Source organism: Aedes albopictus, chromosome 3 (genome assembly GCF_035046485.1).
Source record: "Aedes albopictus strain Foshan chromosome 3, AalbF5, whole genome shotgun sequence".
Taxonomy (NCBI): Eukaryota; Metazoa; Arthropoda; class Insecta; order Diptera; family Culicidae; genus Aedes; species Aedes albopictus.
Genome location: NC_085138.1, coordinates 358,482,728 through 358,626,906, shown reverse-complemented (window position 1 = coordinate 358,626,906; position 144,179 = coordinate 358,482,728). Strand labels below are relative to the sequence as shown.

At 40.9% G+C, this 144,179-nt stretch overlaps 4 protein-coding genes across 4 annotated transcripts; 2 read left to right on the top strand and 2 right to left on the bottom strand.

The window, feature by feature from the left end:
• Nucleotides 1-54,169: 54,169 nt before the first annotated feature.
• On the top strand, nucleotides 54,170-55,208 carry LOC134291731 (DNA-directed RNA polymerase II subunit RPB3-like). The gene is made up of 2 exons (XM_062859853.1): nucleotides 54,170-54,348; nucleotides 54,410-55,208. The coding sequence occupies exons 1-2, from the start codon at nucleotides 54,263-54,265 to the stop codon at nucleotides 55,149-55,151; spliced, it is 828 nt and encodes a 275-aa protein (XP_062715837.1). The 5' UTR covers nucleotides 54,170-54,262; the 3' UTR covers nucleotides 55,152-55,208.
• Nucleotides 55,209-55,708: 500 nt separating this feature from the next.
• LOC109428999 (protein Dr1) lies at nucleotides 55,709-56,509 on the bottom strand. Its single transcript, XM_019704840.3, has 2 exons — nucleotides 56,293-56,509; nucleotides 55,709-56,218 (listed from the first exon to the last, which is right to left on the bottom strand). Exons 1-2 carry the CDS (start codon nucleotides 56,389-56,391, stop codon nucleotides 55,796-55,798), a joined length of 522 nt encoding a protein of 173 aa, XP_019560385.1. The 5' UTR covers nucleotides 56,392-56,509; the 3' UTR covers nucleotides 55,709-55,795.
• Nucleotides 56,510-69,480: 12,971 nt separating this feature from the next.
• LOC109428912 (uncharacterized) lies at nucleotides 69,481-123,988 on the top strand. Its single transcript, XM_019704753.3, has 5 exons — nucleotides 69,481-69,734; nucleotides 69,791-70,281; nucleotides 106,185-106,557; nucleotides 106,735-106,783; nucleotides 123,619-123,988. The coding sequence occupies exons 1-4, from the start codon at nucleotides 69,601-69,603 to the stop codon at nucleotides 106,766-106,768; spliced, it is 1,032 nt and encodes a 343-aa protein (XP_019560298.2). The 5' UTR covers nucleotides 69,481-69,600; the 3' UTR covers nucleotides 106,769-106,783; nucleotides 123,619-123,988.
• LOC109414915 (juvenile hormone esterase-like) lies at nucleotides 77,898-79,880 on the bottom strand. Its single transcript, XM_019688766.3, has 3 exons — nucleotides 78,593-79,880; nucleotides 78,261-78,535; nucleotides 77,898-78,200 (listed from the first exon to the last, which is right to left on the bottom strand). The coding sequence occupies exons 1-3, from the start codon at nucleotides 79,817-79,819 to the stop codon at nucleotides 78,035-78,037; spliced, it is 1,668 nt and encodes a 555-aa protein (XP_019544311.3). The 5' UTR covers nucleotides 79,820-79,880; the 3' UTR covers nucleotides 77,898-78,034.
• Nucleotides 123,989-144,179: the final 20,191 nt, after the last annotated feature.

Sequence of the window (144,179 nt, the reverse complement as noted above, 5' to 3'; positions counted from 1 at the left end):
AATATCAACCGAAATCGCTAAATTTTGCACATCTCACTTATTACGACCAGTAGATCACTTTTCACTTGGGAAATCATTTTCCGGAGAGATTTTTTAAAAGTAGCCCCTCCTAGTGTGTAGGGCGCCAGCCAGCGGAGGTGATAAAATCGAGGTAATCAGGATTGATGTAGGCGGTACTTCGGATGTCTTTCGTTGGCTATCGTTGGTTGTGTCGGCAGTCACAGGAGGTTGCTTTCACGTGGGTTTGCGTACATTTGTCCTTGGGATGAACACTTCACTTGGGTAACGATCGACTCATTATTTACACTGAATGCTTGCTCCTAGCTATTTCGAGGCAAACAGTATGGTTCGAAAGTAAGAACCAGGTCCTACCCGAAGCTCCACGGGTCCTAGAGGAATTCGGGGAGGTCTTAGGATGCATGAATGCAACACAGGTTTTCTGTAGGTTAGGTTTGAATTCCAACTCAAAGTAGGGGTTTTCCACTAAGTGGTTAATAACTATGGCTACTCCTCACTATTGTTCACTTTACTGAACTTCAAACTAACTATGGGCATCTAAGGCAGCTCTAGTTATCCGGGTAATAATCTCCTGACGGTTTTCGAATGAGTGTAATCAGTTTCGTACCTTTTAATTCCGCCCTATGTTACTTATCCTTTGGCAGATACGTGTATTTCGACTACTACTTGTAATATTCCTCAGTGTCAGTTATCCACTGGATAACTGACACTGAGGAAGATAACAAGTGGTAGTGGTAGTGGTAGGAAGATTGCAAGTGGTAGTGGTAGTGGATAAGTGGATAACTGACACTGAGGAAGATTACAAGTGGTAGTCGAAATACGCGTATCTGTCAAAGGATAAGCAACATAGGGCGGAATTAAAAGGTACAAAACTGATTACACTCATTCGAAGAGGGTATTCTACTTAGATGGTTCGAAAAGTCGGTACAAGATCACTCCTGATGGTGTTGACCACTTGAGATCGCGAGTGAAAAAGAATCCTGCAATTCGATTTATTCTTGGCAGACCTTAATCCATACATCTCCTCCCTTTCACCAACCACCATTCATTCCTCGTTCGCCCCTTCCTTCGGATGCTGTCAATCGTCACTCATTCATTCCTCCCAGCTCATTATGTGTATGTTCACAAACGAATACTAATGTTACTTGTGTTACAATTTTCATTCCTGTTTAAATTTACAGCTGCAATTTTAGTGGGTATCGTAATCGTAGATTAATCTAATTGGGTATGCCTGATACAATGGCTTTCATACAATATTGTTTACAACTAATGAGTGACTACAGGCTAAATGAGCAGTAAGTAAATAAACGAACCCTGAGAAACGAACCCATACAACTCTCTTCCTGTATAGCATTGGCTCGGATTTGGAACATAGGGTAAAGTACCCGCAACGGTAACACCTCTGTGGGAAAAGAGACCAAGTTGGTGCGTTAGCTGGTGGAAGAAGAACTACAGGGGATGGCCAAAATGTTTGGGATAGGCAACTTTTTTTCATTCAATTCGGTTCACTGGTTACCGAAATATGACAGCTCAAAAATGAGTTGTCTAAATAATAGTGTTTTACCCGAACGGTTCTAACTCTGCGAAAAAATATTCAATCGAGCCCAAATTTGTACCAATGATGCACAAATAACAGGTTGATAAACCGTGAAAATTTGAGATTTATTGATGCAATCTATGAAAAGTTACAGCATGTTGAATTTTTTTGTGAGAGAAAAAAAGCTGCCTATCCCAAACATTTTGGCCATCCCCTGTATAGTAGAGTGCTCGCACACAGTTACCTTTACTGAGAACTCTTTGGCGTATATTTATTATTTGTGCAAAATTTCATAAAAATCTGTGCTTTTAACTGTAGCTGAAAACAGAAAGACATACTATCAAACATTTTGTACAATCATGATCAATTTTTATTCGCATGATAGATGGTTCTTTTCCGCTACAGTTCAAAGTACTGTATGGATAATTATCAAATTTCGTAAACAGTTACTATACAGTTTATACCTAAGACACTTTCTTGCAAAATTTTATCAACTTTCATCAACTCCTTTGAAAGCTACCAGTGTTGATGGGGGTGAGTATTAGTGAAAGTGTTTCGTGTTTTTCATATGCGATCTTTGCCTATTCACAGTTTTTGAAGGTCTCTGTCAATTTCTATGAAATTTTCACAGAAGGTAGCTGGTTATGTGTATATTATGCCTATAAAATTTCATGATTATTGGAAGAATACTTTCAACAGTAAAATCGGAACAATAAGAGATGCTCACTAATTGCTGTCTAAAGGGCTGAAATCACGGTATGTCCCACTACATGTTTTGACATTGTTGATAATGCATCGATTTTTTTTTGAAGTTTTGCCCATGCAAAGAATATATATTGAGAGGTTTGTGTCCAGAATTTCATTCATTTACTTCACCAATTTCAAAAGTTACAGCGCTGACAAAATAAACTACACAGAAAAAAATATGTAATAAAAATTCAGCGAGAAATCATGCACATAAAGGGAATGCTAGAGTTGGTGCACTTTTACATGAAATATAATGTAAAATTACATTACCATCGTGTAAATTTCCGCCAACCATCTCGTAAATCATCATGGACTCCAACCGGTTACGCGACTATTGGCAGAAATTTACACGAACGTAACGTAATTTTACATGATATCTCATGTAAATATGCACTAACTCTAGCATTCCCTTTATGTGCATGATTTTTCGCTGAATTTTACATGAATATTTTTTTCTGTGTAGGTGATGTACAAATTTCATTTGCACACGTTCTACTCTCTCATTGCTACAACAAAAAGTACTGCACCGATTTATATGAAATTTTACAGGTCAAACGAACACATCTGAAGAGTGAAGATGTTCCCAAACAAAATTTGATCAATTTTAATGTATCCATTGCAGAGTTACAGCTGTATTTCTGTGTCCCGATTATTGTATATACAGGCTTTATATTATGGGGGCACAACTTGCAGGCCCATCATTTGCTCATTGATTTCAATAAAAGTAGAACGTGGTTCTCCGACGACTGTGAAAGTCAGCAACAGAATAATAAATAGGAATCGAGAACAACGGTACCGACCCCAACGATTGGAAATTTGGTAGCTGGAACTGACAATCTCTCAACTTCATCAGGAGCACTCGCATGCTCGCCGATCTCCTGAAGGATTCAACATCGTAGCACTGTAGGAGGCGTAGTGAACAAAATCCATGGTGCGAACGGTTAGAGATAATCATACCATCTATCAGAGTTGCAGTAACACACGCGAGCTCGGAACAGGTTCCACCGCAATGGTTGGCTGGTGGTCAATCAATGAAATAATGTAATGGTTAAAGATCACGTGCACAGTACACACTCCGGGAGTACTAATGATGTCAAGGACTCATTCTAGGAGCAGCTCAAACGCAGGTACGACCGCTACCCAAGCCGTGACTTCAAGACTTTTAGGAGACCTATAAGCTTAGATAGGCCAGGAGGAGGAAAACAGCCCGGAGATTCGAAAGCTCAGCGCCCACCAGCTGGCGTACAAAATCGGCCTACGACTCTGCGATTTCGCCTCCTCCAAGAAGCTGAGCAAACGTAGCACGCAGTGGTGGCCAACCGCGCGAGTTACGGAAGGTTAAACGTAGCGAACTAGAATAAGGTATCAAATTCTAGATTATTTGAATAAGTATTATTCGCTGGCGAGTCCTTTCATAACCTAGATAGAAGTGGAGAGAATTAGTATAGCAATGAAATGTCAACTCGATAGCTCATATAGCTCATTAGTGAACCCAACATTCAGAAGGTGGTCAAGGCCGAAAGGATGCAGAATGCCGGACGATATCCCTGCTAAATTGGTGCTCGCCGCAGATTCGGTTGCTTCAAGAAGATGAGGAGTGCAGCGTGCAAGATGGATGGTCAAGGTAGAACGTGATCTGGAGAGCAGCGGACCTGATCGAGGATGGAGAGTGGCAGTCGCAAACCGAATATTGTGGCGTACTCTTAGTAATTATATGTTATCCTAATGTGATGTTGAGCAAATAAATGTATGTATGGTTCTCCGACGAATCTGATAAGGCTGATTCGTGCAAAGGTGGATTGAGTTGGTGAAGTCACACGGTTACCGAAAGAAATTAAAAAGCAAAACTCAATCCTTATATTAATTAGTTGTATTTTGCTCCAATCTCCACTAGAAATGTTTAGCACTCAGTTCTTTTCCTGCCTGCAGTTCTGGTGTCCCCAAAAATGACCGTTTTACTGCCAGGTGGATGTGGATATGTTCTCACTTTGAAGACTATTCCCGCCGCGTTTGACCTCCTAATGTCGATGGAATTTAACGCTGAGTCCAGCATGATCTAGCATTGTATTAAACTGGATGCATTCGTTTCTGGGGTGGCACATCGTCCAGATTCTTTTTTTTTTTTTGTTCCGAATATATTTTATGAAAAAGGTTCTTCTTCTATGCAACATTGTGACTAGATACAGACAATTTGACAATTGCACAAACAAAAACTAACTAGTTAACACAAACAAATAAAACTAATTAAATATTAATTATAACTATTTGGTATTACAGTAGTGAAAAAGGGTAGAATAAGTTCATTGACGAAAATTAAGAAGAAAATATCAATATTATCGAGCACAGCATCACACGTATTAATATGTAGCGTGAATGCTCAATGCAAAAAGGCGAAATTTTCCTAATTTAAAAGTTGTGTCGAATTTTGGCTCATCACGATAGAAAACCTCCGTTGGCAACCGCAACACATGACCCCCTCAAAAGTCTGGCGACGGCAAATAAATATTATTTTCCAAAATCTGACCAGAGAACAATGGTTTTCTTTAATTTTCTGATCTCCCCGTCGTCCCGGTGCCGAAAAGGAAGTTCCGGGAAGGGTTATCAGCCATACTTTATCGTGTGTGCCGTGCCATGTGTGCTCCATACGGGTTGTCGTCGACATTGTCGAACGGACGTCCAATGGACCTGCTGCTGTTCTCCAGCCAGCACCAGAACCAGTGCCAGCCAGTGGTAGCCACAGTCATTCGTCGTACGTAATATAAAACCAGTAGTGGCAAAAAAGGAACACCGACCGGCACTCAAGACCAGAACCGGACAGGACATGAACACCATTCCCCACCAAAAGCCGCTCGTGAATGTAGTAGGAACGTGTGGCAAAAAGACAGAAAAATGCATGTTGAAAAACGACCGGGAATTTTTGCCTCACGCTTCTTTTTTGCATGGGTCATACGGCGGCCGCCGCCACCACCAACCGCCGTTGCCGATGCGAGTTGATTTTTTGTCATCTTTTATTGTTTTGGGTCTGAGGGATGTCATACGCGAAAAAATTAAGTTTTTGTTTGATTATTTCCTTACAGTCAACTTGAAATACTCTAAAACTTCAGTAGTAACCAGATCGCTATGGGCACGATTTTTTTACCTACGTGCTATGCTCCACGCAGTAGGCGACGACAGAAATTATTTCTCTTCCGGCCAGCGATTAAGCAATGGAAGAATGCACATGAGTTGGTGAGGTCGTTTCATGCTACTTCATTGTTTTTAAAATTAAATATTACAAAGTTTTAAATTCAATGTTTGCAGATATGTGATTTTTATGCAAATTCATTACAAACATTGTTCGACCCGTCACTTAAAGTATCGGTTGACGTATAATTTTGAATACTTCAATTGCGCTTGATACGATAGATTTGTTGGGCTGGTTAACATTAATTGATTCTTTGAAACGACTCTTCCTGGCAATCATCAAGTAGCAACTATTACCTAAATAAAAAGAAAATCGCGTTAAGTACTGTTCCTTTGAATTCCACTAAGAATTTGCATCCTTTGACAGATACGTATTTCGACCTCAACTGTAAGGTCATCTTCAGTGTCTTGTACTTGACTTGACTTGAGTCGAGTCAAGTACAAGACACTGAAGACGACCTTACAGTTGAGGTCGAAATACGTATCTGTCAAAGGATGCAAATTCTTAGTGGAATTCAAAGGAACAGTACTTAACGCGATTTTCTTTTTATTTACAGATATTCCCCTAACAAGCCCAGGTTAATCATCAACTATTACTTATTCAAACAGTTACACTGATTTGCAAGTCTTTATCACAAGCTCCACTCAAATGAAAATATTGACATCCCAATTTTTCGGAGCAAACTCCCAAAGGGTGCTCCACCATCACCCACCGAACTGAAGACGGAGAAAGGGGGTAGCGACAGAGAGAAAAAAAAAAGTATTTTATATGCAGATAGCATTTTATATTCTCCTGCCACAGTCAGTGCCAGCAAGAGCAACAGCAACGGCAGGCAGGCAGGCAGACTTTTACCAATTCCCATTTTTCCCATCAGCAAACCCGGCGAGTCGACCCAACTCGACTCGACTCGACTCAACTCGACCGACCAAGCGAATCAAAACGTACACCAAACGACCCAACTTTAATGCCTCCGGTCTTTCGCGATTCCGATACCACGATGGATGAACGGAGCCGGAGCGGTGGGCAGGCGGACGAGGATAAAAAAAAGTCAGCGAAAAAATACTCACGGGCCACGGCAGTTCTGATGTTAGTCCTGCTGGCATGCCACCCTGCGCTGACTACCGTTGTTTGCTGATTTCGCCCCCTAATGGGGAATTGAATGGTTGGAGGTGGGTAAGGTGCATTGGATACCGAGCGAGGGTGGTTGCACGGAGGGAATAAGGAGCGATTCCAAAATATTCAATATTTAAGGATTTGAGACAGTAAGAGATTCAATTTGGAAAATTCAGTTTCAACTGCTAGAGCTGGAACAAAATTTTCTATCATAAACTTAAATAAGTTCAATGTATTAAGTAAAAAAAGAAAATCAGTGAAAAAAGAAAATCGTGTTAAGTACTGTTCCTTTGAATTCCACTAAGAATTTGCATCCTTTGATAGATACGTATTTCGACCTCAACTGTAAGGTCATCTTCAGTGTCTTGTACTTGACTCGACTATATATTACTAAAATGATAATAGATTGTAAAACATTATTTCGAAAGATGTCTTGCTTGTCTTTTTTATATTTTTCTATTTTTTAAGAATACTTTTACACCTTAAGTGAATTATTGTCATAGATTTACTGTACACGCAAAAGGAAGAACTGGCGGTAAGCCGTAAAAAGTTGTTGATAGAATTGTTGAGGTTGAATAACGTTCATGACAAGGAGAATGGGAAAAGGTAGGTAAGCACCTTAAGTGCATGCACCTACCGCCCTCTCATGGTTTCCAATTTTCCGTTGGTTCGATCCTGCTTGTGGTGCGGTTTGCGCCTCTTTTCAGCTTCATTTGGCATGGTTGGATTGGATAGCAGAAGCGTTAGGTTTTCTCTCTTCCGTCCGGCGATGGCAGTCGCAGACTGTGTCGCTGTGAGTAGCTGCTACTAGCGAATGCCATGCTGCTATTCGATACTTGCTCTGCTCTGTCTCTGCTGCAGAACGTGGAAATGTACAAAAGGTAGGAGTGTAGTGGTGAAATCGAGATTCGTGTACGTACACGATGATTGTTTTTGTTTGGTTCTAAATTAGTGGGAAGTATCGTGAGCTGCCGGAAAACCGATGGGCTGAATTACTCACGATAAATCAGACCACCTCCAAGAAATTCGGACCACAGTGAAAAGGCATCAAATTTAAAAACTTTTTCCGTAACATTTATAGAGTTACTGAGCCCAAGAACATTGTTTGTGTTCTTGTCAGTAGTTTTGGGTTTTTTTTTTAGATTTCTTAATAATTTATTCGAGGTTTTTTTTTATGTGTGACTGTATGCTGGGCTATTAGACAGAATGGACATTATACCGAATGGTCATCAGCCCGAAGATTATTGGGCCGCATGGTCATCAGAATAATTTGCAATTCAGTAGTTAAGAAACCGGAAACGGAGCGGTTTTTTATGATTGTTTTCATTGTTTTCAGCCGTATCCGCCAAAAAACTATTTAACATTGGAACTAGAATGAATAGCTGATATTAAAAAGATGAAAAATATACCAATTCAATAATAGCAGTTTCAGCGTCACAAACTATTTTTGCAATGATATCAGAAAGAACAGTCTATGTTTAAAAAAAGGAAAAAAAAAACATGGATAGAATATCAGTAAATTAAACATTGACAATTATTATACAGCCATTCCATAGAAAAACGATATAGTGCATCTCCGATTGTCGTGAAACTTGGTGGGCTTGTAGTTCTTCGGAAATAATTAGACCCGTATTTTTTTTAATTTCGTCATTAGGGTGATCAATTTTCATATAAGGTGGTCCAAAAATTAAGGTTTTTCATAACTAAAAATTTTCAAAAAATCGTAACTTTTGAACCAGTTGACCGATTTGATACTTTTTTTTTGTTTGAAAGCTATTGAATTGTAGTTTTCAGGAAAAATACGTGAAAGGAACTAAAATGTAGAGAGTACTATAAAATATGCAAATATATTAGCTTTTTCATGTTTTTATGGTCTCGGGACCAAAGAGGTACCCTGGTTTTATATTTTTATCAGAAAATTCAGGAAATTTGGAGTTACATATCAAAAAATCAGAGATGTATGTTTTTTAGTTTTTGAGATATGATTTTTTAAAAATAAAAGGTCAAATTTTCCCATACAATACACTTTTTTAAATTTGATTATATTTTGATTCCTTATAATATTATGGATACCAAACCACCAGGAATCACTTTGAAAAGCAATACTATGAATAGTTTAATGAGAATTTGCAATTTGAAGCAATTTTAGAATAGCTAGTACTAAAATATATGACTCTCTATATTCAAAAAATCATATCTCAGAAACAAAACAACGTATTTTTCCTGAAAACTACAATTCAATAGCTTTCAAACAAAAAAAAAGAAGTTTAAAATCGGTCAAATGGATCAAAAGTTACGATTTTTTGAAAATTTTTAGTTTTGAAAAACCTTGATTTTTTGGACCACCCTATATGAAAATTGGTCACCCTAATGACGAAATAAAAAAAATATGGGTCTAATTATTTCCGAAGAACTACATGCCCACCAAGTTTCACGACAATCGGAGATGCACTATATCGTTTTTCTATGGAATGGCGGTGTATGTAGTATACATACATGAAGAGAAGGAAAAATAGGCTGAATTACCTGTAGATACTATACATTACAGCAGCAATTCGAATATGAAGAAAAGTTCATGCTAAAAAAATGGGAAACCGAACACTTGCCCAAATTGTAGGTGTTGTTACGAACAAATTAGGTACTTACACAACACATTTTTTTTCACTGAAAATCAGCAAACTTTTGCTGAATCTTGCCGAGCTAAAATTCTAGAAATCCGTTCAGCAAAAAAATATGTAGGGTAGCTGACCACTTGGGCAGCGGCCGGTGTTTTGGGCACTCTTCGCTATAACTCAGTCAATTCCAAACCAATTGACTTGAAATTTTGTACACGGCTAGATACTATACGTATTTCATCGTGTTCCAAAAATTGTGTCAATTGGTTTAGAATTGGCTGAATTATAGCAGAAAAGTGCCCAAAATAGGACCCCTGCCGAGATGGTTCCACTTACCTATCATCAATCAGTCCAAGGATACTTTGGATACGATGCCGATGATCATTATTTTTTGTAGCTTTTCAGGGGAATCAATGACAAAAGGTCAAACGACATAAGGTCGAAGGGACAAAAGGTCGAATGGGACAAAAGGTCGTTGGCACAAATGGTCGAATGGACAAAAGGTCGAAAAGAGCACAAAGATTAAATAGCCTAAAGACAAATTGGAAGACATGAAGAAGTGATCAGAATTCGACAGGAAAACGACGATTAAAAAATAGGACCAGTGGTACCAAAATTATTCAAGAACTTCAAAACAATCATTATTGGAAGATAGGAAAGTGTCTACTATAACTTACAATAGCTCATATGCAGCAATTTATTACCGCATTGCAATTCGAAATAGGGTCATGTACCATTTGGACAGGTGTACCTATTTTGGGCGCTATAATTTCAAACCGATTGATTTGAGTTTTCGTATAGAGTAAGATACTGTACGTGCCTAACTCTATACAAAAGTTCAAATCAATCCGTTTGAAATTGACTTAGTTATAGCGGTAAGTGCCCCAAATAGGTACACCTGCCCAAATAATCCAAGACCCTGGATGCCCATAAATGATGAAAAGTAATGTCATTCATTGAGGTTAAATATGGAAAACATTATTCCTTGAAAGAACACCCTTTGAGTTGAAGAAGGATGAATCATAGAACGGAATATTGTCATTTGAAACTCCAATCATTACAGCGATTTAATAAAGCCACACAGTCTACAGATTAGAAAAGGACAAATCTCTGGGTATTATAGGGGTGGTCCATGAAGTACGTCACGCTTATAGGGAGAGGGGGGTTTGCAAAAGTGTAACAAGCAATATATTTTGTATAGGACAGGGGTAGAGGGATCGAAAATTCTCAATTTTTGGCATAACGCCTGTATGAGCAAACAAAATGAAAGTGTTTACTTATACAGTATAATTATTAGGATCTACCTATCAATCCAAGAGGGGATGATCACTAAGCACCCCGAGCAAAAAGGCATTCCTTACAAATACCATGCGATGAACAACATGTGCTCTAATACCTAAAATTTTTATTGGTGCGCTATTCTTCGAAATGTTATGAGAACATCACAATATCAGTTGGATGTAATTTAGGAGAGTTTGGTATTGATGTAGTATTTGTTAGTTCAGCAGTGAAAATAACCGATGAACAAGACTTGCTATTACATTATGAAATCATCGAAAAAATGGAGCATTTAATAACAAGAAATGTTATTAGTTTGTTATTCAATAACTTTGGGATAACAAATACAGCACTTGAAATTTTATGTCTGCATTCATTATTCAAATAACAAGACTTTTAAGTTTTGTAGGTGTTATTTATACAAAATTATGGTATTCTTTTTTTGTTATTTTGCCTCTTATTACCAGCTTGTGCAGCGCATATCAAGGTATGGTAGTATTTAAGATAAATACCATGATATGTTATTCTCTTGTTATTTTCTTCTGTTCGGAAAAAGTAGCCAATGAATATTTCTGCAGTACAGCTAGGAAAAAAGCTATTGAAAAGAAGAAGGCAAAATTTCTGAATCAAAAATAAGTCCCTAAGGAGTCAATAATTATTTGAGTAACAAAAGTTGAAAGTTAAAAGAAAATTTAAGAAGGAAAAATATCTGAACTAAATTCAAACTAAATTGCCATTAAATAAATACAACGCAACTTGAAAGAACAGCCAATAAACAAAACAAGGAAACAATTTCTATAGTGGTTGAAATGCATATGATTTCTATAACAACATTACAATGTTTCTCTCAATGAGCAACAAAAAAGTTTTGTCTTATAAGCGAGACATACCAGCTGGTAAATTATAAAAAAAGACACGGACAACGTCTTCAGCTTTCGGCTGTACAGACTGTTTTAAATTTAACATTAGACAACGGACAACGGAGCGTGCACCAGTGGAAACGGGGAAGAAACTATTCTCACGAAAAGTTTCAACGCCCGAAGCGGGAATCGAAACCTCACCCCATAGCATGGTGCGATTATAAGCTTGGTGACCCTAACCGCACGGCTGCGAGGCTCCACACAAATTAGCCTACTAAAATTTTTGTTCATTCAACCTTTTGTCCAATTCGACCTTTTGTCCCATTCGACCTTTTGTCCCATTCGACCTTTTGTCCCATTCGACCTTTTGTCCCATTCGACCTTTTGTCCCATAGACCTTTCGTCCACTCGACCTTTTGTCCTTCGACCTTTTGTCCTTCGACCATTTGTCCTTCGACCTTCTGTACCAAAGAATTTCAGGGCAATTGACTTGGCCAGCATACTTTGATTTGGCCACCTATTTCAATGATACGATGATTATCATGGCTGCGGTACGACTTTGACAGCTGCAGTAGCACTCGGCGGCTATCGCAGAGTAGGAAATTTACTAAAAATCCGCAATAAACTAAGATTATTTGAAAATCGATTTTTCATACACTTTGAATGGGCACTCGACGAAAATCTGAACTTGAAACGTCAAAAAACGCAGTAGGCAAGACAAAGTTTGCCGGGAATAGCGAGTTTTGTATAATTGTGTATATTTCTAAGATGTTCCGATCAAGCATTTTTTTAATCCTTATGGCTAGTTTCCACTTCGTACGTACTGTGCAAAAAGATAGGACAAGTAATGGTCAAGTAATGATTCCGCTTCAAAATTACTTGAGCAGTTCGCAGATGGCAAGTAAGGATAAAAGTGTAACACTCGTAACGCCTCCAGTGCGAATCAAATGGAGCTGTCACTTTTCCGTGCGGAAAAATAGTACGTGCTATTATTCCGTAAGGAAAAGTGACGTTTCACCCCATACTGGATCAATTGTCAAAATAACTTGCGGAAAAAGGAGGAATTTTACTTGAGCGCTCTGCTTGGCAACACGAAACTTAGCTTTAAGAAAAAAAATATAAGGGAATCTAATCTTCATTAATTATTAAACATCTGGGCATGTTTCTTGAAACAACTGAAAAAAACGTCACTTTTGCATTATTCTCGCCCCCTTGGACTTGATTTCCGCCCACTCTGGGAATCAGCGTAGGTTTGTACCCATCTCTCATTTTCACGTGTCGTGTTACTGATTACCGAAATAGAAAATAAAATGCAAAACAAAGTTCCAAAATTATAATTCAGTGCACAGAATAAAAATTTAACTTGTACTGGCTTCAGGGGCCCCAGGGGGCCGTGAACCACCAGTCACGTGGATGGCCATAACTCCGGAACCTCTTAGACCAATCCGGACCAATTTCCATAGCAAACAATTTGATAATTTTTTGTGTCAATTCGTGTTAAAATTTGAAAAATGAGAAGTGCCCCCAAAGGGAATGTATTTTGTATTTACACGAATAAATGTGTATCACACATACACATACGCGCACATACAGACATCACCTCAATTCGAGGAACTGTATTGTTCGTTTTTTGAGTGAACATATAATCTTTTGACACACTTTTGTATACGAGAAAGTTGTTGAAAAATATATTGCCTAAAACCTGATTTTTAGCGAAATTCTTGAAGCAACTTATGGCTGCTTTTAACCTTGCGTTTGGAACAGCTCGATGACGGCTTTTGTTTGAAAATGACTCAATTTAGATTTATAAACGATTATCGGAATGTGGTCTACGTGGGTGGTTTATGAACCTTGGCCCCTTGCTGAAATTGTTACAGGAATTTAAGCTGAAGCGTATGTGGAGGATTTCCTGCTACGATTGCTTTTGAATTTTCGGCCGGGATTAATCCAGGGATATCTCTAAAATTTCCTCTCAACATTTGTCACGTTTTTTTTTCTTCAGAAATGTTATCATAAATTTATCTTGGAGATTCTTTCAAAATTACTATTAACCCTCTAATACCCAATCCCGCCTTTAGACGGGGTACAGTTTGAGCATTTTTGTAATTTTTATTTCGTGGAAAATCAAAATTTTTATGTTTTTGGCTGATATTAAGGACTGTTCTGTATATCTCAAAATAGTTTTTGGTGTATTTTAAAGCGTATGTATTAACATTTTTTTAAAATCATTGAAAAAATTATGTTTAAGTCACCTTTTAGAAGTCATTGTTTATTTTGTATTGAATCGCAACAATTAACATATTTTAATTTTTTCCCAAATCATTCTATCTTAGTTTAATAGTTTAAGGGAGTCGAATACACTCTAAAATTATCTTCCTTAAATAATCATAAAATCTCAAAATGTTTTCATCTCAAAAAATCCGTACCCCAAATAGGCTTCCAGGAAAAATATAAAAGTGTGTGGATGTTCAAAAATAAAAATTAGAAAAATCAAAAACCGAAATTCACGAAATCGAGAATTGAAAAGAATCATCTTCCAAAACATGTTTAAATCGATTTTAGAGGACGAAAAATGATATTTAGATCAAAATAAAAAATGTGGGTATTAGAGGGTTAAAAACCTTCAGGAATTCATCGTGTGCTGGAGTTCTGCTGGTGGTGGTCTCTTGCATAAATTCCTCCGAAATGAATTCATAAGAATTCCTTCAAATATGTCCCTAAGGTTCAAACAGTCCACCTAAGTGGTACCTCCAGAAGTTTTACTTGGAATTCCTTCAGAAACTCGTAGGAGTTTTCCCAGGAATTTCTAGGTATGTATTCAGAAATGTCCTTTGGGATTACTCCAATAATTCCTTTTAGAATTACTCCGTGGATTCATCTGGAATTTGATCTAGGTATTTTCCTAGGGATTCTTTTGAAATTTCCTTTCAGGAATTCATGCTCTACCGAAGATTCATCCAGGTATTTCTCTGGGGATCCCTTAAGGGATTTCTTTTTAAAAAATCTATTGATATTTCTCCTTAAATTCCCCCAAAAATTTATCCAGGAATTCTTCAGGAGATTGCTCGCGATTGCTCCATAAGTTTTTCTATAGGGTTTCTTCAATGGATTTTCAGAGAGTTTCTCTTGAGATTCCTCCAGGACTTCGTGGTATTCCTACAGGAATGTCTCATGGTGCTGATTAATGATTTCATTTGTCCGAATTTGCAATCTCAGAAGAAATTTCTAGAGGCATCCCTGGAGTAATTTTTCTAATAATTATTGAAAGAATTACTATTGAAATCTTTGACAAATCCCTGTCAGGATTCCTGATAAAATTTCTGGAGAAATCGACGGAGAAATTCCTGAAAAAAGCTCTGGGGGAATATATGAAGCTATTCCTCGAAGAATCCCAAAAATGGCTTGAGGAAATCTAGCATTAATTCCAGGAGAATTTTTAGCAACAATTTGTAGAGGAATCTTCACAAGAATTCCTGAAGAAATCACAAGAGAAATTCATGAAGTAATAACAAAATATACAGGGTGCGACAGGAAAAAAATGCGAAAACTTCAACGAGCTGTCACAGGCTAAATTCGGGGTAGGGGGATTAGGGGCATAATGGACACCCGAGGCGAAATGGACACCCCTGTTTTTGCCGAAACCGTTGACTTTTATGTAAAACTTTTAATGTATAAGTGTAAAGGAACATGCCATGGTTCTATTTTTAAAAGTACCATTTATTTTGCTCCAAAATAATCAAAATATCATTGAAATTTAAATATGTTTTTCATATGGTGAAATTCTTATAATTTCGAAGCAGCAGCAAATAAGGTATTACGAGTGTCGAAGTGTGCCCACCATAAACACAAGTGAATTGTTTCCTTATCTACATGTATACGCAGATTTAGCAATGGATGAAGTATTTTATTTTTGATCAAAATTTACTTAAAATAAAAATTTTAATGTTGTACTTGTTTCGGGGCGAAATAAACACTGGCAATTATGAATGGATGTATGCGCATTGCATATTGTTAGGCGTTTTAGAAAGTTTGGAAAAAATCAATCCAAATATTTTAGCCTAAAGTTTATTTAATTAACTTTGATGTTATGTAAACTCGTCTAAGATGAGGTATTATATCTTTGGTATTGATCTCCGTGGGCAAATTACTTCACTGGTCGATGTAACCAAAGAATTAGCATAACATATGCAGGGGTGTCCATTATGCCCCGATGGGTGTCCATTTCGCCCCGTACCTTTCCTGCCAGCCCTAAAAAACACACGGTTTACAATTCGTTATTTCTTCACGATAAAGACATTCTACCTCCTGTAAATGATTGGAAGACGTAGGAAACAAGTTAAAGTTGTTAGTCAACTGATAATATGTTAAGTTTTACTCTGTTATACAGGCCTAACGTACTAATTTGCTTAGGGTGTCCATTATGCCCCTAATCCTTCTATATATGACTTTTTTTATGATAGTAGGGGGATTAGGGGCATAATGGACACCCGGGGCGAAATGGACACCCCTGTTTTTTGCCGAAACCGTTGGCTTTTATGTAAAACTTTCAATGCATAAGTGTAAAGGAACAAGTCATTGTTCTATTTTTCAAAAGTACCATTTATATTCCTTCAAAATAACCAAAATATCATTGAAATTGAAATATGTTTTTCATATGGTGAAATTCTTATAATTTCGAATTAGCAGCAAATAAGGTATTACGAGTGATCGAGTGTGTCTACCATACAAACAAGTGAATTGTTTGCTTATCTACATGTATACGTAGATTTAACAATGGATGAAGTATTATATTTTTGATCAGAACATACTGAAAATAGCAATTTCAATGTTGAAGTCTATTCGGGGCGAAATGAACACTGGCAATTATGAATGGATGTACGCGCGTTGCATACTGTTAGGCGTTTTAGAGAATTTGGAAAAACTCAATCCGATTATTTTAGCCTAAAATTTATTTAATTAACTTTGAAGTTATGTAAACTCGTCTAAGATGGAGTATTATATCTGTGGTATTGATCTCCGTTGGCAAATTACTTAACTGGTCGATATTCTCAAAGATACAGCATAAAATATGCAGGGGTGTCCATTATGCCCCGATGGGTGTCCATTTCGCCCCGTACCTTTCCTGTCAGCCCCAAAAAACACACGATTTACAATTCATTATTTCTTCACAATAATGACATTCTACCAGCTGTAAATGATTGAAATACATAGGAAACAAGTTAAAGTTGTAAGCCAACTGATAATATGTTAAGTTTTTGTCTGTTATACAGGCCTAACATACTCATTTGCTTAGGGTGTCCATTATGCCCCTAATCCCCCTATATCAATCAATATCTATTTGCTTGAAATAAAAAATGAAAAGAAATATATTCTTGTGATAATGTAAGCCGGAAAAGTGAGTATCAAAAAACTGTGCGCCCAATGGTCATAACACAAAATGACTAATATACTAGAAAATGGTACTATAATTTTATGAAAATTCAAGGCATACTATCCAGAGCAATGTAGTTTCATATACTAGTAGAAATCAACACATAAATTTGATGATATTCAAGAGAAAATTATGTTACTTATTTTATCAGATGTGAAATTTAGCGGCCCGTTTACTTTTTAGTGGTTTGATAATATCGTTTGGTAAATGTTGTTGACCAAAATGAAAAAAACTTTAAATAAGTCTCCAGAAAATTAACCTGTTAGAGATCATGGAATGTTAAAACATGGATTGGTTAACGTCCAATAGACGAAAATGAGGTTTCGCATTTTTTTTTCGCATACTGTTTTGTAGAAATACCAAGAACAAATCCTGGTGGAATACCAAGAGGAACCCCTGGGAAATCCATCATAGAGTTAGCCGTACAGGAAAATCTTTTGAGAAAACCTGAAGAAATCCCCAGAGGAATTCCTGGATAAATTGTTTGAGTAGTTTCTGGAGAACTAACTGAAGGCATCCATAGATAATGCTTAAAGAAATACGTCGAGGGATCCTCGAAAAAATCCCTGGATGAATCTTCGGTAGAGGTGGATCTCTTCAGCAGGAATTCCTGAAGAAATCCGGAGAATAATTCGTGAAAGTATCCCAAGGGAAACCACTAGATAAATTCCTGGATAATTCAACAGAGTAATTTTAGGAGGAATTATTTTTTTAGAAATAGAATTTTCTGGATACATACCTAGACGAAATCCTGTAGAAACTCCTGAAAAAGTGCTGCCTTAATCTAGCTGGTATTCTTAGAGAAATTGCAGCAGAAGTTCCTGGAAGAATCCCAAGAAATACTTCTGGGGGTATCTCATGAAGAACGCCTGTGAAAATTCTTAGGGAAATATCTCAAGGATTTTTTTATAGAATTCATAGAATTCGTTGAGAAATTCCCGGCGCAACTACCAAAATAACACCACCAGAAATTTCTAAAAGAATGCCAACATAAATTCCTGGAATTGCAGCAAGAATTTACGGAAGAATCCCACCAAGAATACACGAAGGTTTTTCAATAAGAATTCCAAGAGGAATTAATGGTGAAATTATCTTTAGAAAAAAAACCTGGAGGAAATTTTAGAGAAATCTCTGGAAGAGTCTCGACAGTAATTCAAGAAATTTGTAGCGTTAAACTCAATTTAAATTCTTGAAGAAATCCCTGTAGGCATATCTGGAACAACGAAAAAAAAATTGCATTGTATTGTCATTATGCATTTTATATTGCATTATCGTATTGGGACGAGATGCAAGTAGCATAATAAGGTAAAATTTCTAATGGTCATTATAGAACCTATCAGCAGGCCTCATTCTAATTCATATTAATAAAAATCTTCGCCAGTACCCTATGTAGCAAAACCATGTTTGTCATATTTGATGTAAAGTGTATGGAAGCTGTAAACATGTTCAAAATACTAAATCCACGAAGAGATAACAACTTCCCCTTCAAACTTGTTTGTATATCATTCCAGTAAACATATCTAAAGCATGATACAGACCAAATAGAGAACAGAATATCTACAACACAACAAACATCCAACCTTACATCATGATGACCGACCACAGTTGAGCCCGAACAGACGGAGGAAAGTTACCGGAGGATCGGCGCGGCGGCAGTGTGTAATCTCCAATTTCAGAACCCGACAAGAAGCCACAACTTCACACAACTACCGACCGACGACCACTTCCCAGAGCATATATCGGGCGAGAAGAGGCCGAGAGGTGATGGAATTCCTGCCAGCCCAGGCCAAGAGTGATGATGGAAGCTGTGAGCTGGCGACTCCAGGATCCAGGCGAGAGGAGAAATAGAAAACAAACTAAAAGAAGAGATCGAGAGGCACTGATGAATTTATAATGAGCTTTTGATCAACGAATTGAGATATCGGAGCACGTTTCGAAGCGGCTGATGTCTCCTCGCCGTCGGTTCTTGGTTGGATAGGTAGAACGCCGGTGGTTGTTTTGGTCTGCCTTGCTACATATGGATGAGAGACTTCTATTCCTACAATTGAGAGCGATGGCTTCGATGTAGCTCGGTGCAGACAGCGCTAGCCACCGAGCCAACCGACGAGCTTCGAGTTCCATCTTCCCTAATGAATGATGAGAATCGATTAGAAATGCTGATGGATTTAATGCCTATGAATAATTTTACCGGTTCGGATTGTGATCCACGATTATCGTTGCCCAACGCCCAGTCAACCGACGCGCTTCGGGTGGTTGGAAGCATGGTAGTACCTTTGTGCTGTCACACTAGAAGATGCCCGTGAAATCTGTCGTGTCTTCGCTTTGCCAAGACAGAAGGGTATTATTTGTGACCAGGCTAATGGAATTAATTTGATCTTGGGATTTTGAGCTTTGTTCTTGTTGTTTACAAGTTGGTTTGATGTTATCTGTTGAAAATTGCTTGGAAAGGACACCGCATAAATAAAGGAATATCTTTAATCATATTGAATTTTACATTTTTGATATTTAGAGTAACATAGCAGGCATTCTTTCACAGAAGAAGAGATTGCCAGCCATCGCCTTGACCTGTTTTCACGTCAAAATTCTGTCGATCGTCTTTATTTCCTTGTTGAGGCAGCGCCGCCATGATCCTCTGGGTTTGCCTGCTGGGATCTAATCTAACGCTTGCTGGCAGAGTTCATTTCCGCCCCTGCGTAGAATGTGGCCACCTCCACTTTTGCTTCCGAATTTATGCCGCTACCGGCTTTTGATGACATCAACGATGGAGCTCCACGTTGGAGATCCGATTGTGAGGCCATCATGCACGAATTATACCACCGCAGGCATCAATTGATGAAGACCTGCAACCGTTGAGTATTCTCCACTGATACACACCAAGTTTCACTGGCGTACAGCAACACAGTTTTTACGTTGAATTTGAAAATACGGATTTTGGTACGTCGACTAATCTGATTGTTTTTTTTTTTAACATTTCTTAAACGCGCAAAAGCAGCCCTCGCCTTTTTGATCCGAGTACCTATCAGAGTTGCGCAATATCAGGCTTGTCAGGTGACGACTGATATTGCACCATCGTCACTATCACTCAATATCAACACGACAATGACAGGCAACAACTTGATATTGACCAGCACTCTATCTAGATCACTGCTAGACTAGATCCCAATCATTGCAACTGATGTGATATTTTAGTGGTTTTTGCCAAAACTCAAACCAGAGTGCAACTCTGGTACCTATGTCGATCTCGGTGCCCGCATCGGCCGCCATTTGGCAACCAAGATATTAGAAGCTTTCCACTGCTTGCCTAGCTATCGCAAAGCTGGAAGAGTTGACCAACCGTATTTATATCTAACGATTTGGTCTTGTTGACATTGATGCTAAGACATGCCGCCGAGGAGCGATTGACAAGATCATGGAGCATGCTCTGCATATCAGAGTGCCATTGAGCTAGGAGAGCAACGTCATCAGCCAATTAGAAGTCATGTAGGTGCTCCATGGTAATGGGTTGCCACAGCAACCCACGAATTGATTCACGATTGATCGCACCTACCAGGATCTCGTCGATTGAGATACGGAAATACCAAGGGGCTAGACACGTATGTATTAGCATAATGAGTGTATTAGAAGTATATAAGTATTAGACTGGGTCAACTAAGTCGATTTTTTAGAACAAAGCTTTTTCGATTTCTTCTAGCGACCTAAACAACTGTGCAAAATTTGGGAGCGATTGCTTGCTTCCCCGCATTCCGCATTGCGATTGAAATTTGTATGGAACTTTATATGGGAAAACGTGCTTTTTTGCATTTTTGCCATAAAAAGAAATTATTCATCTAAAACGATCCAACTAATGACGTTGAAGTATAGCCTAGGATATGCTGAAAAACTTTGCCGAAAACCGCAAAGTGATCCGACACTTGTGAAAAAAGTTATAACGTGCAGATTGCCCGGTGGTACTTAACATTTAACATGTAAAGGAATAACATCAATAATAAAATCTCAATTTTTGGCCTAAGTTACGAAGCAAATAACTTTTTTCACAAGCGTCGGATCACTTTGCGGTCTTCGGCAAAGTTTTTCGACATATCCTAGGCTATACTTTAACGTTATTAGTTACATGGTGTTAGACAAAAGAATTCAACTTATGAGTAAAATGCAAAAAAGTACGTTTTCCCATACTAACTTCCATACAAATTTCAATCGCAAAGCGCAATACGGGGACGCAACCAATCGCTTCCAAACTTTGCACAGTTGTTTTGGACGCTAATATAGATTGAAAAACCTTTGTTCGTTCCGGGTTGATACGATCAAATTTAAAGTTTCTCCGTATAACGTTGACCCGCTCTAATAAGTATATTTGTGGTATATTAATAAATTAATGTATATTATTGTATATTAATGTATTACCATCAAAGTAATCGTACTGGCTGGAATCAAGGCTGTGACAGATGAATCAAAAAACGAACATTGTTTATCGAAAAAATCGGCTGCAGAGTTTGCTACGATGCATTAATCTATTTCAGTATACTATAATATACTAAGCCAAGAATTGTACGTGTCTGGCCCCTTGGGAAATACCGTAGTAGCGGTAATAGTATACATTCTTGCCTCACTCCAGCAACGACCCGGATGAGATCGGACACACGGAGACAAATTTCGTTCATTTGAAACAAAAATATTCATGTTTATAAGGCAATCCATGAGACAGATGCGATCAGCTGATTTTCTTTGTTTACCATATCTTTTTGACAATCGTCGATCGGGGTGACAGTTGAACACAAAGGAATTTGTTAAGCACCGAGAACACTCGGCGAAAATTTGGTAAGCTGCACGTTCACTGTTTTTACAATTTCAGCTGTCACCCTTATAGCGAAATGTCGTCATGGATTGCCTTATTCGGTAAACCGATAAAATGTTTAAAACTAAAATTTGAATTTTTAAAACTAACTGAATTACACATTTATTTCGACAGTACCCATTGAGAAGCCCCCCGTTCCGCCGTCGAGAATATAAACAAAACTCCAGCTACAACATCAAACAGGATTTCCTCCTGCAAAAAAGGCTAGGCTCACCGAAAGTTTCCACGAAATCCCGTTGTTTTCGGGAGTGTATGTTATCTAATAGATGTATACATGATGTTGGCATTGAAAGTACAACACTGGAGGCGGGTTTTTCCAACGAAGGAAAAAAAGTTTAATGGGAAAACAAATATTTCCGTAGGATCGACCTGCCACAAAAAAAAAAAACAAAAATATTAACATTTATTTCTAACATAATCTTTCAGAAGATGCATTTTTGTTTCTGCATTTGCTTGAAAAGTGACGTTCGATTTACTCCAAACAGTTTTATTTTTGTGGCCTGAACAAATAGACAATCTATTTGAATTTACCTCAAATATTTTTGATTTCAACATAGTTTTTTCTGCGTGCATGACACCGTTGTGCAGTACTCTGCACGAATGCCCTGTACTGTGTTTCAATGAGGCCGATGATTTTCTCAGGGAAATCTTTGCATTTGAGGGCTCCCCACTTGTTTTCGTGATTGAGGTGGTCGAAAGCTGTTTCGTAATTAATGAACACCAGGTAGACCCGAGTAGAAGTGAAAATCAAAACAATATCATCATTTGATATTCCTCGGTGAAGTACTCAAGATCATTGGCCGGAACAAATCTCATTTTCTTCTTTTGTCACAATACTCGTTTGCTCGCTAAGGGGGAGGACAAAAAATAATAAATGTATTTGACGAAGAAATACCCAAACAATTCGGCAAAATCTATAAACTTATCGGATTTGGTTAGAAATTTTCTGTGCAACTCTAATTTCACCTTAAAATTTTAAAATTTCTTGAATATTTTATTGGTGTCCCCCTTCAAAATGTTGAATTTCGACCAAAGTTTTCCGAGGGGGCGGTGACATAAGGGAAAATCGAAATTCGTGTCAGCCTTATTAGCTATTGGTTAATTTGACATAAGAGTTAAAAGATCAAAAATAAGATCGAAAACTAGTATGGGTAAGAACATAATAATATCTCATTTTGATATTATAAGATCAGACTGATATCTGGAGAGATGTAGGCTGTAGCACATCAAAGCAATATCATAAATTGATCTGACAGGGTAAAACAAAATATGGCCGCGACCAGAATCGAACTCATGACCTTGTGATTTATGAGCAGTGACATTATCATTGCACTACGACTCATATCTGAAAATAGGAAGTAACAAGAGCATCAAGTTCTACGTTTTCCAAGGTCTTTTCGACTCATGGTAGTTGTGTTGGTTTGGTCCCGCTATGTTGTAGATGAGTGTGTGAAAGAACTAATTTTGATCTTGAATAGTAGTTTTCAGATCTTACAATTTTCGGATGTTGTGGATGAATATGTGAAAGAACTGATTTTGATCTTGAGCAGTGATTTTCAGATCTTTCGATTTGTGGATGTTGCAGATGGGAATGTGTAGAGCTAATTTTGATCTTAAGCTGTATTTTTCAGATTTCCCAATGATAAATGTTCCATTGCAGAATATTAATACAGTTTCCACCCAAAATTTGTAAACTGAAGCGATAGTATGGAAAATAAAAATGAATAAAGGCTCAATCAGGAATTGCATATTTTACGCCAACTAAAATTTGTGCAGACTGATTTTCGGTTCATTTCAATAGATTAATGTTTTCAATTTTACCATGGATCCGCTTTACAATTAAAAATAGTTTCTGCTGACAACCAGATTCGAACCAAGAACCTTGAGATCACTAGGATCGCACGCTACCACTCGGCTATCGATTTGGTTGATATGGGAGAAAAGGGAGAAAACGAAATGCATACTAGAAGCGTTTATTGGACGATGATCACGTTTTGCCATGGTAAGTTTGAAAACATTTTTATGCTTGCCATTACCGCAAGCCGTCTTTCAGAGTAGTCTTCTAAGCAGCTTCATTTTTAAGTAATTTCGGAACTTGAAAGTTCACATAAGGAAGTCGGATAGCCTTCTTAGCAGTTTCTGACGGAACTTCTTCAAAATGAATGTGAAAACAAAAATGTACTTTTTAAATTCATCACAACTTGTTGCTTGAATTATTTAGAAACATGTTCCAACTTAATTTTTATATTGATTTACACATGCATATGACATTCCTATGTAGATTTGAACCGCGACCTCCTGCGTGATAAGCTGCCGTCATACCGCTGCGCTGCTACAGATATATGATGTGGAAATGATAACTTCGCTGCTGTACAAGTGTGCAAACCAAGATGTCGGCAGAGGATTGATTCAAGTCAGATTTCATCCGCTTTGGACTTCATCACAATTGTACTGTTGGGGTAGAGTGTGTGTAGGGCTCTAACGCAGCGACTACCGGTTCAAATCTGGTGGGTGTCTTATTTTTTTTTTTTCATTTGCACTTCATATTCATTGATTTGGTGAATTTAATTTAGTAATTAAGTTGTCTATGAAAATTTGCCTATAATTATGTTTTTGTTAAAATGGCAAAAATAAATCCTTCAAGGAACTAGAAAGTTGCAACAAAGTTTCGAGTAGCATCTTAAGCAGCTTTCAAGTTCCACGAAGTTCAGATAATGTTCCGAATGCTTGTCCGAATGGAACTTTCAGGCTGCTTAAGAGGCTAAGGCCAGTAGTACACAGGGTCAAATATTTGACAAGGAAAGAACTCAAGAAACAACATCAGTTTGACACTAATGAAAATTCGATCGAGTCAAACAAGATGTTTGAGCATTGGTTTCTTTTTGGACAAATATTTGACCCTGTGTACTAGCAGCTTAACAATGAGCCTTGCTTGAACTTCTGTGCGATGTTCCAGCAAGTCTCACTGTTAGCCTCTTAAGCAGCTAGAAAGTTCCGTTCGGAACTTTATCTGACCTTTGTGGAACTTGAAAGTGCATTTTGTCATGAGAAACGGAACTTTTGGTTACTTGGGTAGGGATTCGTCAAGTAGTTTCTACCAGGGAGTGATACTAGTTTTGTCAAGCCGAAATAACCCCAAAAAAGCCAAAAAAAGACGAAAAAAGCCACTAAAACCCGCAAAAGTTATGCGCGTTTGTTCGTCTTTTTTCAGCATTTTTGTTTGGGTATTTCGGCTTGGGAAAACTAGCGTCGTCCCCTCAGAGTTTTTAAGAGATTTTCTCCAGGAGTTCTACCGTTAATTTATCAAAGTCCATTGGGAAATCTGGCAGAAGTTTCGCCACTGGGAATTCTTCTCGAAATTCGATCCTCTAAGAGAATCAAAGAGAATTCCTCCAAAAATCCCCGAATGTGCTGCAGAGGAAAATTCTTCAGGAGACTTAAAACCTTAACAAAATGTAAAGTAGGGAGGGTGGAATTTCTCTATAAACTTCACCAAATACTTCTCTAAAATTTCGACAGAAAATTCAGCAGAAAATCTTCTTCATTCCCCCTTCCTTAATGCTTTTTTGTATGGAAATCCTGAAGTTTTTGTGTGGGCCATAACGCTTGCCTGTACTCTCCGCCTTCCTTAGAGTGTTAGTAAGTCCTGGACGCCGCAGGACCACCATGTAGAAGTTTCAATAGAAACTCCTCTAAGAGTTGCATCGGACAATCCGTTTTCAGTTCATCCGAAAACTCCTCTAGAGTAGCAACGACATTTTTTGTAGGAGTGGAATTCGTTTAGAAGTTTCCCCGCAAATTCCCAGGCTTACACGAGAAAGTCTGTAGGAAGTTCTACCTAGGAGTTTCCCAAGGAAATCCTTATAGAATTCCACTAGAAAGTCTACCAGAAGCTCTACTGCGAGTAGCATTGGATGCTTCACAGGACATTCTTCTAGGACTTTCTCCGATCATTTCTCTTCTGGATTTTCGTCCTTATTTTTTTTCTTATAAATAAATAGTTAAAGGGATATGATACTGGATAAAAAAGCAGTTGGAAAAAATGCCAGTTTCATGATCAATTGTAATAGTGACACAGGTTGTTGTTGGGGTTGAATTAATGATTGAATGCTTTTAAATTTGTTTCTAAGAAGTATCTGTTTTCATATAGTTGTAGTTGTAGTTGAGTTGTACCCACCTACCATACTTGCTACCATACTTACCACCCTTTGCAGGATTTGTAAGCCCACCCCTTCATACGACGTAAAACGTAAGAGACGGAGCAAACTTCTTGGCAAAAGTTGTCCCTGGACGAGGCGCACTCTCTGTACCGATGGTGTTGCTTAATTAAATTTCATGTTTTACATTTTGATGATGTTAATTTGGCGCACAAAACATCGTCCGTCCCCACCCGAGTAGATGCCAACGACGGACAAACCGAAGACGCTGAGACGGGGGAGAATCCTTGAAAGTTTGAAAACTTCCAGTACCAGTAGGGCATGGTGTTGGTAACGGTGATGGCGAGGCCGGACTACATGAAGTGGATTAGCTTCAACCGGAAGGCGCAGATTAGAGCTGAATTAAAATTTTGATAAGCATCAGTTTATGCACTGAGAAAAATGATGACAAATATAAAGAAAGACGAAAATATGAAAAAAAAAAAACAGGGCAGAGAATATAGAATATAGGAGAAGAAGAAAAAGAAGAAGAAGGAGAAGAAGATAGAAAGTGAAATGTAGGAGAAGTAACAAAGATTATAGAAGAATTAAAGGCAAAAGACAGAAAAATATATATAAGAAGGAATTTTGAAAGGGCCCCGTTAAACCTCTGCGTAATTGAAACTCCTCAAAATCTCCGCTTCTGACGAAACATTTTCCAAATTGATTCTAATCACGTCAGCGTGAAACCATTAATTCAAACTTGATCCTTTATCTCAATCGAAATCTAAATTAGGCACAAAGGAAACGGGGCTCTGGTGAATCCATGACGGCGCTTGCCGAGGAGCTTCGTGGAAGGTTGATTCATCGTTTATGCAGCAGCAGCAGCAATAGGGTAGTGGAGGTATTTTGGACCGGGCAGGTATTTTGGCCCACCTAGGGAGTTTAATGATATTTATCACATAATCTCTACTAAATCTTGGTATTTTCTTATTGGAACACGAAAAGTATTCAACTATGTGATGACCTTTATTTTGGATGTCAGTTGAATATGCTGTTCAGTATCAAAAATAGAGAAAATATTTTCACTTCCAATGAAAAGCACGGAAAAGCACCAAAAACAAAGAAGGTGACAAATTTGTAGTCGGCTTCGAAGTGGTATTAAATTTTACAAATAAATATTTATTTCATGTGAATGTAGTTAGGGCCTTGTAATAACTCAAAATAAACTGTTCTTAACCTCGGTGGAGCGATAATATTTACTAAAATGGTGGTTTGAGGTATGGCCAAAATATGTTCATCATAATCAGATGTGGACATATTTTGGACCACCTGTCAGATCCATATCTCCAGTTCCTTCTAAAGGGAGAAAATATTCATGCCAATGTAATGTACTCTAAAAACAGATAAATAGAATAAGTTGGGACCTCCCGTGATCTGGGTTGTTATACGTTAATTTTACAATGAGATTGTTGTGGGTTCGATTTGTGTCCTAACAACTTTTCGACAAGTTGAAATTTTCAGGTGTTCAGTCATCCAGTTTAGAAAAGTTGTCCTTCTCGGCAATCAGTTGATGACTGAGACAATGTGTTATCTAATTTATGTTCGATAATTTACGTACCATTCAAATTACTTTATTTTTGATGGCATTTCCACTCATTGCAATATGTGTGGAACGGCTTTATATTTAGCAAAATCACCAGACTTTCACACTTCTATGAAGCGTTACGTAATTTATGCATGATGACTGACGTCATGCAATAGTTAATAAATACACGTTTTGCGTAACATTTTTTTATGAAACATCATACTACAATGCGTAAAAACTGGCAATTGCAACAAAACTTCATCTTTTTTTACCATTACGTAATTTTTAAACGTTCCCTGCCTCAAAAAATGAATAGAAAATATGTAAACTTCACGTAGTTTTAACTATGTTTAAATTTTTGCTGAGGTAGCATTTATTTCATCAATCATTTGAAGTTTAATTTGGTGGGCCAAAATATGTGCACTTGGTGGTCCAAAATAAAATCAGGTGGTCCAAAATAGAAGCCCGAGATCCTTCAGGAATTTTGATATTTCTTGTATTTACTACAACAATTTTAAGTTCTTGTTGGCCTTTTTCGATAAAAAACATGTTGCTCTACGTAATGCCTACTGAAATTATCCATATTTTTAAGCTAAAACCTTTTTTTTTCGCTGAATTGTTCATCCACTTCCTAAAGGGGTCCAAAATACCTCCCTTACCCTAGCATAGATGGACGGACATGCTTGCTTATGCTAGTATCCCCACCAGCAAGCTTCGTGATCATCGTCGTGGACCGTGTTGGATTTGGTGGCTTCCCTTTTTTTTCGGGCACAAACCTAACCCAAGAGAAGCATTCGTCTTTTTCGTCTTCTCGGGCGGCGGAACGGTTCCAGGAAGATAATTCGTTAGGATAGATTTTATCGCTCACCTTTCGTGCGCTCGCTCTGTCTGTGTTGTCTGAATCTCGCTCGAAATTATTCCGGTGGGAAAAAGGTCCGAAGAAGGTGGCTAGTCAGCCCGCTTACACTTGGAGATAAATTTTCATAAGGAATTCAAGGGGGTCCGCCGGGAGGTCAAATGATAGGGAAGACTCGACGAGCGCAGCATTCGTAATGAGCTTCCGAAGATGAAGATGAAACGAAGAGATGATTTCTTAGACACAAATTGGAGCAGAGACTAACAGTCTTTTGGGACCAAGTAAACACGATTTTTGTCCCTTCTTATTTATTGAAAGGATCTTGGACATTGCAATCCCACTCACCCATTCATCTTTTGCTGAAGATGCAATGCATTTTCTTACTTACTTAACGATATAAAATCTAACTTAGCTAGTCGTCAATCCATGCTCATCACAAACAAACTCTATAGAGGTGTCGCTAATGGCACTCTAAACGGACATATCCGCCACTTTGTCGTCGAGAGCTGTTAGCTGACTGGCGTCAGAGTCCAACGACTGACCAACAACACTCCTCTAAAATTCATCGGGGTTAATAGCCATCATCAAACCTGTTCACATTCTGGCCAAACCAACCGCATGCCGGCGGCTCAAGTGTCTCTGTTGAGCTTTATTTGGTGATTAAAATTCCGGGCTCGGTTCACTCAATAAAATTAATGCCTTCCAGCAGAGCCCCGAACCCAATTCAGTTGCCGAAAATACCCTTCACCTCACTCCTGGCCCAAAAAACCTACGACCATCATCATCTATCCGATCCAAATCTCGTTCCTCCCTCTTACTGCTTATCTCGCCTCGTATATCATTCAACCGCAAAACCCGCCTCCCTCCTTCGGATGGGCAGAGACGGCAGAAGAGACCCACTCCATTTGATCCGAAGCGACGTGACCCTCCTGTCCTGCCTGCTGCCTGATCCTTGGAGGATGCCAAATCTCTTCTTTCTGATCTACACTTTCGGGGTCGGTTGGTCGGTGGTAGAAAAAAAAATCAATTCCCACAAATTAGCATAATTATTATCATATTCCCTCGTCGCGCCCCAAAAGAGCTGCGCGCACGTTCGTTCGGCTCGTCATCATCATCATCAACATAGAAGTAGAAGTGACTTACAACAACATCTCTAACCTGTTTTCGCATGTAGAAGGCTCGAAGATGAAACTAATGAAGTGTTTGAACTTTTTCTGAATGCTATGACTGTTTTAACCTACTTTAAGTTACTTGATGCTTCACTGCACTTTCATAGAACTGGTCTAGTTTACTGCTCATAACACATTATATGCTCTTTCGAGAAATTACTCAACCAATAAAGAAAATACAGGACACTTATAAAAAGAATATCTGGAGAAAATGCTGAAGAAATTTTTGGCAAAATAACTAGAGAAGTTTGTGAAAACTCTTACAGACTTAATAGATACATTTGTTGAATAATCTCTGAAGAAATTCCTGGACAAAAGCTAAGAAGAAGTACTGGAAATGGCTTTCATCATCATCATCATCATCACAGTGAAAATTTGAGAATATTTGATGCACTTTTCGAAAAGTTACAGCTAGTTGAACATTATTTGAAAAGTGAAAATTTTGCCTGTCCCGATCATTTTGTCTATCCCCTGTACACTGAAAGACGGCTTGCGGTTGAAATCACTATTCTGAGGGTCAATTTAAATAAACAACGGCACTAAATTTGTGCAGACTGATTTTCGTTTCATATCAACAGATTAAGAGTTCGTTCAAATATTACGTAACGCAAAGGGGGGAGAGAGGGGGTCTAGCGCTGTGTTACGCTTCATACAAAATTCCATAGTTCCCCATACAAAAGTTGTTACGTGGGGAAGAAAGGGGGACTATATTTGTCAAACATTGCATTACGTTATATTTGAATGAATCCTAAGGACAATGTATTTGGAGTTCATTGCTCAAAATTTCTAGAGCACCGTGTTTTAGAACCGTTGAACGGATTTTGATGAAAATGCATCACGCTGTTGACAGCCGCTGAACAATTAGCGTGATGCATTTTCATCCAAATCCGTTCAACGGTTCTAAAAATCAGTGCTCTAGAAATTTTGAGCAATGTACTCCAAATACCTTGTCCTTAATGTTTTCAAATTTACCATGGTTCCGATTTACAATTAAAAAATGTTTTTGTTGACAACCAGATCCGAAACAAGAACCCTGAGATCCACTAGGCTATCGAACCGGTTGATATGGGAGCAAACAATATACACACAAGAAGCATTTGTTGGTCGATGATCACGTTTTGCCGTGGTAAATTTGAAAACATTTTTATGGTGGTCATTACCGCAAGCCGTCTTTCAGTATGAACTTTAAATTCGCGACGTCATCTTGCAAAATTTGAATAGTAAACTGAAAAATCGGTTGATTTGAACTAGTACATATTCGATTGCTGGATTCGATTGGGTGCTATCCACTCATCCGCGAGTGGTAATGGCGGCGGCGGGCACAACTAACCGATTCGAATTTTGACGTTTCTTGGGGATCGCAATCGGTTGGCGCCACCGATCGGTGGGTGAAGGGGTGTAGAGGAGAATGAAACTGTTTTGACTTTCTCCCAAGAAACGTCAAAATCCAAACCGGTTGGTTAAGCCCGCCGCCCCCATTACCGCTCGCGGATAAGTCGACACTGATTTTTCATTTGGGCCTAACTGACATTTTCGAGTTCTCTTCATCGATCCTCTCTTTGTGTTATCACAGAAAGTGTATTGAGTTTTCCAAAGATTTTTTGGTCGAAATGCGAAGAAGACGACTACATGTTGCTATAGAAACAAGAGGAATAATGATTTTGTTTGTTTTGATCAAGTTATTAGCGAAAGAGATAGTCGACGAAGAGAAATCGATCAAGTCAGTTAGGCCCTTATGAAAAATCATTGTCGAAGTGGATTCTTCATTAGGGGCGGATATATGCGGATTTTTCGGTTAGAAAAGGAAGTGCCATTCCCCCTGGATCATATATTCTACTTTATCGATCTTGTTGCCGTCCTTTTCATGTTACATCTGTCAAAATGACCTGTCATTTTGAGGTTAGGTTCGTTGGTGTAATAAAGAATTTGAAGTAAAGTAGGACCTGTCACAAACTGTCACCGCGAACCGAGGTGAAAATCGCACATTGATGGTGAGGAGTGGCCTAATAGCTAAAAGATCTTATTAAAATTTAACTCTGTTTGTTGTAATTAAAAAAGATAAAATATTAATGGTCAGTTTTCCTCGACCAGCACAACGAATCCATTTATTTTCCATGCTCTGTCGCAGCGAACGCAATATGTAAATCATTTTTGACCAATAATATATTTTTATACCATTGTGCGGCACACACAGTTGTAAAAATAGTAAGAAGAAGACATGTAAACATCGTGGCTATCAGTGAGTTGTCTTCCCTCTCTCAGCTTTGCATCAAGCCGTAGTGGGGACGCTTCGTTGACGTTTACAGTCACAATAAATGTTAGTTGAGTTATTGCTGACTGCACCCCAAATTAGACTGACACAATAGTGTGCACACACCTTCAAAGTGTGATTGCAGCGCAGGGATACGTCGGATCGAATTGAGGTCTTCGGTGCACTTATTCCTTGTAAATGGAGGAATAAGTGCCCCGAAGACGTCGAGACGATCCGAGGCAAATGTGCACTTTTATCACACTTTTTAGGCGTACCATAAAAAGTGTGATAGTCCAATTTGGGATGTAGTCTGCAATACACCTTACGGAAAAAAAACAGATTGCTCAAAAAGTACGTGAAAAGAACGCAAAAACAAGTAAACCGCTTGAACTTTTCACCCAGCAGTGGCCACACAGACAAACAGACGTAACTCTTAGAGGAAATTCATCAAAAACTTTTGACCGGTGTCTTTTTCATGAGCACACTGCCACCTGTTGGTAGAACCGCGCGAGACACTGTCGGCCATGATGGAATTCGATTTGACGTTTGTCCATTACGCACACAACTACACAAGTTACCTGTAATTTTCGTTCGCATCATTCAGCCACGTGTACACTTGCAAACGTCAAAGCGATCGAACGATCGTGGAAATCAAATGAAATTTGAATAAGGCAATCCATGAGGACATATCGCGATGGGGGTGACAGCTGAAATTATAAACACAGTGTACGTGCAGCTTACCAAATTTTCGTCGAGTGTTCTCGGTGCTTAACAAATTCCTTTGTGTTCAACTGTCACCCCGATCGACGAATGTCAAAAATACATGGTAAACAAGGAAAATCAGCTGATCGCATCTGTCTCATGGATTGCCTTATTGTATCGTTAAATGCATTACACAGTGGTCCACGAACCAGATTTACGAGGATAAAGATAAGGATAAAGCAATAAAACGATTTGTTCTAGCGTCACCTTATGAAAACTGTAGTGTCCGGAATCAAATTCCTGTTCCACCGGATCCGCCATCACGAGTTTTTTTTTTCCCAAAATCCGAGCAAAACTTTTCGCCTCCAAAATGACGCACGAACCGATCGCCTCAAAAATCGTCACAAGAATGACTCTTCTACCAGATTCCCGAAACGCTCAACTCGTCCAGTTTCAACCGTCTCTTTTCCTCCTTATTCTGTCTACACTCTGCCTGTCTTTTTTTCTTCCATATCCATTCACAAGTCACCGGAAACCTTTTTTTTCTGTCTGCCGATTTCAGTTCAGCTTCCATGTTTTGGCCCTTTTTATATTTGCCGTATAACAATAGCCAAGACCCGACCCAGCAACAAGTCTAAACTACCTGGATCTAGATTAACCCTGATCCTCAAGATAATTATTATTTTCAGTGGGGTGAGAAACGTCAAATTCGTTTCTCTTATTTCCATTCATGTTGTCATTTCTATTCCAATTGGATTATAATGCATAGCAACCAGTAGTTTATCAGTACGTTTGTTTTGATTCCACTTTTCCCTGTTTTCTTTGGCAAGTCGGCAGTAAAGTCAGAAGTAAAGCGGTAGTGATCTTATCACTTTCTTTCAGGTGGATTAGAGAGAAAGTTTTCAAAAGGTGTAAACTAGTAAGTATTCATTTAATTGCTTTTATTTATTTTATTTGCATTACCGTACTCATCTCATATTCTACAAAAACTATGGGAAAATGCTCCAAATTTGGTCAAACCAGTTTAAACGCTTTATCTTTTTTGTTTCAAATTTCTCATTGTCGTAATTTCGGAGTGGTAAGAAGGCAGCGTGTTTACTCTTTGACCGACAGTAACAGAATGACGTTTTATTATTTTATTCAAAGTACATGTATGTTCATATAGGTATGTATTATAAATATCCAGAACATAGACCGGCGGCAACTACAACTGAATCACAACATTTCTTCCCCCCTAACAACAGTTCTTGTCTATCTTGAACACATACAAATTGTTAGTATGTTAGTAACTGTAGGGATTGAGAGGGGTACCGAGCAAAGGATAAACAGGGCATATAGCATTAGCAGCAAAGATGCGCTACCAGGTAAGGGGTGATACTCACCTCGTAAGTACTGTGTAAAAAGATAGGCCAAGAAACGGTCAAGAAACGATTTTCTGTCGAAATTTCTTGAGCGGTACTCAGCTGAAACGGAAAAATCGACGAACTTGATGATCAATGATGATGGTGACAAGGGTGGTGATGATTGTGTCGATCAAGCCAGCTGTCAATTTTTCTTTTGGGAAAAATACCCTGACCAATTATTCCGCAAGGAAAAGTGACGTTTCTCGCGCTGTTCGGATTTTGTGCGAGGTGCGAGATGTAAACAACATAGAGCGTCTGCTGCTGGTGTGAATTTAGATGATGTTTCTGCCGGATTCTAACGCCTACATTTCTATGGAACCATCACCGGAACACTGCGGTTAGCTGTTGCTAGAATGGACCACTGGATGAGACGCCGGAACTTGTTACAAATCATACAAATTGAGTGTGAGGAGCAACTATTTTCAAAATGAAGTGGTGTTGATTAGTGATTAGTACGGGAATTCCTCCGGGAGCTCTTTCTGGCAAACCTCCAAGAGTTCCTCCGGAGTTTCTTTCTGGGACTCTTCCTGATTTTTTTCCGGAAGCTGTTGTGAATTCTTAGCAATTCCTTCAAATATTTCCAGCAGTTTTGGAATTCGCCTAAAAGTTCTTTCTGAGATTTCGTCCTAATTTTTCTTCTAGGATTTCAAAACCAGTATTTGAGTTTGTGATTTTTCCAAGATTTCTATCTGTGATTCCCGAAAAAAAAACCTCAGGGAATTCCTCCTGAAATTCGATTTCACCACGAATTCTTGAGAGGATTCCACCAGGGATTCCTCCAGAGATTCTTCCAGGAATTCATCCGAGGATTGCTCCAGCAATTCCTCCAAAAATTCATCCTGGAATTCCTCCGGGCATTCTTTCAGGAATGCCTCCGGAGATTCTTTCTGGAATTCCTCCACGAACTCCTCCAGAGATTGCTTCAGGAATTCCTCCAGGGATTCTTCCAAGAATTTCTCCAGGGATTCCTCCAGGGGTTCCTCCGAGAATTCCTCCAGGAATTCATCCATAGATTCCTCCAGGAATTCATCCATAGATTCCTCCAGGAATTCCTCTGAAAATTCTTCCACGAATTCCTCTGGGTATTCTTCCAATAATTTCTCCTGAGATTCCTCCGGGCATTCTTCCAAGAATTCCTCCGGGGAATTCCTCGGGGATTCCTACTGAAATTCCTTCAGGGATATCTCCAGGAATTCCTTTCGGGGATTCCTGTAGAAGTTCCCATGTGGGTTTCTCCAGGAATTCCTTCGGAGATTCCTCCAGGAATTCCTTCGGAGATTCCTCCAGGAATTCCTTCGGGGATTCCTCCAGGAATTCCTTCGTGACTCCTCCAGGAATTCCTTCGGAGATTCCTCCATGAATTCCTTCGGGGATTCCTCCAGGAATTTCTTCGGGGGTTCCTTCAGGAATTCCTTCGGGGATTCCTCCGGGAAATCGTTCAGGAATTCTTCCAGCAATTCCTCCAGGAATTCATCCAGCAATTCATCCAGGAATTTCTCAAGGAATTCTTGCAGGAGTTCCTCCAGGAATTCTTAAAGGAGTTCCTCCAGGAATTCTTCCAGGAGTTTCTCCAGGAATTCCTCCAGGAATTCTTCCCGGAGTTCCCCTAGGAATTCTTGAAGAAATTCTTCCAAGAATTCCTCCAGGAGTTCTTCCAGGAATTCATCAAGGAATTCTTCCAGGAATTCTTCCAGGAATTTCTCCAGAAATTCTTCCAGGAATTCCTCCAGAAATTCCTCCAGGAATTCCTCCAGAAATTCCTCCAGGAATTGCTCCAGGAATTCCACCAGGAATTCCTCCAGGAATTCCTACAGGAATTCCTCCGTGAATTCCTCCAGAAATTCCTCCAGGAATTCCTTCGGGGATTCCTCCAGGAATTCCTTCGGGGATTCCTGCAGGAATTCCTTCGGGGATTCCTCCAGGAATTCCTTCGGAGATTCCTCCAGGAATTCCTTCGGGGGTTCCTTCAGGAATTCCTTCGGGGATTCCTCCAGGAATTCCTCCAGGAATTCTTCCAGGAATTCTTCCAGGAAATCCTCCAGGAATTCTTCCAGGAAATCCTCCAGGAATTCTTCCAGGAATTCCTTCGGGGATTCCTCCAGGAATTCCTTCGGGGATTCCTCCAGGAATTCTTTCGGGGATTCCTCCAGGAATTCCTTCAGGAATTCCTCCAGGAATTCTTTCGGAGATTCCTCCAGGAATTCCTTCGGGGGTTCCTTCAGGAGTTCCTTCGGGGATTCCTCCAGGTAATTCTTCCAGCAATTCCTCCGGCAATTCCTCTAGGAATTCATCCAGGAATTCCTCTAGGAATTCTTCCAGGAATTCTTCCAGGAGTTCCTCCAGGAATTCTTGCAGGAGTTCCTCTAGGAATTCTTTCAGGAGTTCCTCCAGGAATTCTTCCAGGAGTTCCTCTAGGAATTCTTCCAGGAGTTCCTCCAGGAATTCTTCCAGGAGTTCCTCCAGGAATTCTTCCAGGAGTTCCTTCAGGAATTCTTCCAAGAATTTCTCCAGAAATTCCTCCAGGAATTCTTCCAGGAATTCCTCCAGGAATTCTTCCAGGTATTCCTCCAGGAATTCTTCCAGGTATTCCTCCAGGAATTCTTCCAGGAATTCCTCCAGGAATTCCTTCGGGGATTCCTCCAGGAATTCCTTCGGGGATTCCTCCAGGAATTCCTTCGGGGATTCCTCCAGGAATTCCTTCGGGGATTCTTCCAGGAATTCCTTCGGGGATTCCTCCAGGAATTCTTTCGGAGATTCCTCCAGGAATTCCTTCGGGGGTTCCTTTAGGAGTTCCTTCGGGGATTCTTCCAGGCATTCCTCCGGGAATTCGTTCAGGAATTCATCCAGGAATTCTTCCAGGAATTCCTCCATGAATTCTTCCAGGAATTCCTCCATAAATTCTTCCAGGAATTCCTCCATGAATTCTTCCAGGAATTCCTCCAGGAATTCTTCCAGGAATTCCTCCAGGAATTCTACCAGGAATTCCTCCAGGAATTCTTCCAGGAATTCCTCCAGGAATTCTTCCAGGAGCTCCTTCAGGAATTCTTCCAAGAATTCCTCCAGAAATTCTTCCAGGAATTCCTCCAGGAATTCCTCCAGGAATTCTTCCAGGAATTCCTCCAGGAATTCTTCCAGGTATTCCTCCAGGAATTCTTCTAGGAATTCCTCAAGGAATTCTTCTAGGAATTCCTCCAGGAATTCTTCCAGGAATTCCTCCAGGAATTCTTCCAGGAGCTCCTTCAGGAATTCTTCCAGGAATTCTTCCAAAAATTCCTCCAGAAATTCTTCCAGGAATTCCTCCAGGAATTCCTCCACGAATTCTTCCAGGAATTCCTCCAGGAATTCTTCCAGGAATTCTTCCAGGAATTCTTCCAAGAATTCCTCCAGGAATTCTTCGAGGAATTCCTCCAGGAATTCTTCCAGGAATTCCTCCAGGAATTCTTCCAGGAATTCTTCCAGGGATTCCTCCAGGAATTCTTCCAGGGATTCCTCCAGGAATTCTTCCAGGAATTCCTCCAGGAATTCTTCCAGGAATTCCTCCAGGAATTCTTCCAGGAATTCCTCCAGGAATTCTTCCAGGAATTCCTCCAGGAATTCTTCCAGGAATTCCTCCATGAATTCTTCCAGGAATTCCTCCATGAATTCTTCCAGGAATTCCTCCAGGAATTCTTCCAGGAATTCCTCCAGGAGTTCTTCCCGGAGCTCCTTCAGGAATTCTTCTAAGAATTCCTCCAGAAATTCTTCCAGGAATTCCTCCAGGAATTCTTCCAGGAATTCCTCAAGGAATTCTTCCAGGTATTCCTCCAGGAATTCTTCTAGTAATTCCTCCAAGAATTCTTCTAGGAATTAATCCAGGAATTCTTCCAGGAATTCCTCCAGGAATTCTTCCAGGAGCTCCTTCAGGAATCCTTCCAGGAATTCTTCCATAAATTCCTCCAGAAATTCTTCCAGGAATTCCTCCAGGAATTCTTCCAGGAATTCCTCCAGGAATTCCTCCACGAATTCTTCCAGGAATTCCTCCAGGAATTCTTCCAGGAATTCTTCCAGGAATTCTTCCAAGAATTCCTCCAGGAATTCTTCGAGGAATTCCTCCTGGAATTCTTCCAGGAATTCTTCCAGGGATTCTTCCAGGAATTCTTCCAGGGATTCCTCCAGGAATTCTTCCAGGGATTCCTCCAGGAATTCTTCCAGGGATTCCTCCAGGAATTCTTCCAGGGATTCCTCCAGGAATTCTTCCAGGGATTCCTCCTGGAATTCTTCCAGGAATTCCTCCTGGAATTCTTCCAGGAGTTCCTCCAGGAATTCTTCCAGGAGTTCCTCCAGGAATTCTTCCAAGAATTCCTCCAGGAATTCTTCGAGGAATTCCTCCTGGAATTTTTCCAGGAATTCCTCCAGGAATTCTTCCAGGAATTCCTCCAGGAATTCTTCCAGGAATTCCTCCAGGAATTCTTCCAGGAATTCCTCCAGGAATTCTTCCAGGAATTCCTCAAGGAATTCTTCCAGAAATTCCTCCAGGAATTCTTCCAGAAATTCCTCCAGGAATTCTTCCAGAAATTCCTCCAGGAATTCTTCCAGAAATTCCTCCAGGAATTCTTCCAGAAATTCCTCCAGGAATTCTTCCAGAAATTCCTCCAGGAATTCTTCCAGAAATTCCTCCAGGAATTCTTCCAGAAATTCCTCCAGGAATTCTTCCAGAAATTCCTCCAGGAATTCTTCCAGGAATTCCTCCAGGAATTCTTCCAGAAATTCCTCCAGGAATTCTTCCAGAAATACCTCCAGGAATTTTTCCAGAAATTCCTCCAGGAATTCTTCCAGAAATTCTTCCAGGAATTTCCTCCTTCAGAAATTCTTCCAGGAATTCTTCCAGGAATTCTTCCAAGAATTCTTCCAGGAATTCTTCCAAGAATTCCTCCAGAAATTCTTCCAGGAATTCCTAGAAGAATTCCTCCAGGAATTCTTCCAGGTATTCCTCCAGGAATTCCTCCGGGGACTCCTCCAGGAATTCCTTCGAGTATTCCCCTAGGAATTCCTTTAGGGATTTCTCAACAAATTTCTCAAAATCCAATTTCTTCGGAGATTCGTCCATAAATTCCTTCGAGTATTTCTCCAGGAATTCCTTTCGGGATTTCACAACGAATTTCTTTGGAGACGCCTCAAATAATTCTTCCGTTGTTCAGGGATTTCCATCGGAAGTATCTCATGTTATTTCATCTGGGAATCCTCCAGAAATTCCTTCTGCGAATCCTCCAGGAATTCCTGCGGGGATTGTTCCAGAAATTCCTTCGGGGATTCTTCCAGAAATCTCTTCCAGGATGTTTTCAGGAATTCCTTTTGGGATTTCTCCAGAAATCGCTTCTGGGATTTCTCCAGAAATTGCTTCTGGCGTTTTTAAAGAAATTTCTTTCTGCATTTCTTTAGGTACTCCTTTCGGGTTTTCTTCAGAAATTTCTTCAAGGATTTTCATCGGTGAATTTTACAAATACTTTGGAATGCCAGGATGACATACTGGAAAAATACCACGCAGAAATCATGGAGGAATATCAGGCAGAAGTCTTGGTAGAATTCAGGCCCGGATTAAGAATTGTGGGGGTCCGGGGCCAGAGCGGATGTGGAGGCCCGGATGTGGGGCCCGGCCCCCCTTAGATCCAGCCCTGAGGAATGCCAAGAGAAATACCAGGATAAATTCCCGAAGGAATTGATAGATGATTCCTAGGATGATTCCCTTGAGAAATTTCTGGAGAATTCCCTGGAGAACTTCCCGAGAAAATCCCATTAAGGATTCTTCAAGGAATCTCTGGAGGAAAATGCTGGAAAAATCCTTGGAGGTATTCCCTTAAGAATCCCCGGAGAAATTCCTAAGGAATCCCTGGAGGAATTGAGGGAGGAATCCCTGGAGGAATTCCGGGAGGAATCCCTTGAGGACTTCCTGAAAGAATCCCTTGAGGTTTTTCTTATGGAATACCTGGAGGAATTTCTTGAAGAATCCCTAGAGGAATTCCTTGACAAATCCCTGGAAGAATTAAGGGAGGATTCCCTGGAGGAATTCCGGAAGGAATTTCTGGAAGACTTCCTCGAGGAATTCCATGAGGGATTTCTTCAGGAATTCCTGGAGAAATCTCTAGAGGAATTCCTGAAGAAATCCCTAGAGGAATTCCTGGAGAAATCCCAAAAGAAATTCCTGGAGAAATCTCTAAAGAATTTCCTGGAGAAATCTCTAGAAGAATTCCTGGAGAAATCCCTAGAGAAATTCCTGGAGAAATCCCTAGAAGAATTCCAAGAGAAATCTCTAAAGGAAATCCTGGAAAAATCCCTGGTAAAATTCTTGGAGGAATACTTGGAGGAATTCTTGGAAGAATCTCGGGAGGAATTCCGGGAGGAATCCTGGGGGAAATCCCTGGAGAAATTCTTGGAGAAATTTCTGGAGGAACTCCTGGAGGAATTCCTGGAAGAATTCCCGAAAGAATTCCTGGTGAAATTCCCGAATGAATTCATGGAGAAATTACTTGAAGGAATCCCCGAATAAATTCTTGGGAGAAACCCTGCAGGAATTCATGGAGGGATCCCTGGAGGAATTCTCGAAGAAATTCCTGGAGAAATTACCGGAAGAAATCGTGGTGAAATTCCTGAAGGAATTCATGGAGGAACTACCTAAGGAATCCTTGGAGGAATCCCTGGAGGAATCCCTGGTGGAATTCCTGGAGGAATTCCTGGAGGAATCCCTGGAGGAATCCCTGGAGGAATTCCTGGAGGAATCCCTGGAGGAATTCCTGGAGGAATCCCTGGAGGAATCCCTGGAGGAATTCCTGGAGGAATCCCTGGAGGAATTCCTGGAGGAATCCCTGGAGGAATTCCTGGAGGAATCCCTGGAGGTATTCCTGGAGGAATTTCTTGAAAAATTCCTGGAGGAATTCCTGAAAGAATTCCTGGAGGAATTCCTGGAAGAATTCCTGGAGGTATTTCTGGAAGAATTCCTGGAGGTATTCCTGGAAGAATTCCTGGAGGTATTCCTGGAAGAATTCCTGGTAGAATTTCTGGAACAATTCCTGGAGGAATTCCTGGAAGAATTCCTGGAAGAATTCCTTGAGAAATTCCTGGAAAAATTCCTTGAGGAATTCCTGGAAGAATTCCTGGAGGAATTCCTGAAGGAATTTCTGGAAGAATTCCTGAAGGAATTCCTGAAGGAATTCCTGGAAGAATTCCAGAAGGAATTCCTGGAAGAATTCCTGAAGGAATTCTTGGAGGAATTCCTGGAGAAATTCCTGAAAGAATTCCTGGAGAAAATCCTGGAAGAATTCCTGGAGGAATCTCCGGAGGAATTCCTGGAGGAATCCCCGGAGGAATCCCCGGAGGAATTCCTGGAGGAATCCCCGGAGGAATTCCTGGAGGAATTCCTGGAGGAATTCCTGGAGGAATCCCCGGAGGAATTCCTGGAGGAATCCCCGGAGGAATTCCTGGAGGAATCCCCGGAGGAATTCCTGGAGGAATCCCCGGAGGAATTCCTGGAGGAATCCCCGGAGGAATTCCTGGAGGAATCCCCGGAGGAATTCCTGGAGGAATCCTCGGAGGAATTCCTGGAGGAATCCCCGGAGGAATTCCTGGAGGAATCCCCGGAGGAATTCCTGGAGGAATCCCCGGAGGAATTCCTGGAGGAATTCCTGGAGGAATCCCCGGAGGAATTCCTGGAGGAATTCCTGGAGGAATCCCCGGAGGAATTCCTGGAGGAATCCCCGGAGGAATTCCTGGAGGAATCCCCGGAGGAATTCCTGGAGGAATCCCCGGAGGAATCCCCGGAGGAATTCCTGGAGGAATCCCCGGAGGAATTCCTGGAGGAATCCCCGGAGGAATTCCTGGAGGAATCCCCGGAGGAATTCCTGGAGGAATTCCTGGAGGAATCCCCGGAGGAATTCCTGGAGGAATCCCCGGAGGAATTCCTGGAGGAATACCCGGAGGAATTCCTGGAGGAATACCCGGAGGAATTCCTGGAGGAATCCCCGGAGGAATTCCTGGAGGAATCCCCGGAGGAATTGCTGGAGGAATCCCCGGAGGAATTCCTGGAGGAATCCCCGGAGGAATTCCTGGAGGAATCCCCGGAGGAATTCCTGGAGGAATCCCCGGAGGAATTCCTGGAGGAATCCCCGGAGGAATTCCTGGAGGAATCCCCGGAGGAATTCCTGGAGGAATCCCCGGAGGAATTCCTGGAGGAATCCCCGGAGGAATTCCTAGAGGAATCATCGGAGGAATTCCTGGAGGAATTCCTGGAGGAATCCCCGGAGGAATTCCTGGAGGAATCCCCGGAGGAATTCCTGGAGGAATCTCCGGAGGAATTCCTGGAGGAATCCCCGGAGGAATTCCTGGAGGAATCCCCGGAGGAATTCCTGGAGGAATCCCCGGAGGAATTCCTGGAGGAATCAGCGGAGGAATTCCTGGAGGAATCCCCGGAGGAATTCCTGGAGGAATCCCCGGAGGAATTCCTGGAGGAATCCCCGGAGGAATCCCTGGAGGAATTCCTGGAGGAATCCCCGGAGGAATTCCTGGAGGAATCCCCGGAGGAATTCCTGGAGGAATCTCCGGAGGAATTCCTGGAGGAATTCCTGGAGGAATCCCCGGAGGAATTCCTGGAGGAATCCCCGGAGGAATCCCCGGAGGAATTCCTGGAGGAATCCCCGGAGGAATTCCTGGAGGAATCCCCGGAGGAATTCCTGGAGGAATCCCCGGAGGAATCCCCGGAGAAATTCCAGGAGGAATCCCCGGAGAAATTCCTGGAGGAATTCCTGGAGGAATCCCCGGAGGAATTCCTGGAGGAATCCCCGGAGGAATTCCTGGAGGAATCCCCGGAGGAATTCCTGGAGGAATCCCCGGAGGAATTCCTGGAGGAATCCCCGGAGGAATTCCTGGAGGAATCCCCGGAGGAATTCCTGGAGGAATCCCCGGAGGAATTTCTGGAGGAATTTCTGGAGGAATCCCCGGAGGAATTCCTGGAGGAATCCCCGGAGGAATCCCCGGAGGAATTCCTGGAAGAATCCCCGGAGGAATTTCTGGAGGAATTCCTGGAGGAATTCCTGGAGGAATCCCCGGAGGAATTCCTGGAGGAATCCCCGGAGGAATTCCTGGAGGAATCCCCGGAGGAATTCCTGGAGGAATCCCCGGAGGAATTCCTGGAGGAATCCCCGGAGGAATTCCTGGAGGAATCCCCGGAGGAATTCCTGGAGGAATCCCCGGAGGAATTCCTGGAGGAATCCCCGGAGGAATTCCTGGAGGAATCCCCGGAGGAATTCCTGGAGGAATCCCCGGAGGAATTCCTGGAGGAATCCCCGGAGGAATCCCCGGAGGAATTCCTGGAGGAGTCCCCGGAGGAATTCCTGGAGGAATCCCCGGAGGAATTCCTGGAGGAATCCCCGGAGGAATTCCTGGAGGAATCCCCGGAGGAATTCCTGGAGGAATCCCCGGAGGAATTCCTGGAGGAATCCCCGGAGGAATTCCTGGAGGAATCCCCGGAGGAATTCCTGGAGGAATCCGCGGAGGAATTCCTGGAGGAATCCGCGGAGGAATTCCTGGAGGAATCCCCGGAGGAATTCCTGGAGGAATCCCCGGAGGAATTCCTGGAGGAATCCCCGGAGGAATTCCTGGAGGAATCCCCGGAGGAATTCCTGGAGGAATCCCCGGAGGAATTCCTGGAGGAATCCCCGGAGGAATTCCTGGAGGAATCCCCGGAGGAATTCCTGGAGGAATCCCCGGAGGAATTCCTGGAGGAATCCCCGGAGGAATTCCTGGAGGAATCCCTGGAGGAATTCCTGGAGGAATCCCCGGAGGAATTCCTGGAGGAATGCCCGGAGGAATCCCCGAAGGAATTCCTGGAGGAATCCCCGGAAAAATTCCTGGAGGAATCCCTGGAGGAATTCCTGGAGGAATCCCCGGAGGAATTTCTGGAGGAATCCCCGGAGGAATTCCTGGAGGAATCCCCGGAGGAATCTCCGATGGAATTCCCGGAAGAACCTCCGATGCAATTTTCGGAGGAATCTCTGGAAGAATTTCTGAAGGCATCCTTTGAGGAATTTTTGAAGGAATCCCCAGAGAAATTTCCGGAAGAAGTCCTGGAGGAATCCTGGAAGGTTTCCATGGATAAATCTCTGGAAGAAACCCCAGAGGAATCTCCGATGGAATTCCTAAAGGAATCTCCGAAGGAATTCACGGATGAATCTCCGAAGGAATTCACCGATGAATCACCGATGAAATTCCTGGAGGAATCTCCTAAGGAATTTCCGGATGAACTCCTGTGGAATCCCTGAAGGAAGCTCCGGTGGATTTTTCGTATACCCGAAGCAATTCCTTTTCGAAATCGAAATCACATTTTTTCAGCAGCGCGATATTTTCAAAAACAAATCGTGTCCGGTTGCAGCAAACAGCCAGTTGTCCCGCTCAGAATATCACCGGAGCTGGAGTGCTTCGAACTGCTGGTCAATCTTCCAGTTTGCTGTGTTCCAGATCAGAAGATTCATGCCTGCTCCTGGGAGGGGAGTACGATTGTTCTTGCCGATTGTCCCGGTTCCATTGTCGCAGTCCGATTGGTAAACAAAGAGTTTCGTCGATTTTTTTTTCTTTTTTCTCTCTCAAGATCGACTGTCAAAATTACTTTGGTAAAAATGCACTTTTTTCCTTGACCTCATTTCTTGCGATCTGAGTACTAGGCTTAAACAAAGCAAACGAAACAAACGATCAAGATGAAATGAAACTTCAGTCTTGTAAAGTATTTCGTACAAGTAGGTTGCGTCATTCGCAATCTTCCTCGTAAGTGCAGAGTTTCGGTCGGCGGAATTGGCTGGACCGGAATGCCACGGTGTCCGTCCGGACACGACAATGGCACAGCCGGTAGGTAAACTCCCAGCAAGTAAAGTAAATTAATTAAAGGATTCGTGCGTTTTCTCCCATCGCGGCGGTGTTTGGCAGCGGTTTGATGCAGGATGATGCAGCACTTTTCCCCCGAGAGGGTAAGCCATAATAAAATAGCGAATTCCCCCGAGAGGGTAAGCTGACGGCAAATTCCCCCGAGAGGGTAAGCCATAATAAAATAGCGAATTCCCCCGAGAGGGTAAGCTGACGGCAAATTCCCCCGAGAGGGTAAGCCATAATAAAAAAAGTGAATTTCCCCGAGAGGGTAAGCCGGTGGTGAATTCCCCCGAGAGGGTAAGCTGACGGCAAATTCCCCCGAGAGGGTAAGCCGGCGGTGAATTCCCCCGAGAGGGTAAGCCATAATAAAAAAAAGCGAATTCCCCCGAGAGGGTAAGCTGACGGTAAATTTCCCCGAGAGGGAACCAGCGGTGAATTCCCCTGAGAGGGTTAACCATAGTAAAAAAGTGAACTACTCCGAGAGGGTAGGCTGATGATGATAAAAATAATGATGAGATATGATGAGAGATAAGAGCAGAGGTGAGAGATTATAAAGGAGAGATGAGAGATTATAGATGAGAGGTATGGGATAAGGAATAGCAGATAATAATGAAGGATAAGAGATGATAGATGATGATCAAAGATTAGAGAAGAGATAAGAAAAAAATTAGACACGATGGTGATGAAGTGAAGGATGTGAGATTTGAGATGAGAGATTAGAGTTGACAAAAACGAGAGGTAAGAGATGAGAGACGATGATGACGAGAGATGACAGATGAGAGATGAGATCGGCATTATTGTGCTAAAGGTAAAAAAAACAGATGTGAAAATGTCTTGGAAAATGCAATAAGTGACAAAGACGATGGTTGGAAATGAGGATAACTAGCCCTATAGACAGCAGTTGACAGCTGATGGATGCGACCAGAAAATAAGATGAAGAAGAAGAAATGAGGATGATTACGATGGTGATGATTGATAATGATGATAGAAAGAATGAGAGATGAGAGATGAGAAATGAGAGATAATAGATGGCAGATTAGAGATGATGACAAGAAGATATGATGATGATGATGATGATGGTGATGGCGATGAGAGATTAGAAGTGACAGATGAGGGACGAAAGATGAGAAATGGTAAATAAGAGATGAGAGTTGATGATGATAAGAGTTGCCGATGATGATGATGGTGGTGATGAGAGATGTAATATGAGAGAAAATGATGATGATGGGATGAAAGATGACAGATGAAAGATGAGAAATGAGAGATTACAGATGAAAGATGAGTAATAAGAGCTGAGAGATAAAAGACGAGCGATGAGAGATGAGAAATTAAAGTTGAGAGATGTGTGATGAGAGATGAGAGCTGAGAGACTAAAGATGAGGGACTAAAGATGAGAGATGGTAGATGAGAGTTGATGATGATAATGATGATGATGATAAGAGATGCCGATGATGATGATGATGATTATGGTGATGAGAGATGAAATATGAGAGAAGATGATGATGAGAGATGAAAGAATAAAGATGATAATAGAGAGATTACAGATAAAAGATGAGAAATAAGAGATGAGAGATGAAATATGAGGGACGAAATATGAGAGATGAAAGATGATAGATGAGAGATGAGAAATGAAAGATGATAATGATGAGAGATAGGAGACAAGAGATGATGCTGATGAACGATGCTGATGATGAAAGATAAGATATGGTGATGAGCGATGAGTGAAAAGAGATAAGAGACTAAAAAAAGAGGGATGATAGACGATAATAATGAGAAATGAGAGATTGGCATGACTGTGGTGAAGGTTAAAAAAAAAATAAGGTAGTAAAAGTGACAAAGAAGGTGTTTGAAAATGAGGATGATTATGATGGTGATGATTGATAATATCGTCTTTAGATCGAAGGCAATTATAAGTTGCAGTACAATATAGTGAAATGTAAACAATCTTTATAGTGTTGATTGAAAAATTGAGGTGAGAGGGGAGAGTGAAGATGATAAGAGATGAGCGATGAGCGATGAAAGCTGAGCGATGAGAGACAAGAGTTGAGACATGAGAGATTGCAGATTAAAGATGAGAAATGAGTGATGAGATGGTAGATGAGAGATGAGAAATGAAATATGATAATGATGAGAGATGAAAGATGAGAGATAAGAGACAAGAGATGATGCTGATGAACGATGCTGATGATGAAAGATAAAGCTATGGTGATGATCGATAAGAGAAAAGAGATAAGAGACAAGAAAGAAGAGATGATGAACGATAATAATGAGAAATGAGAGATTGACATGACTGTAGTAAAGGTTAAAAAATAAGGTTGTAAAAGTGACAAAGAAGGTGTTTGAAAATGAGGATGATTATGATGGTGATGATTGATAATATCGTCTTTAGATCGAAGGCAATTATAAGTTGCAGTACAATACAGTGAAATGTGAACAATCTTTATAGTGTTGATTGAAAAATTGAGGTGAGAGGGGAGAGTGAAGATGATAAGAGATGAGCGATTAGCGATGAAAGCTGAGCGATGAGAGACAAGAGTTGAGACATGAGAGATTGCAGATGAAAGATGAGAAATGAGTGATGAGAGATGGCAGATAAGAAGTGAGCGATGTGATTGGTATTACTGTGCTAATGATAATGATTGATAATGATGATAGATGAGAAATGAGAGATGAGAGTTATAAGATGGGAGATAAGAGATGATGATGATGGTGGTGATGAGAAATGTGAGATTAAAGGTGACAGATGATAGATAAGTCATGAGAGATGAGAGATAATAATGATGAGAGATGAAATATGACGGACGAAATATGAGAGATGAAAGATGGTAGATGAGAAATGAGAAATGAAAGATGATTTTGATGAGAGATGAAAGATGCGAGATAAGTTAAGAGATGATGCTGATGATGAAAGACGAGAGATGGTGATGAGCAACGAGAGAAAAGATATGAGAGATAAGAAAGAAGAGATGATAGGCAATGAGATATGAGAGATTGACATGACTGTGGTGAAGGTAAAAAAATAAGGTAGTAGTATCGTTGTTTAGAACGAAGGCAATTATAAATAGTAGATACAGTCAAATGTAAACGAACTTAATAATGTTGATTGAAAAATTGAGGTGTGTGGCAAGGTGAGAGGGGAGAGATGAAGATGATGAGAGATGAGCAATGAGAGATGAAAGATGAGGGACGAACGATAAGAGATGGTGGATGAGAGTTGAGAAATTTATTTATTTATTTATTATTAATTATTTATTATGAGAGATGAGAAATGAAAGAAGATAATGATGAAGGACGAAAGACGATGATGAGAAGATGAGAGATGATGACGAGTGATGAGAGACGAGAGAAGAAAGAAGGGATGATGGACGATAATAATGAGCCATGAGCGATTGGCATTTCTGTAGTAATCATTAAAAAAACGGTTATACAATTGACAAAGGTGGTTGTAAATAAGAATTATTATGATGGTGATGATTGATAGTATCGTTTTCAGAACAAAGGGAATTGTAAGTTGTACTACAACAAAGGGAAATGTAAACGAAGTGATATTGTTAATTGAAAAAATTAAACTTTTAAATTAATGACAGAGTAGAACAGGGGGAGAATGTAGGGATTGAGAGGGGTACCGAGCAAAGGATAAACAGGGCATATAGCATTAGCAGCAAAGATGCGCTACCAGGTAAACAAAGCAAACGAAACAAACGATCAAGATGAAATGAAACTTCAGTCTTGTAAAGTATTTCGTACAAGTAGGTTGCGTCATTCGCAATCTTCCTCGTAAGTGCAGAGTTTCGGTCGGCGGAATTGGCTGGACCGGAATGCCACGGTGTCCGTCCGGACACGACAGTAACATATAATCAAAGATCGAGCCTAATTGGTGGTCTTCTAACCCTGTTTGACTTTCGTGTTTCTTGACTGCCAGTTTCTGTGGTAATAGTAGGCTCTTCCAATACCGGGTCATGATTTGCCCTGGTGACAGGGCTGTTAGCAATTTCACGAGTTTGAACCTGATCATTCTCTTCATCCGGAGGACTAGGTAGAGGACATGTTGATGAGACAGTTGTTGTTTGATCTGACCTCAACGGAGGAGAATCACGCGCGTGATTACGAATGGTGTTTTCAACTCTAGGCAACTCGTTCAACTGCGAAGTTTTGATCAAAGGACCTGCTCGGAGTTGGTCAACATGGCGTTTCCACAAACGCCCATCGTCAAGTTCGACCAGATAGTGTAACTTCCCAATTCGTTCAACAACCAAGCCGAATCTCCATTTCTCGGAAGCTGAAAGGAAATCTCTTGCCGCAACCCTATCATTCACCTCGAAAGAACGCACATCTATCTCTTCCCCACGAGAAGTACTGTCTTCCCTTTTCCTTGGAACCATCAGATCAATGCGCGACCTGATTTGCCTGCCAAACACCAGCATCGATGGGCTACGTCCCGTTGACGGATGTACTGTTCGTCTGTACGCCATTAGGATGTTCTGCAACTCAGCTTGAATTTCCGAGCGGGAGCAACGAAGAGCCTTGATCTTATCTTTGAAGGTTTGGACATATCTCTCGGCTTGTCCATTGGTAGATGGATGGTAGGGGGCGCCCATTTTGTGCACTATTCCATTCCGTTTAAGAAACGTTTGGAACTGTTCGGATGTAAACTGAGTTCCCCTATCCGTAACAAGGACCGATGGAATGCCAAATGTGGCAAAAAACTCTCGCATCTGTGTAATGGTAGTTCCTGTGGTTATATCGGGAAGGACCCTCACTTCCGGCCACTTTCTGAAAGCGTCCACGATGATCAGGAAATAGCAACCCATAAATGGTCCAGCAAAATCCGCGTGAATCCGCTGGAAAGGTCCTGAAGGCTTCTCCCAGCAGTGCACAGGAACCTTAGCGGGATCAGGCCTTATTCTTGCACAGTTTGGACAGTCACGGGCTAGATTAGTGATGTCACGATCGATTGTTTCCCACCAGCAATAAGACCTTGCAAGCGACTTCATGCGAGATACTCCAAAATGGCCGAAGTGTAGTTCCTCCAAAACGCGAGTTCGAAGTGATTCTGGAACATATACACGGATTCCCTTCATCAGGCAGCCACTTTGAAGAGTAAATTCCGTTTGGTCAATACCGAACCGGTCGCGTCCGTCTACGCATCTGCCCGTTTTCAACCCATGAATCAGATTTGTTACGCTCCTGTCATTGCTGGTATGTTCCCTTAACTCTTCAATAGACACTGGTAAAGTTTCGATCTGCTCGAGTTCCAACACGTCAACTTCTTCCACACATTTCCTATTGTTGATATCCGGAACCGGTAGACGTGACATGCCATCCGCATTAGCATGTTGCTTAGAAGCACGATACCGAATTTCAAAATCGAATGACTCCAGGAAAACCGCGTAGTGTTGCATTCGCAAAGCCGATAGCGTAGGAAGACCCTTGTCTGGTGAGAAAATTTGAGTAACTGGCTTGTTATCTGTTACAAGCACGAATTTCCTCCCATACAAGTATTGATGAAACTTTTTTACACCATATACTATGGCGTACGCCTCTTTGTCCACCTGCGTATAGTTTTGCTGAGTGGAGTTCAAGGTTTGAGAAGCATACTGGATTGGATGTTCACTGCCATCTGGATAAATGTGGCTTAGGACAGCCCCAACACCGTAAGGTGATGCATCAGTTGCCAGCACAAGAGGGAGCCTTGTGTCATAGTGCACAAGAACGCGATCCGATTGCATTTCCCTTTTAACCCACTCGAAAGCCTTTTCGCAGTCTTCGTCCCAAACGAAAGGTGTCTTATCCTTCAGTAGATTGTTGATTGGGTAAATTCGAGTACTTAAATTCGGTAAAAATCTGCCATAATAGTTGACGAGCCCAAGAAATGCTCGAACTTGTTCGCGGTTCTCCGGGTGTGGCATTTCTTGAATAGCTGCTACTTTCTGCTCCATTTTATGGATGCCCTCCCGATCAATCACGTACCCACAGTATTCAATGCTATCTGCAAAGAACTCGCATTTAGCAACATTGATTCGCATGTTGTGTTCTTGGAATCTTCGAAGAACCTCTTTTAGACGTTCTAAGTGCGTGGCATCATCAGGTCCGGTAACCTTGACATCGTCCAGGAATACTGAGATTCCAGGAATTCCATCAAGTATTTGAGATATTTCTCGTTGGAATACTGCGGGTCCGGACGCTACACCATACATTAGCCTGGTTGGTTGAAACAGACCAAGGTGTGTGCTTATGGTAAGCACTTCTTGATCTTCCTGTCGGACGCCCATTTGTAGATATGCCTGCGCTAAGTCCAATTTCGAAAATTTCTCGCCTCCAGCCATATTGGAAAAAAGCTCGTCAATTGTCGGAAGAGGATGCTCGTCTACCAACAAACTTTTATTCACGGTCAACTTATAATCCCCACATAAACGTACCCTGTTTCCTGACTTCATAACGGGCACGACTGGTGTCGCCCAGTTGCTGTGGTTTACTTTCACCAGCACTCCAGAGTCAACCATTCTGTTGATTTCACACTCCACTGCATCACGAATAGCGAACGGTATCGAACGAGCCTTGAGGAAAACTGGAGTACAGCCCTGCTTGAGAGAAAGAGAAGCTTCCACCCCAGTAATTTTTCCGAGCGAATCATCGAAAACCGAAGAAAATTCATCAATCAGCCCCTTCAACACACTTGTCTTTGGAGAACGCAATTCAACCTTATCGACCGTAGTATCATATTTACTCATAACCTCATTCCAATCCAACCGCAATGACCGCATCCATTCCCTGCCGAGCAGTGGATGGCGGCTCGTCTCTACCACGAACAGACGCAGATTATTGTTTTCTCCATGGTATGCAACATTAGCAGAAACTGTACCATAAACCTCGATTTTGCTACCGCACTAACTTCGCAGTTCAATATTCGACTCGTGCAGAGGAAGATCTTTGAAGCACCTGACCTTATCACCAAGACTAATCATTGACACCGGTGAACCACTGTCTACTTCGAACTGAATCGGTACGTCATTCACACTCAAATCGAGAAATATCTTGGACAACGGGCTACCGTTCCCTTCAAGCTTACATACATCAATCGTACAGATTTCGTTAACTACCTCGTTGTCTGAATCCTCTGACGCTTCTTCTTCTTCTTGCTCAACCATATTTGCATTAAATTTAGAATGCTTGCTTGCAAGCGTGCTGCGTCTCATCATCGCAGTAGCAGATGTGAAGCTGATGCACACTCGCTTAAGATGACCTTTCTTTTTACAGTGACTGCAAATAGTGTCCTTATGTGCACAAACATTCGCTAAGTGTGCATCACTTCCACATCTGAAACAAGTCCTGTTAGTTGTGTTAGTTACCTGTACAGTAGAACCAGACGGAGCCGCAGCCTGAGCTGGGTGCCGTTTCGTCTTCCTTCCGTCCATCAGATTCACATCCTGCATCCTTCGGTTGCTCATAGAACACTAAGCTGAGAAGCAGGCTTTGTCCCAGTGAGGACGTTACGCCAAGAAGAGGAGAGGAGAGGATCCTTCGGTTGATCACGTCGGCTCCTTCTCCCGAAGCCTCCATGGACAGCGCGATATCCTTGGCTTTGTCAAAAGTCAATTCCCGCTCTTCGATAAGCCTCGATCGTATTCGTTGATTCCGTAGTCCGAACACTAACTGGTTCCGCAAAGCCTTTTGTAGATACGTATCGAATTTGCAGTGTTTGGCCTCTCGTTGCAAAGCTGTTATGAACTCGGTTATCGTCTCTCCCTCTCGTTGATTCCGCGACCGGAACCTCCAGAGCTCCACCATTTCCAATGGCTCTGGGTCAAAGTAGCCGTCCAGCGCAGCCACAACTTCGTCGTACGATTTTGTTTCCGGCTCGATGGGAGACAGGTGATCACACAGCAGATTGTACGTCTCTGCCCCCATATAGTACAGTAGCATGTTCAGTTTACTCGCAGCAGGTACACCAAATATCAACATAGCACTCTCCAGACGTTTCACCCATCGAGACCACTTCGATTTATGTTTATCGTATGGTTCGAACGTGAACGTCGATGGCACAGCAGCAACAAATCCGGCGGCACTCCCCGCAGCAGCAGCAGCATTCCCCGCGAACGACATGATTCGGTCTCGCAGCAGCAGCAAGCAGCACAAATGTCAACACACGCAAAGGCAATCGGTGTGACACGAACGGTACACTGATGGCAGTAGTACCCTCTTTTTCTTCTCCTAACCTCCTTTCACCTTGTTCGTCCGGAACTGCGGCGGAATTCAGCACGGGATGTTCATCGTAGCGCTAGCGCTCCTCCTTTCGTGGATTTTTTTCCGTCCAAGCGTCGCCAACTGTCGTAATTTCGGAGTGGTAAGAAGGCAGCGTGTTTACTCTTTGACCGACAGTAACAGAATGACGTTTTATTATTTTATTCAAAGTACATGTATGTTCATATAGGTATGTATTATAAATATCCAGAACATAGACCGGCGGCAACTACAACTGAATCACAACACTCATCAAAGTTATCTAAGAACCATTTTTAGAGTTTTAAAAACGCACATTTTCGTGCGCTGAGAATGTTGCTTCATCATTCCGTTCAAAAGATATTGATGATTTTGTAGAAAAAATGGGCACTTTTCAACTCGCTTTTCAAGTATTTTTCACTTGAGTTACAAAAATAATACCCCTCTAATTTTTTTTGATATGTTTTATAACAACATTTCTTCTTTTGAATGCGGGCAAAAGATATTTTTTATGTTTGCCCCAACCCGTCATAACACTTTCTTGAAAAACTATGATGAGAAAAATGCCTGTAACTTTTGAACCAAAAGAGATAACGACCATCTCAGCGCACGCAAATGCTCTAAAAGTGCTTCTTGGGCGACTTTGATGAAAAACCACCCCAAATGTGTTACCGCAACTGAAAATATTAGCAGTGAAACGAACCAATGTATGCTAAAACTGGTGGGAACATACCTATTGTGGTGGGACAAAAATTTTTTGCAGGGGGTCGAATACAATGCAAAAGATGCAATAATCTAGAAAATCATTTGAAGGCGCTGAATGCATCTTTCCTCGTAAATCTGTTTCGTGGATCATTGTGCATTGGCCAAGCTCTTCTAAAGAGTGTTTGTCGTCTGTTGTCTGTGGTGGCCACTTTCCTTGCTGTCTCCCACGCAATGTTTTCACAAACAAAGCTAAAAGCATCGACCTAGTGGATAATGCCCGTGTGAAAAGCCAAATTCGTTCACCTAAGAGTGGGTATATTTTAACCCATTAGGGTACTTTGTCAGTCAAAGCTGGGTAGAAAGAACTTTGCGATGGGTTGGCATTTTCTTCCGGGATCAAACGGAAACTACCTATATATTCGTGTTAATTTATCCATGCTGATTTTGGGTTCCTTTTTTTTTTTGCATTGTAAAACTCATTTTGGGTTAGTTCCTATATCACTTCAGGTTCTTTCTTTGCAGCGTGCATTCATCTTCGCTCATGTTTAATGTTTAGTCACAGGGCGAATGACAGCTGCCATCAGTCGACATAACGCTAGAAACAGTCGACATTCGTCCGCTGTCAAACAAAACAGTGCGAGAATTTCGTCGTACGCCGGATTCGAAGCGGTTTCGAATTTAGACCCCGTTTTCCAGCAGTAAAATCCCTTATAATGCCGTATGCCAACCAGCCTTCGGTGAACATCACGGAGCTGACGGACGAAAATGTTAAATTCGTTGTGGAGGACACCGATTTGAGGTAGGTTTCGTTTGTTTCTTTTCCGATGGTTGAGAGTAAGGTTACCGTCCTCTTTTTCCAGCGTCACCAACAGCCTCCGGCGGGTGTTCATCGCAGAAACGCCGACGCTGGCCATCGATTGGGTTCAGCTGGAATCGAATACCACCGTGCTGGCAGACGAGTTCCTTGCCCACCGAGTCGGTTTGATTCCGCTGATTTCCGACGAAGTCGTCGAGCGAATGCAGTATAGCAGGGACTGCACTTGTTTGGATTTCTGCACCGAATGCAGCGTCGAGTTCACGCTGGACGTTAAGTGCAACGACGAACACACCAGGCACGTCACGACGGCAGATTTGAAATCGAGCGATCCGCGCGTGCTTCCGGTCACATCCCGGCATCGGGATGACGAGGACAACGAGTACGGCGAGGGCACGGATGAAATTTTGATCATCAAGCTTCGGAAGGGTCAGGAACTGAAATTGCGAGCCTACGCCAAGAAGGGATTCGGAAAGGAGCACGCCAAGTGGAACCCGACGTGTGGCGTGTGCTTCGAGTACGATCCGGACAACTCGATGCGTCACACGCTGTTCCCGAAGCCGGACGAGTGGCCCAAATCGGAACACACCGAACTGGAGGACGACAAGTACGAGGCGGATTTCAACTGGGAGGCCAAGCCGAACAAGTTTTTCTTCAACGTGGAATCGTCCGGGGCTCTGAAGCCGGAGAACATTGTCATGATGGGTGTTCAGGTGCTGAAGAACAAACTTTCCAACTTGCAGACGCAGCTTAGTCACGAGCAGCAGACTGATGCTCTGGCTATTTAGAAGCCCTTTAACAGTAAGATAATATCTTGGGACTAAGTAAAGTATTGTAAAATAAAACTCACAATTTGATCATTTAACAAATATGTACCACATTCCTTTCTAGATCGCTCGGGGTGGGGCCATTGTTGCTAAACTAGTAAACAGCTATACGCCGAGCAGGAGCGTGCAACCTCCTGCGGTACCATCCATAAATGACGTAGCATTTTAAAAGGGCGAGGGGAATGTTTAAAAATGGTACGAACCTGTACGAACCATGTACTGGGTATGGGAAAATTGGCTACAAGGGGCAAGGAGGTGCGAAAAATCGGCCAAAAATGCTCCGTTATTTGTGGATGTTCCCTTTCAAAGCACACTTTCATCCAACATTTGAATTTGTCACTTCAACTTCAAAGACGATTCTAATGCCTTGAAGGTCAGTCGCTCTCGAGTGAAAAGCAACTGAACAAAAAATTGGAAGATGAGTTTATTCCTTAATTTCATAACGTTAAAATGTACCGTTTGGACGCCCTCCCACCCCTGAAATAGCCACAATAATTATTAGAGAAAAAGGCAAAAGGTTAAACCGTAATCCAATTCCTTTAATCTGATCCCACAATGTTTACCACAGCAAACTTTCTTAGAAAATACGCCGCTCGACCCCAGCTCTAGTAATCATCGCTATCGTCCTCATCCTGGGACGTTTGCCTCTGGTAAAGCTCGGCATTCTGCTGCAGACTGTACCATTGTTGCTGCTCGGCAGCTGCCTGTTCTTCCCGTGCCTTGGCAAACAGTTCCTGCTGTTGCCGCAGTAGCTCCTCCTCCGGAATGCCCAGATTCTCCAACCGGGTACTTTGCCGTCGTCGCTTCGCTGCCACCTGTTTGCAGTCATTGAGCACGGCTTCCGCTTCCTGTTTGTAGTCCCTGAAACCGAGTCGATCCAGCGCTTCCAGTACGTGCTCGGCGTTGATCGTTTTCTTGTTCCGCATGTTGCAAACTTCGTTCGCCTCGGAACTGATCAGGTGAATGAATTCCGTGCAACAGTTAAGAATCAGTTCTCGGCTCTCGTTGGCCACCCGTATCGAAGGAACCTAAAACGACGACCGATCAGTGAATGTTGGATAGCCAGTGTAGCTGGAGGCAAAGGCACAAAAGAATGGCTTACCAGTTCCTTGATGATTTTGTTGATGCTTGCTCTTGGCAGTGTTAGCTCATCATCTTCTGGGTTATTTGGTGGACAGAGTTCATCGTGGGGATCCGACATAGCACTGTGCACTAGCGGTTACTTGAATTAAGTAAAATTAAGCAATAATTATACGAAACCTTTCTTTTGGAAATTAATATTATGTTTAGTTTTCACGATTTTAACAAAGTAAACAAACAACATGGCTGGCTTTTTGAAAGTCGATAAAGTTTTGACGGACGTGAGAAAAGTACCCTGTGGCTGAAACGGTCCATCCTACGAGAACTAACGTTACATATCAAAATGGTTTATCTTCATAATGTAAAATTCTATTTTGATCAGGGATGGCAAAATAGTTATTAATGTAAGGGGTGATACACAAATTATGTCACGCAAAAATCGACCTTTTTCAACCCCCCCTCCCCACTATGTCACACTTTTTGTATGGGACTACAATATGTTTTGTAAGGGTCGTCATGCTCTGCAAACCCCCCCCCCTCCCCCCTAAAAGCGTGACGTAATTTGTGTACGGCCCCTAATAAGTTGCAAAAAGTTGATTTTTGAAGTTGAACTTTTTGCAGCTCGTTACATAAATAACAATTTTTCCATTCAAGTTGCATTATGAACTATAATGCATTCCCGCCACCAGATGCGGACGGATCGTTAGCTTCCGTTGGATTTACTTATGGCATGAATTCGTGCAGAAGTCCATAAGCGACATCTGCTAACATGCGTGCATGACTGCTCTCTACACTGAACTACAAATCAACCCAAATTTAAGTTGTTTTGACGCAATCCCGGTCTTCCGTGGAATAACTCAAATTTGCGTTAAACAGCGAAAGCGGTGAGTGAGTAGTTCTCGTTTGAGAGCGGCAAAAAAATTAACCCAGTGGTAAGTTATTTTCACCCAACGGAGGCCTCAAATGACGCAAATTTGGGTTAATTCAAGAAAACCCAAATTTGGCTTCTTCCACGGAAGAGCAGCGGATGCGTCGGTGCTTCTCTCTTTGTTTTCGACAACATTGCGGTGGGGCGAGGGAGAAAACAACCCAACTTTGAGTTAAAACTTTAAGCAGTTTAGCCAAATTTGAGTTTTTAAAACTTATTCTTTGGGTTATAATATTTTTCCGTGTACATGCTGTCTACACGGAAAAAACAAACTACCTAAAAAATACGTTAAAAGAACGCAAAAATAAGTAAACCGCTTGAACTTTTTACCCAGCAGTGGGTTGTTTCCTAGCTCTCCCCTTCACAATGTTGTCAAAAACAAAGCGAGAAGCAGCTACCTAGCCGATAATGTCCATGCGAGAAGCCAAATTTGGGTTTTTTGCCGTTTACCCAAAAGTGGGTTTATTTCAACCCACTAGGGTACTTTCGAAAGTCAACGATAGATAGAAAGAACTTTGCGATGGGTAGCAATTTTCTGCCGGGATCAAAAGGAAACTACCCACTCAGAGCTTTAACGCGGTTTAGCCAAATTTGGGTTCTCGCACGGAAGAGCCGATATGAGTGAAAAGAACCTATATTTGGGTTGATTTCTGGTTCCGTGTAGCGCCAAAAATGGCATACTACATTGAAATAAGTATAAAAATTAAATTTTCGAACAGCAATGGACATTGGCCCTTTTGAAAATTTGTATGGACTTGGGTCCCAATAATTTGGCCCTTTGACAATAAGCAAATCACTTAGGCCCTAGTACATTGGCCATTTGACTAACTACGAATCAACTTAGGCCTTTTTGAATTCAGCAAATTTTGAGCAAAAAGAATTTAGTTCGTAACAAGTGAAAAGGGCCTAAGTGCTTTTTGTAAACAAACATGTTTCGGTCGCTGTACGGTTCATCTCGATCCACCCATGAACATCAACACCCTTAACAGATAGCCCATAGATTGCTGTTCTGATAAGGGTGTTGCATTGCGTAGGCGGATCAAGGTGGGCCCTTGCGTTTCTTATATTTTTTTACGTGAAGAAAGCTTCAGATTCAAATCAAAACAATAGAAAATACGTGTAAAATACCAGAGGGCCTAAGTAAATTTGAGATCTAGTCCAACTTGGACACTTTTACGTCGACTTAGGCACAAACGGAACATAAATTTACTTAGGCCCTTTAAAAAATCATCTAAAAAAGTCATGTTAAAATGAATTTTCGGCGTGGGTGAGGAAGTGTATCGATGGATTACGTGACACTTGATAGGAATAAAGGAAAATCTCGTTTGTTTACATTTTGGACTTAGGCCTTTATCACGTTAGAGTCAAGTCAGGCACTAAAATCCGAGGCACTAAAAAAAATATTTGACCGACCAGCACGCCATCTACATAAGAATACGTGAACGACAACCTTTGATGATGGCATGAAATATTTCATGAACAGCCTTCATAAATTACGTAAAAACTGATGACAACCAAGCACTAAAATTGCATGCAATATATTTTTGTGCCTCAGGCTAGCGAATAAAAAAATGAATATTTAAGATTAAGGCAGGCCGAAAAAGGTGTATGGCGTGACGAATAAAATATTTTTTTAACGAAATAACAGTTTCACCAAACCATCCCTAGTCGAAAGAAGATACACTGAGCTATTATCCGACGGGTAGCATGGATACTGAATCGTAAAATATATGCACTTTCAGGACTTTTTGCATTTTGGGAGTTTCAAGGAATTTCACTATAGAAAATATTTGACGAATAAAATAAATTTTTAACGAAATAACAGTTTCACCAAACCATCCCTAGTCGAAAGAAGACACACTGAGCTATCATCCGACGGGTAGCATGGATACTGAATCGTAAAATATATGCACTTTCAGGACTTTTTGCATTTTGGGAGTTTCAAGGAATTTCACTATAGAAAATATTTGACAAATAAAATAAATTTTTAACGAAATAACAGTTTCACCAAACCATCCCTAGTCGAAAGAAGACACACTGAGCTATCATCCGACGGGTAGCATGGATACTGAATCGTAAAATATATGCACTTTCAGGACTTTTTGTATTTTAGTGGTACAAAGGAATTTCACCATAGAAAATATTTGACGAATAAAATAAATTTTTAACGAAATAACAGTTTCACCAAACCATCCCTAGTCGAAAGAAGACACACTGAGCTATCATCCGACGAGTAGCATGGATACTGAATTGTAAAAAATATGCACTTTCAGGACTTTTTGCATTTTGGGAGTTTCAAGGAATTTCACTATAGACCACCAAACCATCCCTAGTCGAAAGAAGACACACTGAGCTATCATCCGACGAGTAGCATGGATACTGAATCGTAAAAAATATGCACTTTCAGGACTTTTTGCATTTTGGGAGTTTTAAGGAATTTCACCATAGAAAATATTTGACGAATAAAATAATTTTTTAACGAAATAACAGTTTCACCAAACCATCCCTAGTCGAAAGAAGACACACTGAGCTATCATCCGACGGGTAGCATGGATACTGAATCGTAAAAAATATGCACTTTGAGGAGTTTTTGTATTTTAGTGGTTCAAAGGAGTTTCACCACAGAGAACAGACGTCTATCTTTGCTTTCTGCCTTGTGTAAAACTTTGTAACGGTCATATCAGAGTATGTGGTTATGCTCCCGTTGCGTGGCGCTAGCGTCCCATCACTAACACTGTCGTGTTGTCATTTTTGTTTCCAGTGCTCACCGTTTTTGGCCGTTTGGCGCTCGTGTCACTTTGTGGGCTGGTGTATTTTAACGATGAACACTGCCATCGTGTTGTCAAATCGACTTTATAAGTGGGGCAGTCTCCGTTGGTGGCGTTGAGGCACAGACAAACAGACATACCACTCAAATTCGAATCTTCGCACGAATTAACGGTCAATTTGAAAATACCAGTAGTTCGGACTGTGCTCGCATATGTAGTGATGGCGCCACTGCTGCGCATTCAAAATTTCGAACTGTCATCCGGTTTGTTATCATTTCTCACGCGTATGTACATATATCGTTCAAAGTGGTAGCGGTTTGAATTAAACATGGGCAGGAAATGTGAATTTGGTTTGTGCGGCAATAAAGCTGGAGAAACACCTGGAAAAACATTTCATTGTTTCCCGAAAAATTATGAACGGTAAGTTGTTCCTGAATACTTTAAAAACAAGTACAGCCATTGTATGTTCTACCAACAGCTGCGCGCTGTGGGTTCAGCTTTGTTGCTCTGACGATCTGGCAAGAGAATTCGCTTCGGGAGGCGTTACTGCTGTCCGCCGGCGACGGATTTGTTCTTCCCACTTCTTACCAGAAGCGTACGTCAACTCTTCCGAACCAGAAAAAGGGTGAGATGTAGCAAAGGAAATATATTTTTACCTTCATTAATAAATCTCTTTGCATAATATCGATAGGCTTCTTCCAAATGCTGTTCCGACTGTTGGTGATGGATTTTTTGAAATAATGGTTCTAGAAGACAGCATTGCTTCCGGCTCGGTTTCTGGAAAAGACGACTCCACTTGTAACACCACCGTCCAGGATGCACACGACGCTCCTGAGATCGTTAAGTTTGAAGGCGAGCTTAATTCAAATTCATCAGTCCCAGAATCCTCACCAGTCCAAGAATCTTCACCAGTCCCAGAATCTTCACCAGTTCCAGAATCTTCACCAGTCCCAGAATCTTCACCAGTCCCAGAATCTTCACCAGTCCCAGAATCATCCAGTTTCGAATTTGTGCAGTTCGAATCATTTGGTCTGAATGACGACATTTTCAACGAGTGCAATTACAAACGGATGTACGAATTGGAAAAAGCAGATACAATGCGTTATAAACTGCAAAATAATATCCTAAAGAAAAAATTGAAGGCATCTGAACGAAAGTCGAAGTGGAGATACCACTCGAACCTGGCCAAGAAAAAGACGATTGCGGCTTTGAAGAACACCCTCAAACAGGAACGAAAAGCGAACATTGACTTACGACGGATCAGTAACCTCGTTAAGTCCAACAAGGTTCTCTATAATTCTTTGAAAAACGCCGGAAAGAAGCCGAGAGGTCGCAGATACGACCGGGAAACAAAAAAGTTTGCAGTGGGTACATATCTGGCTGGTCCAGCGGCTTATCGATCGATCCAGCAGTCCAACATATTGGCTCTGCCTCATAAAAATACATTAGGGAGATGGAATGCAGATGTCGAGATAAAACCTGGAATCAACTATAGCATATTAGATAGGCTAGCGGAGAAGACACGACATTTTACGAAACGTGAGAAAGCAGTCATGATTGCGATCGACGGAATGTCCATTAAAGCCGAACTTACCTATAATGCTCGCACCGATTCGTTCATGGGCTTTCCAAGTGATGGTGTACCCAAAAAGTTTGAAAAAAATAATCCCAAAATTTTGGCCACCGAGGCGGTTGCTGTTATGGTATGTGGTGTGCATCATTTGGAGCCCCAACGATGGACCGGAAACAGGAAAGCTAAAAAACTTCAAAATGAACATCGTCGATTTAAGCAGGTAAACATACATATATCTATATCTCAATTCTAAAATATACTTGCGGTTTTATATCTATCTCCACTACACTTGAAATTAGAATTGTAAGAATTTTTGCAATATTGTCGAGCTAAATTGTCATTCTTGCGTATACCTATTTCAGCCCATCGGATATGTACTGGCTCACCACACGCTTGGAAGTCACTCACAGTACGAGATAATAACGAAAGCAGTCATTTCCTTGAAGCAGAGAGGTTTAGAACCAGTGGCTTTGGTAATGGACCAATGTTCAACAAACATGAAGATGGCAAAAGATGCTGGCGCTACGGAGCAAACTCCTCTATTGCATATTGATGATACCACTGTAGTTCTGTTGTACGACAATCCGCACCTCGTCAAAAATGCCCGAAATAATATTTATAACCATAACGCAGTAATTGACGGGAAGATCGCCAAATTCGATGATATACGAAAACTGTACCACATCGACCAGTCTTCAGAACCGAGACTGGTTCCAAAGCTAATTGATCGATATGTATACCAAAAACCATTCACGTCGATGAACGTTGCTCAGGCAATACGTACGTTGAGTTCATCAGTGTCAAATGGCCTGCACTTCTACGTGCAATCCGGAGAATTACCAAGTGATGTCCTCGGAACTGCAAATTACGCCGACTTCTTTGATACACTATTCGATGTGTTCAACTCCAGAAGCATTTATGAAACAATTTCTAAGGTATTTTGTGAACTTAATAATCAATAACATTTTTTAATTATTAACAATTTAATTTTCTTACAGCCTTACCGAACAGCAATCAGAACTGAATCATTTCATTGGGACTTTCTGAATGATGCAGAAGATACTTTGAGAAATTTGTATTTCATACCACAGCAATGTGTGGAGTTATGCAAGGTATATGTGGTATTCACTTATTTATTTTTGGGAAATTTAAAATGAGTCCACGTACTTTATGGACAGCGCTTAATACTCTGAATCTTTTTAAATCAATATAAACACTGGTACCATAGAGTCTGAGCTGGTACTACACTAGTAATACACTGAACTAGGGCATTTTACGGTACACATATCCAAAAACGAAACTTTATTCCACGCATGAATTATTAACTAAAGCACAATTGTTCATATTTTAAATTGTAGGCTCAACAAGAAGCTAAAACGCTTTCAATTCGACAGCGCAAACCTGCTTTTGTGAGTGGTTTCATAAACAATATACATGCTCTCCGCTGGCTTTGGAATATTCTCGAAAATGATTTCGAGTTTGAGCAGTTGTGCACAAACCATCTGACGCAGGACCCCCAAGAGAACAATTTCTCAGAAATCAGGAGGAGGTGTGGAAGCAACGACACTCCAACAGCTTACCAATTCGGTGCAGCGTATAAATATGCTGCTATAGCAGAGAATGCTAAATTGGCGGAAGGCACTAATTGTGAGGACGACAGCGCTTTATCTCTACTCGATGATAAGGATTTATCCAACAATGCAACATACACTGAATCTACTCGGTACACTTATAAGTGTCTACCACTTGCATTGCTAAGACGGGATGAATGTAACTCTGCGGAATTAAATGCACTGATGTACATCGTAGGTGCGTCAGCATCGAAGCTTCGTCACGAAAGGTGCAGAAAACGACTCTTGTTAAACCGTGATAATGTAACGCGATCTCAGAATACTGCCTATTCGTTCTGCCTACTAAAAAACGCACATTGCTACCCAGGAACAACGCTGTTCGAAATAGGCTTCCTTGCTTTCTCTGCGTATAAACAACGGTTTTTAAAATATTTGCACCAAAACCGAAAATTCGTCAAAGCAAGGCTGCGTGACCACGTTAGCCATACCGATTTCGAAGGATATGTTTGCTCCGCGTGCTTCGATACGATCATTGACAAAATTTTCAATACTCTCATTTCGGGATACTTGAAGAAACTAAGAGTTCAAAGGAAAGTTTCTACGAAGAAAATTGGTTTCGGTAAACGTAACTCAAAAGCGCGAAAAATGAATTTGCCGGCAGCTTGAAGTATCGAAGGAAGGATGTGTACGGTGCCAGATTAAATTGGATTCGAATTAAGAAAATTAAATATACTAAGTTGTTGCGATTGTTTGTTTGAACTTCTACTATGTGTTTGTTTTCCTGTAGCGCCTTCTTCTGTACTGTTTAGTGAAATGCCCTCTTGCTCTGTACATTTTACTTCAGTCATCATTGCGTTTAATTTTCACAAAACACATCAAGCATTAGGTCCAAAACAACGGAACATTGCTGGCCAGTTGGCGATGCGTCCGCTCATGCACCTGCTGGCAAGGGTACCGCACAACATCGTCTGCAGCATGCATTGAAAACATTCCCTCGGCGACAACGTTCCTTGATTCCTCGGCCATCAATTATGGGTTTCTTTGGTGCGATCTACCGTTAACGTTTCACATTCGGGTCCTATAAAATTATGTGATAAACTGGTGTTTTATTACTAAAAGCACTAACTTACCAGTGAACGCAATCACGGAAGATGTCCATCATCCGTAGTCAACTTCGGTCTACATCGAAACAACTTCTTGTGCGATTTATATTTTGCCCGTAGAACCAGAGCGATTTTGTGGATATCAACAAGATGCTACCGACGACAATAATAGCAATCAATCAATCTGCTAATTGCAATCCTCTGCTGGAACACGGTCTGGATCCGTCTTGAACCACGAAAATCTGCGAGAGCTTACGAAAAATACGGTCAGATTTGACCTCAGAAAATGATTAGTTTTCACTAGACGTCAAACGAAACAGCTGATGTAAACATACGGGGGAAAGCCCATCAGTGAAAAAGTGTTGTTGTAACTAGGGATATAACACTTGCAAGTGAGTGCTTCGGACTGTGCATTATAGGTGGTGTTAGTGTGCTGTAAAATTAGCCGAACGATAAATTTCGTAGGAATTTCTTCAAAGTGGTATGTCTGTTTGTCTGTGGAATAAAATCAATTTTTAACGAAATAACAGTTTCACCAAACCATCCCTAGTCGAAAGAAGACACACTGAGCTATCATCCGACGGGTAGCATGGATACTGAATCGTAAAAAATATGCACTTTCAGGACTTTTTGCATTTTGGGAGTTTCAAGGAATTTCACTATAGAAAATATTTGACGAATAAAATAAATTTTTAACGAAATAACAGTTTCACCAAACCATCCCTAGTCGAAAGAAGACACACTGAGCTATCATCCGACGGGTAGCATGGATACTGAATCGTAAAATATATGCACTTTCAGGACTTTTTGCATTTTGGGAGTTTCAAGGAATTTCACTATAGAAAATATTTGACAAATAAAATAATTTTTTAACGAAATAACAATTTCACCAAACCATCCCTAGTGGTAAGAAGACACACTGAGCTATCATCCGACGAGTAGCATGGATACTGAATCGTAAAAAATATGTATTTTCTATAGTGAAATTCCTTGAAACTCCCAAAATTCAAAAAGTCCTGAAAGTGCATATTTTTTACGATTCAGTATCCATGCTACCCGTCGGATGATAGCTCAGAGTGTCTTCTATCAACTAGGGACGGTTTGGTGAAACTGTTATTTCGTTAAAAATTTATTTTATTCGTCAAATATTTTCTATGGTGAAATTCCTTGAAACTCCCAAAATACAAAAATTCCTCAAAGTGCATATTTTTTACGATTCAGTATCCATGCTACCCGTCGGATGATAGCTCAGTGTGTCTTCTTTTGACTAAGGATGGTTTGGTGAAACTGTTATTTCGTTAAAAATTTATTTTATTCGTCAAATATTTTCTATAGTGAAATTCCTTGAAACTCCCAAAATTCAAAAAGTCCTGAAAGTGCATATTTTTTACGATTCAGTATCCATGCTACCCGTCGGATGATAGCTCAGTGTGTCTTCTTTCGACTAGGGATGGTTTGGTGAAACTGTTATTTCGTTAAAAATTTATTTTATTCGTCAAATATTTTCTATAGTGAAATTCCTTGAAACTCCCAAAATTCAAAAAGTCCTGAAAGTGCATATTTTTTACGATTCAGTATCCATGCTTCCTGTCGGATGATAGCTCAGTGTGTCTTCTTTCGACTAGGGATGGTTTGGTGAAACTGTTATTTCGTTAAAAATTTATTTTATTCGTCAAATATTTTCTATAGTGAAATTCCTTGAAACTCCCAAAATGCAAAAAGTCCTGAAAGTGTATATTTTTTACGATTCAGTATCCATGCTACCCGTCGGATGATAGCTCAGTGTGTCTCCTTTTGACTAAGGATGGTTTGGTGAAACTGTTATTTCGATAAAAAATTATTTTATTCGTCAAATATTTTCTATAGTGAAATTCCTTGAAACTCCCAAAATGCAAAAAGTCCTGAAAGTGCATATTTTTTACGATTCAGTATCCATGCTACTCGTCGGATGATAGCTCAGTGTGTCTTCTTTCGACTAGGGATGGTTTGGTGAAACTGTTATTTCGTTAAAAATTTATTTTATTCGTCAAATATTTTCTATAGTGAAATTCCTTGAAACTCCCAAAATTCAAAAAGTCCTCAAAGTGCATATTTTTTACGATTCAGTATCCATGCTACCCGTCGGATGATAGCTCAGTGTGTCTTCTTTCGACTAGGGATGGTTTGGTGAAACTGTTATTTCGTTAAAAATTTATTTTATTCGTCAAATATTTTCTATAGTGAAACTCCTTTGAACCACTAAAATACAAAAACTCCTCAAAGTGCATATTTTTTACGATTCAGTATCCATGCTACCCGTCGGATGATAGATCTGTGTGTCTTCTTTCGACTAGGGATGGTTTGGTGAAACTGTTATTTCGTTAAAAATTTATTTTATTCGTCAAATATTTTCTATAGTGAAACTCCTTTGAACCACTAAAATACAAAAACTCCTCAAAGTGCATATATTTTACGATTCAGTATCCATGCTACCTGTCGGATGATAGCTCAGTGTGTCTTCTTTCGACTAAGGATGGTTTGGTGAAACTGTTATTTCGTTAAAAATTTATTTTATTCGTCAAATATTTTCTATAGTGAAACTCCTTTGAACCACTAAAATACAAAAACTCCTCAAAGTGCATATATTTTACGATTCAGTATCCATGCTACCCGTCGGATGATAGCTCAGAGTGTCTTCTATCAACTAGGGACGGTTTGGTGAAACTGTTATTTCGTTAAAAATTTATTTTATTCGTCAAATATTTTCTATGGTGAAATTCCTTGAAACTCCCAAAATGCAAAAAGTCCTGAAAGTGCATATATTTTACGATTCAGTATCCATGCTACCCGTCGGATGATAGCTCAGTTTGTCTTCTTTCGACTAGGGATGGTATGGTGAAACTGTTATTTCGTTAAAAATTTATTTTATTCGTCAAATATTTTCTATAGTGAAACTCCTTTGAACCACTAAAATACAAAAACTCCTCAAAGTGCATATTTTTTACGATTCAGTATCCATGCTACCCGTCGGATGATAGCTCTGTGTGTCTTCTTTCGACTAGGGATGGTTTGGTGAAACTGTTATTTCGTTAAAAATTTATTTTATTCGTCAAATATTTTCTATAGTGAAACTCCTTTGAACCACTAAAATACAAAAACTCCTCAAAGTGCATATTTTTTACGATTCAGTATCCATGCTACCCGTCGGATGATAGCTCAGTGTGTCTTCTTTCGACTAAGGATGGTTTGGTGAAACTGTTATTTCGTTAAAAATTTATTTTATTCGTCAAATATTTTCTATAGTGAAATTCCTTGAAACTCCCAAAATGCAAAAAGTCCTGAAAGCAATGTTGCGTTGGATCTTCTTCGCGAGCATTCATTTTTGCATCTTCGCGATCCATTATTCACAAGCATTCGTTTTTTCATTTATGCTTCGCGAAGAACACTCTAGCAAGTCAATGGGAGCAGTGAACGAGGTAGAAAGTTGATCATTTGTGCAGACCACATGCGACTTCCATTCGTTCATGGTGCTCACTCCTTCAATCGTCCTCTTCGTTGCGAGTGCATTTTGACAGTTGCGTTGTGGCTAATCTGGTTGGGAAAGACCTGGCATCAGGCATTAAAATTCTACGCCGAAATCCGGATTTTCCGCAATCCTCGGTGACCGCTCCGGCTCTCCCACTCAGTAGAAGGTGATTTTTTGAATAGAATTAGCCCAAGATTGCTAGAATTGGCGATAAAATGGCAAAAATATGACCATTTTTATTTAGCAGGTACCAGGGTACCATGTTAGCTAGAATGCCGTGCAGCGGGTGCCATTCACGAAGCTGCTCGTGCGAATGGTTTTCTGATCTTCGCGAAGAGCACGCATGATGCATCGAAGCAATCATGTCTTCGGGCGATGAAGTTTTTTTTTTCAGTCGTAACGAGCGACGACGACGATTTGTTGATAACGAACAAAGCTCAAGCTTTGGCAAACCTGTTCACTCGCAGTTCACATGTGCATGGCGAAGCAATATTCATCGCCCTTCGCATGTTTCATCAGTGTTCAGCAATATTGCCTGAAAGTGCATATTTTTTACGATTCAGTATCCATGCTACCCGTCGGATGATAGCTCAGTGTGTCTTCTTTCGACTAAGGATGGTTTGGTGAAACTGTTATTTCGTTAAAAATTTATTTTATTCGTCAAATATTTTCTATAGTGAAATTCCTTGAAACTCCCAAAATGCAAAAAGTCCAGAAAGTGCATATTTTTTACGATTCAGTATCCATGCTACCCGTCGGATGATAGCTCAGAGTGTCGTGCGAATCAAGGAGCTGTCACTTTTCCTTGCGGAAAAATTGTCCGCGCTATTATTCCGTAAGGAAAAGTAACGTTTCTCCCCATACTGGATCAGTTGTCAAAATTACTTGCGGAAAAAGAGGGAATTTTATTTGAGCGCTCGAAACTCAGCTTAAACGCGCAAGTATTTTGCAAAGCCATGCTGAAAATTGACGGGTTCGACTGTCGGATGATTCAAAAAATCTTCAAAATGGAAATATCCTCATGGCAGATTTGCTTCACACATTTTTTCATTGCTATTTCTGTCACTCTACAAGAGGCTCTATCTAAATTTACACATTTTCAGGTTCGGCCGGCCAATCTCATAAAATGGGTGTTTATAAATGGAGTCGCTTGTGGAGTGACAGAGATAGCCGAAAAAATGGGTAAAGCCAATCCACCGTGTAGATGATCTTCGTACTTGCCACACATAAACATGCAAAATGGACGTTACCAAAGCACCTCTCAGTTAATAACTGCACCTAGACATAGAACAAAGTGACTAAGCTGAGGAGCAGGTTTTGCCCCAGTTGGGATGTTACGCCAAGAAAAAGAAAATGCAATGGTAATGGCGACTACTTCAGCGACTTGAGCAGCCCGCACAGCGCTATCATTTTGACTTTGAGGATGTGAAGAAATAAAGGCTCAAATTTACCACTTTTTGCCACCTCAATTTTAGTGCTTAACTTCACAATGCCGTTTTCGTAACATTGTTTTCGATTAACCACCCGAGGCACAAAAAAATGAAATATTTCACACATATTTTAGTGCTTGGTTTTTAGTGCCTGGCGAATTTCTTCTTGGATCCGAACATAGATGTCGCTAAGGTAGGAAAAAATTTTAGTGCCTGGTTTTTTTAGTGCCTGACTTAACACAAGTCTTTATCACATGTTACACTAGCTATGAATTTTGGCAGGGTTCTGATATCACGGCAGTCAAAATTTGTTTAATAACATCTTTTTACAAATTTTGTTCGGTAGCCGGCTAGCAAAAGAAAGTGTATTTTTGTTTTGTTTCTTCGTCGGTGATTTTAAAGTAAACTAAACCACCAAATTCACAGTATTTAGCTTTAAAACTACTGTAAAAATGATGAGTGAACTGTCGCGCGGGTTCCGCGAAGATTGCTACGACTTCTTAGCGGAGTTTACTCGCCACGAATCGACAGAATTCCGCCACTTCTGCTACGAATGGAAACGAATGAACTTCCAGTTTGTGTTCTAGTAAGTTTGGGTGAGATTGCTTCCGAAGTAGGAATTTTTAAATTTGTTTTTTACAGTGGAAGGAATACCGACGTGGAAATGATTGCCTTCGTGACGGAGGCATTGGCCATCGTGAAGAAGATTTTCATGAACTCGAAAAAGCCGCTGGAGAGAATCGGAGCGTTCTATATGTTGTATGCGCTTTACTTCAAGCAGCCGACCGAGCAGTTCTGCAAGATCCGGGTCACTACCACGGATTGGGCCGAATTCAAACAATTTGTCCAGAGCCCGACGTTCGAGCATCATTCGCTGGAGGTTGCGGCCATTTTCTGGAAGATGTTCGTCGGAGATGCTTTTCGGTTCGTACAGGACGAGTTCGAGTATGGGTACGATGCGTTCTTTGTGAGAGGTGATCAATCGGGGCGGTTCGACGATAAGGCGAGAGATTCGTTCAAAGTGGTGCGACAGGCCGAAAAGGAGTTCCGAGCGATGAAGGCCAATACGGGGTTGTATACGGCGCTGGATGCGCTGGAGATGGGGTACAACGAGATGAAGGAGTCGTTAGAAGGTGAGTACCTAGGTTTATATACGAAGTTGTATGTTGAGATGAGGCTTAGACCGGCCCACATTTGTATGGCGAGAAAGAAAAGTTGGAAACATTCACGGGGCACCCTCTAGAATTGTGCCTTTGGATGAAAAGAACAATCTGTGAAAGATTTAGCTCAATCGTTTTAAAACTGAGCTGGCGCAAATGAATTGAAGGTTTGAATGGGATTTTCAGTCCAAATATATGGGAAATTGAATGACCTACAGTCTCTCACTCAGTATGCCGGTTCGGCTAGTTCGATTTAGCTCAGAATTGAAAAGAATGGTAGTTGATACCCTAAGGAACAACTTTGTAGAAGATTATATCATGATAAAACTTAACCCTCTCTTTCCCATGGTAGCACAGGTGATCCACTAGTTTGCACTGTTCATACAAATAGAGGATAAATTAGATAATTTCCATTTTTTCTTCAGATGTTTGTATATGTTTAATGAACTATTATGCCAAGTTTGGTCAAAATTTCTCTGCTCGTTTTTGTTCTACAGCTAAATGATTTTGTGAAAGTCGGTATTTTTTTTCTATTTTAATTCAAACAATATTTGAATGTTCAATATTCCGAAACCTGAACATTATTTTAAACGGAAAAAAATACTAGCATGCCCTGTAGTATGTATATTAGCAGAATTAAATACCGTTTCTCAAACAAGTTGACGATAAAACACTAATTTAATGAACAAACATGTGGATCATCAGTGATCCATTGGGAACATAACAACATTTTTACCCTTCCTGATCTAACCTGTTCCTTGTTAGCATGTTTGTTTACATCCAAGAAATTTGCCATTGTTAATAGTGTTTCATGCAAAAATGTCATTATTTCATATAATATTATCTATCGCCGGAAATAAGTCGCAGATGAATCCAGGAGGATATATATGGTACGATAAGAGAATCCATAGATTCGAAGCGAACTAATAACAACTGCTTATGATAACTGCAAGAAGTCCGACAAGTTTCATTATATTTTACAGAAGGGCTAGATCAGAATCTTGAAATAAATTAAAGGTGTAATGGACGATTCATAAATATAAAGTTTTTGAAAAAAAAACCATATACAAATAAAAAAAAATATATGTGCCTTCAGTGCATCCATCTTCCCAATGGATCACAGGTGATCCACCCCGAAAATCAAATTTTTCATTTCTAACGATATTTTGTTTAGAAACCATTTAATATATTTTTAATTGTCAAAAAACCTCGTGGGAAAGAAAGGTAAAAAGCAGTCAGTTTTTGTCCAAAATGTCACGTCGAACGCATTGACGTCAACAATGCGTTCAAGTTAGCTTCGAATCTATCGGCACAATTAAATGCTGCAAATCTCCTTCCTACTATTAATTCTTTGGTTGATTTTAATTGCTTCATTTAAAGAAAATATTCCCAAGTAACATTGTAAGAATTCAAAAAAGCGACTATGACATTAATAAACTACTAATCAAAATCAACCGTGTAACGTGGGAATGAAAGCCCAAATAACATTTTGAAGTCAGCTGGCTATAGAAGGTTAAAGAAACCTGTCACAATGTCACAAATCCTATAATACTTTCATTAGGATTTGTAACGATCATCAAGCCCTTCTCAAATCCAACCGACTTGGAACTATTGCTTGGGAATACACTCTAATGAGCCCCTGCGGTTCCCCCGTGTTTATCGAGCATGTCTGATGCATATGATCAGCCTGTGGGACGTAATTCGGACCGAGAATCGATTACACGTCGGATCAATAAAACTCTATAACAACTACTGACTTTTATTCCTTTGATATAACAATGAATGACAGTGACATTGAATAAAACTAGGGGTGCACAAATAGTATCACACAGGATCCCCCCCAGTCACACCAGGAATCTAACGCGGTGTCCTGAAGGTGTGACTTTAGTGCGCTGGTCATCTAGCTGACCTTTCTTCTGATTGGATACGAACGCTGGCTTAATACGGTCGATGGATATCCTCTGAATTTTGGGCTTACCACCAAATTCCGGTGGAAGACTGCGACGTCGCTAAAACGGCGGTCATAACACCATTTGGGCTCTTCGAATTCACCCGAATGCAATTTGGATTGTGCAATGCAAGTCAGACCTTTCAGAGGTTTATGCACAGTGTGTTCGCCGATATGGAATTTGTCGTAGTTTTCGTCGATGATATCTGCATTGCGTCAACATCCAAGTTGGAGCATCACCAACATGTGCGTGCGGTTTTTGAGCGACTCAAGTCATATGGGCTTGTTATAAACGTGGCGAAAAGCCATTTCTCGCAAAGCCAAGCGTGGAATTCCGGGGTTACGTTGTGAGCAAGGATGGAGTGCTTCCACTTCCAAGCCGAGTGGATGCCGTCGTTAAATTCCCTCTTCCGTCAAACGTTAAAGAACTTCGTCGTTTTTCGGCACTTGTCAACAGCTACAAACGGTTTATCCCCCAAGCTACGGATATTCAGCTCAATTTGCGAAAAATGATTCCCGATAATCGCAAGAACGACAGAAGAAATCTAACATGGACGAAGGAAGCTGAGAAATCGTTTTTGGAGTGCAAACAATCACTAGCATCAGCGACCCTGTTGCACTACCCGGACGCCAGTAAACCGTTAAGTTTGTTGATCGATGCTTCCAATACCGCAGCAGGAGCAGTTCTTCAGCAGTACGACGAGGGCAGTTGGAAACCCATAGGTTTTTATTCTGAAAAGTTTTCATCCCCTCAGCTCAAATATTCCACATTTGGAAGGGAGCTGACTGCAATGAAAATGGCTGTTCAATATTTTCGACACTTACTGGAAGGCAGAAAGTTCATCATTTTCACCGACCACAAGCCACTTACGACAGCTTTGATTCGAGCCCCAGTTCTAGACTACCGCATGAAGAGCGGTATCTTCAGTACATTTCCCAATTCACCAGCGATATTCGTCACATCAGTGGTCAGCTGAACGTCGTCGCGGATGCGTTATCGAGAGTTGCAGCCATAAACGTTCCTGTTGCATTGGATTACGAAGCGATTGCCAAAGATCAACAGCAAGATTCCGAGTTGACACAACTTCTACAAGCGCCAACATCCTTGAAATTGGAACTACGGAAAACGTGCCTGTCATCGGTTCCCTTATATTGCGATGTATCACAACAAAAGGTTAGACCGTACATTCCGTTGCGACATCGACAGGCAGTGCTGAAACAAATCCACGACCTAGCTCACCCAGGCATACGCTGCACTCGCCGGTTGATCACTGATCGATTTGTGTGGAAAAATGTCAACAAGGACGTCAAGCAGTTCGTCGAAAGTTGTGTATCGTGCCAGCGCTCCAAGGTGCATAGACACAATAAGCACCCGTTGAAAAGCTTCCGTTTCCTGATAGTCGATTCCGCCATGTCCATATGGATTTGGTAGGACCGTTACCACCGCCAAACGGTAATCGGTACCTGCTTACGGTTGTGGACAGATTTTCTCGGTGGCCAGAAGCGATTCCGTTACCCGACATGACTGCTGAGACAGTAGCTCGAGCGTTCGTCGACACGTGGATTTCACGATTCGGTATTCCGGATACTATAACCACAGATCAAGGAAGGCAGTTCGAATCGGATCTTTTTCGCGAGCTGTCGAAGTCAATTGGAGCTAGACACATTCGAACCACCGCTTATCACCCTCAATCCAACGGACTCGTCGAGCGGTTTCATCGTACTCTAAATGCTTCCATAATGGCAGTTGATAAGAAGAATTGGTGTACTCAGCTTCCAGTCATCTTGCTGGGATTAAGAACCGCTTATCGTACCGATTTCGGCTGTTCGGTTGCAGAATTGGTGTACGGCCAAACGCTTCGTATACCGGGAGAATACTTCGAAGCTTCTAAAGACGATTGCGAACGGTCGCAGTTTGCAAAGGACTTGAAATCAGTTATTCGCAAATGGAAACCCATCGATCCAGATCATCATGCCAAGCCACACGTGTTCGTGAATAACAAACTTCAGAGCTGCAGTCACGTGTTTGTTAGGGTGGATGCAGTCAAAAGACCACTCGTTCCACCTTATGATGGTCCGTTTGAAGTTGTTGCCCGTTACGAGAAGTTCATGGATCTTCAAATAAATGGTAAGGATCGCTTTGACGTTGGGTGGCATTCTCTGCAGAAACAACATTTTCATGAGGTCATCGGTTACGTTTAACCCAGCGGCAAGCTCGAGCATTTTTGCGAGCAAATGCGTTGGCCGCATATCGCCAAGATCGCACGAACTGAGCAATCTCTCCAATCTCTCTTCCGCAGACACTTGGAAACGCGAAATTAGACGGGTCTTCACAGCGTTATATTTATCGACCGCAGGCGGCTGTGTCACTAGGTCCGTTACGTGGCAAATTACCGTCTGGTCAATCTTTGCTACGATATGGTAAAACTTCGTTTCGTCCTTAACAACGTTTGCTAGGGCAAACTGAGCTTCTGCCTGTGCAAACCACATGACAGGATCATTCTTCCAAAATTCTGGAAGCTTCACGGCGACACTAGCTGCAACCGCGGCGGCGTCAGCAACGTTATTTACGGCGGGATCCGTCATCGAGCGATGATAAAAACGTTCGGACACAAATTTATTAAACTTTTCGCCGTCGGGGTCACCAATGTGGGACGTAATTCGGACCGAGAATCGATTACACGTCGGATCAATAAAACTCTATAACAACTACTGACTTTTATTCCCTTGACATAACAATGAATGACAGTGACATTGAATAAAACTAGGGGTGCACAAATAGTATCACCACAAGCCATACTCTATCTGCAGCAGCCGATTCGTGATGAACCGTTGGAGGCGCATTGAAGTGTTAAAAAGGTGATATGTTTCACTAAAGAACACTCAAATCAAAATGAAACTCCTTCACTTTAATGCCGTCAACCCCTACGAACTTGGCCAGGGTGAATGCAGTTTATAAAGTTGTTGAAATAACTAATCCAGTTGTAACAGCGAATTGGGCGAAAATCATTCTATACCAACGTCATAGCCAGTACGGCTTTACCGGAGAAACTGCCATAAACTTCTTGCCAGTAGATCTCTTTTGAATTTAGATGGGCCACTCCCAAAGTATCGTACGGTAAGAGGTTTTATATTGATTTCAAGCCCTAATTTTATCTAGAGAGCTTTTTTTCCTACTAGGTGCTCGGCCGCTTTCAATAATTGTTTAAAGCGTGCCTTCAAGTGTCACTGCATGATGAATATCTTCAAAAAACTGAAGGATTCGCCGACAGCTGGCTCAAAGCGAATGTACCAAACAGCTGCTAGTTCGATATTCTGCGTTTTCATGTACCAGAATTCTTCAGTTCGAAACAATCGAGGTTACGAAAATATGGCGGACAGGCCACTGGAACGGTTTACTTCGATTTCGGTATAACGTGGGATACATTGAAAGTTCCAGAATCTTCAGAAATTTATGACGAACGTTTGTTCCGAGCTGTCGTTTTTTACAACAGCGCCCATTAGCAACTTTAAGAGCAATTTGGAACACCTACTTTTATTATTTGGTATCAAGTTTGAACTATATTATTGGATTTTTTCGAGGATACCCACAAATGAAAGAAGATACACGCAGAAAAATGGCGCTTGTTTAAAACAATAAAACGCATGGTTGATTTTCAAACTGAGAATTTACTTATTCCAAAGTTATATTTAATTGTTTTCATTTAGAGTTTATCGATAAAAACAACCGATTACCATCATTTCATATAATGTCAAAAATTTCATTTGTTTCAACAAAATAAAAACCATAAACATGGTCCGAAAGCACTCACACATCTATAAAATGCTTACCCCAACATCGCCACAACGAAGAAGGTGCAGCAAATCCATCACGCCAACTTCCAAGTGCAGCTTTGGCCGTGATGGATAACGCGCAGGTACTCACGACAGCATCCACAAAAAGTTGTTCGGTTTCGCCTTTTTTGTCTTTTTTTATCCATCACGGCCAAAGCTGCACTAGGAAGTTGGCGCGATGGATTTGCTGCACCTTCTTCGTTGTGGCGATGTTGGGGTAAGCATTTTATAGATGTGTGAGTGCTTTCGGACCATGTTTATGGTTTTTATTTTGTTGAAACAAATGAAATTTTTGACATTATATGAAATGATGGTAATCGGTTGTTTTTATCGATAAACTCTAAATGAAAACAATTAAATATAACTTTGGAATAAGTAAATTCTCAGTTTGAAAATCAACCATGCGTTTTATTGTTTTAAACAAGCGCCATTTTTCTGCGTGCACAATTAATAAATTTGGTTGATATCTGATTAAACGTATATTAAGCTTTAAATCAGCCTTTCAATGTTGAGGTTCAGCTAAAGGTTGAATTAACTAAACAAAATTAGATGTTTAGCAGCTGAATAAAGGATTGTGCCTGTTGTGCTTAGCTTTTGTTCAAATGAAGGCTGTTTTAAAATAGTTGGAAAAACGTTTGTACAGCATCAAATTGCTCCAAAATGATACGGAACATGCCCATATTGTCCACATAGCATCGTCCGGCACAGGATCCTGCTTGCTGCCGTCGGAGAGCTACGTCAATCTTCTCCTGTATCCGGTTAAGAATCTTTTTGCAGAAAACTTTGAGAACGATACACAGTAACATGATGCCCCGAAAGAGCGAAAATCATAAGTAAGGATCCTGGGGAAAAAGTTATAGTAGAGCGGTGTCGGCACCTCTCAAAAGTCAAATTTTCTGTGAGAGTAAGCAGGCCAGCATAAATTCGTGCAAGGGACCATACCAGCGACTAATTTTAGTGGATAACTGACACTGAGGAAGATTACAAGTGGTAGTCGAAATACGCGTATCTGTCAAAGGATAAGCAGAATAGGGCGGAATTAAATGGTACGAAACTGATTACACTCATTCGAAGACTAATTTTTGTTCGACATAAAAATAAAAAATAAAAAATAAAAATATATTAATTTTTTTATGTGTAAAATGTTGGGGAATGGGGAGGGAAACGGAAGGAGATAGAGATTGAACGAGTGTAAAGCTGCATGTGATTTCAACAAACACGTTGGTTGGTTTAAACTGTAGAACCTATTGTTTGTTTCAAACTAAATATTAGTTGATTTAAACGATCGTTGGTAGAATATATCACCATATTGGTTTGTTTTGGTAACTGTTGGTAGCGAATAACTCACAAAATGGTTAAATCAAACTATCATATTTGTAGGCTGAGTAATTACTTACATTAGGCTGAGTAATTACTTACATTAGGGGTACTCACTAAACAGATTAAATAGCTGCGTAAGCCATGATTTTCTGCTTATTTGAAATGCTTCATGATTTTGCGATTGAAATAATCAAATATTGCTTTGATGATCGCGACCTTTTTAAGTGAATCCCCCTATTATAGTTTGTTTTAACAAACGGCGATAGTTGAATTCTATTAATATTCCAAATGGGAAGGGGATTAATTCGTCTGGTTATTTGCTAACGGGTAACAACGTTAGCTGAGAAAACCGAAGGAACATCATCAGTAAAAGCTATGCACCCAGAATAAACTGTGATCATAAACAATACACTGCCGCTGCATCCATGATACGCTAATAAGACCCGTCAATAGTCATTTACGGATTTAAGACATGCTTGAGGAAGACTTGCTAGTACTGAAACCTGAGCTCGCTGCACTCTTTGGTGACCCAGTGCGAACCGCGATATATATTTGTCAACTATGTTAGTCATAAGGATATGTATTTGCAATGGTGTTTTGTTTGATTTACTACATAATCGATTATTACTGAACCTCCGGCAGCGGGAACAGTTGATCCCAGAAAGAAAATCTTTCGGTAAAGAGTCCTGTTTCCATCTTCAGATCTTCTCCAATGTTGAGATAGTTGTCTACTCGTTCCGTAACGGGAGTCCAGTTGGGTTTGTCGATTCCTTGAACGGTGTTAGGATCTCTGCAATAATGGAGTTCAAATATTAGAAGTCCTCCCTGAAAACGACGAAAAGAAATTTACCCAGATTTAGCGAACGCTGTCCACATTCCAGTGAGACGTTCTACAGTTTTGCTTTCCGGATCGGTTACGTTGAAAATGGGTGCCACCGATGGGATCGATAGTAAATACAGCAGATCATCATGGTGGACGGCTCCGTATGGAGTTTGATCGTCAGGATAATAGAAGAAACTGTACCGTCCGACGTAGGAGAATTTGTACTGATAGACAGGGGTATGTGGCGAAACTAGTTGAACAAAACGATGAACTGCAAACCCAATCAGGCTGTCGGCAAATAGCTGAAATGGATTTTGGTCAAATCAGAAATACTAATTTTATGCTAGTAGCGAACTTACATAATTCAACCCTTGTATTGATCGGTTCAGACTAAGCGGTTCATCACCTAGAAATTTCTCTCGTAGTTGTCTCGTGATGTTTAATCGATTAGTAGGATAATCGTCGTATAAGAAAAGAACTGGTGCAAGTGTGTCAAAATTCGTATCCAGCTCATTTCTCAATGTATCGTTTCGCAAAAATGATACAGCTGGTCCCGCAAACTCGTCCTGAGTTATTCCAGCAATTACTGGAACCTTCACGAAGTCACCTTTCAAGAAGGACTGCGTAGGATCTTCTGTCAGAAATCGCTCTTGTCCAAAATCCGGTTCTACCACCGCCGTCCAGAGCAGAACCGGGTTCCAGGACAGGACAAACATGTCAGCCAAAGTATCCGCATAATCTGACGCTGGTTTTTCTCTCAAACAGTCAACCATTTCCGCAATATCTGCTGTAGTACAGTTCAATAGTGTAGCTTGCTTCTGAGCCAGATGGATCTGATCCGTTGGTATTTGTACCTGACTCACTCCGGAAGCACTCATCACAATCACTCGATGGAACAAACCCTTTGACATCGGTGATACCATGTGTAAAGTATTGCTCAAAGCTCCGGCACTGTATCCCATCAGAGTAACCGAATCCGAGCGTCCTCCAAAAGCCGAAATGTGATCCCGAACCCACTTCAAAGCCATCACTTGATCCTTGAATCCGGCATTCCCTGGGCAGTCCTTCGTTCCGGTGCTCATGAATCCCAGCGATCCCAAACGATAGTTGATCGTCACCAGGACCACGTCCTGGTCCATCAAGTTCTGCGGCCCGGCATTGTTCTTGCTCTGTCCGGAGAATACGTAGAATCCTCCCGGATGAAGGTAAACCAGTACGTCCCTCGGCGCAATTCTCACATTCTCACCCGGTATAACACTGGAATACACGTTCAGCCTCAAGCAATCCTCCGACACATCACTCTGGTCCAGTGCCGGCTGTGGACACATCGGCCCATCTTCCGTGGCATCTAGCGTTCCGTTCCAGGCGTCCACAGGCTGAGGTGGTTGGAACCGAAGCTGTCCCACCGGTGCGTTAGCATACCGAATACCGCGAAAAGCGTAGAATTTTCGTCCCAGGCGGGACTCCAAAATCGTACCCCGGATGCTGCCGAGTCCGGTGTGCACGATGGGAGGTTGACCGGGACGGGCGAACGTTGTGGACGCCCCCAGTTGAACAACCAAAACGAGCAGCGCTATGAAATACATCGTCGCGTAGCTGCTGCGAGAACGAGACTGGAATGACGTTATCAGAACACCGGTCAGCGCTTATAATGGCTCTCTGATGTGCTTGATGCTCTCTACATTATGGGGATTTTTTTTTTGTGGGGCAGTTTGCGTTGGCGATGTGAATGGGTAATAAGTTTCTATAGGTAAATGCAAAACAGGGGTACCGCCTGGTGAACTTCAAAGAGAAAGCTTGCGCGGAATAAGATCTGAGCGATTCTGAATCATCGAATCGGGTGTCATTCGTAAATTCGGTACAGTAAAAAAAATCATCCTAAATTACTACACGTTATATAGTACTAGAATAGACATAGATTTTAAAATAACAAAAATAACTGCAAAGGTTTTTAAATGCGCAACTATCACATCTTTCGTTATTAGTGAATGAACCATTTTCTTTTATTATTGGTGATAACGTGTTTGTTATGGTTAAATATAGCGTGTTGTTGTTTATCAGCTATTATGAAATCCAATCATCTCTCCTAACATTCTAGTAATATCCAGTTATTGGAAGCGGGATTTTTTATCTCCCATTTTCTGGTGATGGCTATTGAGTCGAATGTAATTAATCACATGTCGCTCCGTTAGAATATTATAGGTTTGAAACTACCTGTTCGGTATCGCTGAATATCTCAGCATGACTTTGTCAAAGTGCAACGTTCAACGAAATACCAATCCGTGTTGGTATTTATGATTGATATTTAAGGCTCAAGCATCCGTCATCATTTTTCGGAAAATAAATAGCAGTTTTTTCGTTGTGAATGAAAAAATAGGCTATGACAATATATTTATTTATTTATTTATTTATTTAATTGTATTTCTTCATCTGACCTCTGGGGTCTTAATGAAGTGTGGTTGGGAAAAGCCTTTTAAGGCATATAAACCCACATCTTAACATATAACACATTCAACATACAAAATTAAAACTAAGAACTAATACTCACATTTTAAAAATAACAAATCTAAGTTTAACAAAATACGTTAATGGAAATCAAATTCATCAAAAACATTATTAAAATTTACTACCATATACCTAAGAGGATCATGTTGTCCATATCGGCTATTGCGAGAATCTAAATGGAGAAAGTTGCGACGTCGTGGCGGCCGTTCAGAAACGTAAATACGAAGCTCAGAGAGTAAAGCTGGAGCATCAATCTCGCCATTCGATAGCTTCCCAATAAAGCTGGATTGCATAGACGATCTCCTTTTCTCCAAAGTATCCAACCCCAAGCATGCACCGATGCTCATACGGAGGAAGATGCACAGCGTCCCGCCAGGGTAGGCCCCGAAGAGCTAATCGCACGAATTTCCGTTGTACAGCTTCAAAACGATCTATCCAATTCCGGTTATACGGGCACCAAACAGCTGCTGCCGTTTCCAAAATAGAGCGAACTAAAGCGCTGTACAGAGACTTTAGACACACACAAAGGATCTCGAAATCCATCAGCAATTTTAAAAATGAAGCCCAGCTGTTTGTTTGCTCTAGTAAAGGTCCCATTAGACATGACAAATACAGTCGACTCTCCACATGTCGATGTTCTACATCTCGATATCTCTCCCTATCTCGATGGTTTGGCCAGTCCCTTAAATCTGCATACATTTTACATTTCTACATGTCGATATCTCCTTATCTCGATATCCCTCTATCTCGATGCGATCTCATTCGTTTTTGTTCGGGATTTTCTCTCCATATGTCGATATGCCCGTTTTTACAGGTTGCTAGATCTCGTTTCTTAGGTGCAAAACATTCTGAGAAGGTGAAGTGACATCTGTTTGTTGACGGTTTTTCCTAGTTACGGACGATTTTTCAATCTAGTGTGCATTACAAATTGGTTCTTGAGTTCGATCTCTCCCTATCTCGATGGTCCCTTCAATATCGAGATGTAGAGAGTCAACTGTATTTGGTCAAACAAGCCCAACAAATGACCAACACAACGTAAATCATGGCAACCTCGGATGAATGTCGGACTACCATGGCAAATATTTGTCATTATGACAAACAGTCTAATGGCCCCTTAAGTACATCATCATAGTGCGGCCTGAACGTCATCTCCGTATCCAGTATCACTCCAAGATCCTTAATCTCGCTCTTCCGCTCCAACTTTTCACCTGACAAAGAGTATTCAAAGTGGATAGGATTCCGTTTTCGGCTAAAAGAAATTGCATTGCATTTTCCCACGCAGAGTTCCAATCCATTTCGCCTGCTCCAGCATTCAAAAGAGTTTAACGTTGCCTGAAGTGCAACTGCCTGAAGTGCCTGGAGTGCCTGAAGTGCAATACTGGTGACCACGATGAAAAACTTCACGTCATCGGCTTAGAACTCTCTTTCACGTCGTTGATAAACAGCGAAAATGAAAGTGGTCCAAGATTGCTTCCCTGTGGCACTCCAGAGGGAATAGGAATTGAATCCGACTGGGTCGAACCAATGCGCACTTTCATAGATCGACCAGATAAATACGAGTCGAACCATCAAACGAAGCCGGCGGATACTCCCAATTTAGCAAGCTTATTGAGGAGAATCCTATGATTCACACGATCAAACGCTGATTTGATTGAACAGCTTCATCAATGGCATTAAAAATGCAGTGGAACACCTTTTCAGCAAAGATGACGGAATGCCATCAGGTCCAGGTGACGTAGAATACTTCAGCTTCCGAATTGCATTAAGGTTGAAGGATTCGTCATCGATATAACCGTCATCATTGAAAATGTGAAAGCAGTTTTCTCGTTCAAATCTGAAATTTTCGCAGTAAAAATGTGTTGCGGGTGTAGAATAGAGTACAGTGAATACATTTTCTCTGCAAGCAGTTAAGTTTTGAACGAGAAAACTGCTTTTGCATTTTCAATGATGACGATTATATCAATGATGAATCCTTCAACCTTAAGAACGTGTTCTCCAGTGACATCGAAAATACCAAAATCGATTACATCCGATGGAGTATCACTGATGGCCTCAGCGATTAGTGCAGGCGTGACATCGGCGCTCGAGAATGCAGACTTGAAGTGTTGCGCAAAAAGGTTACACTTTCCAGAAGCAGTATCTACCGAAGATTCTCCAAAGTGCATGGCAGTCGGTAGTCCATCTTCCTTGCGCTTAGACTTTACAAAAGACCAAAAGCATTTTGGGTGTAGTCGAAGATCCCTCTGAACTCGGTCAACATATCGAGCGTAGGAAAGTCGATTGTAGCTAGTGTATTTGTTGCTAGCAAACACGAAACAACGTTTCAGCTGAGGAGAACGATTCCGTCGGTATTTTCGAAGTGCTGACCTTCTTCGGCATTTCAGTTTACGGAGGTATCGGTTTGTCCAGGGTGGTTTTAACGGAGGACGCTTGAAAGGGACACGATGCTCAATAATCCGTCGAACTTCACTGCTGAACGATTCTACCATGTCATCCAAATTAAGATCTGAATCCAAAAATTGCCAATTAATTGTAAAAATGTCATTGGTGAGCACTTCATAATCAGCACGATGGAAATCGAAAAGTGCGCCTTCTGGAGCCTGCTCGTATTTTACCGGTAGAGATATCAAAATATCGATTCCTATTGCGGGGTGAGCGGTATCGGCTACAACGAACGCTTCGACTGCTTCGGGAAGATGACAGGCTGGTAGTGACAAGTCATTCACCAGAACCAGATCAAGAATACCGTTATTGGCGTTTTTAACCGAATTAATTTGCGTCAAGTTATGGAAGCAAAAGCCATCGTATAGTATAGTACCGGGACCTGTGTGATTTGAACCTCTACACACTCAGAATAAATTACAGTATTCGGTGAAAAAAATCACCGAAACTGGTCTGTAAACAAGCAAACTACAGTATTACGGCGAAATCGATGAAATTGCAGGAGAAAATCGGTGAAATCTAAGAAATCACCAAAGAACCGGTGAAATCAGACAAATTTACAGGAGACCTGTGAATATTTTACCGAACAGATCGGTGATGGGACTATTTTACCGTACTACTGTAAAATGCGTTTGACAGCCACGCCGGCAGCTCCGAGCATCAGTTCTATTACAATTTGCGCATCATCTCCAAGCAAGACTCTCTTGTACAGTGGCAGCAAGTGTGGTTCCTGATCAGAAGGTCATGTATTCAATCCTATCATCGACGTTTTTTATGAAAATATTGTTTTTTTTTGTGCCCGCATAAAATCGCCGTAAATTTGTAAAATTTACCGTACGTTCAGTGATATTGAGAATTCATTTGTAAACAAACATACCGAACGTTCTGCGATTTTTACGGTAAATTTGTAAAAAGTACCGAACGTTCCGGTAATTTTGACAGATGCATTTTCCTGAGATTCGCAGTACGTTCGGTGGTTTGAAAAATCACCGAACTTTTTACCGTACGTTCAGCTGTTGAGATTACGGTAAAATTTTACCGTAATCCGTCATTTTTTCTAAGTGTGTAGTATCAAGTTTAAGGCCACCATCCTCAGAACGCTTCGACTGCTTCGGGAAGATGACAGGCTGGTAGTGACAAGTCATTCACCAGAACCAGATCAAGAATACCGTTATTGGCGTTTTTAACCGAATTAATTTGCGTCAAGTTATGGAAGCAAAAGCCATCGTATAGTATAGTACCGGGACCTGTGTGATTTGAACCTCTAGTATCAAGTTTAAGGCCACCATCCTCAGAAGGTAACCAAAGCATCTCCGAATGGTAGAGCATAATCGTGTTGGCTTAAGGGCTGTTTGCAGTTCAGAAGGAATTTTTCGGCCTATCTTGATGCATGGGAAATTCCTTGCCTGAATCGCCCAAGAAACCGTTTTTCTTCCATCGCAGTACGCAGTTGCGAAGAAATGACAATTCAAATGGCAGTCACCGTACAAAGTTTCTACCAGGAATCGCTCAAGAAGTTTCTTGAGCGATTCCTTTTGAACTCGAAACCTCGCTTTAAACCGGACATAACAGAGTCGATGGATTCCAAGTGCTGCTGAATGAGGAACAGGTCGTTTTTGTAATCCGGGGGTAGATGGGTAGATAAAGTACTCCAACACTGACATCAAACCCATCTAGATGAACCTTCACCCAGAGTTGCTCTAACCGATTACTAACAGGCGAAGGGTCAATACAAGATTGAAGACTATACGAAACGGCCACTAGAACTCCACCACCTCTTGTTTTTCTGCTGTTTAGCCTACTGCGATCAGTTCTGTACACTGTATATGCGTTACCAAACAGCTGAGTAGAAGATATAACGTCATCGAGCCAAGTTTCCGTCTACACAATGACGTCGTACTCCGCTTCCGCAGCTGCTACGAAGAACGAAACGATTTTAGTGCGAAGTCGTCTGGTATTGTGATAATACACTCTCAGTTGTGAGAAAGGGTCAGGTTCAGGGTCAGCGGCAGTCGAAACACTAGGAGCGGTCTCAAACACAAGACCGGGACAAGCGTGGTGACTGGAACCAGCGTGGCGCCTAAAATCAGCATGGCTGCTGGAATTGAGAGGTACTTCAGGCAGCGAACTGAACGTATTGAGAGCGTACTTGCCAGAGAACGGATTTCGGAAGACCCCGTCTCCTGTCTCAAACACAGGACCGGGACGACTGCTGGTCGCTGGCTGGATTGGCACGACTGTGTTGAGCGGATTCGGGGCTTCCTTTGGGCTTGCGGCAAGTGTGCGTTCCGGTGGTTGGTAGCGGAGCGCTGGAGAACGTGATAGAGGACTCCCCTGGCGACTGGAAGCAGCGTGGCGAGCGGGGCTAGCGTGATGATCTGAACCAGCGTGGCTACTTGAATTGAGAGGTACTTCAGGCAGCGAACTGAACGTATTGAGAGCGTACTTGCCTGAGAACGGATTTTGGAAGACCGTATGCACTGTATTCTACTTCTCAACGAGAAAAATGCTTTCAAATATTTGAGGATTATGATGATTTCAATGACGAATTGTTCAACATTACCCTACCAATCCCAATCCTACTGAGTAATACAGTGTGCAGGGCTGGTAGCAAGTCACTTTTTAGTGACTTAGTCACTTTTTTTGGGTTGGTCACTAAAAAGTCTCTTTTTTCAAGGTCAGGTCACTAAAGTCACTATTTTCACCTAAAAAGTCACTTTTTTCAACTTTTTTGGGAAATTGATAAAATACGGATTGAAAAATATTCAAAAATGTTAAACCATCAAATGATGCCACATTAAAAAAGTCAAATTTTCCCTATACAAACCGTTCCATAAAAAAAAATCACTTCGCAACTACTTTTATGTCTTTCTTTAGGATCCATGGGAGACATTGAAAGAAAATTGGCTACTACTTGGCAAGTAGTACTTGCTCCTATCCTGCAATTTCAATCAAGTTGTCGGCGATGATTGAAATATTCCAACATAAAATTACCATATTAGCCATTAAATACCTCTGAGGAAACATTTGGTCGTCATGACCACTTTTCTCGGTAGATCAATCATTGCAGAATCTAAAGCTGGTATTAGATTTCTTAGTGAAGCGTGTTTTTAGGAATTGCAATCTATTTTGTAAACTGGAACAGCCATCGTCATGCACAGATAAACGCCCAAAAGTAAGCAATGCCTTTGTAATTTCATAGTGTTGAAGCTGTTGTGTTTAAATTGTTTATTCAAATGTTTACAACACCTCAAATAATGAGAGTGAACCATGCACGGCCTTGAATAATCTTTAAAGACCATTACAGCGCTTTGCGGGTCTCTAAATTCCTTCGCTGACATTATTACATTACGGACATTACGGACCTTCACAGACCTGCACAAGACAAGCACTGGTTGTTTTGTGGACTGGACACAAAGGCTTATATTCCATGGAGATCTTGTAAGATCTGTACCATGTATACAGTTCAATATAATACTCCATTTACATTGGTCTGGGGCGTATAGAATAGTCATTCGTATGCACCTACATTTCATGGAATTTTGGGACGACCTAGATCATATGTAGAACTAAAAGTAGTAAAACTGTTATAGAAATCTTCAAAACATATGCCTTTAAAAAACAACATCAATGGAATCCAATCACTGTACGTGTGTATCGAAACAACTTTTATATATATTGGAAGACTGAGTTCCATAAAGTTTGGAGAGTTTTATAAACTAACGCAAACATGTTTTGTATGGGGCCGCCCCATGGTGCGTCGGTGAGAGTGCAGGCCTAATAGTAAGTCGCTATTTAGTGGCTTGGTCATTATTTTAAGTCCCCAAATAAAATTAACAACTTCTCCCAGAATTCTTGTAACTACATATTATGAAAATTTAACCGGAAACTATGAGACAATTCAAATAAATTAGTAAATATGGGACATTTTGAAGAAATAAAGAGTTCTATTACATTTTCATAGGCTATTAAAAAACCGGTTTTCTTGTATGTAATTCTTCTGAAAATTTCCAAGAGGGTACGTAGAGAAATATTTCAAGTATTACATCAAAACCACTGAATTATTTTCTGTTATTCATTTTATTTTATATTGCAAGAATTTTTGCAAAAATATTCAAAAAATCATATTTGAAAAATTCTTATTCAAATTCATTCGCACATTTTTAAGCATTTGTCTATCTTAGTTTCCATCAAGGTGAAATTCATGACAGAAAACATCCAACAAGTTTTCCAAGAGTTTCATAATTTATTTATTTTTTCTTGACAGAATTTCCATGCCATGCTCATCTAGTTCTGCACAATATATTCTATAAAATTGTAAATACATGCAGCTTTGTACAATTTTAGGAATGGAAGATGAAAGTTTTTCTTGAACATTTTCATTATGCGGTACTTCAGGGTTTTCTGAATCAAATTCGTTCTACAATGTTTCCTCAATCAGCATATTTTTGTGCCAAAAGTCACTATTTAGCCACTTTTTTGCTATCTGAAAGTCACTATTTGGTCACTATTTCAGAGATTTTGGTCACTAAAATAACTATTTTGACCATCAGTTCCTGCTACCAGCCCTGAGTGTGGGATACCCCTATTGCCCAGTACAACATTATGTGCTAGACACCCCTAGACTAGCTGTCAGTTGACGGCCAATCCATGCCACGCGACTAGCAACACGGCCTCCGCCGATGTGTGCGAACAGCGCACGAATGCTTCCTCTTTCTTCGGTGAACGGTCGGACGCGTCGGACGCATCTCCCGGTACAGCAGTCATAACAGGCCATTGGGTGATTCTTGCTTGGGAGCGAATTCCCAAATTCCACAATGGCGTTCCTGCCAGGTTTTGTTGTCCGGATGGGCAGCAAAACAAATAAAAGAACCGAACTTAGCACCCAGTAAGAATCACCTAATGAGCTAGTATAACGGTAAGTGAAAAAAAAAGATTCTGAATTGGAAACAAAAAGGTTTGCGTTTGGAGAAAAAGTGATAATCGACACGTGATTCCCGCTGTAGGGTGAATATACAACGCGGAGAGGTAGCTTTGTGTCGGAAGTGTAGCTGTTGTGGTGATAGCGCTGGCTCCTGTAACAAGTGTGCGGAAGTGATTTTTTTTTGCCCACCAATCGAGGTAATCGAGTTACGTTTGTATGACGATTGAGAATAGTGAAGGTTTCGTTTTCATTTTTTTTTTCTAAAATGGAGTTAGTCTGCTCTATCAGATCTTAATGTAAATATTTCATTTTTTGGATGCAGAGGATGGTTCGGACATGTGACTATCGTATTCACTGTGAATACTGTTAGTGTATATTTTTCAGTGAAATCTGTGGGTTTCTAGAATTTATTTTTATTTATTTATTTATTTTTATGCTTTAATACATGTAGAGTAAGGAATTCTCCTTTTTTAATTCTACAATTAGATATTTCATCGGTTAATTAAATTCTGACCATTCTTACTTAAATATTCTTTACTCTTTTTAAATTATCTAATTCCTTGTCTCAATCCATGCCGTGACCTCTCTACGAAACGAATGCAAATTACTAAGTGATTTGATAGCTGATGGAAGTTGGTTCCAATAAACAATGCCACGTATAAAGAAGGTTCCTCCATAGTGCGAAGTGTTGAACTGAGGCAATCTATAGTTTCTGTTACGAGTTCCTCGGAATGCTTGAAATTTATCAAACAAGTAAGTTGGTTTTTCATTGCTTATTATTTTAAATATTGCAAGACAAGAGCGTAATTTAAGAAAATTATAAAATGAGCATCCCAATAGTTGCTGATGATGGCGTGTTACATTAGAATACCATGTAAGGTTAAAGACCCATCGGACGCAACAGTTCAAAGCTACTCGTAATCTATGCATTGCTGTAGCTGAAGCATTTAATAGAAGTTCACATCCATAGGAAAAATGTGGAAGTAGAAGCGTTTTAAACAGTCTAAGTTTCACTTCACAGGGTAGCATATTTGCAGTAATTCTAAGAGTACGAAGCCCATTGTAAACCTTGCTACATTGTGAACTGACATGGCCATCCCATTCTAAGTCAGTTTGGAAAGTTATACCTAAAATAGAAAACTTATTAACATATTCAAGTACATCATCCCCAAGTATGATCGAGTTATATGTGCATCGAGAACGAGAAATAAACATAACACGTGATTTAGAGGCGTTCAGAGGTAATAGGTTGCACATGGACCATTCGAATATTTTGGATAAATCGATATTGATGAATTCGGCCATCTCTTGTACAGAAAGATCAATGGAATGAAAATAAATCTGAACATCATCCGCAAACAAATGTATTTTGCAATGGCGAAGAACTGACGGAAGATCATTAATAAACAGAGTAAACAGAATCGGTCCCAGAACCGAACCTTGTGGTACACCAGAAACAATATTGATAAAATCGGAGTTTACTCCATTGATGCACACACTTTGTTTACGGTCAACCAAATAAGATCTTATTAAATTTAGGGCTTCATTTGAAAAATTGAACTGCCTTGATAATTTCATTAGTAGCTTACTATGGGATACTCGATCAAACGCTTTAGAGAAATCGAGCAACATCAGGAAAGCGATACCTTTTTTATCTATGCAAGAATGCAAATCATCGTGAACTTTTAATAACGCGCTAGTTGTACTATGATTTGCCCGAAAACCTGATTGAAATGGACTCAAAAGTTGGAATCGGTCTAAGAATGACCTCAATTGGTATTTCACTATTTTTTCAAATGCTTTGGACATGGCACATAGAATACTAATCGGTCGCAAATTATTTAAATCAGTTTTACCTGCTCTCTTCGAAATAGGAATTACTTTGACAACTTTCCAAGCACGAGGGTATTTTGAGTATTTAATAATGATATTAAAGACATACGTTATATGGGTAATTACTAAAGGAAGTACATACTTGATAAATTTTATGGGAATCCCATCCAATCCTAATGCATTGGATTTTATCGAATCTATTGCATTGATCACCTCATATTCAGTCGTTGGGCAGAACCTAAAACCATTTAAATTATTGGCAACTAACGGAACATGAACAGAATCATTTGAAAAATTACTGGCGAAGTATTCATTAATTTCCTCTTTAGTATTTGAATATTGTGGCTCTGTCTCAGTCGATTTAGTGATATTCAAACTTTTTAATTTGGACCACAGTTGTTTACTAGTATTACTACCGCTTACCGTTCTGGAAATATAATTCGCCTTAGCAACATTTATCAGATGTGTTACACGGTTACGTAGCCGCTTATATTGGCCGTGATTTTGTTCATTTTTATTGGCTAGCCAGCACCTATAAGCCAAATCTCTTTCGACCATAGCATGCATAATATCAGAATTAAACCATTCTTTTTGGTTTGATTTTTTGAATAAACGAACCGGCACAAATGATTCATACAAGTTACGCAAATGCATATTCAAAAAATCTAGTGCAATATCAGGGTCATCAATCGAATACAACAACTCCCAGTTTATATTGTTCATGGCGTTCTGTAATGATATGTTGTTGATTCGATTGTAATCTCTGAAGTACGTCGAAGTATTACAATTATGACGAGGTATATTTAGGGCAGCAAATATCATGTCGTGTTTTGAGAAACCTGAAGCACTTACTTGGTTAAAATTGTATACGAAATCAGAATTATTTGTAATCAATAGATCAATTTGAGAACAACCTCCTGAGTAAAAGTGTGTAGGTTCTCTGCTTACACACACGAAACCAAAGCTATCCAACACAGCCTGCATTCTATTACGTTTAGAACTAGATTTGCTGAAATCAGTATTAAAGTCGCCAATTAACACCACATTTTGAAATTGTAAAGACAGCTCGACTAATTTTTGCTCTAATTTGTCTGCACAGTCGGTTCTGGGAGGATTATAGAATAATCCTAGAAGAAATTTGTCAGAATTTTAACAAATTTCTGCAAATAAACACTCCGTCTTGTCAACGTCGTCAATTTCATCAAACAATACGGTATCTGATAGTACCCTGCAAGTCAAATCATTTTTGCAATAAATAGCTACTCCGCCACCTCTGCTATGTTGACGGTCGTTTCTGTACAGTGTATAGCCATCAACAGCAATCAACTCATTCGATATATCTTCTGTCAACCACGTTTCTGTCAAGCATATTAGATCGATCTTACTATTAATGAAACACATTTTAAATTCATCAAATTTGCTCATTTGCCGAGCACACAAGCTTTGAATATTAACGTGACAAATATTTATGTTACTGGCAGATAAAGCAGAGTGCATCACAGCGCGAGGAATATGTGAAGAACCTTCGTGCGTACGGGCATTGTCATACACCAAGTCAGCCAACATCAATGGAAAACCGCAAAGAAATCACGACAGGAACAAACGACAAGGAATCAGACTTACCTACTACAGAGTAACCGGCTATCAAATACATTACTACAATCATCTAAAAAAAATGAAATCTAAACGTGAAAAAAATGCAACGTTCAGTTGAGGTAGAGTTTCAATCGAGTAGTAGCAGCAATAATATCATCGCATCGCCTTAGCAGATTAGCAACAACAGCAGCATAGCATCAGCAACACCAGCAGCACCAGCAGCAGCAACATAATGTACAACCTCCACATCAGCAACAGCAATTTGATTGACTACACCATCCCCTGATAGTGACACCCCCCACATGACTTTCAGGATGGATGGTAACATGGATAGCTTCAGGAATGGAAACATGGAAATTGAAGAATTTGACTAATGTGAAATTGATTGTGCCAATTTTGATGAAAGAGGTTTATTTTGGAATAGCGTATTTACGAACCAAGTTCCAAAATAGATTCATCGATACCACTACTTTAGAAAAACCACGATGTCATGATAGCGTCGATGAGCTGAAGCTTTGATAATCTTTTAATTGGTTTCAACAACCTAAGAGATAAATATTTACTCTTGATATTTACAAATGAGCATGTGTAGTAAGTGTTATGATGAATTTTCAGCACTTGGTGGCAGGATAAGCCGTTGGTTATCAGTTCAAAATCGCGAGTGAACATTTATAGAAAAAAAAACAATAAATGATTGCTACAAAAAATAAATCCATTACCAGATGTTCGATTGAACTCAAGTGTTATTGAAGCGGGACGCTCCAGTGAAATCAAATAATCTAGCGAGAAGGGACACCTGGCGGAGATTTTAGCTGTTTTCGATGCGGGATGATCGATCTAAGAAAATAGGCTTCTGTGAGATGGGACACTTCACAGAAGTTTGTCCAAAATAGAGTTCACAAATTTAACAATTTACTGGATAAATTGTTTGATTATATTTTGATAATACAGAAGCGGGACGCTCAAGTAGAAGTTCTGCCGCGAGAAGGGACACTTGACGGAGATTGAGACTGCTGTTCGATGCGGGACGCTCGACTTACGAAAACTGTCTTTTGCGAGATGGGACTCTCGATAAATACTTATTTGTCTCAGGATAAAGTGGAAGTGTGAATTGGATTCACACTAAAGGAGACGAATTGTTTGGATAAATCTGGAAACGAAAAAAAAACTGCCGTGAAAAGAAACACATGACGGACATGTCAACAGTACTCCGAGTGGGACACTCGACCAACGAAAAATATCATGCGAGACGGGATACTCGACATAAACTTGTCTGTTTCACACATGGGATCCGCAAGCGGCAATGTAGGCCTACTGCTTAATCTTTTGCGAGTGTGTTAGTATCAACTGGCAACGCGACCTGGGCCTGGTCGAATCCTGCTTGGAAATCGGTTTGTGTTGCCGATGGGGATGCCCCCCAAATCGCATTGTATTGTTTGGGTCGGCCCGCTCAATGCACGTTAGAAAGGCGTAGTTTGTTCGAGTTTGACGTGCTTGCACTCTCCCTGGTTCCACAGCGAAATGTACCCTCGAAATAAAAGGTATACTAATTCAACATAACTTGAGGCATTCAGAGGAAAAATGGGAAGGTATTGAAGTGCTGCGAATCATCGCGATCATAACGAGATAATCGTATGGTCCAATTTCGGGAATCGCCCTACCCAGGTGACTGGAACCAGTTGGCATGCCACGCCGACAAGCATTTTATGAATTTCATTCTTCGCCTCTTTTGTAGTTAATGCAGCTGATTTGTAAGCTTCGGCCGGATTGCCAGAGAATCAATCTATCTGAGGAATGATGCATGGCGGGCAAGCGAACGTTTACTGTATACAGGGCGTAGAGCGTGGTGCACTTTGTGTTTATGGTCTAACTGAGCTATGAGAAACATATGGGGTTTATGACGTAGTGCCGTGCTTGTACTAATCCGAATGCATTGTCTCCCATACCATTGTGCGTGCCTTTGCTTACAACAGCAAACGGTGAAGGAGACTGTCATGACAATCACATCCATGTCAATGACGATGGTCGGAAAGCGAAGATGGTGGGTGACGTGTGTCCTTTCTGGTGTTCGAGCACCTTTAATGGTATACAACTGTACCCGGTTCTACAACCCTTCATCATTGCAGGAAACTACCAGACAAAAGCAGTAGCCACCGTTACGGTTGAGAGAGAACGAATCGCAAAACGTAAAGAGTGATACATGTTTGGGAATTCAGCATTTTTGTGACTAGTACGGCTATGGCTCGTGGAACCGGCATGTTATCAATTATTGAAAATTAATGATTTTTTTTTACGCTTGGTAGCAAGTCTCAAATATCTACCACGAAATGGAACATCACAGTTACTGTAAATGCAAGTGTATATTCGACGCGGAATCGTTGTTGAGTAAAAAATACTAACCAGAAAACACTGGAATGTTTCAGTTAAGTGTAATACTCTCTGATGTGATTGGTTCCACTATGAAGCATGATGAAAATATTATCCTGAGATGTGGAAGCGCCTTGCAGCTACAGATGTCTTAAAAGGGATCCGTAATAAGCTGAAGGCCTGGCAGATGTAGCAGTAGCATTACCATGAAGCAGTCGCACAAATTCGTAGGTGGTACAGACCCATAGGACTATAGACCGCCGTTATGTTATGAGGGTTGCTCCTTCCCATCTGCTACCAAAGCACAATGATTGAGGAACAAATATCTGACTCTTATACAAGATCGACGCAATCCTTCAACGATCGAGAGCTGTCTTGACCAAATGTTTGCAACAGATTAGGGATGTAAAAAAGATTAGTTGAACACCTAAGGAAAATGTAGAGATTTTTACGTCACTCAAGCCTAGATATCACTGTAATTTGAATGTTGTTAAGTATTGGAAGAGTGAAGTCCAAAGGATGCGTTTGGTTAACGTTTTAAGCGCACAAAATACTGAAGGCTCATGATTTGCATATAAAGACAAAATACACATTGTGACACTGATCCTTATAATTATTCTATAAGGTCATGAGTCTTGGACGTTGAAGAAAGTCGACAGGATAGCATGTGATGTTTTTGAACATTAGGTATTGCGAACAATACTCGACGGCAAAAAAAAAACAGGATCTGGCGACGTCGTGTCAAAAGAAAGAAATGATATTAAACATTTAACACAGCAGATTGTGCTGGATTGGTCACTGTACGAATCATGAGGGATAATAAATAAATCAAGGAGTTGAGATGCAAATTGTTAAGAACATCGGTGTGGAAAAAGTTGAATCGTAGGTAGCAGGATTCAAATGTCGCCGAAGACCTGGGATCGAATCCCACTCCCGACAAACTTACAAAATGTGAGTTCTTCCTTCGGAATGGAAGTAAGGCGTGGTCCCGAGATGAACTAGCCTAGGCCTAAAAATATTGCTAATACAGATGAAAAGGATTCAAACGTAAACGTTAGTTTACTGTCATTTATGTCACATGGTTAGCTTTCGTGATGATTGAACGTGTTTCGAAGGAAAACGTGTTAGTATTTTGAATTCGGAAGGAAAATATGTAATGGAAACAATCCGAGATTATTCGGACCACAACAGTCACGTCAGAAGCATGCCGAATAAACGATTAAAAAAATGTTTCTTCGTTCCCAAACAGGATGGCGCACAACTACGTTGTAAAGCAACCCAACTCGTGACGATTACCGAATCATGTTAGAAGTGTGCATTTTTTTCATGTTGTCAACAACACAACGCGCTAAATGTGGAAAAGGGGAAGATTTGGTTTAAATGTTAAGGATGAACTAAGAAGAGCACTTGACGTCCAGGAGAAACGGAAGGGTATGCCCCAAAACAAGTTTCATTGGTGAAGAAATATTTCGACGTTGTTTAAATTAAAGCAAACTTTTAACATAATTTTGTTAATAAGAAGCTACACAACTGATCTACAAGGCTCTTGGATAGCTGTGATAGTCTATTTCATGTTATCAACAGAACTTTAGAACTAATCTATGTAGATTAGTTGTAACTATTCTAGATCAAGTGTTGCATACCCAGAGTTTAGTAAAAATCTGTAAAGACACTTCTCTGCATGTTTCTCTGAAGATATCAAACCTCTTGGATGTATATCCAGATCACTAGCGTTCTGTCCAGTGTGTGATGCAAACAATTTAAAATTGCTGACACCTTGTTCCGCGTGGATCCTCGGATTCGTTCTCCCGGTGGACAATGTACCCAAAGCAACTTCTAGCAACCATTTTCTAACAGGTATTAGAAAATGCTGCAGTTTGATAGGTATACAACCCATACTGCTAAACTTGAATGAAAAATAATATTTCACCGCACTTAAGAGAAAGTGTACATAGCCTCCTGACAATATCACTGTAGTCTAAATTATGAAAATTTGTGGAAATGAAACTGAAATTCGAGGAGCTAGTCTAAGAAAATTAGTCACGAAAGGAAGTTGGGGTACCACCGAGGGTAACACGGTATAATATTGTTTGAAATTTGTTTGTTATAGAGGGAACTGTAGTTTTACCACACAGTCACAGAAGCATTTATTGCTGGCAATTTTACTATTGATCTGTGGTATTGTAGTATTGTTGCTATGTATAGTACGTGTGTGGCGATCTTATGAAAGAAAAAATTTCGATAAGTACAGTTGAAGTACGAATTCTACAAGAACACGTAGGGGAAATTACCTATTCTCGGCCGTTTTGTTCTCTTCGTCTTAGGGGGTTTTTTGAAACCTATTGAACTCAGAGTTGGTCTCAAATCCTTCCCAACTGAGCTGAATTATATGGCCAGGTTTCAGGCAATTTGGCTGACAAAAACCCCCCATGACGAAGAGAACAAACCTGCCGATAATACCCATTGTCACCCTATATTTATATGTAACAATTGCGGGATTCCCAGTTTTTTTTAGAGAAGAAGTGGGATGTGGGATACCCCTATTGCCCAGTACAACATTATGTGCTAGACACCCCTAGACTAGCTGTCAGTTGACGGCCAATCCATGCCACGCGACTAGCAACACGGCCTCCGCCGATGTGTGCGAACAGCGCACGAATGCTTCCTCTTTCTTCGGTGAACGGTCGGACGCGTCGGACGCATCTCCCGGTACAGCAGTCATAACAGGCCATTGGGTGATTCTTGCTTGGGAGCGAATTCCCAAATTCCACATACAGTAGACGTTCGGTCGGTGCAAACGGTTTAACTGCAATGCTTTTTAACTGCAAGTCCGGTAAGTGCAACAAATTTGCAGTTATCGCACCGCTATCCGTCAAAACGGTGCGTCAAGTTAGCCCAAATGAATGGTCGAATGCTTCTTGTCACTTTCTTCGACGCAACGACGGGCGGCGGCTCATTTTCACACCGACTGAGATTCAATTGAAATTTTCAAATTGTCTAAAATGTATGTTTGCTTAATATTTTTATGGGTAATAAACTATTTCAGTAAAATATGCATAGCATACATTAACATTACACAGATTTGACGGTTGTTACACTCATTAATTGAGTTATAACAGAGAAATTCATTCGAAGTCGAACGAGCATGCGTGAGCTTGTGAGTGCGAAACAAAGTGGCGTCTGCGACGACGCAGCAGCGTCGGTTCATCGGTGACGATGATAGTCGGGCTGAGCGACGACGACGGCGCCTTGTTTTCATTGACGATTGAAAACATTGTTTACAAACTTCACCTGAAAATTTCAATTGAAATTGAAAATGTAGGGCCCTGGTTGTCACTTCGTAAAATGGCTCATAGTGTAAGCAATGTCGTTTGTTCATATGACCGTAATGTGTGCCGTATGAGTGGTATTTTTGACTGTGGAGTAGAAGACGAAATAGGCGATAACATTGTAGATATAATTTAAGCTGTCGTTATAGAACCTTGTACTGTAAATATCTAAATGGGTAAGGTGGAACTGAATAACTTGTCTGTAAAATCGGAACGAAGCGTACGTTTATATATTCTTATAAGGTACAGTCACTTCGATTAAGGAATAGACTTCAACACTATCAGCGTAGTCGTCCCAGTGTTGGTTGGGATGCTAAACAGAACTGGCACGATGGCTTCCGGCGAGACAGGAGTATAGGCGTAGGCCCAATAACGAATAACATAAGAGAAATTACGACTCGATACGTTCGGCAAAGACCCAAAGAAAAAACTAGGAGTGTGTAATGTCTGAGACATAACCGCAATGTTGACGTAGGACTAATTTTTAACGCATAATAAAGAATTTGGGGCTCACAGATGAAGTAAACGTGTATCTATTCAGCAAAAATAACGGCCAGAGTAAAATCACTATATGCTAAAGACTCGAAATCTGGCGATTGTTGCTGGTAATGATGATTCCCGTATCATGACGATGATGCTGCCGAGCAATGCCTTTAAAGTTGAAGGATTCGTCATTGAAATAATCGTCATCATTGAAAATTCGAAAACAGTTTTCTCGTACAAAGCTGAAATTTCCGCAGTGCAAATGTATTCACTGTATTGCGGCTGAAGATTGGAGTACAGTGAACTTATTTTCACTGCAGAAATTTCAGTTTAGAATGAGAAAACTGCTTTCGAACTTTCAATGATGACGATTATGTCAATGACGAATCCTTCAACCTTAAAGCGCATTTGACAGGTATCCTACTCGATTGGAATGACATTGACAGTAAATTTGGAATTTCAAATACCAAATATACAGCGGTGTATATTTAGTATAAAAATTAAACTTTATCGATAAACTAAACTATAAAAATTAGAATTAGTTGAATTTTTAGAAATAATTGAATAATGCTCCAAATAACTCTTTCGGAAGCTTTGGGGCCCTTAAAAGAACCATTTTGGTATAATTCATTGCCACCCATGCCGCCACCACCGATTGATCCGAAAAGAATCGAGGCTTCATTGGACAGAGGGCGGTGCCACCCGCTTGCTCATCCGTTGAAGCGGATCTTTTTTGGGATCTTGCTGCTGCTGCCACCGACAATCCATGAAAGAATCGGGGCCCCGGCAAACAAAAAGTGACGCCAATCGAATTTTCGTTTGCCGAGGCGGATTTTTCTTTGGATGTTGCTTCCGCTACTGCCTCCACTGCCGATGGATCCGAAAAGAATCGAGGCTTCATTGGACAGAGGGCGGTGCCACCCGCTTGCTCATCCGTTGAAGCGGATCTTTTTTGGGATCTTGCTGCTGCTGCCGCCGACAATCCATGAAAGAATCGGGGCCCTGGCAAACGAAAAGTGACGTCAATCGAATTTTCGTTTGCCGAGGCGGATTTTTCTTTGGATGTTGCTTCCGCTACTGCCTCCACTGCCGATGGATCCGAAAAGAATCGAGGCTTCATTGGACAGAGGGCGGTGCCACCCGCTTGCTCATCCGTTGAAGCGGATCTTTTTTGGGATCTTGCTGCTGCTGCCACCGACAATCCATGAAAGAATCGGGGCCCCGGCAAACAAAAAGTGACGCCAATCGAATTTTCGTTTGCCGAGGCGGATTTTTCTTTGGATGTTGCTTCCGCTACTGCCTCCACTGCCGATGGATCCGAAAAGAATCGAGGCTTCATTGGACAGAGGGCGGTGCCACCCGCTTGCTCATCCGTTGAAGCGGATCTTTTTTGGGATCTCGCTGCTGCTGCCGCCGGCAATCCATGAAAGAATCGGGGCCCCGGCAAACGAAAAGTGACGCCAATCGAATTTTCGTTTGCCGAGGCGGATTTTTCTTTGGATGTTGCTTCCGCTGCTGCCTCCACTGCCGATGGATCCGAAAAGAATCGAGGCTTCATTGGACAGAGGGCGGTGCCACCCGCTTGCTCATCCGTTGAAGCGGATCTTTTTTGGGATCTTGCTGCCGCTCGGTGCTGTCCGTCCGCTGCTGTGTGTGCCGATGAAATGATCGAAATGAGTGTGTGCACCACTTATATAAGTTTCGTCGTGTCGCCTCACAGAACTATGCTTGATTGTGATTGGTTGGGTAAGACTGATCTCGAGCTTTTACTAATTTTCAGCTCCAGCCTCAGTCAAGGCACATCATTCAATTGAGCCCCAGCTAGGAAGCATAAATTTGTGGTGTTGTAGGTTTAAAGCTTTTACCATAGTTGATGACGTCAAACCCGACATCAACCTATCATTCACCTATTTTGATTTTAGCCACCAAACCTAACATAGACCCAATAGTTGATCGATGTTGGTCCAACAGTGGCCCAACATTCGATAAAAATTGACCCGACTTTAACCCGACATTCGACATTTTTTCAGTCTGGCGGAATCCAGAAAGAAATCAGAGGGAACAGCTTTTATACCCCTAGATTAGCAGATGCAGCTCCTCCCATTCGGCTGGCTTTCCAGAATATTTCATTTGCATGGCCCGCCCCGCCTGCTTCAGACGCTTCAAACGATTAATCAACCCAGAAATGGAAAAAAAAATCATTAAGCGTTAAAGTAAACAAAATATTGGATGATTTAGATCATTTTAATTCGAAAATTGTTAGAGTTAAACAATGTTTTACGGAAAATAGTTCTGATAGGGTAATGCGTTGCTGAATTCTGGGTGGAACCATTAGTGGCCGGAATTCAATCATTCATTTTTCGGGTGAACCACACTTTTCTCGATTGATGGAGTAAAATTATCTGATTTACAACTCTTGAAGAATCATTTTTTGGTGATCCTGATAAGGACCGTTTGATAAAGTAACGATTTCAGGAAGAAAATGGCATGAAACCGCCTTGCCACGCAATGCGTGTTGGTTTTCTCCGTGCTAATCCTGCAGGATGCCACCGAAAATTGGTAGGCCGCTTTCTGCCGTGGATAAGATTCATGACGCTATCAGCACGATAGCCGAGAGTCGCCGATGGGTAGTGCTCAGGTGTGGAGGTGACATCCACCCTGCTTGACTGATCCAACGAAAATGACGAAAGAAATCAGAGGGAGCAGCTTTTATGCCCTAGATTAGCAGATGAAGCTCCTCCCATTCGGCTGGCTTTTCAGTATATTTTATTTGCATGACCCGCCCCGCATGCACCAGACGCTTGAAACGGTTAATCAACCGAGAAATGAGAAAATTTCCATTTAACGAATAAAGTAATCAAAATATTGTAAGGTTAAGATCATTTTAACTCGAACAACGTTATAATTTATCGATGTTTCACGAAAAATGGTTCGGATAGGGTTGATAAATTCCGGATGGAACCATTAGTGACCGGCATCATCATTCTTGCGGGGCCACCAAGCATTCAATCTTTCACTTTTCGGTTGCACCACACTTTTACCGTTCCATGATGGAATGAAATAATTATCTGATTCACAACTCTTGATGAATAATTTTCTATGGTCCTGAAAAGAACCGAAGATTTTAGACAAAAAATGACATGAATTTATCATGCCACGCAATGCGTGTTGGATTCCTTCGTGCTGAATGCTGAACGCCGTCGAAAATTGGCCCGCCGCTTGTTGCCCTGGATGTTCCTGATGCTATCATCAATGCGCCACCGCCAATCAATCGGCGAAAGGACCGAGCCCCGAGGACAGCGACGCAACTCGCAAATTCGTATGTCGCTGATCTTTCTGTGGATTTTGCTGCCTCTGCCACCACCGCCGAGCAATCGATGAAACGTATTCTTTCCTTCGTCTGCCGCGTTAGACGGTTAGAAGGCGAATGTGCAACAGCACCCTTGCCGACAACCACCGACGCCGAGCCAACACGGCCGTCAAAGAATAATGAGCGAAAACGCAAACGAAGAAAGTGGGCAGCTCTCGTTCGATGCGTTCACCTCGAGACGACAAAGGCAAATGAGGGAAGATGCGAAGAAGCAGTAGCTTTTATATTCGACGGGAGCATCCAAAATGTGCTCCAAAATGTGCTCGATCGTGATTGGCTGGAATAAACATGGGTTCACTTTTCCCAATTTTTCAATAGTTTGTTATTGAAAAACAGCAAATATTATTATTGGACATAATTGGTGTAAAGATTTGCAATCGATTGGTGCCAAAATTTTGAAAATTCAACAAGAAATGGCTGAGCTATTAACGCTCAAAATCTCCACTTTAAACGTAACGCGGCTGATTTCTGAAAATTTAGAATGACACCCGGTATAGAAAAGAGAGACGTAGTCCTACGTCAAAAAGGACTACGAGCGAGCGTGAGGTGATCGAGAGGTGGCGGCAGCATCATGATGAGCACCTCAATGGCGACGTTGCAAGCACCGAAGGTGACGAGGTAGCAGATCTAGGAGTACGTTCGCAGGACGAAAGATTTCCTGCCTCTAACCTCCAAGAGATCGAGGAGGAGGTTGACCGGTTGCAAAATAACAAAGCCGCTGGAGCAGATCAACTAACAGGCGAGCTTCTTAAATACGATAGAGAAGCACTGGCAAGAGCACTACACTGGGTCAGGGCCAATATTATGGGAGAAGGAAGTATTACCGGAGGAATACTGGACAGGCTAGATTGCGTGAACTACCACGCGATCACACTACAGAGCACGTATTTTCCCAAATTTTATGTCGCCGTCTATCACCGATTGCAAGGAAGTTCGTGGGACATTATCAAGCTGGATTCATCAAAGAAAGCGTTACAACGGACCATATGTTCGCCATCCGCCAGGTGTTGTAGAAATGCCGTGAACACAACGTGCCCACGCATCACTTGTTCATGGGTTTTGAATTGGCCGCGGCGTATGACACAAACGATCGAGATAAGCTATGGCAGATTAAGTACGAATATGGATTGTTGGAAACTGGCACGGTTGATCAAGGCGACGATGGATCGAGTGAAGTGTATCAGGGTCCCTTTGAATCTCGCAGAGAGTTACGGCAAGGTGATGGTTTTTCGTGCTTTCTGTTTAACATTGCTTTACATACATACATACATACATTTATTTGTTCTACATCACATTTAAGACAAGACATAATCAACAATAGCACGCCACAATACTCGGTTTGTGGCTGCCGCTATCTATCCTCGGTCGCGCCCAATGCTCGCCAGTTCACGCTCCACCTGGTCCGCCCATCGTGCTCTCTGCGCTCCACGCCTTCTTGTGCCAACCGGATCAGTAGCAAACTAGCAAACACCAGCTTTGCAGGGTTGTTGTCCGGCATTCTTGCAACATGCCCTGCCCACCGTATCCTTCCGGCTTTGGCCACCTTCTGGATGCTGGGTTCGCCGTAAAGTGCAGCGAGCTCGTGGTTCATCCTTCTTCGCCACACACCGTTCTCCTACATAGCGCCGAAGATCGTCCTTAGCACGCGTCGCTCGAAAATTCCAAGTGCTTGCAGGTCCTCCTCGAGCATGGTCCATGTCTCGTGCCCATAGAGGACCACCGGTCTTACTATAGCGTTTTGTACATGATGCATTTGGTGCGTGGGTGAATCTTTTTCGACCGCAGTTTCTTCTGGAGCCCGTAGTAGGCCCGACTTCTGCTGATGATGCGCGTCCGAATTTCACGACTCACTTTGTTGTCAGCCGTCAGTAAGGATCCGAGGTAGACGAATTCCTCCACCACCTCGAAAGTATCCCCGTCTATCGTTACATTACTACTCAGGCGGATCCGGTCGTGTTCGGTTCCGCCTACCTGCATGTACTTTGTTTTTGAGGCATTCACCACCAGTTCGACCTTTGCTGCTTCGCGTTTCAGGCGGGTGTACAGCTCTGCCACCGTTTCAAATGTTCTGGCGAAATGTCCATGTCGTCCGCAAAGCACACAAATTGAACGGATTTTGGGAAAATCGTTCCCCGGCTGTTGAGCCCGGCTCGTCGCACTACACCTTCCAGAGCGATGTTGAAGAGTAGGCATGAGAGTCTGTCACCTTGTCGCAGTCCCTGGCGAGATTGGAATGAACTGGATAGTTCACCCGAAACCCTTACGCAGTTTTGCACACCGTCCATCGTTGCTTTTATCAGTCTAGTCAGCTACCCTAGGAAGCCGTTTTCGTCCATGATTCTCCATAGCTCTCCGCGGTCGATACTGTCGTTTGTTGTTTTGAAGTCGATGAACAGGTGATGCGTTGGGACCTGGTATTCACGGCATTTCTGGAGGATTTGCCGTACGGTGAAAATCTGGTCCGTTGTCGACCGGCCGTCGATGAAGCCGGCTTGATAACTTCCGACGAACTCATTCGCTTTAGGTGACAGACGATGGAAGATGATCTGGGATAGCACTTTGTAGGCAGCATTCAAAATAGTGATCGCCCTGAAGTTCTCACATTCCAAATGGTCGCCTTCCATGTGAATGGGGCAGATTACCCGTTCCTTCCATTCTTCTGGCAGCTGTTCGGCTTCCCAGATCCCGACTATATATAGCTATCAGCCGATGCAGACAGGTGGCAAACTTTTCTGGCCCCTTTTTGATGAGTTCAGCTGCGATATTATCCTTACCAGCTGCTTTATTGGTTTTGAACTGGTGAATGGCATCCTTAACTTCCCTCAGCGTGGGAGTTGGTTCATTTCCGTCCTCCGCTGCACTGGCTTCGTCGTTTCCTCCGTTGCCGTGGGCTCTCGTGCCTACGTTCTCCACGCCGTTTAGGTGCTGATCGAAGTGCTGCTTCCACCTTTCGATCACCTCACGTCCCTCCGTCTTTATCCCTGCATATTTCGGCTCGCGGCACGAAGCCGTTGCGGGATGCGTTGAGCTTCTGAACGGTTCAGCAGTTCCATTTATACACACTCCGCTTCTTCGAGGCGGCACTTTTTCTCCCGAAAGAGGCGGGTCTGCTGTTTCCGCTTCTGTTTGTAACGTTCCACGTTCTGTCGGGTCCCTTGTTGCAGCATTACCGCCCTCGCTGCGTACTTCTCCTCCAAAATCGTTCTGCACTCTTTGTCGAACCATTCGTTCCGTCGATTCCGTTCCACGTACCCGATGGTGCTCTCTGCTGCGTTGTTGATGACTGCTTTCACTATACTCCAGCAGTCCTCTAGAGGGGCCACATCGAGCTCGTCCTCGTCTGGCAACACGGCCTCGAGACTCGGCGTGTATGCTGAGGCGACACCCGGTTGTTTTAGTCGCTCTAGGTTGTACCGTGGCGGTCGCCGGTACCGTACATTGTTGATGACGGAAAGTTTTGGACACAGTTTGACCATCACCAGGTAGTGATCGGAGTCGATGTTGGCGCCACGATAGGTCCTGACGTCGATAATGTCGGAGAAATGCCGTCTGTCAATCAGAACGTGGTCGATTTGAGATTCCGTCTGCAGTGGTGATCTCCAGGTGTAACGATAAAGGAGGCTGTGTCGGAAAAAATGTGCTACGAATGGCCATATTTTTGGAGGCGGTGAAATCAATGAGTCGTAGGCCGTTTTCGTTCGTCTGCTGGTGGGCGCTGAACTTACCAATCGTCGGTCTGAATTCATCCTCCTGGCCTACCTGAGCGTTTTCTCCTATGATGATCTTGACGTCGTGGCTTGGGCAGCGATCGTACTCGCGTTCGAGCTGCGCGTAAAATGCGTCCTTGTCATCATCAGTACTTCCGGAGTGTGGGCTGTGCACGTTTATTATTCTGAATTTTAAGAAGCGGTTCTTGATCCTCAACCTGCACATTCTTTCGTCGATCGGCCAACAACCGATCACGCGCCTCTTCATATCACCCATCACGATGAAAGCTGTTCCCACCTCGCGTGTGTTGTGCTCTGGTAGATGGTATAATTATCTCTAAACGTTCGCATCATGGATCCTGTCCAACACACCTCCTGCAGCGATACGATTCCGAACCCGCGGTCCTTCAGTAGATCGGCGAGTATGCGGGTGCTCCCAATGAAGTTGAGAGATCGAGATCCACTTACCGAGTTTCCAATCGCAAGTCCTTTTTGTTCGCTGGGGTCGTTGCCGTTGGTCTCGGTTCGTATTATACTGTTGCTGTTTTCCGTTACAATGCTTTTTTACGGCTGGCTCGTGCGTAGAGCCTGACACCAACTCCCTACTTTCCGCAGGACCATAGTGCACAGTTGAGCTTAGAGTCCTTCCATGGCACTCGGACATTGATCAGCCGCCCCTAACATGGGCATCAGACGCTATTGTGAGCCGCTCCTCCTGGAGAACAGACGCTCAGGTTAGCCGAAGCAAACCCGATTCCCTAAGGTCTATGAGCAACCTTTCCGGCCAGTACCACGAGGAGGTAGGCATATGAGTTGCTGGGCAGAGGCTAGTGGATCACAATGGGATCTGAATTGCGCAGCATACCCAGCCTTTACCGTGCTTTAACATTGCTTTTAGAAGGTGTAATAAGGAGAGCGAGGATAAACACAAGTGGTTCGATTTTTACGAATACGAAGTGTATGTATAATTGAGAACTCCTGGTATGTGCAAGAGTAACGTTTATTTGGTTTTAAAATATAGGTGGAATTAATAAGTAACATCCATTCATTTAGTTTTCCCAAACATCATATGTCAACGAAGATTACGTTTTGTTTGAGATTAATTTCGATTTATGAGTATCGTTCTCAACGGAATCGTTTGTTTACGCACAGGGGTGCGCTTCTGTGGACCGACCACACACGTCTCGCTTTAATTTATTAAAATGTTTGCAAACATCTTTCTGAAATGATTTCGTGGCTCATTTGTTTCCTGTGAGCAGCGGATGGATGGAATCGTTTCTACTAATATCATCACTTATATTCTCATATTTTGTTTCCACCCACGCAAGTTCGCCTGCGTCTACCCATGAATCGTCCACAAAATGACCATTCTCTATTTCTAAATCTCCGCAACAGAAACCGAACCCTCCGGCTGTTCCAATGACAAAATCCCCCAGTCCAACCTGATGCAAGGCCTCCACCGGGACCTGGACGTCCTGATTGCGATTCTTAACACCTCAAACGATCCTCACCCAGATGACGATCTGGGGTACGATCCGTTTGCCACGTCCAGCGAAGACATCGGTGCCAAACGGACTACCTTGAAGGACAAAGCCTTCCGGAAGAAGGTTCATCGTAAAGATTTGCAGATTGCCTCTGCCTCGGCCACGCAAGATGCCGGCGTAGGTTCTTCGACATCGCCGGGTCGCCTGCGGAGACCACGTGCCACCAAAAAGCGCGACCTGAACTCGTCCGTGATGACCAATGAGGGGATGATCGAGCCGATGAGGTAAGTCGATGATGAGTCGTTGCGAGAGGAAATTCAATCTTTCTAGCCATGAAATTACAACAGTTGTCACGCTTTGTGTGGCGTGGCGTCGACATAAATCAACCCACCTTCTTGGCTGAAAATCTGAGACGCTGAAAATTAATGTCCCACTTTTGTTTTCATGTATTTTTTCTTCAGCACCGACGATGACGAACCGCCAGCGGCGGTCTAACGCAGGGTGACCACGGTAGGTAGCATTCCGTCGAAGATGATGCAACTTCTATTATCGCGAAAAGGTTTTTGCGCTAATTTTGAATCCACTGATACGATGCAAGTAATGCAATCAGTTGAAAATGCTCTACAAAATTATCTGTTACTCTGAAAGTATTTTTGGCCATATAGTGGTGTGGTGAAACTTTCTCGAATATCTTCTGCGTGCTGTCGTTGTCACTAGCACAGCGCCCTGAACAGTGTGTAAAAAATTCGAAGGTTGAAAGTGAAGATTAACATTCTCATTTTTTCATTCATGTTTGGCCACATTCATTGCCAGCTGAATGCCTCTCTTTTTTCATTCAATTCTCTGTCACGAATATTTTTTCCTACGTCGTAAAATGTCAAATTTCGCAAAATTCGACTTAATGGACAAATAGAGCAGTTAATTAGTATTATATTACTACTATACACAAGATTCGAGGTTATAGGAAAAATAATCGGGAGTTACGGTCTAGTTATATTTCTCAGTGAAAATTGTCAGTGACAGAAAAATGAATAAATAAGTAAGAAAATTCATTCACCAAACTAAATGTTATTTTGATCCCTCAGTTGAGAATTTTCAAAATTCACGTTGAATTTCACTCATTGAAAATGAAAATTTTAAACTCTGGCCCTGAACTTGTCTTCACTCTTTTTGTTTACGCTTAGGTGTCTTCAGTGCTCTAATTTCCATTGGAATTACTAGTGATCCCATGCAAAACTCTGGTGAAAACTTGTGATTGCAAAAACATCTTTTAGCAGAGATAAGGATTTCCTTCGGAGATTTGTTTAAGAATTTTCTTTGGAATCTATTCAAACCTCGTTCAGAAATTCCTCTGAGGATGTGTCCCGAGATTTATCGGTGTTTCTTTCAGGATTTTTTCCCCAAGATTCAAGAGTTCTTTCTGGGACTCTTACGAGTTGTTCCTAGAATTTCTTCTTGTTTCTTCAAGGATTTATGTAGGAGTTTTTCACGGAGTTTCTCGCAAAGTTTTTCGAGGTTTTTCCCTGAGACGAGACCGGACAACTGGCTTCTTATTGATCTTCTTTTCTTCCAAAATGTTTGTTGTTTATTTACGTTTCGCTTCGATCGTCGTTCAGGCTAGTGTTGCCAAACATTTTATGTTGCTTCAAGATCAAAGTTTTTCACGTATTAAACATAAATGAGAAGTGCCCATAAATTTTGTCATGAGTTTAGGGGGATGGGCAAAGGGAGTTAACTTCCATAATTGATTGTCCATAGCGTATTCGTAAATCAAAACTAATAAAGCATTAGTTCTAAATGATATTTGAAAACATAATTCTTTGAAAAAAAGAAAATAAATACCTTAGCGTCAAAGCTAGATTTTCTTCAAAATTGATTTTCAAACAAAATAGTCACCGTTGAGATGCTGTAACTCTGCTTCCTGGTGAAAGATTAGGCCTACATTTTGACAAGAAAAAACGTCTTCAGTTTTGATTCAAGCTAAATATTTTTTGTAGCATCAACTACAAAACAAACAAGGTCAAATTGTTCAATATAGAACCATTCCCAAATTCATCATCGAAAGCAAGCGAGAAGGCACCGATTCATTTCCTTCTTTTGGTGTTATTATAAGTGCTCAATTCTAATAAAAATACAAAAATAATGAACAAAACAAACCACGCTCCAATCCTCCATTTTGAGTAGGATTAAATTGGTAAAGCACCCTCCCGAGCAGTTGAAACAATCTCCATAATAACATTTCTTGAATGTTGATTTTTTTTTTGTCAAATTCTCAATACATTTAATTGATTATTACGAATGGGAAAATTATTTCTCTTTCATTATTATAATGCACTTTTATCATAATGAAAATGTATGCGAACCATATTTACAATCGCTTTTGACAACACTGCCCACAAGCGGTCGGGAACGGTCGGATGGTTTTTGCTTTTTTCTAAGAGCATGAAATCAACCAATCAGCAGCTGGTCCGTTTTGGCCCCATATCGTTGGGTCTTGTACCAACCGGATGGTTAGCAAACACCAACTTTGCAGGGTTGTTGTCCGGCATTCTTGCAACATGCCCTGCCCACCGTATCCTTCCGGCTTTGGCCACTTTCTGGATGCTGGGTTTGCCGTAAAGTGCAGCGAGCTCGGGGTTCATCCTTCTCCGCCACACACCGTTCTCCTGCACGCCGCCAAAGATCGTCCTCAGCACCCGTCGCTCGAAAACTCCGAGTGCTTGCAGGTCCTCCTCGAGCATCTTCCATGTCTCGTGTCCGTAGAGAACCACCGGTCTTATTAGCGTCTTGTACATGGTACATTTGGTGCGGGGGTGAATCTTTTTCGACCGCAGTTTCTTCTGGAGCCCATAGTAGGCACGACTTCCACTGATGATGCGCCTTCGTATTTCACGGCTCACGTTATTGTCAGTCGTTGGCAAGGAACCAAGGTAGACGAATTCTTCTACCACCTCGAAAGTATCCCCGTCTATCGTAACATTGTTGCCAAGTAGGCTGTCCCTTATTAGCGTTAGCGTTAGCGTTAGCGTAGTTACGGTATACTTCGTAGATTGGATACTTATAACATTCATGTACCTTTTGCTAATCTTGCTCGGATTGCTTTTCGGAACAAGGCCGGGGAGTTAGCTTTGCTCCAATCTTATGCAAGAATACCAAAAGCATAAATCGGCACCAACATTTCAAAAGGGCGTAACTGCTTTTTGAAATAGTGCCTTCTCTCAAAGCTGTGGATCGTATGTTCAATATTTTGGACAATCTATAAGCACTAAAAGAAAGCTAAAATCTCCCTCTTTCTGATAGTGGGGATGGATTTCATGGGAAATATGAAATACGATCCACAGCTTCAAAAAAAAGGCACTGTTTTGAAATGCAGTTACGCCCTTTTGAAATGTAGGTGCCGAAATGTCACTATTCCCGGCCACGCCCATCTTTACCGTAACTTGGGATAGGGGAAGGAAATGTTGATGTAGCACTTATGTATTTAAGAGGCCTCCGACTCAGTGACACTCCCATAAGCACTACGGAGTGGGTGGTTGGGAGGTGTATTACAGTATCGGACAATAAAAATGCACCAAAGCCGCTTTCCCATACAAACTAGTCAACTTTAGATTACCATATCTCAGTTACTTCTCAACCGATTGTTTTCATTTTTCTGTGACGAACTACAAAAGATTCCAATTTTCAAAAACTATTGAAAAAGTTCAGTGATAACTATTGTTACAAAAGTTACAGATAGGTTGAATTTTGACAATAAAAATGCACCAAGACAAAAAATTGTATATCAAAAAATGTTGAAGTCAAATCATGTTGGTCTGTTTAGCAAACTTATTCGTCATCACACAAGAAACACATTTGCAGAAGACACCATAATGATATGACGTAACAATTTTTTGCTATAACATTTTTTGTCTTGGTGCATTTTTATTGTCAAAATTTAACCTATCTGTAACTTTTGTAACAAAAGTTATCACTGAACTTTTTCAACAGTTTTTGAAAATTGAAATGTTTTGTAGTTCGTCACAGAAAAATGAAAAAAATCGGTTGAGAAGTAACTGAGATATGGTAATCTAAAGTTGACTAGTTTGTATGGGAAAACGGCTTTGGTGCATTTTTATTGTCCGATACTGTATGTAGGTTAGGGATTCGCTTGAAAAGCTGGCGATGGACTCACGGCATTGGTTGTTTATCTGGTTAAAATTTAATCTTTTGAAAGCCGGCAATCAAAAGAGATTTTTTTCTATTTATTGTTTAAATAATTATGTTTCTGCTCAGTGAGAGGCCCAAGCAGAGCCGATCCCTCCAGGGTCATCGGAATATTACAAAAATGTTTGAAGCGTGAAAAAAAAAGAAAAAAAAAGTTGGCGATCCGAGAGAAGAAAACCTCAATTTACATAAAAAACCGCGAAAACAACGAAAAAAATTACATCTCAATTTATTAAAAAAAAATCACGTAAGACGAGTTGGACGAAAATAAAATCAAAGGTATTTTTTCTATTTATTGTATGAATAAGTATGTTTCAGCTCAGTGCGATGCCCAAGCAGAACCGATCTCTCCAGGGTCATCGGAACATTAAATAAATGTTTGAAACGCGTGAAAAAAATAGAAAAAATGGCGACCCGGGAAAAAAAATCAATTTACATAAAAAAACGAAAACAACGAAAAAACATCTCTATTGAAGAAAAAAATCACGTGAACCGAGTTGAACGACAATAAAATCAAACGATATTTTTTTCTATTTATTGTATAAATAAGTTTGTTTCGGCTCAGTGCGAGGCACAAGCAGAACCGAACCCTCCAGGGTCATCGGAACTTTGCAATGAATGCTTAAAATGCGAGAAAAAAAATGGCGACTCGAGAAATAACAAAATAAAAGAAAAGAAAAGAAAAAAAAATAAACAAAAAATCACGTTAAACAACAACAAAAAATATCTCAATTTATCAAAAAAAAACGAGATCACGCAGAACAAGTAAAAAAAAATAGGCGATCCGAAAAAAAAATCTGTTTTTCTAAAAAAATAACGCATCCACACCCGCGGCATTACGACACAAGGCTCAAAGAAAAACGACGCGGACAACGTGGTCTACCCGCCACCGAATGATATGGCGATCTTGACCCTTCAAAAAAATAAGAAGGATGTTTCGCGTCCCGACTACAGGGTTGCTCGCTTGTACATCTGAAATTGAAAATAGTATTAAGGTGAAACGGGACGCCGTGTTATTTTTCCTATCTTGCCTCTCTTTCTAACAATTTGCCTCGCGATTTTGAAGATGGTAATCTCGAGTTCTATCGCACTGAAGATGCTGAAAAACAATCAGCATATGCACTGCAAGTGAGCATACACAGTGATAGGTTTTTGTTGCAAAATATGAAGTAGAATCTGAGATTACCATCTTAGTAGCAACAGAGCAGTGGCGGATATTTCCCCGACCGTCCCGTCCGCCCTTAAATGGTGATAGTCTCACAACAGTTACATAATTTTCGGAAATAAATCTCTCTATACATAGACAAAAATTACCTGAATCCTCCTGAAACAAATGGTTTATTAACAATGAAAAACATAATACAAAAAAAAAAGTAGAACAAATTATGATCTTGGAATTTTTCTGCATTTAAATTAACAAAGTTAAAAATTACAAGATCGGATGATCGGTGCGGATCAGAATTTGGTATGGTAGATCTTACACCGTAACGCACCATTATAAGGTGATCTACCCACGTTACGGGGCGCTGCCAAGTAGGCTGTCCCTTATTTTGCAAAAAATAGAAATGTTATAAGTTCGTTAGTGGAAAATGATCGTTTTAGCTAAGAAATGATCGTGTCAAAATTTGAAGTCCATATCTCAAGGCTAAGTGGTCCCTCAAGGGGCCTAAAGTTGTCAAAAATGGTATGGTTCCATACCATTTTTGACAACTTTAGGCCCCTTGAGGGACCACTTAGCCTTGAGATATGGACTTCAAATTTTGACACGATCATTTCTTAGCTAAAACGATCATTTTCCACTAACGAACTTATAACATTACCAATTTTTGTAAAATAAGGGACGGCCTACTGCCAAGGCTTGTCCTGTCTCGCGCAGTCCCACCTACCAGCATGTACTTTGTCTTAGCCGCATTCACCAGCAGTCCGACCTTTGCTGCTTCACGTTTCAGGCGGGTGTACAGTTCTGCCACCGTTCCAAATGTTCTAGCAATAATATCCATGTCATCCGCAAAACAGACAAATTGGCCGGATTTCGTGAAGATCGTACCCCGGCTGTTGAGCCCGGCTCGTCGCATAACACTTTCCAGGGCGATGTTGAATAGTAGGCAGGAAAGTCCATCACCTTGTCGTAGTCCCCGTCGAGATTCGAATGAACTGGATAGTTCACCCGAAATCCTTACGCTGTTTTTATGGAGGCATGTCTTATAATGTATTTTTCAAAAATGGGTGACACTTGATCCCCCTTTGAGCACATGGTTTATTTAAAGGGAAAATAATTCCAGAGTCTTCCTTTTCATTTTCTTTTCGAGTTTTCTTGTATTTTCGATGAACATGGAGTGTTTGAAATTGTAAGATTTCCTTAAATTTTTAAGGATATGCCTTATTTTCAAAATGGGGAGACTTGATCCCCCTTTTCTTGGTTTGTACTAAAGTTATTATTATCTGACACATTGTATCGTTGAATAGACTAGAATTCCAAGTAAATAGAGGCTTCCGAATAGAATTTTATTTTTCACATGTATAATGTGTGTGTAATCCTCGAGGGATCAAGTCTCCCCATGTCACTGTTGTGTATACTAAGCCGAATTAATTAAAATATGTTAACAACAGCTTATTTGGATAAATAAGTTTGAAAGTATTTTATTTAAAGTATGTGCTGTGAAATTTTGACACGATTTGGTTCAATTGTCACAAAGTTATTGAGATTTTTCGGAATCGCCTAAAAGATTTCTGAAGGACTGAAAACAAACCATCAGCCGTTAAAAAATAATGCAATGTACAATCGAAATCACTTGTAGCCAAAACATAGTCGTTTGTCCAGGAGTAGTTTCGGAAAAAATATGTGAGAAGAAAAATGTTTTTGATTCCGAGAAAATATGGGGGAACAAGTCTCCCCAGGGATCAAGTCTCCTCAGTCTCCCCTACGCGTTAATGAAGATAACCAGAGCTGTATATCTTGTACCGACTTTTCGAACCCTCTAAGCAGAATACCCTCTATGAATGAGTGTAATCAGTTTCGTACCTTTTAATTCCGCCCTATGTTGCTTATCCTTTGACAGATACGCGTATTTCGACTACCACTTGTAATCTTCCTCAGTGTCAGTTATCCACTGAAGAAGTCATTTTTTTTTCAAGTTCAATTCTATTTATTTCAATCTTTTTTTGTGTTACAATCAATATATACATACATTGGCGTATCTAGGATTTTTTCCGGGGGGGTGCCTAGGGGGTGCCAGTGTCAGTGGCTTCTAGTTTGTTTTGCTTTTCTAGGCTGTAAAGGGAAATACCGATCCACCATCAAATTTCTTAGTATAATGATATACTGCGTCGCAGGAAAAAATAGCCCGTAAACTTAAACGCGCTGTATTATAAAAAACAGTTTTTTTTTTTTGGAAAATCCGAACCGTTGTACGGATTTAACACTTTCAATGTGAGGTTTGAAAACTTGATAACTTGATTGCGTATAATACATGGAATTTGCATTTTCAGTTTGAACTTAACAATCATCGCGACAACCTCTTTGTTTTGTGGATTGAAAACAATCAGGTCCGTAAAAATACATTTTCAGAGCAATTATTATGAGTGTAAATCTCGGAAACTATAAAATATCCACAAATTTACGTGTAACTTGTATTCATTGTGACATCCTCTTTTTTCGTTGCATAATAACAATTTTTATAAAAATATTTTTCAGGAACAATTGTAAGAGTTATAAATACTTTAAATTGCAAATTCAGAATACATATTTGCATTTTTGGTTTGACCACAACATCTACGGCGACAGCGTTTTTGTTTCATTATTTGAACACTACCACGTGGACATGAACATATTTTTACAGAGAAATTGTGAGTATGATTCTTAAAACTACAAAATTTTGACTCGATTATCCTGAGTTCCGTTCTGAAGCTTCACGAACATATTATAAATCCAGTTGAAACCTGGAATTTGGTACGGGCGAACTTCGATTTTTCTCTTCGGGATTCTGATGCTCGCACCAAATTCCGATTTCGACTGGATTGGTGTTATATCTGGTGAACGGAATGGTCCATATAGCTGAAATTTTGACTTACGTAAATGCAACATTTTAGTAATCAGTCAAAATGTCCGCTTCGTACATTTCGGATAATCGATTCTTGTGCTTTAGGCAAAACATTATTTTGGTAATTCCTTAGGGAATATTCTTGGCAATTTATTTGGAAATTGTTTAGCAATTTATTTCAATTGAGACTTATTTTGGAAATATCTCAGTTCTTTGCATTTGGCAAATTTCTTAGGTAATATTTTCGGTCCCCTTCGGCAATTTCTTTAAGAATTCATTTGGTAATATGTTTGAAATTTGATACTAAGCACCTTTCACACATCCGTTGGTTTTTTTTATTTCATTGGAAATGTTTTCTCGGGAGTGCAAATTTTTTAGTAGTGATTGTGTTAGTAGTGTTAATGTCAGCAATTCTATTGACATTTGCTTTTTAAAATTCTCCAATTACTCTATACGCAATTCCTTTGGGAATTCTTTTAGTGAAGCCTTTGGTAATTCAATCGACAATGACTCTGGGAACTTCCTCACATTTTTTTTTTAAATGTTTTCGGCAAGTCATTCTACTTTTTTTGGGATTTTCGTCGATTTTTTGGACTCTCACTATCTATACTATTCAGTATTCCATCGCCAATTCCTTTGATATATTTCTTTATTTTTCTATATTTTTCATGATAATTCTTTAGACAATTTCTACAGTAATTACTTACATAATTATTATGTAAGGAATTTCTGCAGCAGATGATTTCGGAATATCTTCGGCAATTCCGATGTTACTTGCATTGATAAATTTATTTGAGAATTTCATTAGAAATTTCATTGGAAATTTAGGAAACTTCGTTTATTACTCTGGGAACTTCTTCGGTAATTCCTTCGGAAATCCATTCGCCAAATTTCTTGGAGAATTCCTTCGGGAATTTATTGGTTCTTTGAAAGTTTTGTCACGGTGATTCTACGGCAATTACTTTTGGAATTCTTCTAAATTTTCTTCAGAAATTTCTTTGATGATTCCGAAAAATTATTTGAAAATTATTCCGATTTTTTTGTGAATGTTTGTGGAAATTTGAAAAGAATATATTACGGCAATTTGTTTTGAGATTGGATTTGGACAATTTCTTTAAAAAGCCCTAATATTTTCTTCCGGAATTCCTCTGGTAATTCTTATATGAATGCTTTTTGCAACTAATTTAAGTTCTAAGGTAATTTTGATGGGTTTTTACCGGCAATTGCTTGGGGAATTTGTCAGGAAAATTTTCGTAAATTTCATAGGTTATTCTTTGAGCAAGTCCAGTTGAGAATTTCTGAATTTCCAGTTCAGTAATTTTTGGAAGCAATCACGAAAAAAAATAAAAATGAAAAATAAATAAAAAAAATAATAAAAACAAAAAAAGTAGGTCTAGGTTCGAGATCTCCACCAAGAAGTGGAAACGTCAAAAAAGTAATCACGATAAAATTGCCTGAGAAAATTGCAAAATAACTGAAGAAGAAATTGCTGAAATAGTTTCAGAGGAATAGCCATTGAAATTATAGAAAAAAATCCGAAGAAATTATTAATCAGCACAAACCACATTAGAAATTAAAAAAAAAACAACCATGCCGAAGGAACTCTCAAAGGAACGGCCATACTGTGGTCTGGCGAATACGGAGTCGTGTTTTCTATTGGGATTTCTTCAGTGAAATTCTTTGTAGAAGGCTACAAGGAGTTCCTGGATGAAAGTCAAAAGGAGTTCCTGGAGTAATACCATGATTATTTTCTAGAGTAATCCATGATTAAAACTCTAGAGGAATTCTTGGATGAGTCTTTAGAAAAATCCCCGAAAACCCAAAGGAAGGCACTTCCTAGACGAATCCCAGCAATAATGCCTGGAGAAATCCTTTGAGGGATTCCTGCAGGTATCACAGTAACAATTTCTGGAGCAGACGTAGGAGGCATGCCTGAAACATTAGAAGCAGCAGGAATCGCTTAAGGAATCCCGGAGGAGTTCCTGGATGAAAGTCAAAAGGAGTTCTTGGAGGAATTCAATGAGAGATATTTGGAGAAATCCCAGGAAAAAAAACCCTTTAGGATTCTGGGATGTATCATTGTAGAAATCTCAGCAGTATTCCTAGGAGGAATTGTTGGAGGGAACTTTACACAGCTAATCGCGTAAAATCGGTAATTTTTTACCGAAATCTCAACCGCTGGGTTTTTTAACGAAATTCTGTAAAAAAATGCCAAATTTCGGTAAAATGTTATCGTTTATTAAATAAGTTTTGTCAAACTCTAACGACTTTCGGTAAAAATTGCTACCTTGTAGTTGATTTTTTCTGTAAAACAAATTTAACGGTTGAGATTTCGGTAAAACATTACCAAAGTCAGTGATTTTTTCTAACTGTGCACAGGAATTTCTAGAGAAACCCCATCTGGAATGCCTGGGGGAATCTAAAGAAAAAATCCTTGGAAAACCTATAAGCTCCTGCAAGAACCGGTAGAGGTATTCTGGAAGAATATGTAAAGAAGGCCCTGAAGGAATCGCAGGAGGAATTGCTGAAGGAATCTTAGGAAGATTTCCCGGATGCCATAATGCTAGGATAACTTTATATAGGATTAACTAGAAGAATTTCTGGACATATAGTATGAACTTCTGGAGGAATTGCTGGAAGAACCGCAGGAGGAGTTGTTTGAAATATCCTTGGAGTTTCTGAAGAAATTCCATTACGAATTTTCAGAGTAATCTTTGGATAAAATCTCTAAAGGAATTCCTGGATGAGTCCTTGGAGAAAACCCTGGTAGAACAACCTTAGGAGTTTCTGCAAAAGTTTCAGGTAGATTACCAGGTCAGATCCCAGCATAAAAGCCAGGAGAAAGATCTAGAAGAATCCGTAGCATAATTTCTGAAGTAACACAGTTAGAATCTCTGGAGGAAGAATAGCTGGAAGAACCGCAGGAATTGCTTGACGAATCCCAGCTGGAATATTTGGAGAAATTCCTTGAATTCCGAGAGGTATCATAGAAGTAGTTTCTAGAGAAATCCTTGAATCAGGAATGTCGGGGATATCCTAAGAGAAGTTCCTCTATCAAATGACTGGAGGAATACCTACAGTTCTCCTGGAAATAATCGGTAGAAATATACTGGAGGAATCCCTAATGGAATCGCAGGAGGAATTTCTGGAGGAATCACAGAAGAATGCCAAGAGAAATCTCTGGAAGTATTTCTGAAGGAGTTTTAAAGGAAATTGCTTGAAGAATTCCAGCTGGAATTCATGGAGGAAGGTCAATAGAAGTTCTTGGAGAAATCCCCTGTGGAATTTCTAGAGGATAAATCTTTGAAGAAATCTCTGGAAGAATCACCGAAGGGATTTTTAGATAAATCACAGGGAGATTTTTTGGAAGAATTTCTAGAAAAACTTCCCTAGTAGAATTCCTGAAGGTACCAAAGTGAGAATTTTTGGAGGAGTTCTAAGAGAAATTGCTGGAAGAATCTCTGAAGGAATTCCTGGAAAAATCAGGAGTTGCTTGAGGAGTTCTAGCCACAACTGCCGGAGGAAGGCCAATATAACCTCGTGGAGGAATTCCAAGAGAATTTTCTGGAAGAATCACCGGATTGCTGGATCAATCTCTGCAGAAATTTCTTGTATGTACAACCACATCAGGAAGCAGAATCCTAAGGGAAGGAATATCAGGAGGAAACCATAAAGGATTCCTAGAGAAACCACAGTATAAATAGATGGAGGTATTTCTGGATGAATTCATGGAGAAGTCTGTTCATTGTTCTTATCGATATCCAAAACTCGTACAACAGGTATATAAGTAATACAAGGTGTATCTGTAGGTCGACTCCAGAGGCACGTTCTTTTCCAAAGTACCAGGTTTGCTTATGTTTTGTTCAAATGTATGTGCCATTAATAAATATTGGAATTATTGTGTGAAGTTTTAAATTGAAGGTGTCTGTCAAGGAAAAATTCTAGGGGGTGCCAAATTCGTTCTAGGGGGTGCCAGGCACCCCTGGAACCCCCCTAGCTACGCCAATGTATACATAGTAAGTGATTCAGTATTATGCTTTTCAAACTTTAGTTCCACTGCATTTTGTTAAGAAATAACATGTTTGTTTTGTGTTGTTGTTTAACATGTTTGTGTGTTCAGCTGTAAGCTGTTTGTATTGTATACTTAAAGACTAGAAAACTACAACTACTACTATTTACAAAATATTTACACTATTTACAAGACATTAGGAATAGATTCTCCTTATGGTGTGCCATTCTGAGACGCGGGCTCTAGTTCGATGCCGTGTGGCAAGATTAGTTATCCTAGTGATAATTGGGTCGAGATTCGCTAGCCTGTGGACTTCTGTTGTCCTTGTGTTGTGTGGCAGGTTTAGGATCATCTTCAGGAACCTTTTCTGCACCACTTGAAGCTTCTTGAGATGAGTTTGAGCACAACCCATCCACACTGGGGAACCGTAGAGCAACATGGGGAGTACCACCTGCTTGTAGGTGGCAAGCTTGTTGACGACGGAGAGCTTCGATCGGCGATTTATGATGGGGTAGAGCTTTCTCAGCATGATTGTGCTCTTGGTGACCAGATCATTCACATGCGAACGGTAGAGGAGTTTGCTGTCCATTATGAGGCCAAGGTACCGGACGTCATTGGCCCAATCCACCTCGCACTCCATTACCTTGACTTTGGTGTTGGGCTTGAGGCGGTCGGAATTACGGTGCGGAAACACGATTATCTGGGTTTTGGCGGCGTTTACCCGAATCTTCCAGGTATTCAAGTACTCGACGTAGGTGTTCAAACCGGCTTGTAGTTTGTTGACGAGGTGACGGATAACGCGTCCACTATAGCTGATCGCCGAGTCATCAGCGAAAAGGGACAGCTTGCCGTCGGAGGGTAGCGGCGGGATGTCCGACGTGTATAGATTATACAGTATCGGGCCGAGAATGCTACCCTGTGGGACTCCTGCTGGGATCGGGTATGGGTCTGAAAGCGTGCCGCTTACACTCACCTGGGAGGTGCGACCATGTAGATAGGCAGTGATAACCCTGACGAGGTAGGTTGGACAGCCTTGCTGCATAAGCTTGTGTGTGAGTCCAGCGTGCCACACATTATCAAATGCTTTTTCAATGTCCAGTAATGCCATTACCGTTGTTTTGGAAAGTTCCTTGGAGCGCTTGACCTGATTGGTTACCCTCTGCAGTTGATGGACAGTGGACAGTCCACGCCTGAACCCAAACTGCTCGTCCAACAGAATGTTGTTTGCATCAGTGTGCTCCAGAAGTCTTGAGTATATGACTCGCTCAAATAACTTGCTGATAGCTGACAACAGACTAATTGGTCTATAGCCAGCCGGGCTTGTAGGGTCCTTTCCTGGTTTGAGGATAGGGACCACTTTCGACAACTTCCAAGCGGATGGAAAGTAGCCAATTTCCAGACAACGATTGAAGACATTTGCCAGGAGGGTGAATGTTCTGAAGCCCAGGTTTTTTAAGACGATGTTAAATATCCCGTCAAACCCGGGGGGCTTCATGTTGCGGGTGAATCTAATGTAGTTCTTAAGCTCATTTGCGGATACTCTACGGTCGTCAGGGAGTTCACACGGAAGAGTGGGAAGTTCGTTGATGCTGGCCGCTACCGTCGCTTCAACAGGACTAACTATATCCCGACCCAAGTTATGAGAGGCCAAGAATTGTTTGGAAATTAGGTTGGCTTTCTCTTCAGCCGTTACGCAGCTACATAACATACCTCTTTTTCTTCAAGCTCTTTTTTCTGCAAGCCTCTGGTGATATTCAAGACGATGAAATCATGGTTTCGTTTGACGTCACTGCTTTATTCCCAAGTGTGCCGGTAAAAGAAGCTATAAATCTTTTGGAAGATTGGCTTCTTAGCCAGTATGAGGAGTCGAATTGGAAAAACAAAGTTCGTAGCTATATTAAATTGACACGACTTTGCATGGAAGAAAACTATTTCAGCTTCCGAGGGAATTTTTACAAACAAACAAAAGGAGCACCAATGGGTAATCCATTGTCTCCTTTTCTGAGCGAATTATTCATGGCAAATCTTGAGAGTATTTTGAAATAGAAAGATTTGTTACCTAAGCGTTGGTGGAGGTACGTTGATGATGTTTTTAGCATCATCAAGAAAGAAAGTTTGCCAGAGATACTTGGAGCAATCAATGGCATTCATAAAGATATTAAATTTACCCATGAAGAAGAGAAGGATAGTAAATTGTCGTTCTTGGATCTTCTAATTGTCAGGGAATCGTCCAACTTTGTATTCGAAATTTATAGGAAACCAACGAATACAATGAGGGTTATTCCCAGAACTTCTAATCATTCTTATCAGCACAAAATGGAAGCTTTCCATCATATGATTCACAGGATGCATACTCTTCCTTTAAGTGATATAGGCAAACAAAAGGAAATGGACTATATTTTTGAAACGGCTAGGCTCAATGGATATAACGATAGTACAGTTAAGGCTATTATCGATAAGAAAAAGAGGGATTTATTTAGAAAAAGCATGACTACTCTTGCTACTGAACAAGATGAGTTGAAAAGGGTTGCGGTAAACTTTGATGATAATATTACGAAACCATTAAAATCAAAATTCAGAAACTTGGGTATAGATTTAGTTTTCAGTAGCAGGAACTGTCAACTTAAGTCATTATTAGGATCAACAAAAGATAAAGTAAGTGATTTAAACAAAGCGGGAGTTTACAAGATAACATGTCCACATTGCAATAAAATCTACATAGGACAAACGAAAAGAACGCTTGAAATTCGATTCAAAGAACATATTGCAGAGGTTAAGAAAGCGGGTAAAGAGTTAGAAAAGGGTTTAGCGTATGAATTTAAATCGAAAGTGGCAGAACATGTTTTCCAAGATGAACACCTGTTGACAAAGGATAACATTAGTATCCTGCGAAATGTATCTTCATCTTGGAAACTTGACGTAGCGGAAAGTTTAGAAATCCACAAAGAAAGGGCGGCATTACTTCTTAACAAGGATCAGGGAAACGGTCAGTCACGTTTATTTAAATTCATACCTAAGCGCAGTGCACGTGATAGGAATATTATGCTTTTGGTCGAAATACGAAGTGACCGAACGTGCGAAAATTGATTTTTAACCTACTTAAAAATGTCGCAACTCAATTTGGATTAGTGCATATTGTTGCTCTTAATTAGCTTAATGATGCGCAACAGAAAAAATAGATTCAAATTTACTTCGCAGCTGCAACTTCGCATGTGCTTCTAGCGACGACTTCGATTTGGTGGTGCGACGATAATACATAGGTACCAAAATAAGCTACATACTAGGTACTTTTATAGAGGTAAAAAAAATAAAAAAAAGGTGTAGGTAGTGTTTAGGTAACAATAGTAGCGGTAGGATTTTAATATATAAGCGGGGTGAATGCGATGACTTCTTCAGTGGATAACTGACACTGAGGAAGATTACAAGTGGTAGTCGAAATACGCGTATCTGTCAAAGGATAAGCAACATAGGGCGGAATTAAAAGGTACGAAACTGATTACACTCATTCATTCACAGAGCTGTATAGCTCTCACTGTTGCAGACAGGACTATACGCAAATCAAAACATATAGACACGAAGTACTGCTATGTAAAGGAGCTTGTCAAGAGTGGAGTTGTTACCATCCAATACTGCCTGACGGACAAGATGGAAGCAGGTCTTTTAACCAAGCCTTTGGGAGCAGTCAAACTAAAGCAACTTAGAGAAGCAATTGGAATACGGTTGGCCAATGTTAAGGAGGAGTGTGAGAAGCAACGTGGTCAATAACGTGCCTTCATAGCAACATAGGCGTACAGCCTCGGGCTGAAAATCTCATAAATAAAGACATAAATATTACTTTCAAGGATCGACTGAAATTCTTAACTTTGAACTTTTAGTGGCTACGCAGTCTTTATTCTTGAAACGGGTTTATTATCTACCCAACGTTTCGGCACTTAGGGATGGTGCCTTCATCAGGGGGAACTGGAATTTAGTTAGTTCCACAAATCTAGTAAGAAATCGCAGACCACCGAAGAATGACAATATGCAGATAGGGCATCAAGACCACCATTTAAAAATAGACTAATAGATAATAAGAAGAAAAATTCACCGAAGTGTTATTGAGTGTAAGAATTAATTAATTTATAGACAAAAAGTGACAAGTAAAATTTAAAATAACTAACCAGACAAATCTACCCCATAGCATGTACCAAACAATTAGAGTCAGGACAGTTAAAGTTAGCCGAAACACGAGAGACGAAACGAGAACATTATTGTAAGTCAAACAAAACTAGTTAAGATACAAATAATCAACTAACTAAATTCCAGTTCCCCCTGATGAAGGCACCATCCCTAAGTGCCGAAACGTTGGGTAGATAATAAACCCGTTTCAGGAATAAAGACTGCGTAGCCACTAAAAGTTCAAAGTAAAGACATAAAAAAACATAGGCGTAGCGAGGTGTACATAGTAACCTTATTATGTTGAATTATTAAAATTTTCATTCCCTGTTGTTAATCCTTCGAGACCAGACGTGTTTCTATTTGCGCTAGCTGCATAACTCTGTCAGAAACACCTCTGGAAGTCCCTAGAAACCTCTGTGAAAGTCATTCGAGGGGGTCAGAAGTCGCCCAAAACGCCTCAGAAACGCCGTGAAATGCATCGAAACGTTTGGAAACGTTTTGAAGCTCCTCTGACTGAAAACAGAGCTTCTTGTTTTATTTCACAACTGATCGAAAAAGTGTTGGCGCATACTTTTATGTCATCATGAGTGGATATATTTATTGATGCAATGCCTCAACTATTTTGGAGCTGTAAGCTATTCGAGGGGAAAAATATAAGAGCGGTGATGAAATCGGATAGTGATAATAATAAAGCTTAACAAATACGGAACGCACCTATAAAAAGAAATTTTGATTGTGGAATCACTGCTCGGTATTCATTTGTTTTGGTAAAAGTAGGTAATCAACTAAGGGAGAACTCTTGCCCCACCTTACTTTAGATATAGATGGGTAAAATTATGAATTCCCTACATTCTCAACGGTCTTATATCAAACGGAACATCCAGTGTAGTCTATGGGCGCAATCAGTAACCTGCACCGTTTATCTTCCACTATAGGACCGCCTCTGATTTGTTGGATACTTATTTTTGCACGCACGCGCGCGACAGATTGAGTGTGTAGCTATTTATGAAGTGTGATAATTTGAATTGCTACGGGATTTTCTGCGCGATTCGGGATCCACAATTCACGCCACTTGCTTGCTGCCGCGGGAAACGTTTTATTTCCGCTTGCGCCCGAACGATACGATCCCACCCACCCACGTGCGAAGATTGCTACCTGTATCAGTGTGTCGGTTCTGTACAAAGTAGGTATCAGATCAGTCTGTCTCTGATGGTAAATGTGATAATTAGGATTATATTTTTTTATAAGTTTTACTGTTCAAGCGAGTGGCGTCGTAAAGTTGAATAAATTATTGATTGAAGTCGACTGACAGTGTCTTGCATGTAATCCGAAATAATGCCAATGTCTTATTTAGAAACGATATTCAACATCGAGTAAGATATACCAGCAGATGCAGTAGGGGTTAACTATGAGCTTGGTTGAACCAAGCAAGTTGCTCTATGTCATAACTACTGAAATTATCCAGGTTTCCTAGACGAATCCTGTATTTGGTATTTGACGCATGTATCACAACCTCTGCTACAGATCTGAAATGTTCCAGCAATAATATCCATGTCATCCGCAAAGCAAACAAATTGATCGGATTTCGTAAAAGAAGTACGACGGTTCGTACTATTACACTTTCTAGGGAGATGATGAAGAGTCGGCTTGAGAGCCCTAGAATTCTTATTCAGTTTTGCACAACGTCCATGAAGAAGGCGTCCATTGCTTGGCAATTTTTTTGCTGGATAGGGTAGCTCATTCAATTTTGAACCAATTGAATTGATTTTTGGAGCACAATGAGATACGTACCGGACCTAGCTACGTACAAATGTTCAGATCAATGTTCCCAAATGTTCCCGACTCTACTATGATAAGGCTTTGTAAATAATGGTTAGCTTATAGATCTGGCCGAACATTGGTTCACCTTGACAGGTACTACTCCGTGCTCGTTGTAAACAATTAGAAACAGTTTTTTTTAATCATCAATAGTTTCACAAAAGAGAAATAAAAATAACAAATCAAACATCATAAATATCTGTTAATTTGAAGTAAATAGCATTACAAATAAAACGGATAACATCCTATCTCTATGCAGTTTCCCCCTGACAACATAACTCAAGTGTTTGCAGAAGTAATGAACGGATTGTACTTGTTTTCATTAGCACTGCATTAAATTACGAGTCTGAAATTACGATAATAAATTTCAGCTTATGTTTCCACACTGCATCAGATCATTACTTATCGCTACCATCGTCGCTGGACACAGCTCCGTCCGACTTATGCCTACTATACCAACCTAATATGATGGGAAATGCAGTTGCATTTCCTCACAGAACAGATGTGTATCTTCGAACAAATGGGAAGTTTCGTGGTGGAAGTCGTGAAATTTTCACTTGGAAAACTAGATTGGAATGAATTTCCATGGGAAAATAAAAAATCATCAAAGCGTGCTACGCCGCCTCCCTATGCTCGCTGCAGGCTAAAGCTTGACTTCCACCACCAGGTTCGCTAGTGTTGAGCTATCAAACGGGCAGTGCTTTTCGTGACGAAGATTCACCCCCGTGATTTCCTTCTCCGGTTTCGTCGATCGCTGCTGTCGTTGGTTGGTTGCAGGCTACCACAGGGCAGCACATCACAACTCACCGCAATCATCATCACCCATCATAGCCACAGCTTTGGCAGTACATAGTAGCGGAGGCAGACAGTTTGGTTTAATTAGCCATCCAGCCGAGAAATATGTGTGCGTTGCAGCGCGTGGTGGAAATGATCTTCTCTAGCTGCTCGCTCGGCGCGACGAATCTGTCAACTCGAGTTTCCTTCGATTTCGTTTCGCATCAACCAACAACGGAGCAACAACGATGTTCCACCGTGACACTAACGACCCAAGCAGATTTATCGCTCGTTTGCTCGTCGTCTGATTTTATTGTCTGTCGTTGAATAAACTGCCCGTAATCGGGCCAGCATGGTCGAGACAGATGAAGCGTAGGACCGCTTTTCACACTTTTTGTGTGAGATTTCGATCTTTTGGAACTGTGGTATATCTGGTCTCGAACGTTACAATAGCGGAAAAGGTGTTTCCGTAATTCAAACCTGTGATTTTACTGCCAGCCGACAGGTAGTGAGTTGATCTCTCTGTTTACGGATTTTCAAGGGCTGTGGATTGTGGAAGTCTTTGAGCAGCTAGAAAAGTGGGCGTAACAAACTAATCGGTAATTCAATAAATCACACCCCACACGGTTAAGCATGTTAAGCGTCGGATTAAGCTAGACACTGACTGCGGTAATCCCGACACAAGGTTAATTGTTTCGTTCACACCATGTGTGCGCATTGTTAAGCAGCTATGGCAAGTGGTACTAAACTAGGGGTTGAATGAGATTCAAAAGATGTACGTTAGCGCTTTTAAGAGGGCTGGGTGAGATGCATCTCGTGTTCCAGGGATAGAAACGAAATGAGAAGCCAATGTTCAATAAGTTCTGGCAACAAAGAATGCCGTATAATGTATAGACGCAGAGAGAAAATGCTGGCATTTAAAAGTTATTGTTGACTAGTTCTGTTTGAAGGCTGCATTCTGTTGATCATCCTATTCTCACAGCCTATCGACGTGTCAAATGTTAACTAAAAGTTAAACGAACAAGCGAAACGGTTCACAGCCTAAGTAAGAGTAGTAAACCAAGTGTTAATAAATAGTTAGAGAGTAGACGAAGTTCGGTGTAATTCTTTCCGCAAGTTTTTGGCGACGAGAAGAACGGAAAACGCGTCTTGTGCAGTTCGATAAGCGTCGAAGTTGGTCGGTCGAGTGAACACGTGTGTGGAGGAACTCTAACCTCACTTTTCTGAACAACGTCGGTTCGAAACACGTGTGGACTATAGTCACAGTACGATCTCGTGTCTGAGATTAGTGGAAAGCGTATTGTTTGCGTGGAAGAAGAAAATACGAACAAAGTGATGGCGGAAGGCCAAGAGCAAAAATCGGAAATATTGGGATCGTCGGGAACGCCGGGAGTGATCAAAGTGTCGATGCCCATGTTCGGACACATGGAGCCGTTCGTAGTCGGTGAAAAGTTCGACGAATACGTCAGCAGTTTAGAACAGTTTATCCTTGTGAACGTAGTGCCGAACAGTAAGAAAGTGCCGATGCTAGTGACAATGGCGGGTCCGAGTCTGTATTCGATCGCGTCGAGCATTTGTTAGCCGGATGATCCGTGCACAAAAACGTACGCACAATTGATCGCGTTATTAAAAATGCATTTATGTAGCCCCAACCATCAATGTGGTGGCTGAACGCTATAAGTTCCGAAAGTGTGAGCAGTCGTCGAGTCAAACTAACTAGGATTTTATCATCGAGCTCAAGGCCCAGTCGCAATCGTGCGCATATAATGCGTTCCTGCAAGAAGCCCTGCGTGATTAGTTCGTGGCCGGGGTAAGCAATTCCAACCTCCGGACGAAGCTGCTAACGGAAGCCAACCTCACTTTCGAGAGAGCATGTGAAATCGCACGCAGTTGGGAAGCTGCGGATCAGTAGTCGAAAGCCATGCAGGCAGCATCCAAAATTGCTGCCCTCAATCGGCGGCCGGTGCAGAAGTCTTTCAAGCCCGGAAAACCAACGTTCATCGTCCAGGAGAAGAAAACTCAAGCCAGTAATCCAGCAAAGAAGTCGTCGGAGCTCCAGAAATCTTGTTTTCGTTGTGGAAGGTCTCACAACTCAGAGTGGTGTCCAGCCAAGCAGTGGACTTGCTTCGCATGTGGCAGGGTCGGCCACGTGTCCACGCTGTGCCGTTCGTCGAAGCAGAAATCAAGCCACCAGAATCGAGTAGCGGAAATGTCGGAAGTCTTCGAAAACTGGAAGCTGAATCGTCATTGAGTGAGCCTTCGGAAGATGCTGTCGAGGAGGAAAGTTCCGGCAGTACAACTTGCGTTCTCGGAGAAACGGAGTCCCGTCGATAGCGGATAGACGTGCCAGCAACCATGAGATTGAAAGAGTGCCAGTGATGTTTGAAATGGATACAGGAGCATGTGATTCAGTGCTTTCAATCAGTGTTGGGTCAAGACATCCGTCCAGAGTGTGAACTAGCGGTCAAGGTAACAAACAGGAGTGGTGATTTAGTCTCGCTGCAGCTCTTTGTTCTTTAACCGGAGAGGAACAGGTGCATCACCCCTCTACTTGGTCGTTCGAGTCTCGATGTCCTGGTTCCTGAATGGAGAAACATGGTGGGTTTTTAATTTCTCTTCTATCAGTATTATTCAGTCCAGTCTTAAGTGTGAAACACAAGCAAAATTTCTATGTTTGTTTGGTGGTGTTTTCAACCAAGTAATTGAAGGTTTTACTGCCGATATTGTCCTAAAGCAGGACGCAGTTCCATTTTTCCATAAACCGTACACCATTCCATTCAAATTTCGCGAAAATGTGGATCTAGAGTTGGATCGCATGGTGCAGAGCGGAGTTCCGGTCCGTACCTCCACGTGGGCAAGTCCCATTGTTGTTACGCCGAAAAAGGACGGGTCCATCAGAATCTGTCTAAATGGCAAAGCTACTTTGAATCGTTTTATTTCAACTGAACACTATCAGTTACCGTCGATTGATGATGTTCTCGCCAGTCTGGTTAATTTCAAAGTGTTTTGTAAAATTGATTTAACTGGTGCGTATCTTCAAGTGAAGTTGTCAGATGCCACACAAGATTTGTGTACTATAAACACCCATCGCGGATTGTTTAAATATACTCGAATGCCTTTTGATATTAGTTCAGCACTTTCTTTCTTTCAGTCGATTATTGATCAAATTTTGCTTGACACCGTTGCAGTTCCATATTTGGACGATATTTTATTTGGTGGTAGAACTCTAGAAGAGTGTAAAAGAAACCTCTTCCAGATTCTTGACAAGCTGAATCAGCACAGAGTGCAAATCAATTGGTCAAAATCAGTTTTTTCGAAACCGAAGTCGAGCATCTCGGTTTCAGGTTGATCTCCGACGGAATTCGTCCAAGTCCGTCAAAAGTGGAAGCTATTTGGCTCGCACCCGCACCGAAAGGTGTTAGTCAGCTGCAGTCGTTCCTAGGTCTTCTAAACTATTATCATCGTTTTTATTAAATTTGTCGTCCGAGCTACGTCCGTTATACGATTTGTTAAGAAAAGATCACAAACTCATGTGGTCGGTCGCGTGTCAAAAAGCTTTCGAGAATTGTAAAAAGCTAATAAAACAAAACAAAAAGCCGTTCGTTGGATTAATAATCGGTAATAAATCAATCACTTTTTTCACAAGCATCCAATCGTTTTGCGGTCTTCGAAGGAAAGTTTCATAAATAATTTTTCTACGAGAAGCGTTGATCGATTTGAATTAAGGAGACAAAGGGCGACCTCTGGGATTTTTTATCTGAAAGTGTAACTTTTCGCATAGTAAATCCTATGAAAATTTTGAACCGCTTGCGCTAAATTATAGTTTCACCGATTGCGCTGAAATTTTGCACAGTTCATATAGGACCTAAATGGAATCAAAAAAGTCGACTGGAGCTAGAATTTGATGTTTGTCCCATACTACTGTACAAGCAAGAGATAATGTGCGTTCAACTGATATCATATCACTTTTACTTCGTTCTACGTCGTTGATTGAATTCGGCTGCGATGTTGATGACGGTTGATCGGACACAACTTTCGGAGATGTCGAGTCCGGTGATGTGCATTTCGATAAAGATTGAACAGTTTTTGTCCCAATTTTAACTTATGCATAGTACTGTCTTTTTATTGCTTCTTTTCTGGCGAGGAAATTTAACTGAATCTTTTTGGCAGCTTTTTTATATGCTCTTTCGATATCAGCCAGTCCACGGTCGTATTCGTCTTCGATACGTTTTTCCTCCTCCTCATAATATTTCTGCCACAACTTGGTTCGCTCTTTGAGCTGTGCAAGTCTTAGAAGTGTGCTTTCCATACAACACCTTTTGTAGCATGCAGTAGGTCCACCAAATTCATTGAAGAATGTTGGGAAGTGTTACAGTCACCTTAAGCAAGAACACAAATATTGAGAGCAGCATTCTTGATGTCAGCTGCAATTCTGTAATTCACTTTATTATAAGAAATATTCAGCAGTTAGATAAATCAATATATACATACAATTTGGTAGTTTCCATGCTTATTCAAGGTAACGACCTTCCAACCTAGAGAATTATCGCTTTACTTCTGATTTTTTATTGTATTCAGTGTTGCCAGCTTCATTGACAATATCACCACAACATGATCCTAAAATCGGCGAAGAAGGGAAAACTTTATTCAAAATATACTTAAGCAAAACTTCTATATTTCAATCTATTATTTTTCTACGTTTTTATTGTCACTCCATAACAATTGTATATCAGATAATTTTGTATGTTATTTATGTAATGATCTACGATATTATTTCGTTCGAAATTTTAAAACAAGTATAAATAATTATTTTCAATATTTGATAGAAACTAAAATTATAATTTTCCTATACGTAACAAGAAAATCATTCTCTAGAAGCTTCAGGGGGTGGCCTGTTATATGTGCAACTCATTTTTGATCTGTCATATCTCGGAAACCAGTGAACCGAATTGAATGAATTTTTTAACGTTCTTCAACAATATATTGATACTTAATACAACGTTATAAAATGTATTTTTTTCCCGGCGAATTAAGTTATACCGGGTTGAAATTTTTACCCATATAGAGGAAAATTAGTCAAATTTACAATACCACACAAATATTACTAAATGTGTTCTTCTTTTAAGCTTAATTGGCTCTAATATATCTGATTAAACATAACTTGGAAACAGAAGTGGAAAATCTTTGGACATCAACACTAAAATTTATTGACATTGACGTAAAAAAATTGCATTTTTTCAAGAAAAATCCAAAAAATGTCTATCCATAATAACTTTTTTCAACGTTCAAAAAGTATCTATGTTTTAATAGTTTGTGAAGCATATGTATATTGTTAGTGTACGTTCAAAATTTCATTCAATTCGGTTCCCTGGTTTCCGAGATATGACAGCTCAAAAATGAGTTGTCTAAAAATAGTGTTTTACCCGAACGGTTCTAACTTTGCGAAAGATTAATGAATCGAGCCCAAATTTGTACCAATGATGCACATATAATAGGTTGACAAACAGTCCAAATTTGAGATTTATTGATGCACTCTATGGAAAGTTCTCTCTCTCTCTTCTTGGCGTAACGTCCTCATTGGGACAAAGCCTGCTTCTCAGCTTAGTGTTCTATGAGCACTTCCACAGTTATTAACTGAGAGCTTCCTCTGCCAATGACCATTTTGCATGCGTATATCGTGTGGCAGGCACGAAGATACTTCTATGCCCAAGGAAGTCAAGGAAATTTCCTTTACGAAAAGATCCTGGACCGACCGGGAATCGAACCCGTCACCCTCAGCATGGTCATGCTGAATACCCGTGCGTTTACCGCCTCAGCTATATGGGCCCTTCCATGGAAAGTTATAGCATGTTGAACTTTTTTGTGAGCGAAAAAAAAAGTTGCCTATCCCAAACATTTTGGCCATCCCCTGTATATAAAACGAACTGAAACGATTGACAACAAATCCCTACTCATATTCTTTCGTCTTCTCTAAAGAGACAAACCAGCCAAGAGCTGAAAGTCTCAATAATAAAGACAAATCCATTTCGTCTTCTCTTTACGCTACCCAGGGAGCTCAACGCGAGAGAGTGCACGAGCCTACTACGCGTAGTTTGCGTGTCTCTGAATTCTCAGCCCTGTTACGTATCGTTCGTAAATTTTTCATCTCCGAGCCCTACTTAGCATCGACCGGTGCGGCTTGCTTCTCTGTTCAGGGCAGTGGTGGAAAGCATCATGCACTTGACGTGTTTTTGGTTCGCATCAAACACAATCTTTGCTCACGCGCTCGCGAACCCAAAAAGAGAGAACGGTTTACGATTTCCCGAATCGACGAACCAACACAAAACAAATGTCGAACGAGCAGAATTAGTTGGGTGTTTTATGATTATGCTGGTCAGGTACCATACCAATAAATGATATCGACGAAAAAGTTAACCAACATTTGATTACATTACAAAAATATCGGCCGCGAACCTCTAAAATAAAAAAGGCATCGCGCTTGCAAAAGATGCGATGCACTCGTTGGCGTTCGTGTCGTACGATCGTGAGCCACAAACGTGCGAACACAATCGCACAGCAAAGGTTTGCGATGCGATGTCATTTTTTTGTAGCGCGTAAGCACACGTTCGCGATCAATTTCCACCACTGGTTCAGGGCTCTATTTTACGTTAAAACGCTTGATGGAGCACATGAGATGGGTTAGTCTAATGCATGTTTGGTGGTGAATTGTGCCTAAAAATGTGAAAAACCAGCGCAGCGGTGGAGGGATAGATGGATGTACATTAGACCCGTTCACTTTTTTTGACCTACCCGTGTCACATCAAATTATCAATCCACATGCAAAAACAAGTCTTCAGTACAAAAATGAGCCAAATTGATAAAGGTTTAGAGGTGTATCAAATCAATTTTGTGTTTTTTCGAGCATTTTCACGAAAATGTACTCCAATATCCAGAAAATTGCACCGAAAACACCGTTAAAATATAGTTGGAACAATACTCTACAACTTTGCCGAAGACACTACGGTGTTTTAATTGCTTATTTCAAAGTTCGAGCCCTGGAATAGAATTTTTTTGCGTCTCGATCCAGCTATAAGTTAATGAGACTACGCTCTGCATCTCATTGCAATTTGGAATCATAGCCTTGTTTCGAAACCGTAGAGTGCATAGTAAGAATGAAGTTTCCCTTAGTTGTGTTGCTTTTGCAAGCAATCTCCACAGTTGTATGATAAATTTTGCATCCAGAAGCAGTTCCATCATCGTATTGAATTGTTTTAGCTAAATTAATCGGTATCAAACAGATGTCCAATATTTCGTCCAGCTGATCTCGTCGACACGACTTCTTGTCAACAAGTAAACTAAATATCTAGCTAGTCCTGGAATGGGCTTAATTGGCAGGTCCCGATCATCATTATTTGGGAGATTGCGTGTAAGTCATGACAGATTCATCATCCTAACTGCTACAAAGAAAGAAAAAAAAAGTTTATTATGTATTTGAACTTGAACTTGGGACCTTCTGATCCGCAGGCCGAGCCTTATCATCTGCACCATTTCTGATACTTTAGTCAAAAGACATTAGAAAACAATGGCATGACGTCTTAATCATGGGTAACTTTGTTTTAATTCGTGCTGGCAACTCTACGCGATTTTTAGTATCAACGTGACATACTTTTGATAATTAGTCATTGAAAACGAATTCCTACACAAAAACGATGTATGGACGAAATGTTCGTTACACGAAGGAGAAAATAGCTAATTAATTTAGTCACGTAAAATAATGTAAAATTACATGACTTTTATATGAAAAATCGTAAAAACATCGTGTTTTTTCGTGATTTTTTCAACTAAAATTATTGAATAACTTCGAAATAAGCAATTTTAACACCGTAGTATCTTCGGCAAAGTTGTAGAGTATTGTTCTAACTATATCTTAACGGTATTTCCGACACCTTTTTCGGAGTAATTTTCTGGATTTATGAGTAAATTTCTGTGAAAACAGTTGAAAAAACACAAAATCGTTTTGATACACCTTTAAATCTTTATCAATTTGGCTCAATTTTGGACTGAAGAATTGTTTTTGCATGTGGATTGATAATTTGATGTGTCACGAAGAATCGGGGAAAAAAAGTTTCAAAGTGAACAGGTCTAATGCACATAAATTGACAAGCTCGTCTAGCGCCAGATCACTTCGTGATCTTCAACATATTTTTTGGCGTATCATAGGCTATAATTGGCCATCATTAGTAGGTTTTAGACAAATTTGAGCCTCTTATGTGAAAATTGCAGAGTAGTACGTTTCCCCATATGTACTGATTACAAAATTTCCATCGCATCGCGGAAGTCTCCGTATTCATCAAATAACTCAAATTTAGTTTTCCACTATTCCAAGCTTTGTCCCGAAACATCTACCTGCTCTATGCTCATGCTCATGCTGAATCTCTGGGTACAACCTCAAAATTACACAGGTATCAAGAAGAACTAGTATAGGCCATGCATCATTGTAAAATAGGTGCAGTCATCCGTACAAACAAACGGTTTCGTTCCGGACTACAGATGTTCCTCCACGCCGAGTTCAACCAACCGGTGAATTTGATCGTATATGGAAACCAAAACGAGATAATCCCAAAACTGGTCCATACCCTGCCAGTCTCCCGGATCAACGCATGATTTCCGAACGGCATTACTACCGGTCTGATCAGGTGGTGCAGGGCATGTAACGAGCAAAAATCTGCATCAGGAAATTGATCACGATAAATTATTTCACTCGTTTTTATTTTTGCGAGCACCGGCTGTATGCATCCCATACGTCAACCCGGATTCTGAATCCGTCCGACTCTGCGCCGGTTTTTGATGTCGCGGCGCTGCTGTTGGCTCCAACCGCCGCTGTTTCTTTTACTGCAGATGGTTGGCTGATAGTGCGAGTTTAGCTCGAGGGTCTGCGATCTTATTTTTTCATCTTTGAACAAACCCACATTTCTCGGCTCGAGCCAAAGAAAAGTGAGGAAACACAATTTCACACGATCCGATGTGGATTATTTGTGCGATCTGTTTCTTTTCTGTCATGTTTTTCTGCACAGCAATGAGTCCTATTTTGCGACATTACGCGATAAGTTATCGGCGCGTTCAGCTTTGGGGACCTGGCTGGCGGAACGAAAGGAAACCAGGTGGACCGACACGGTAGTCGTTGTGCCCTGGCACAGGTAGGGAGGATGTCAACGTGTGTCGATTGGCGCGCGGAGTGGTTACGACATCGATTTTATGCGTGCTTTGCAATCAACGAGGTTTCCATTCATTGATTTGAAACGTTCGATATCAACCTTATGGGCTTTCGGACGGAGCAGGGCAGGTTGACTTGCGGAAGATCTTTTTCAGCGATATGCGCAAAAGGTAGATCCACGGCGAAATAAAGCTCCAAGGGGGTAAGATTTTACGGTGATACGACTGATGACGATGACGACGTCATCGGATATGGACTGGCGTGAATGCGGGAATGGCTCGAATGGAGTTCACGGAAATGGAGACATCCAGCATGCTATTTTCCGTCGTCTGATTATATAGGGATTGTAAGCAAGTATCAAATTTTCTGATTATGAACAAAATCGAATATTAGAAACATAACAAGTAACGCGATTTTGGAGAAAGTCACGAAAAAATCGCGATAACTTGATAGAGAAACAAATGACTTAAAAATCTCTCGCGAATTATTTGTACGATTCTTAGTTAACGTATACATTTACATACATTTATCCCGTACAAAGAAATTCAGTGTTGTTTCAACACCCCTACAGTTCATACATAAATCGTAAATAACAATGAATTACTAGAACGCGCCGTCCCACTCGTTTTTGAGAATATCATTTGTTGGCCTATATCCTAAGCTAACTCGAAGTAAGCATTAAAGGAGTAAAATTTACGATATCGTCCTCGGCAGGTGTTCGAATAAACTGTATCAATCAAGATGAGCACTATTCTAATGTGCTTACTAATGATGTCATAGTCGTTCTATCCACACTAGCCACCATGTCTAGATTAGTCACTCCTGGTGTCTTACAAGGCATATTCCGATATTTCGCCCAATTTGTCACACCTGTGTGCCACACCACTTGTGGCGAGAAAAGCCCAAAAATATGACCACCAGTTTGAATCATCGTACGCTTCGGTGTGGATGCTGAATGAGAAGATGGACACCGCGGCGGCGGGCCACCACCCCACACTGACTGACCGTCATGAATAATGCATGCGAGACAGTTAATTTGCGGTGAATGGGAGGAAGCGTTATCATTTCTCCCGCACAGCCAGCCAGCCAGCCAGCCATATTGAAAGTGAATTGTTCCGCCCGCGAACAGCCGGGGTCGTCGGTTGTCTTTGGAGGTCCCAAAATGGGAAAGTGAATGCAGCGGACATTAATCATGCGTAGTGGCCCTCTGGATGACGCGTTGGTGTTGCATAGCGCATCTTTTCAAGAGGGAAGGTAAAGGCAGTTCAGCTGTTTTCAATTGTAGCTTGACAAACGTTGTGATCACCCAGATATGCAGGGTTGTTACTTTGGGTAAAAGACGATGGAAGATAAATTGGAGTAGCACTTTGTACGCGGCATTTAGATTTGTGATCATTCGAAAGTTCTTGTCATTTTTCTTGTGCATGGAGCAAATGACCCCTTCTTTCCACTCCGGTAAGGTACCCCGGGCAAGTGAGACCTACAGCTATAACTTCTCAAAAAACATGGCCATACGTAGCACCTTTTTCTAACACAGTCGCCCTTATTATTACACCTGGAGATCACCACAGCAGACGAAATCTCAATTCGACCTCGTTCTGATTGACGGACGGCACTTCTCCGATATTATCGACGTCAGGACCTATCGTGGCGCCATCATCGACTCCGACCAGTATCCGATGATGGACAAACTGCGCCCAAATCTTTTTCCGTCATCAACAATGTACGGTACCGGCGACCGCCACAGTACAACCTAGAGCAACTGAAACAACCGGATGTCGCCTCAGTATACGCGCAGAATCTCGAAGCCGCGTTGCCAGACGAGGGCGAGCTCAATGAGTCCCCTATAGAGGACTGCTGGAGTACAGTGAAAGCAGTCATCAACGACGCAACCGAGAGAACCAACGGGTACGTGGAACGGAATCGACGGAACAAATGGTTCGACAAAGAGTGCAAAACGATTTTGGAGGAAAAAAACGCAGCGCGGGCGGTAATGTCGCAGCAAGTGACCCGACAGAACGTGGAACGTTACAAACAGAAGCGGCAACACGAGACCCGCCTCTTTCGGGAGAAAAAGCGCCGCCTGGAAGAAGCGGAGTGCGAAAAAATGGAACTGCTATGCCGTTCCCAAGAAACACGGAAGTTCTACCAGAAGCTCAACGCATCCCGCAACGGCTTCGTGCCGCGAGCCGAAATGAACAGGGATAAGGACGGAGGCCTCTTGATGGACGGACGTGAGGTGATCGAAAGATGGAAGCAGCCCTTCGATCAGCACCTGAGTGGCGTAGAGAACGTAGGCATGGGAGACCACGGCAACGGAGGAAACGACAACACCAGTGCAGCGGAGGACGGATATGAACCAACTCACACGCTAAGGGAAGTTAAGGATGCCATTCATCAACTCAAAACTAACAAAGTAGCTGGTAAGGATGCACTCTTAGAAAAAATCATGTAAATTTAAGTTCACTTGGATGCACATAAAAGGAGCGGCCCGTTTGACACAAATTTACGTCTTCTATCACAAAAATAAAGCCGAGCTAGCAATCGCCAGAGCCGAAGCGAGAGATAAAACATATGTAAGTAAAATAATGAACTGGATTCGAACTCTGGTCCGCTGATTGAGAGGCACGTACTATACTTCTCGGCTGTATCACCGAGTTGTGAGACAAATGATAAATGTAAAACTGTTTCTAACTATCTGACCAGGTAGGTTTGTTGACATATTGTGCAACCAACACGGGCTTACATGATGGATGTAAAATTCAGACAAATTTGCCATTCAGTCATGAAATGTTTACGTACGTTGATGGTTTACGTCACGTGTAAATTCCTAATTTTTTAAGAGTGTGTATTTGCATGCTTGTGCGTCTTGTAAATTTAATAAAGAACACTAAACGCATTAAACAAATGTGTAAACGATCGTTTCTCAAATGCACGATAATTCGTACGACAAAGTTCGTTTCCGCACGTAGCAGATTGAAAGGCAGGCTGAAATTTCGTAAACGAGCCCGTTCGAGCCGGCTTCAAGAACTAACGCTTTCTTCAGGGGGTTGGCAGAGATAGCAATTAAGAAAAAGTAATTTTACGGAATCGTGTGGTGTGCTCGATTGGTAGCCGATTTGACCATAGATTTGACAGTTCGATAGCAGCAGACCTGCTGTAAAGGCGCATATAGTGCTGAATTAATGCAATATTAGCTGCTTATTGGTTACCTGGGTGTGATTACTGGCCATGTTACTGGTAGTAATTTGCTCGGCAGTTTTTTTTTTTCTTTTTAGGCCCGAGGCTCATATAATTAGGGTGGTCCAACTTTATATGAAAAAAATCAAATTAATCCACCTAGTGGTGATAGTGCCTTTCTCGTCGTATATGTTGTTCCTTCAGAATTTGTTCCTTTTTTCATTCTTCAATCACTTTACCTAATTTACAGCTCTTTTGTTCACCAGGGCACTGCGTGAGCGATTCCAATTGGAAGCTGTACTTACACTTTGTACAGCTCCTAAATGTATTCTATAATAATTCTACTACACTCAGAAATAAAAGTATACACGGAATTACTATTATTTATGCATTTTGTATCCGCATCTCTCTCACTCTCTTTCTGTTTTCATGCTATCTGGTGCTTCGCCTGGGTTGACGAAACACTTCTCTTCAACCCAGGCTAAACGGCAGATAGCATGAAAACAAAAAGAGAGTGATAGAGATGCGGATACAAAATGCATAAATAATAGTAATTCCGTGTATGCTTTTATTTCTGAGTGTAGATCGAACTGGATTCCGTTGCGCTGCTTTCACATCATGGTAGAATGATGAGCACGAGGATGTTGATGTGTGGCTCTTGTTCCTTTTCCAGTCCGATTGGGGGTCCATTATGAGTTGCCGTTAGCCGATATCCAGGTGTCCGGGTCCGTTGGAGCATATGCTCTGAAGAGGGTCAGGTGCCATCTGCTCTCGGGGGGAAGAGCAACTGACGAAAAATTGCAAGTGCTGGGCTGGGATCAAACCCATGACCATCCACTTATGAAGTGAACGTGTAACCACTACGCTACGGGCCCTGGCAATTTGTTTTTTTTGTCACCCATAAGGTCCAATAAAGTTTTCTTTCAATTCTATCAAGTCTAAGCACTTTTTTATGAAACATCCAGCAATTTGTGCTGATAGGGCACAAAGTTGTATCGGATTCTAGCAAAAAATTGCTTAAAAATCAACTATTTGTTTTGCTGGTTTTTGCTTTGCTGGATGCGTTTAGTGTGTAAGTTTCATGTTCGAAAGTTGAGTACTCAAGTAAATTTACTATTTTTTGTAAATTTGAAATTACAAACTGAAGTGTTTAGTATGAGGAAAAACGTTACTTTTCCTTACGGAATAATAGAACGGACTATTTTTCCGCGCAGAAAAACTACAGCTCTTTTAGATTTACAAGGGAGGCGTTACCAGTGTAAAACTTTTTTTCCTTACTTGCCTACTCAAATAATTTTGAAGCGAAACTACTATTTGTCCATTATATGCCCTACCTTTTGGCACAGTAATAGAAACTAGCCATATGGGAAAAAACGATCAAATGCAGAAAAGAAAAGTTTAAAATGTTTGGACCTAGGAGATGCTGTAATTGACCCTACCATTTTTAATTTGAAGGTAGGTAAATATATGCCAAACATCTTCATTGAATACCGTAAAGTGACCCGACGTATACGAAAAAAGTTTTACCATTGACAAAGTGTGGTGAAATATAGAGATTTCCTAATTGATGATATTACTTTGCATGCGTAGGTAAACAATAAGAGGTTTTAGCCAATGGTGCCAAAGTTCTCGAGCAGATCCACCTTTCCTCGAAAACTATGCCTTGTATATAAATAATCACCATTGCATTACAGAACAAACAAAAACATCATTTCAAACCAACAAAAATAACTTACTCACTAAACTCACCGTGAGTAAAATGAGTAACTCACGCGTGAGTAATGACGTCATACTCTCGCGTGAGTATTACTCACAAGTGAGTAATACTCACGCGAGAGTATGACGTCATTACTCACGCGTGAGTATACTCATACGCGAGTAACTCACAGCGTGAGCATTACTCGCAAATGAGTAAGGTGAGTGAGTATTTTTTACTCGTGAGCATGAGTTTCGCAACACTGATGCATGTGTCTTGATTCTGCTCTATACAGTCAATGTTATGTACAGTATGATATAATTTTTGGAACAAGGTGATCCCTAATGTATATGGGAGTTCTTTCGGCTTTTGCAGTCGATGACAACAGCAAAAAAAAAGTATGGCACATCTTCCCTAATATTGAAAGACAAGGACACGTTCAATGCTTCCAGTGAGCTTTTCGCTCTTTGAAGGAAGCACGACACTAGACAACGGACTAGCATGCAACGCCCAGTGGCACAGCCGAAAACTTTTCCTGACAGCTGCGGCGGGAATCGAACCCATGCTCCTCAGCACGATGCGACTAAGAGCTTGGTGACCCTAGCCGCACGACTACGGATTCGCACGAAAATGTTGGATGTTTAAGTTTAATCTAACTTATCAATTAAAGAAGCTATAGAATGCTAGGTTTATTAGTACTATGTGTAAATAAATCCCGCACATTTCTTTTTATATTAAAATTGACTTCCAAATTGAAAGAAAAGAAGTATGCGCTAAAGAACATCAAATATCGTTATATCTTGAACACTTATATCCAATTGTGTTGAAGCTTTGGCAATTTAATATAATGTAGGCATTTTTGACTAGCATTCATTCTGCAAATATTAGGGTGGTTCACAAAATCGTTTTTTTATTCGCATGATGCATATTTGATTTGAAACCATATTTCATATCTCTTTCCAAAATGTATTTATTATTCAGACTACACAAGCAATTAATAGTTTGAATAGGAACTAGTATGAGAAGTAATCGGGCACAATATTCCTAGTGAATTAGCGATAAGATTGAATTTGATGTCACGTGTAATCTTTGAAAAGTCATCTTTAATAATAAAAAATAAAGAATAATAAATTAAATGCCATCTTTGGATGGCTGATGCAAAACTATAATGCATCCGATCGAAATGAAATTTTGACAGTTGATATGGGTCGAAAATAAATTTAGGTCTTAATTGATAATTTGATTTTGCCCAATCGTAATAAACTAGCGGGGATGTGATGCCAAGCTAGAATAATGGAGTAAAACATTTTTTTATATGACATTGGGAACAAACAATATTTATCTACCTAGATAAGCAGATAGAGCAAAGTCCATAAACTACCTAGATATGGATCTGAAACATAATCGCTCAAGAAATCTCAGTTCAGTGTATTTTTTCCTTGCCTGCAATGGTAAAGAAATTATTCACGGAACACTTAAAGTTTTTTTTCAGCTCCGAAATGAGGTAAAAAAAATCTACGCTTGCTCCTTTTTTAATCAAATCCGAATCGGAATAGGCCAAGAAATTTCTGTCGGTCATCTTACCATAATAACATTACATCTTACATTATAAAATTTCAATAACTAATTCTACCACTTATTCGCTCCATTTCTTCTTCAAATTTTATTTTAAATCAAAGTAGGCGCGAATCAAAATAGGCTGTGTTGTCTTTGTATATCACTGATCATATCAATCTTTTATTTTAAGCATAATTGTCTTTTTTGTTTGTCTTGCGTAACAAATCCTAAATAGCAACATAAGGAACAACCATAGAATTTCAACTAAAATTCATTTTTATTTCATCAGAAAAAGTTGTTCGGGATCCCTCGGTGGATTTTTTTGGGGAACACGTTAAATGAAAGCTGAAAGTCTATAGTTTCGAATAAGGGCGGATTTGGCGATGCCTATTTTTTTTTTGTGATAAACCTTCACCATATACACGCCGCGATTTATTCATTGGCATGTGTTCTGCAAATGGAAAAATTTCCATATGATCATATGGTTAGGGTATAGCATACAGTAAAAAAAACATGATCCATCGATGTTTGATCCACAAAACGTAGCAATTGACTCAATTTGCAATTAAACTTTACATAATGATATCAAATTGTAGAGACACGCCGTATCAAACAGACTGGTTCAAGTTTGATTGAGTGAAAAGTGAATATGATGCCAACCTAGCTATATTTAGGCGCAACTCAAACAATTGCTCAAATATAACCACATAACTGACAAATTTGCTTAGGTTCTTCTTCTTCTTTATGACTACGTTCCCACTGGAACTTGGCCTGTCTCTCTTCAACTTAGTGTTCTACGAGCACTTCCACAGTTATTAATTGGAGGGTTGCCTGCCATTGCATGAATTTATATATTGTGAGGCTAGCACAATGATTGCACACTGTGCCCAGGAAGTCGAGAACTTGGCTTCAACTTCTACCACCTACTGAATATTGGAATCATCCGTTAAAAAGGTGATCGATGGGAAGCGATCAGAGTGTGACGCCTATTTCTCTGTGGTAAAAAAAAAACATAGAGTCAACCTGAGCAACGAGTTGGTTGGTAGTGCGTTCAAGTTTGATCAACCTGGTTTGTGTTTATGTCTTGCTTAATGGATTCTCCTGCGAAAATAGTCGTACTATCAATCTTTATCGTAAAATGAATTCCTTCACATCTTGGACCATCCTAGACGTTTCTTATCTGATAGAAGGCAGCCGTATTGGCTCCGTTGTCGGAAATTACGTATTAGCATGTGTAGATCAATTAGCTCTGATACCTATGATTATCGGGAAATGGTCCGTAGCCCCATAAAAAAGATCACTTAACCCAAGCAGAAAAGTAGCGCAGCCAGAAAAACCTGGATCATACCCAATCATCTATTAAATGGAATAATTGCAATCAATCATGTTTACTAAGTTAATGGCCAGCAGAGCCTGCGCGATCGATCGTATATCCTCTGGGTCTTCACTAGCGAGCTACCGGCTCGTTCGTGGAATAGTGGCGCGGTAGATCGAACGATCGCCTTGAGCATGAGCACGCGCGCACCTTCTTCGGCATAATCTAATATGCGGTTGATTGCACGTTGTTCGGACGCGAGAGCTAATGTGTTAAGAAATTGCGTCGATCTCCGAGATATATCAATGGGGGTTGTGTGTGGTGTGATTGCTGATCTAGATGCAGGCTTGGAGAAGACAGGAAGCTTTCTCTGTTCCGTGTTTTGTGATTTAATACAGGATGTGTTACGAAGGTTTTACTTATACAATAACTTGATCTGAGTGGTTTATCAGATAATCGGAATGTTTTGTGACTTGATAGACGATTCCATCTTATTCAACAAAATCCATATTTTAACAAAATGGCATCAAGATTATGAAAAAACAATAAAATTTGATTTGAATTTGATTTTTGTTTTGACTGCATGCTTTTATTCTAAATGCCCCAGTCGATAAAAATCAAGTTCAATAAAAACTACCAACCGTTAAACTACTAAATTCACATCCCACTAGTGGGAATCTTCAACTCACTTATTCATACACAAGATGAGTAATCAAAACGTGTTCCTGTGCTGTGCATCTGGTGTGGTCGTTCGGCAGTGGTGTTTTTTCCAACGGCTGCTGTGAGGATGATGCTAACCGCGTTGATACGCAGATCACAAAGATCTAGATATCACATGCCTTTTTACGGTAACTGGAGCCAAGCCCACCTCGCTCTCGATCAATCAATCTCCTGACTTGCGAGACACTTCGTCGGCTACTGACAGTTGTTTCTTCTACCGAAATGATATCATGCGAATTTGGCAAACGCCTGAGTCATGGATGTTGCTCTGTGAACATCATTCGCCGTTCGATTGATCAGAGCCTAAGTGCCCCTGTGCATCAGTTGTATTCGGATAGCGCATTTGAATGACTCAAAAGGATACCGTTGAGGTCATGAGAAATTTCACTTGATCCGGGGGTCAGTGGATGTTTATTAAACCTGAAGTCTGGAATTCGTAGAAAAAGAAATTAGGCTCAGCAGAGTACGAATTGCGTCCATAGCAGTTTCTTTATGATGAAGACGGTTTTGGCCATGACTACCCTGAAGGCATCGCCCCAGGGATCTTGTTGGCTGTCTGGCAGAGATTATCGAAGCATGTCCGTTTACGCGACTGAATCTCCTTATTCAGTGCTATTTTAGCCGGCTTGTAGGCTTCACTTTCCCCCCGTTGTACCCTCATCGGTGCGAGCTCTTCGCATCTGTTTTCCTGGTTTTTGGGTAGGATGCCCGCAGTTCTGATATTTCTGGGCACCACAAGTACACTGGTCGGCGGTGCCCATTCCTGGGTAGGAATCGTCTGGGAATTGCGGGGTCATCGGCTTGTCGAAGCGTAAGGTCAGCCATCTCCTACGACTGTGTCCATATTCAATCCTGACTTAGGTGCCTGGTTACAAGCGCTGGCCGTTCCCTTCTTCCTCGATGGTACATGTTCCTCTCAACTGGGCACTTCTTATACCCAGTGAGCTCCGAATGGTTTTGGTTATGCAGCTCGAGCCGTAGGGTGGTTTGCTCCCTCCCCTTCGATTCCGGCGAGCGGAAAAGCTGTTTGGTCAGATGGTCGAACCCCTTCTTTTGGTGGAGTTACAGGTTTCGGGGGATTTCAGGGGTACCAGAAGGTCTCACGAGCATTGAAGGGAACCTCAAGATCGTCTCAGGGTGCTACAGGGAATCTCAGAGGCGCTTCAGGGGGTCTAAGGGGGTTCCAGGAGAGTTTCAGACGGTCTAATGGGCGTTCCAGAGGGCATCGGGGCGCCCTCTGTTT

Bases quoted from the DNA above. Each gene is read 5' to 3' on its own strand.
- LOC134291731 (XM_062859853.1), top strand. From the start codon at position 54,263: ATGCCGTATGCCAACCAGCCTTCGGTGAACATCACGGAGCTGACGGAC. The intron at 54,349-54,409 runs GTAGGTTTCGTT...CTCTTTTTCCAG, and splicing joins GTGGAGGACACCGATTTGAG to CGTCACCAACAGCCTCCGGC.
- LOC109428999 (XM_019704840.3), bottom strand. From the start codon at position 56,391: ATGTCGGATCCCCACGATGAACTCTGTCCACCAAATAACCCAGAAGAT. The intron at 56,219-56,292 runs GTAAGCCATTCT...TCGTCGTTTTAG, and splicing joins ACAAAATCATCAAGGAACTG to GTTCCTTCGATACGGGTGGC.
- LOC109428912 (XM_019704753.3), top strand. From the start codon at position 69,601: ATGATGAGTGAACTGTCGCGCGGGTTCCGCGAAGATTGCTACGACTTC. The intron at 70,282-106,184 runs GTGAGTACCTAG...TCTCCGCAACAG, and splicing joins GATGAAGGAGTCGTTAGAAG to AAACCGAACCCTCCGGCTGT. The intron at 106,558-106,734 runs GTAAGTCGATGA...TTTTTTCTTCAG, and splicing joins GGGATGATCGAGCCGATGAG to CACCGACGATGACGAACCGC.
- LOC109414915 (XM_019688766.3), bottom strand. From the start codon at position 79,819: ATGTATTTCATAGCGCTGCTCGTTTTGGTTGTTCAACTGGGGGCGTCC. The intron at 78,536-78,592 runs GTAAGTTCGCTA...AATCCATTTCAG, and splicing joins CAATACAAGGGTTGAATTAT to CTATTTGCCGACAGCCTGAT. The intron at 78,201-78,260 runs GTAAATTTCTTT...CCATTATTGCAG, and splicing joins ACAGCGTTCGCTAAATCTGG to AGATCCTAACACCGTTCAAG.